This window comes from Salvia miltiorrhiza, chromosome 8 (assembly GCF_028751815.1).
Source record: "Salvia miltiorrhiza cultivar Shanhuang (shh) chromosome 8, IMPLAD_Smil_shh, whole genome shotgun sequence".
Taxonomy (NCBI): domain Eukaryota; kingdom Viridiplantae; phylum Streptophyta; class Magnoliopsida; order Lamiales; family Lamiaceae; genus Salvia; species Salvia miltiorrhiza.
In genome coordinates, this window is record NC_080394.1 from 54,569,002 (window position 1) to 54,711,290 (window position 142,289).

Here is a 142,289-nt window from a genome sequence, read left to right on the forward strand (position 1 = left end):
GTAAACTAACGATAATGACCATACAATTAATAGAAATTGATTGTAATTAAAAGTAGATAGACAAAGGATCCGGTATGCTAACAAAGAATCACTTTGTGGACAAAGAACAAAAAAATAATTCAAGAAAATTCTAGCAATTTATGTTTTGATTTTGGTGTTAAGTTTTGCCATTTGTTCCATGGCTCTGTTCATTTGATTTTTCTTTTTCTTTCCATTGGTTTTTGTTTTTGTTTATAGTGATTTTGTATTGCTTTGAATTTTATATTTCTTGAAGTATACCATATCAGCCTATGATGGTTCTTGAATTACTCTAGAATTACCATGAGTGAAGCTCAATGTGAAAAAAAAAATTGAATCTGAGGCTTGATGGCAATTCGTGTATATATGTTTCATCAGTTTTTATTTTTTTTCATAAATTTGATTATGTGACTTTTTTTTTTTTTTGATCAGGAAAGGGAATTATATTAATGAGAAGAAGTCAAGCTTTGGTACCAGAGGTACCTTTTGCTCGATCAAGAAGGACAGCAAGAAAGAAAGAAACAGATCAAGAAAATACAAAGAGCAAGCAACTCCTACCCCTCTTTCAAAACCACCCCAAAGCAAAAACAAAACAGCAGCTATACCCCCAATGCAAAAACACATCAACAGCAATACACCCAAGCTCCATCCTTGACAAACCAAAAAGAACAAGCAACACCTACCCCTCCATCATCACCACCCCAAAGCAAGTTCACTTCGGCGACTGTGCATCCAAACTCCACCCCTATCAAGCTTACACAAGCAACTTCGCTTCAGAAAACCATGCTCTAAAATCATTGATATGCGTCGGCACGTTGTATGCCATTTTCCACCCCCAAACTCTTGACTTAATTTCCGCCAACACTTTATCCTGTTTCCACACTCCTTGATTGAATTTGCAATCATTCCTAGTTTTCCAAATGCACCAAACTGAACAAATCCAAATACAAAGCAGAAGGGCGGTGTCTTTTTTTTTTCCAAAATTTGTGAAAGAGAGCATGTGATCCTGTGCTTTATTATGGAGAGCGGACTGATTTCCAAGCCAGGATAATAATGCGTACCAGATATTAGAGGTTGATGTGCAGGAAAAGAACAGATGCTCAGAGGATTCGATCTGCTCCTTGCAAAGAATACAATCGGCCTCTGCATTTTGGGTGATAACTTGTCTTCTAATTAGATTCTCACATGTTGCCATTCTTTCTTTGAGTAATCTCCACGCTGTAGTTTTTGTCTTGAAGGGAACTTGAGCTTTCCAGATTGAAGTGAACTCCGGAATGTCGTTGCGATTTCTGCCCGGTGTCGTTGTTTGGCCAGTAGTTTTGTACGCCGATTTAACCGAGAAAAAACCTTTCGAATCTGCCTTCCACCTCCAACCGTCTCGTGTACCTGCTGTTAAGGGGAAATTATGGCACAAAGCTATAAGATTTTGAAACTGATCAATCTCTCTACCTCTCAGTTCTCTATTCCACCCAAATTTCCACTTCCAACTCCCCTCTGCCCATATGCCAAACTTATTAATGAGTCCGTCTTGATTATTACTGATCCTAAAGAGTCTTGGGAAAGCCTCTCTAAGACTCCTCTCCCCTGCCCAACAATGATGCCAAAAAGAGAAACCATCGCCTTCCCCGACCTGGACAGCTAAGTTTTCTCTCAACCACTTCCCCTTTACTCCCCGACTCAACTCAAGCACCCTCTTCCACCACCCCGACCTCCCCACCCCCTTCCTCTTAGTTTTGAAACCACTTTCGTCCCAATCTAAATCCCCCCCATGCTCTCTAATCACCCGAGTACAAAGGGAGTCTCTTTCTGTTAAAAATCTCCAAATCCATTTAGCCATAAGGGCCTTATTAAATCTCTCCAAGTCCAAAATACCCAGCCCCCCTTGGTCCAGATCTCTACAAAGTTCCTCCCACTTAACCCAATGAATTTTCTTTTCCTCAAGCCCTCCCCCCCACAAGAAGTTACACAAAATTGAACGAATTTTGGACAGCACACACTTGTTCAAGAGGGAAAAAGACAGTTGGTATATCGGAATTGAAGAGAGAACCGACCGAAGAAGAGTGAGTCTCCCTGCAAAAGAACATTTACGGTTATGCCAAAGACCAATTCTCCTTCTAATTTTCTCCACCAAATAATTCCAATCCGCTGCCCGAGGAACACACGACCCAATCTTGATGCCAAGATATTTCAGCGGCAATTTCCCCACCTGACACTCCAGAATTCTCGCCATCTCCTCTGTTTTGGCGTCGTCCATACCAATACCAACCAACGAACTCTTGTCAAAGTTAACCTTTAATCCCGAAATCAGTTCGAACAGTTTAAGAATGCTCCTGAAGCTTCACGCATTGTCTCTTTTTTCGGTGGCCACAAACATTGTATCGTCGGCGTACTGTAGGTGAGAAATCTGCAATCCTCCTTTGCCGATTGAAATTGGCTCCAGCAAACCGTTAGAAACTGCCTTTTCCACAAGCAAATGAAGCCCTTCCACCACAATAAGGAACAAGAAGGGTGAGAGTGGATCTCCTTGCCTCAGTCCTCTTTCTAATTGAAAACTGCCCGAGGGACTACCATTGACTAACACGTTAGCCGAGGATGACTGAAGACATCCGGTAATCCATGTTCTCCATTTCGGGCTGAAATTCATTTGCTCCAACATGGTGTCCAAGAAGTCCCACTCCACGGAGTCGTAAGCTTTTGCAAAATCAATCTTGAACATGGAGATACCTTTCTTCCTTCTCTTTGCTTCCGCTATGATTTCGTTGAGTACAATAACCCCATCAAGGATGTAACGGCCTTCAACAAAGGCGCTTTGGCATTCCGAGATGATAGAATTCATAACTAACTTCATTCTAGAGGCAAGGGCTTTTGCTATCACCTTATAGAGGCAGTTAATGAGAGAAATCGGCCTGTAATCTTTCAACTCTTCAGCACCTTCTTTCTTTGGAATCAAAGCAATGAAGGAAGGATTGCACCCTCTTGCCAATCTCCCATGATCAAAGAAATCTTTCAACACTTGTAACAAGTCTTCTTTAATGATCCCCCAACATTTCTTCATGAAGTTGAAGTTAAATCCATCGGGCCCTGGGCTTTTCCCCCCTTCACAACTCCAGACTGCATTTTTGATCTCCTCCTCCGAAAAGGAGAATCGAGCCGCTCTCTCAAGCTATCCGGGATTTTATTTTGCACGAAGTTATCCGGAAGCCGAATTTTGATTCTCGGTCTGCCTCTAAACTGTGTCTCAAAGTGATTTTTGATCTGGAATTTAACCTCTGATGGTTCCTCGATCCAGCTTCCATTCACCCAAATGGGAAATCTCATTCTTGAGCCTTCTTCCTCTGATCACCTTGTGAAAAAATCCGCTGTTAACGTCCCCATCTAAGAGCCATCGAGTTCTTGCTTTTTGGGAGAGTAAACTATCTTTGTTCTTCAATTGCATGATCAGTTTGGCCCCGGCTTCATTTCTCTTGATAATGTCATCTTCCTGCAGCCCAAAAGTATCATCAATATTGTCCCATTTTTGTATTTCATCTCTCAAGGATTCAATATTCTCGTCGATCACTCCGAACGTCGACTTGTTCCACTTTTTGAGGTCGTTCTTTAATCTCTTCATTTTTTCTTTAAAAACGAAGCAACTCCAGCCTCTAATGCCGCTTCTGTTCCACGACTCTCTTACTACTTCCTCAAAGTCTGGGTGGCTGGTCCACGCGTTGATAAAACGAAATGGTTTAGGGCCCCAGTCCATAACTTTTGTTTCCATCAGGATCGGGCAATGGTCTGAGATTGTCCGTTGAAGACCTCTCGCTTTTGTCTGTGGCCAAACCTCCAACCATTTATCATTAACCAAGAATCGGTCCAGCTTCGACTTGCATTGCCCATTGGGTTGGTACCACGTAAACGTCCTTCCTTGTAACCTGATTTCCACCAAATCATTTGCCCTAATGAAGTTATCGAAAGCCTGCATATCCCTAGTCGAGAATTGTAAACCCCTTCCAACTCTTTCATTTCCAAATGTAATAGAGTTGAAATCCCCTGCTATACAGATAGGAGAAACTCTATTTTGACATACCACCCCCCCCCGAGGTAATCCCATAGAGCTTCTATGTCGATTAAATTTTGAGGAGCATAGACGTTAATGAAACACCCATTAATGTTACCTGCAGCCCACCTACCGTTCACGATTAATGCTCCCGGAATATCCCATTGACTGGAGCTAGAGAAGATAGCAGGGTTCCACATTGAGAGAATTCCCCCTGATCTTCCATCTGCTTGACGCCTCGCAAATCCAACAGAATCAGTCCCTCAAATGCTTTTCAGATCGAACTCATTAAAATTCTCCATTTTTGTTTCCTGTAAAAAGCAGAAATCAATCTTCTGTTTCTGTATTAACTCCCTAACCTCTCTCTTTTTGATCTTGCTCCCAAGCCCTCTAATGTTATAAGATACCATCTTCATTGATTAAACGATTTCGATTGCTCCCCCTTCTTCTCTTTATCTTCCAATTCCATCAGATGTTTAGCGATCTCTGAGTCTTCGAGGTGGCTCTGCAGACCAATCTTTTTCCCAAATTCCCAAATCTTTCGACCTTCATCGAGACAAGTATGTACTTCTTCTTCCCTCGTTTCCTCCGCTGGCTGAACTTCGCTGGCTCGTTCATGGTTTCTCTCCTCTGAAACATCTTTATCAATCGTTGTTTCGGCATTCCCCGACTCCTGTAATCCTTGGGTATTTTGTGGTTTGGTGTTGTTCTTCTTGTTCTTATGGTTCAGGAAGCGATGGATCCCCAATCTGAGACTAGCCTTTTGAAATATTCATCACAGTTTGGTAGTTTTATCTGACTATTTAGCATACCATTCTACATCAACAATAGCTTTATTATTGTGAAGTATAATTAGTTAAAGTGATAGTTTGCCATATATATAGTACAAAAGATGAAATATCTTGTAACATAAAAATTTCTAATTTGGATCCTAAATCATAATCTACTTGTTTTAAGAGTTGGGAGAAAGTTCTTATGTTTTTGTTTTAATTATATTATTTTCTTTTGAAGAGAGAAACTTGCAAAGGATTTGCTCGTGGTGGAGTCTAATGTTATGCAATATAAGCTTACATAGAAAAATAAAACGTGTTCAATCTAGAAAATTATTAAACTTGCATAGAAAAATAATGCAGATTCAATCTAGAATTAAATTATTCATGTAGTATGTATTTATTTTCTTATCGAATGCATGTAAACTAATTTAAGTCTACTTTATTTTAATATTTTAATAATTTTGAACCGATTAATTTTTATTTTCGAATGTAGGAGTTTTGACTTGCATTTAGTTTACGCCCGGTACAGCCCCTTGATAGATCCACTTTTGAAAATATTAAACAATATAAATTTTATTAATATAATAACTTATTTATTATTGTAGGGATAAATCGAGATGGTAAACAATTTAAATTTAAAATAAACTCGGTGAAGATTAGTCAAGTACGTACTTCCAAAAAAATTTGCCAATAAAGCACCCAAAGACTCTCATTTGTGAGAGATCTAGCTTGAGTTCAATCCCGGTGATGTTTTCCCACCATTTGGGTGGTGGTGAGGTCCTGCCTACGGGCAGATTGCATAATTGATTATATATATTTTTTAAAGTACTTCTAAAAATTAATTTTATAAAAAATAAAAATTAATTAGAAAAATATTCCTCTCATCCCCCAAATAATTTTCAAAACTTAATTTCATAAAAAAATTAAATCTTCATACTAGTAATTAGAAAAAAATACTCCCTCCGTCCATGAAAGAACTTCCTAGGAGGGAGTGGCACGAGTTTTAAGAAAAAATATTGTTGAGTGTATTGAGAGTGGATAAAAGGTAGTTTGGTGTATTGGGAGTGGTGAAAATGTGTTATAATTAATATTGAGAGTTGTGAAAAGTAAAAAGTAAGAGGATTATAAGTGATGGGGTATAGTCCAAAAATAGGTAAGAAGTTCTTTTGTGGACGTCTCAAAAAAGAAAGATATGAAGTTTTTTCATGGACGGAGGGAGTATATCTTAATTTGGAAGCTTGATTCGTAATCCACATGTTTGTGATAATTGTGGTTAGTGATCCCTAGTTGTCACATAATTATGGTAGGGACATGTGTTTGTCACAATTTAGAAATCCTCGTCAGCTCCACACGTCTCATTAATTGTTTTATTCTTATTGTATATTTTGATTTTTGTCTTTACTCAAAAATAATAAAAAAAAAATAAAAAAATTACACAGCTGTTCCACTTTGTTGACTGAAATTTTAGTCACTATATATATAGGCAACATTTTAATCTTGGGACTTTTTTTAGACTCAACTCAAACTAATCGATCTTATTAAGCCAACGTATTTGTTTGCGAAATGGGCGCACACCCGACTCGTGCGAGCCCCCTGTCGTTGTCGCGCCGAGAGAATGTGTGTATCCATCGTTCAATAAAGAAAGAAAAAAAATTACAGTAAGCTGTGAGATAGGGTTCACTGTTGTCGAGTCCAATAGCTTGGGCATAGAGGTTCACTTACCAATTCGAAATGTTGGCTCGCGATTGTGAATGATCTAACTATTCCAATAAAAAAAAATGGTTAATAGTATTTTATGTCCCAAACTTTCAACGTTTTCCACAAAATGTCCCGAACTTTCATTTTCTCTTAAAAAACTCTCAACTTTCAACTTTTTCCATAAAATGCTCCGCTATACAAAATCCAGTGACAAAAAGATGAATTATCTCGCCGAAATAAATATTTTGGGTACCACTATTGTTGGAAAACCATATTGAGAACCACCATTGTTGAAAAACGGTGAAAGTTCAGGATTTTTTATCATCTTTCTGTCATCGAATTTTGTATAGCGGGACATTTTATGAAAAAACTGAAAGTTCATGGTTTTTTAAGAAAAAATAAAAATTCTGAACATTTTGTGGAAAATACTGAAAATTTGGTACATAAAACACTGTTAACACTAAAAAAAATATCAAATCAAATCTCTAAAGTGATTGAGTGAATCAAGATCTAAAATTGACTTACTATTTTATTTGGATAATTAACCAATTTATTATAAGAGAATCTTGAATAAATTAGCTGCAATATTTTTATTAATAAAATCACTTATCAGCTAGTAATATTTCGGATTTAATTATTACACCAAACTGGACTTCTTCACAGCCAATTTACTAAAATAATCAGAATCAAACTTCATATCTTTATTTATTTATATATTTTTATCAATGATATCATTATTTCTATTGACGTAAATAAGTATGCATTTAACGTGCGTGCAAGATAAATGGAGGCACATTAAAATAATGGATTATTCCTTTGGATCTTAACATAATCAAAGTCAAAGTCAAAAATTAAAATCAAAATAATCCAAAAAATCATCAGTATCAAAATTAAATTATTGCGGGCTGACTAGAAATTAGGCATGATTATGAATTCTTCCAAAGCCGACATCAATTATACCTTTCACACAAAATTATTAGGTGACGACATTAAATAATTCAGCATCAAAAAAAAAAATTTAAATAATTCAATATAGTCCACTTAAATACACGTGACTAAGTTTGGCACACGGCCTATTTTAGGCCTCGGAAATTCCCATGGTTTTGATTCAATTTACTATCAAAATACCTTTTGATTTTGGGCTTGTGAGCCAGGTGGTGTCTCACTTTATTTTGATTTAACACAAATGATTTGTTTTATTCACTCAAACTTTTTTTTGATCAGAAAAAGATAATATTATATATAAATATGGGGTACCAGAGATACCGAAAGTTACAAAATAAGATGAGAGATGCTTTTTGTCATCCAATCGTGAAAGTTAACTTCGCCCTCCATCAAGTCGAAGATTTTGCTCCAACTCCACAATTTAGCTTTAAGACCTCCTACCATCTTATCAATCTCCCAATTCTTCATCTCGAATCTACTTTCATTCCTCCCTTTCCAAATAAGCCAAATGGTGCATGCCCAAAGAACCGAGAGGAACTTCGAACTGATCTTCCTCGTCCCAAGATTTGAGAAGGCTTCAAAGTGTGCTTCGAGGTTGTCGGGTCGAACTGAGGCAACTCCCACCCATTTTTGGATTTCATTCCACACCATTTCTGTCTTCGGGCATCGTAGGAAAAGATGTTGAGCTGATTCCTCCTTCTGACAGCATGCATTACACGAAACTTCCTCTTCGCCAAGTGGAATCCTCCTTTTCACCAAGTTGTCACAGGTTGGCAGACGGTTTCTCAGGATTCTCCACATTGTGGCTTTCACCTTTTGGGCTGTGGGACCCCCATAATTTTATATTAAATTTATTCCAATAAAATATTTTCCATTAATAATTAAACTTAAGCTACATAACTAAAATTAAAATAACATAATTAAATTTAAAATGCCGCAATTAAAACTTGTCACGCACATAAAAACAAATCTATATATATATAAAAGCAAAATAATTCATATCCTACGTGGCGTCGTGTAATCACTCCATTTTAATTTTTCTCAATTCTCATTCATTCTTATTTTTTCTAAATTTTCAATCAATTTTCATATCTAAAAAACCATTAAATAACTAAAATCCATTATATATTTAAAAACCATTAAATATCAAAAAACTATTATGTTAATATTCCACAGATTTGCTTGACAAGATAATCCAATAAGTCTCCAACCATAATCAAACTCCACCCATTAAATATTCTATATAAATATTTTTATATACATTCAAAACTATATCGCAAGCTAATGTATCACATTATAATATTACCTTTAAATTAAATACGTAATATTAGATATAATAGGAGATCGAATTTTATAAAACATAAATCTTTTATGGCTTGCATATAAGTTCATGATAAGTGACAAGGAAAAATAGTTGGAGTTAGATTCTCTCGAAATTAGGCTAATCCCATTCTACACTATATATTTTTGTGTAAGCGGGCTCCTTCACTATATAATTTATTTACATTATTAAATTTTACTTTAACATTTTTTAGGAGAGTTTATCTTCTAGAATTAATTTAAATAAATAAAAATAATGAGACTTAATCTCTTATTTATGAAAATGAATTATAATTTTGAAATATTTCAAGACTATTGGTAGTTTATATTATTTGAGCTAATTTTATTGATTCACATTCCATTAAAAATATGTGAGATTAGAAAATTTTATAATCCTAAAAATAAAATTACTTAATCATATATCTTATTAAATATTCAAAGTAAATATCTCCTGATACATCATACTCACAAATTAATATGTATATATATATATATATATATAATACATTTATATATAGATGTATTCACTTAAATAATTAACTATATATATATATGATTGAATATGATTTCAAATTTGACGATGTTGTATAAAGTTTGAGACGGGATGATGCAGATAATGCTCATAAGTAAGAGGCGAGATTACCAAGACTCAATTATGATCTTTCAAACTCTAGATGAGATGATGCTCACAAGTCAGTTATGGTCTTCCAAACTTCAAACAAGATAATGCTCAAAACTCAGTTATAAAATTTTAAGTTTCAGACAAGATGATCAAAATTAAGTTGTGATTTTCCAAGTTCCACACAAGAGGGTGCTCAAAAGTCAGAGATGGCATGTCAAGCTCCCAACGAGATTATTCTCATAACTTAATTATAGTTTCACAAACTCTAGACAAAATGATACTCACAAGTAGGTTATAATCTTCAAGCTCCATACAAGATGATGCTCAAAATTCAGATGTGGTATTTCAAACTCCAAAGAATATGGTTTTCAAAATTTTGACGTTCAAATGTCTTATGCGGTCTTTAGAGTTTCATATGATTATTTGGTCTTATTAGGTCCATATGAGACGATACTTAAATGACATATGTTTAATTAAATTATTTCTTATCCGTCAAATTTAAAAAATTTGAACAAATTTAATACTCCCTCCGTCCCCCCAAACATTTTCTTAAGAGAGGATGACACGGATTTTAATAAAAGTTAGTTATGTATTTGATAAGTGAAGAATGAGTCCCACAAAAAGTGAAATTGTAAGAGTGATAGTTAGTGAAAGTGGAGAACGAGTCTCACAATAAGTGAAATTGGCGAAAGTGATTAAGATTAATATTATTTCAAATATTGTACTACTAATTTAATTTGATCATCAAATTAATTAAAGAAATAATTTATATATAAACTATTTCATATGCTATAGTAATAAAAATAACATTTCAAAAAAATATTACATCTTTTTATTTTAACACAATTTCATTAAATGCTTTATTTTAATCAAATAAATTAATGAAATAAAATATGTAATTAAATAATAACAAAAATTTATATTTTAATAGATCCCCGTCGAAATATCCCCGTCGAATTTCGACGGGTTACTTACTAGTACTTAAAAGAAAAAGATTAACAAATTGCACCGCTTCAGAAAGTAAAGACGAGAGAGGTAAAAACCAAGAAAATACTGTAGCAAGTGGGCAGAAAAAAGGAAAAAGAAGAATAAAAAAAAATACTACTATTTAATATGTTAAAATTTAAATAGTCAATATTGACTTATTTAAAAATTATTTTGTATTTATTATATATCAAATTAATATTAATTTTTATTAATTTCATGATATACTAGAATATTCAATAATGAGGTGCGATTTCTCAATATTGGATATATATATATATATATATATATATATATATATATATATGAAAGAGTAACGTAAAAATACTTCTTAAAATTAAAATAAAAATGTTTTTCAATGTACGCATTTTATGTAGAACACGTATGAATTTATCCAACATGATTACGAATTGTGAAAAATAATTTTTTGTTACCTTTGAGATTCGAAATCAGGACCACGAATTCATTCAACAGGGTTACGAATCAACCGTAGATCTTGATAGTCTAAGGGCTGAAAATTATTTATATAGTAGTATATTTTAATAAGTGTTTTTATTTTAGCCCCTATATATATATTCATTTTAGTATATTTTTTAAATTAAAAAAGGCCAAATGTCACGTTATTGAATTAAACTTTATTTTGGCGTAATGTATATTGTCCCATCCTAGAAAAAGGGTGAGCTTCAAATTTGACACGTTTCGCTTCATCAATCTCTTGATTTGTTTATCTAAAAAAAATCTCTTCATTTCCACTTTTTTCGAATTTGATGTAATTAAATATTTTCGCAAATGACAAAAAGTTGGAAAATGACATGCATATTGATTAGTTCGAAATTAAATTTTGCCTCAACTACCTGCTTCATTTCAAACCAGCAACATTTCCCACCTCATAATCTTGAAATAGTACATAAATATAGTACTATAATTTTTATAAAATATACAAAAACATATAGTGATATAGAAAAAGGGCACAGACCAGAACGAATCCGTGAGAATTTAAAAAATGGGTATTTTGTTTACTCAATTACTAAAAAAAAAAAAAAATACTAATAAAAATAAATGATAATATAAACAATAAAAGAGATGAGGAAAAAGTATTTATTGAAATTAAAAGCTTTCACTTTCTATAAACCAACAAATTATCTGACCCATCAGAAGATAATAAAATCTTTGTGGAACCAACCTCTTATATACTCAATCTGCTAATCCAAACCGAAATATCAAGTTTTATTTATTTGGAAAAGGACATAAATAAATTTTGGACATTTGGTGGTTGGTTAATTGGTTGAGGTATTATAACCTAGTTTATTGTTTCGGCCATTATTATTAATTTACTATTTTTATTATTTTTTAAAACGGATTAATTTGCTATTAAAATTAAAATTCAATTTCTTGGAGTTATGCTTTGAATTCAATACACACGCAAACTCACTTTTTTTAATCATGTGACAGTAAAACTACTTTCTTCTCCAAGAAACAAGAAAATAACACTACTTTCTTTAATGAATTATAATAAAAATAAATTAGTAACTCTAATTTTCATTCAACCCTCTTCCCACTTTATTCACAATTCTAAAATAAACATTTAAAAAAAAAAAAAAAAAAAACTCGATCTTTTAATTTTTTCCATAAAATATCCCGCTATGCAAAATTCGATGACAGAAAGATGACAAAAAATTCCGATCTTTCAGGATTTTCCAATAATGATGGTTCATAATATGATTTTCCAACAATAACAATCTTCAAAATATTTCATTCGACGAGATAAGTTATCTTTCCGTCACCAAATTTTGTATAATGAGACATTTTATAAAAAAATTGAAAGTTCGAAGTTTTCTAAAAAAACGAAAGTACAGACAAATTTATGAAAAATGCTGAAAGTTCGGAACATAAACACTATTAACCCAAAAAACATAACTGTAACTCACATTGTAAGAACAAAAGAAAGAGGGAAAACAAAATCATATTCCCAAATTCTAAATTCATTTCATTGCATCTTCATTCTTCAACATACAAATGAGAGAGATCATGCAACACCACCAAAAGCAATGGTGCTCCATTTTGGAATCATTCTCCAAACATTTCAGGGCTTATATCTAAAACAAACAGCCCTGAATTCATATAATACACTCAAATTATGGAAAATATATTTACATCTCCAAACAAAAGATGAAAAAAAAAACATATTCAGAGACAGAAATACATATACATATTCATCCTCATCATCTCATCTCATCTCATCCCATCTGCAAATCTTCAAGAACACTATGCAGCAACCATGGCATTGCCTTCCTTGAGCTCAACCTTGCTCTCATCTATGCTAAACGAGCTCGATTTCGCGGCCTCCACCAATTCCTGCACCTTCTCCTCCTCTGGTGAGGAGAGGGGCACCAAATCCTTGGATATAAGATCGATTGATGCCAATGCCAAGAGCTCCTTCTCCTCTAAACCCTTAGCCGGGCCGAGGGAGCATCGCTCCGTTCCATGCTTCGCCAATGCATCCTTGAATTTCTTGATCTGCAGCACACAAACAATCACAGAACCTCAAGTCAAAATCTGCATCTAAACATCACAAATGCCTGCATTCTTGATTCAAAAAACGCGCTTACGGTTGCATTGGTGCAGCTGAAGCTGCAGACTTTGCCATCTGCGCCTCTGTAGAATCTGAAGAAGGGCAAGACATGAACGTGGAGGGCATAGCACATGGGCTTGTGTTCTTCATAATTTACAGTGAGAAAAATGGTATTAGAGTTTGATTCAGCTAGCTGACAGATCTGTTCACACATAATATACAATCCCATCAAGATATTATACAATACAACAAATCAAGAACAAAATAGATTAAGGGCTGCTGCAAGTAAAAATTCAATCTTTGATTAAAATTATAAAAAAATCCCCAAATTTTTTACCTTTGGATGCAAAGCTTTGCAACCTCCACAGCCAGGAGAGAAGAAGTTAAGAACAACCAATCTATCACCAGCATTCCTCAAATACTCCACCAATTCTTGAGCTGATTCGATCTCAACCATGTTTGGCTGCAGAGATTTCTCCCACCATTTTTGAGCTTTTTTTGGAAATGAAAGTGTTCCTTGTGCCTTCATAATCAAGCAGAAATCAATTTTAGATATTCGAAATCAAATTTTATCTCAAAAAAGAGAGACTTCAAAGAGATAACTCATAACTCACATAAACAGGGTCCAAATTTGGGGATTTGTTGCTCCAATTGCTGAAGCCTTTCTGATCTGGGAAATCGAGAGTGTTGCCCCAAATTTCCTTCGAATTGGAGCCCCTAAATTGCAAACCCCCAATTGAAGAGCAAACCCTAGAAGACAGAGACGACCCTCTTTCTCGATTGTTGAAAATCGGACTGCTCGAGCCAGAAACAGAGAAGCCGGCGGGTAGACACGACATGATTTTTTCTCTTTGGGAACCTAATGAAATCGAAACTAAAAGCGAAGAAGACAAATACCATCAAACGAAAAAAAAAATTATATATAATCCCCCCAAAAAAAGTTCCTTTTTTGTGGATCAAGAGCCCTCTTTTTTCTTGTTTCCAATCAAGAAGTAATCACCCAGAAACTCGTATTCAAACAGACTTTTCAAGAAATATGAATACGGTCGTTTGTTCTTCTAAATTGATTCTCTATTCTAGAGAGAAAAAAGTTTGGGATCAAAAATTGAAAAAAGGTCTATGTGATTTTGTGAATTTGAAGCTTCGGAAGAGAGAAAACGTAAAGGGGAAGTGAGAGAAATGGCGTGGAGAGAGAGAGAGAGAAAGCGCTGTGGATAAAGAGAAAAAGAAGCAAAGCGAAGCAGGTGGGGTCAATAGATTTGTCATCAGCCCTTATCCAATATGTTTCTTTTTATTTTTCTATTTTTATTTTATTTTCTTGTAATTTTATAAACGGATAAAATTCAAATTAAGGTGGTCTCCAGTGAAATCGATACCGATATTTTAATCATTTGTATGTTAAAGTAGTGTAATTGTGAAGCCGATTTCACCAAAAAACCAATTTCACAGGAGTTTTTGTGTAAAAATTATTCAGAATGTTTGTGAAGTAGTAATATTTTTCTAGAAGTCAAAATAACCTAATCTTTGAAAAAGAATATTCTCCAGAATTATAATTTTAGTATTTATGAAATACTATAATTTTCTCCGTCTAGAATCAAACAGTAAGGTATTAAGCACTTTCAAGTTAGTTAATAATAGACAGTTTAATTTTATTTTTTATAATAAATATGTTATTTGAATTTAATTTGCTGATAATTTGTAAGTAAGAAGTGGATAAGAATATCATTAATTATAGAGGTCTGTGTTTGGTGAAAATTGGGGGTTAGCTCATCTTATCTAGCCAATGTCTAAATTAGCAAACGAAAGGGCATAAAGGGAAATAAAATAAACTAATATGACCATTCCATTTTTCTAATAAAAACATTAATATCTGTAAATGTTGTGACTAATAATATCTAATGTAGAAACAATGCTTTTCGGTACTTTTTTTAGCATCCCATTTTTACAGGTGAAATAACGCCATTTAAAAATTGAAAATTTTGAAAAAAATATTAAAGTTAAGGAATATTATTTAGACGTTTCAAAAAGTCATGTTATATTAAAAAATTATTGCGGTTAAATATTAAGTTTAGCCTTTAGTAAGAATTTTTTTTGGGCACTTATGAGATCCGACTTGCCTTTCTTCTTCTTTTTTTTTTTCTTTTTCTTTTTTTTTTTGGGGGTTGCCGACTTGTTTTTCAATTTTATTTTATTTATTATTAAAGAAGAAAACTTCTTTTTTTTGTTAGTAATATAAGCACCGAGTTGTTCGTTTTCACGATATTTGTATATTTGGCACTTATGTGACCAATTTGTTTATTATTATTATTATTATTATTATTATTATTATTATTATTATTATTATTATTATTATCATTATTATTATTATTTAATGAAATTTTGTGTTTGGAAATTGGAATAAATATAAACATCAACTTATTATGCATCAAAATGGCATATCCAATTTTTATAGTTTTCACGGTAACATTTTTCCGAATACGTATCAAGATATCTATAAATCTACAATTTAAAAGTTATTTTGCTTACCAAAAAAAAGGCACGAGAATAATGCAAAATGCATGAATATATAAAATATTTTTTTAGGGACTCAATCATAATTTTTTATTAAGGAACTCAAACATAAAAAATTAATCCTGCATTTTCCGAGCTTTATTTGCTAATAACTATATTAAATACGTTCTTCAAAAAATAAACATTTTTTTAACCATTAATGATTAAAATTGAACTAAATTATAGTTGGATACCTTCACCTATCTAATATTAAGCAACTAATTTCCTATCCTATCGATTTTAGGATAATCTGATTTTCTAAATTTTGTCTCAAAAAGTCATTATGAACATTAAGCAACTAAATAAAATGTATATACCAAATAGAAATACTCCGTTCGTCCCACTGTATCCGAGACTCTTTCTATTTAAGGCGTCCCACTGTAAGTGAAACTCTTTCCTTTTTAAGTAAAGATTTTATCCTTTAAACACATTTTCATTTTTTCATCTACAAACAAAATACATTCTTCTTAATTTTCATGTCAAAAAAAAGGGTCTCACATACAGTGGGACGGAGGAAGTAACAAAAATAGCAATTGCATGAAAATGTGGTTCTTGGTTATACATCAAAATGGCACATCCAATTTTTATGGATTGAAATAGTTTCCAATATATGGTCCATATCATTTATGTGGTGCGTTATGAGTTGTGATCTTAGCCTAACTCAACAATTATGTGTCACATAAAATTTTGAGGCTCCCCATTTCGTGTACTATTTTGTCTTTTTTTCCTTTTCAATTTTGTGCCTGAAATTTGTGGATTACTAACTAAAATAAATAAATCAAAATTTCGAATTTTCTATCATTGTCGATTAATATATACTTTGTTAATTAAAGTTTTTCACTTATCAATTTCTCTCTATTGCAACATGTTGGAGGTTGCAAATTCAACTATTAAGTGTAATTTGAAATACTCACAAATTTTATACATTTGTTATAGTTTATTTGGCCATCAAACAAATTGACTTTTTTTATACCATATGCAAATTGTCTTAATTATGTTTGATAGCATGTAATATATTTATTGTTGTAAAAAATTAACTAGTAAATCAGTTCAATAGCATTTACAAATATTTTATTTTTTGGAAGGTCTAAAATTTGAGATTTAATAATAATTAACAACTAAGGATAAATAATATATTAATTATTTGCTTAAAGTTTAATAAAGGGTTTAATTCAGTGGTATCTCTCCACATGCTCAAACACGATGATGCACTGTTTTTTTTTTTTGAGCCAACAAGAAGAAACTTGCATTAAACAGCCAAACCAAAGTTCAAAACAGAAGGGAGAACCTCAAAAGAGGTAACATTAAATAACGAAGAAAGAGCAAACGAAGCTAACTTATCGGCAATGGAATTTCCTTCTCTTGGCGTCCAACTGAATCTAACCCTGTGGAACGAGTTTATCAAGTCAAAGATCTCTCCCAAAGTATCGCCCAAATAAGATAAATCACTCTCATGACGAACGAGCTTCCAGTAGAGCTGTTGGCTATCAGTTTCAGCAATGACATCCATCACACCTTTGTGTTTCAATTACTTTTCATATTTTTAAATTTATTTCCTTCAATCTAAATAATTTGATCTATTACTCTAAATTAATATATTCCTTATGCGATTAATTTGATTAGTTTATACTAGGCGTGTACGTAAGTAACGTCTCATAGCAGTTATAACTATATCTGTATTTTTGCAATGATTGCAATAATTTAAAGTCAAATAATTTTAATAGCTGTTAGAAAGAGAAAAAAAAGTGTTTAGATATAAAGTTTTAGATTGGAAATGGTAGTATTTCCTAAATTTTTTTGACCTATATTGAAATACAAAATAGCTAAAATTAACATGTGATGTAAATAGTAAAATTTAATTACTGAGAGGGAATTTTGGTTTATTTTAACTAGGAAAAAAAAACCTATTTTTAAAGTTTGTGGCTAATCCAAAATAACTATATAGTATAATTAATTTACCTCTATTTATGATTTTTCTTACATAAATGATTTACTTCTTTTGCCGTAGTACCAATTATAAAAAGAGTATTTTTCGTATAATGGATCATAAATAAATGACATCTTATGCTTATCCAAAGATGCTAATTTGGTCAAACTTCATTATGGCAAATTAATCCCATTGCGTGCTTGATCATTAAATGTTCTAATTAATCACACACTAGTACGACTATTTGTGCGATGCACGACAAACATGGAAATCAAACGATATATTTAAATAAATACTAAATAAATATAAATATATTATTTTAAAAATAAAATAAACTAAAATAATTCACATCAATTACTCAATAAAATCTCCAATTTAGAATATAAATTTTCAATTTTGTAAAAAGTGCAATGATAAATGATAATTATAGTTATTAAATAATTTTGAACCATTTGATAATGAATATTAACATATCACATTATCATTAAAGAGTATTGCATATCATAATATATAAATAAATAAAAAGTTGTAAACTTTTAGCGAAGAGAGAGAAAATAAAATATTTTAAAATATTCAATTATCGTTTTAAATTTATTTTTGATGATTTTTATACAATATAAAATATTTTGTCACGAACTTAAATTTAAGATGCATATTAAACATTTATTCATTAATCAAATTTAATTGTGTTTAGAAAAGAATTAAATTATATAACAAAATAGGATTAAAAAATAGTAGAAAAAATTGTTGGGAAAAGAGAGAAAAAAAAAAGGAGGAAAAAATTGGAGGGAAAAAACTCATCTTTTATATATTATATAGATTTTGGAATTTGGAGGATTATTATTTTTCATTAAATATAATTATTATTCAGCTGCAAATTTTAATTATATTGTGAAGCCCAATATATTCATACTTTTTTTAAATAAATTACACAAGTAAAATAAAAAAAAATTACACAGTAGTAGACTCGAATCCAAGACCTCATGTCTTAAATATTAATCATCTAGATCAACACACGCACAACTGAATACATACTTTTAAAGTTTACTGATTTTTAAAGTTTACTGATGATATAGGTTATTTAAAAAAAAATCATGTTCAAAAATTTAAAAAATAAAAAACATAAAATTCGACTTTGGCAGATATAACAGAAAAAGATGGCCCATTTATCGGTACAAACATGTGAGCTTTTCTTTTCTTGGATTATTTTATTTAATTTATATGGAACATTTCTCGATTTATTTAATTTATATGCTATGTTGGGAAACCAATATTTTGCAGTTGTGCACATAGTTTTAGAACACAGTTTATCTTCAATCAATATTCATGAATCATGACATTTAAAGAGATTATTTGAGGGTTTTATTGCATTTTGTCGCTTTCTCTTCTCTTGCTTCTTTTTTTCGCCACCTCCAATTCTTATTTTCTCTCGATTTAATGTCACGATTATAATTATTTTATGTTCTAATTTAGTTAGATGTTAATTTTAAATACAAATAATATTTTTTAGTGTGTTTAAATTATTGTTGTTTTAATAATTGACGGATTTGATATATAGAATTTCAGACGGATTTCAACACAAGATTTAATCAGAAAATGAACGGGTATGAAAAATTATAAAAATAAATAAATCAATAGATAAATAATTTTAATGTAAATTTTAAGATTAGTATGTAAATTTTTTTTAAAAATTCAGTAACTTATATATAATTAATTAATTATTTTAATGGTAAATCAATGGTGTTTTCTAGATGGTAGTACGTTATTTTTTGTGGGGTATGGAAAATTCTTGTTGTGTGGTTAAAATTTTAGATCATGTGCAACCTTTTATTGATGAAATAGTAGTGGTTCCTAAATTTTAAAATGTTTGCTCATGTCCCCTTACACTCAATGGGTGGTGGTGGAGAAATGGTACTTCAACTTAAATTACTAGGTATTTAATTTAAAAAATTTACTCTCTTCGTTCTAATTAAACTTGTATTTGGAGAGTGAATGTATTTTAATAATGTGTTTTCTATGTAATTTTAGTTTATGTACTTTTTATTTGTGTGCTTTTAGTTTGTGTGTTTTCTATTTGTGTGATTTTAATTTTGGCAAATTGTGTTATGTACTTGTTTTATGTTTAATTAATGAAAAAGTGTATTTCATTTAAAATTGAATAGCATTGGATCCGTTTAACTTCCCAAAGCATTTAGTCAATTTTGACAAAGCATTTGTCCAATTCACATGCACTTGTCATTTTTTCCATTCACATGCATTTGTCATTCTGACACAACATTATTTCCAATTCACATGCATATGTCATTTTTGACAGACTAGATCACATGCAACTGTATCAATTCAAATCTAGCTATCTTATCCCACTTTTCAATATGTATTCTATGTGGCTCAAAAAAAATTGACACGAAAATTAAGAAGAAAGTGTAAATTGATTAAAAGTGATGGGACTTACACTTGTTAAAAGGTTAAACTTTTTCATTTATGAAAATAGACCACTTATAATGGGATCGTCCAAAATAGAATACAGGTCTTAGTGGGATAGAGAGATTACTATGTACTTCGTTTACATTTGTAATATCTAATTTAAATGTGTTTGTAGGAAGTTTTTTATCAAACTTATTTGGATTTTATAAATCCTCATTTATAAGCAATTTACGAAGTTTGTTAGGTCAATATTCAATACCATTATACCAAGTCAACATTTAGATTGTCGCATAATTTGGATAGCTTCAAAATAAAATAAAAGAAAAGAAAAATAATTCGAATAAAATAAGACTGTTCATTCTAATTTATAATAGTATTAACGTTTTTCCCTAAAAAATAAAATAAAAAAATAATATTGTTGATCCTATTTAAGATGCCACATATCACAGTTTATTTTCTTAAATATAATCAGCAGACGATAATGTTAATATTGAGTTTAAAATTATTTAAGTCCATTATCTCAGTACGTTTTGTAAAAATAGATCAATATTTTTGGACTTGCAAAAATAGACTAATTATTTTAATTTTTGATATTCTTGGACCACATTTGGGCCCAATTGGACGTTTATAGGCCACATTTTTGGATCAAAATATGATTTAAAATAGTCTGATTGGCTTCAAATATGGCTCATGGATGCCGAAATTTAAAATAATTGATCTATTTTTGTAAGTTCGGAAAACATTAGCCTATTTTTACAAATTGCACTAAGATGATGACCTCAAATAATTTTAAACTCGTTAATATTTAACAAAAGAAAAAATGATTTTAATGTCTAAATAATTAAAAAAAACTTGAGAAGTACATAAGTTAATCCAACTTAATCAGTAGTATAAATTTTACAAATCTCAAAGTCCAATAAATATTATTTGTATAAACTTGATTTACTAGAAGAATTATTTAACAAGCTCTTCTTTTTTGCCAGCTTCTTCCAATTCTCTTAATCCCCCAACTTTTTGCTCAATCTCTTCAATCAACTCTTCCCTCCACAGCTCTGCTCTTGCTAATTCCTCCATGTCTTCTTGCTGTCAAATTATTCGTCCATTTATTTTCAACATTACGCAACGAAACACAGTTCAATTGATAAGATTACTTTCCTTCCCATTAATAAATCGGAGATTCGAATCACATGGTATACGTGTGGGTGTGACTCTAAAAAAATATTTATACAGATATAATTATCGGAAACAATCAAATACAAAATTTCACACGTCCTTTAAAAACATTATAATAAAAAGATGGTATTATAAAGGAAATATTTTAAAATTAATGTGAAGGTTGCAAGCTTCATATATATAAACCTTGTAATTAATATAATTGAGTAAGGATCTAGTGAGAGTAGCCAAATTTGGTGATAAATGAAAATGAATCTAGAACGTTAAATATTTAAATTTTATGGCTGATATTAATTTATTCGAAATTATCGTGTAAAAGGAAAATAACAAATAAGTCGCTTGTAATGCATGCATAGTCGTTTAAATCTGGATTCGAATCCTTGAGGTGGTGAAAATTTCACCATATTAACTGAATACGTTATCTCTGCATTACTTCATCATTGATTTATTCGTTATTCTCATTTCTAATAAAAATAATCTTTTTCACTATAACCTAACCCGAATTACCTTTTCATAAATCCAATGTCCAGTTCCATCTCCACCATCTCCTCTATATCCTTCTGAATCATAGAATGGATCCTATAAAATAAGAATACCATAAATCAAAACTAGCTATAACTTTCAAACAAAATAACTTTAAAAAAGGGGACAATAAACTAGGTAAATTATCACCTTTGTGGAGCCAAAGAAACAGCACCCCCACACAGTAAACATTATGTAGAATGTATCTATATACAAACAAGCAATATATTATCACAAACAATGTTTCATTTTAATATCACAAACAATGTTCCATTCCAAAATAAAATAAAAATCAACAAAAAAAACTCACAAACATTCTTAATGGCTTGATCACTGAGATGCCAAATTGACTTGTGTGTGATGAGGTCTCTTTGCCCTTCCATGTGTTCAACCATAACTGCCATCAACGGCCAATCGGGCAACGCGTTCGCACGAACCAACGATCTTCTTCTTTCATCTTTAATCTGTCACGACTTTATGTTATATGATAAATAGATTAAAAAAAATTGGCAATTTCATTTTAATATTTTTTTAATACCATCAAATTATCGGTCTTGCGTGTATCATTATATAATACCCCATCTATCGCCAAATCGAATCGTATTAAAATTATCTTTTAAATATCTCAAACTCAAAATTTAGAAAATATATAGCTTCTATCATGCATTCTAGCACCAAATATATAATATTGATTATGATTAAAATGTTAGATAATTACCTTGTAAAACCTTGAACTTGAGCTCTGCCTAATCTAAATCAAGAATAAACTCATCAAATCATAAAATGAAAAGTAAATGGCAGCAAAAAAATGTATGCTTACTGATTTAGAAAGTGAGGTGAATTGAGCCTTAGTTGTTTGTTGAGAACTTTGCTTGATGCAAGGCTGCAGAAGTGTTAGGGAAGTGAGAGTTTCAGCCATTTCTCCCTAAGGTTGAAGAATGAGATGTTTTTTTCTTTTTCTTTTTTATTTACATTTTTTTGTTTGGTTATAAGGAAATGGATAAGACTACCATTTATATCCACCTATGAATTTGTAAGAACCAAGACAAAGTTGGGCTTATTAGATATTATTGCTTCTTGTGTCGGAATTGACTGTATTGCCCTTGTAGTTGAAATCTTGAATTTGTTTCAATTATTATTTGTAAGAGAAATCCAATAGTAACTACCTATTTGGGCCCAATGCCGAGCAGCCCAGCAGGCCTTTTAGGCCCATCTTTTTTAGAGTTGGGCCGGATCATGCTTGGTCCAAATTCAATTTATTTTTTTAGAGTTAAATTTATCGAACCCAAAAACAATGAGACTCGTGTTCAAATCCATAAAATCTGCAGGTCCACGAATATGAATATGAATATGAATCCATATATTTTCCCTCAAAAATGAAATATTTCCCTTAATCTTATTATGATGTTTGTAGTTTTGAATGGAAGAGAAAAGAATTCATGGTCTATCTCCGTCCATAAAAAAATTTCGCGACAGAGAGTGACACAGATTTTAAGACGAGATTGTTGAGTATATATTGAAAGTGGCAAAACTGTGTTGCAATTAGTATTGAGAGTGGTGAAAATGTGAAAAGTAAATCTAATTGAGGTATTAGACACGGTAGAATATAGTTCAAAAATAGAACATGAATTTTTTTTTGTGGACGTTCCAAAAATAAAAAATACTCTCTCTGTCCCATTACAATACCTATTTAAACAATTTCTATCAACTCACTTTATCTACTTTCTACACATTTCTTAATTTCTATGTCCAAAAGTAACGAAACATTTGTAATGGGACGAAGGGAGTGGTAGAAAATTTTATCAAGGTCAGAGAGAGTATTTTTTCTAATTTTAATTTTTTATTAGTTACAATTCGTACTTTAAAATTGTCAGAATTATAAAATTAGATAAATAGTAAAGAATAATAAGATCATACAGATGAACGGGCCGAATATGGACTGAATCTCAAAATCGAAACTCAAATAAGAGTCTATCCAGGTCCAAGATCGACTGCCCATCTCCATTTATAGATAATCAAAACGACTTCGATCCAATTAAGATGAAATTTCATCAAGCAATTCAAACTCAAATTTCATCTACACAAAATGGAATGTAGCCATGAAACCTAGCTTCCCTAGTGATATCATCAAGAACATCATATATCAAACATGCCATCTCATGAGACCTATCACCAGCCACAAACTCATATATGCTCCCTTCCACCTGAATCCAGCTCCGGCCGGGAGGCTTCCTCGTCTTTCCCTCGAGCATCCTCCTCCTCACGGCCACCACGTCCTCCCACTTCTTAGCCGCAGCATACACATTCGACAGCAGCACAAAGTAGCCAGCAGCGCGCTCAGGGCGAACCCCATCGCTCATCATCAGCTCCGTCACATCAGAAGCCAGCTCGACACTCTTGTGCACCCGGCACCCACCAAGAAGGGCGCCCCACACGACGTCATTAGGCTTCATAGGCATAGACCTCACCACCTCATGAGCCTCATCCAACAATCCGGCCCGGCTCAGCAGATCAACCATGCACCCGAAGTGCTCGATCCTTGGCTTGATCCCCCAATCCTCAACCATGGCTTTGAAGTAACGGCGCCCCTCGTTGACATAGCCAGCGTGGCTGCAGGCGCAGAGAACCCCTAGGAATGTGATCTCGTCCGGTTTAACATCTTTGGAGCTCACACTCTGCATCCATTGGAACACGGAGAGGGCCTCGTTGCCATAGCCGTGTTTGGCAAAGCCAGTGATCATGCTAGTCCAAGAAACAGCCGTCTTCTTCTCCATCCCCTTGAACACCGCATATGCTGCATCGATCTCACCACAGCTTGCATACATATGTATCAATGAATTCTTCAATGTGACGAGAACCGGCTTCTTAGAGAAAGTGAAATGCTCGAAAACGTACGAGTGAATCCATTTCCCCAAGTGAAGATCACCCAATTCAGCACAAGCAGCGAGCACTCCCACCAAAGTCACTTGATCAAACTCTACATTTTCATGCTGCATTTGACGGAATAAGATTAAGGCCTCCTTCGACCTCCCATTCTGCGTGCATCCAGAAATCATCGTAGTCCACGACACGACATTCCTACCCGGCATCACCTCAAAAATCGCTCGCGCCCCATCAACATCTCCGCACCTAAAGCTCCCCAAAAGCAAGGAATTCCACGTGACAACGCTCCTCTCAGGCATTTCATCGAACACCTTCTTCGCATTTGCAACTCCATCTCTTCCACCTCCATTCTTGACATAGAAATCAACCAAACTGCTCTGAACGTAGACATTCGAGCTGAATCCGCTCTTCAAAACCTTCCCGTGCACCTGCATTCCCTCCCCCAGCAACCCCCCTTTCGCGCAGCCATTCACAAGAAACGTATAGGTATGCTCATCGGGCGGCGACGGAGAGCCCCGCTCCATTATATTAAAAACCTCCACCGATCTGCGCGGGTTTCCGTTGATCTGATAGCCACGGATAATTTGGTTCCAGAGCGCGGAGCTCGGGCTCGGCATTTGATCGAACAGTTGCTGGGCGGTGGGGAAATTGTTGAAGGATGTGTATAATGACAATAGCTTGACGAGAAGGAAGTTTTTGTTGCTGAATCCATTGGTGGTGATGTGGGCATGGATCTGAGCGAGGTGTTTAATCGATTTGCAGCGGCTTTGAAGCAGGGAGAAGAGGTGCTGTTGCAGTTGCCTTGAGCTCAGTGGGAGACTTTCTTCAAGAAACATGCATACTTTCTTTGGCAAACAGCTGCTTCGACAGATTTGGAACAATTTGGGGTTTTTGGTTTCAAGGCAAAATCAATGGCAGTCGCCAGTCGAAGAAGCTATATCAAGAAATTAACGAGAAATTCCAACTCAAAAAAAGAAATTAAGAGGAAACTAGGGCCTAGGAGATTTAACGAAGTTTTTATTGGAGTATGTAGTATTAATTCCTTGGTGTGAGCAAAATAATTGAAATCAAATAACCGAATCGATCCAACTGAAATATTAAAATATTGTTTGATTTTTTCAATTTTTTGATTTGGTTCGATTTTATTTTTCAAAAGAATTCGGTTTGGTTCTGTAAAAATCGAACAAAATCGAAAACCGAATTATACAATTTAATTCGATTTTTCATTTTTCATTTTTTCGATTTTTCATTTTTTTTCGGACTAGTTTGATTCGATTTTTATTCTAAAAATTTGAATTTTCAATTCGGTTCAATTCGAGTTTTTTAAAAAAACAAATATAAATTTGGTTTGATTTTGTTTTTAGCAAAAAATCGAACCTAAAATCGAATATACACCCCTACTCATTCCATCCACATAAGATAGGATTTTTTTGTCATTTTAATTCATTTATAATAAGTGTGCTGTTTCAATTTCGGTATACATATATATTTTTATATTTTCAATTTTATTCAACCTCAATATTTATAAAATAAATCTATCTAACAAATTATTTAAAAATTGTATAGCAAATTAACTTTTGATGGATCTATTTCTCTAATTAATTTATACACATATTTGAATATTTATTAAAAACAATTATGCCCCTCAAATCACATCACATCCGAAAGAGATCTTGTTTATCTAGTGAATTTTTTTAAGTTGAAGACGACAAGAAAAATTCCTTGCGCGCGTAATAACCATAACTCGTGCTAGCAATTTTAATTATATTATTATTATTTAATAATTATTTTCTTGTCACTATTTTATATGTGTTGGCCCTATCGGAAAAGGATTTGTCTAACATGATTATACGTTTTGGAAAACTATAGTTTAATATACTTTTTTTTAATGATATAGTTTAATGAACTTGACAGGCCGAGGATCAAAATACTATATTTTGCTTCAAGTCCCTTAATTTCGATCAAATAAGTTGACTTTTGATTATATTTTCTCTTTAATATGGCCCATGAGCCATAATAATAATAATAATAATATACAATCATTATTATGATCAGCAAACTAACTCTAGTTTAAAGAATGCAAGGACAAGAAGAAAGATACAAATTTTCACTCCTTCAAAAAAATTATTTATCATAAAAAAAATGTTAGCGAATATAAAATATAATCAGTTAGTCACCAACTTGATCTTCACTTGAATCAGAGTTCAACTCTGCCAATCATTTTTTTTTTTTTTTTGTGACTTGATTATTCTCTCTGCCAATCAAAATTAAACACCACTAAAAAATAAGTATATAAAAACACTCAAATAAACGATGGCTATGTACACACAATCATATTCTAATGACACCAATGTAAAAAAAAAAAAAAAAAAAAACAAAAAAATCTGTTCTTATTTTCTACTTTCTACTTTACTATACCTATTAACAAAAACATCAAAATCTTGTAATCCAAATGCTAACTTTTTTTTTTTTTTTTTTTTGAATTCTTGAATCATAATTCCTCGAAAGAGTAGAATCCTGTTGAGGAATACAAATCAGGGAAAGTGAAACCAGCTTCACCTTGAATCTGAGGAAACTGTGATCTTGAAAATGATGAAAAATCCACATGATTTGAAGATGATGGGAAAATTGGATCATTGTTGAATAAATCTTTGTGTGGAGCCACGGCGGCCGCGGCCTTGGAGAAGCAGTGCACGTGTTCGTGTTCATGTTCGTATTTAGGTTCGAGCTTCATTGAATCGACCAATGGCGGCATTGTTGCGGATTCGACTCTCGTCATCCCCGATATATGGATCTTCTTCCCGCCCGTCGTCTTCTGAAACACTCTGCTGATCACCCAATCGTTCTGCGTCCAAACACGCTTAACTTAATTTTTTTTTTTTATACAAAACAAAATTAATAATATGTTTTTGAATTATGTTACTCTGGTCCAAACACGCTTAACTTGAACGGCTGGGATCATACCTTTGCGGAACCGGGAGGCGAGAATTCGCCTTCCAGTCTGTATTCGTGCGTGACCCAGTTCGATTTCTCGCCCTTCGGGGCTCTCCCTTGGTAGAAAACCAAAGTCTTCTTCATCCCAACCAAACTCCTCCCCCTCAAAATCTCTCTGTCTTTGCCGGTCGCCTTCCAGTAGCCGGCGGCCGTAGCTCTGTTCGTTCGCAGCCCCGTCGGATACTTCTTATCCCTTATGCAGAAAAAATACCATTCCTTCTCCCCTAATTTCGCTCTCCCTTCATCACAAAAAAAATAATAATAACATCTCAAAATCAATCTATTAAATCACCAAAAACATTAAAATAAAAAATCTTACAAGGCAGCTCCCACGGCTCGACTTTGTTCATGTCGACTTCGCCAATGGCGACGGCGGAGAAGGAAGGATCGAGAACCTTCTTCGACAGATAATGAGTGATGAGTTCTTCATCGGTTGGGTGAAATCGAAACCCAGGAGGCAGGTCTATGTGATCATCTCCAGATTTGAATTCCATCATCAATCCAAATAATTTTTTTTTCGATTTTGACTTTGATGGATTGGGGAAGAAGAAGAAGAAGCAAACTTTTGCAAGCTTACTGCGAAAAAAAGATGAAAAAAAAGGGATTCTGCCAAACAGCTCCAGACGCCACTGCGATAAATGATTCCAAATCCAGCAAATAATTGATATTTAGGAAAATAAAATTTTGGGGGAAATGAGAGAAATGGGAAATTTTATTTGGGTGGTGTGAAAGGTGACGGAGAGAAATAGACCAAATAAATACTGTGAATTTAGGGGGTGTGAAAGAAACGTGATACCTAAGCAACTAATTGGAGGTTATTTTGGGGAATTCACTTTTGTTGTCCGCGCTTTCTTTGAATTTGACCGAGTGCAAGAAGGGCATTATGGTCAATACATCTTTTGAGATCAGATATTTTCTAGTCATCTATAATCTCAAGTGTAAATTTATAGATTATTTTTTGAAACCATTGAATTTATGGATTGTTAGAAATTGCTAGTGTGTGTAAATTTTTCTTTCCTCTTTTATTAAAGGGGTTGGTGTGGTAAGTTTAGATAAAGAAGGTATTTGACCAAATTGATTAAACTCATTTTCAAAGTAAGATTTATTATTTTAGTTTTATTATGAATTAATATTTATGAATAATTAGTCAGGAAAAAGCAGTTATTTTGGATAATAAAAAGGAAAAAAAAAACACAAATAACTATTTGAAGTGATTGAAATTAAACAGATTTAGCTCGTTTATAGACTTAGGAAAAAATTATATACTGAAAACATGATCATTATTAAGTCGACATGGGATAGAAAGAAGGGCTTCAACACGCCTCGTACGTATAGGTCCATCATCAACTACAACGTGAACAAATAAGAGTCTTCAATCTTCATCAAACTTGGGCCTCTTTCAATATCAAATTAGAATTTGACCCAAGTCCACTTAAAATGTCTGATGAGTTGAGATGGTACTCAAAACTTATACACCCATCGTCCCACTTCAAGGGTCTTGTTTTTTTTTTTTTTTTGAGCGGTCTCATTTTAAATGTACTATTTTCTTTTATGGAAGGTCCACATATCACCTTTTTAACTCTACACCACACAACTTAATAATTTAATTAATCTTTTCTAAAATAATTAGCCCAAAAGAAGCAAGACGTTCGTAGTGGGATAAAGAGAGCATATTAAAGATACTAAATCGATGTGGCACAAAAGGAGTATTTTCAACACAAACAATCTTTAAATTAAATTATGACCCACTTGTTATTCAAAAAAATCATTATGATCCACTTGAACTGTTATTACTTATTAGTAGAGCAAACTCCTTCAATTGAAAGAAAATGAATGCTTAGTTGAATATTAGTATTGCTTAGAACTGTCATTACCTTCAATTTCCCCCTTAAATTGAGGTTTGACTAATATCGCGATCAATTTTCATTATATTTATTATATGCATGTATATTTTGGTGTATTGTATAAAAATTATCAATATATATTGTATTCGATATATTTCATTATGTGTAACATCTATGAAATTATATTTTGATTATAATTGTAATTTCACCATTGCTTGATCTCTGTGAAGTAAAAAAGTTGTTTGCTTGAATACATTTATGGAAGCCCAATTTCGAATCATTTGAAAATAATTTCAAATTTAGACCAAGAACAATTCAAAGTAGTATTAATCAATAAATAACAGCAGCTAATGCTTCTTTAAATTATGTATTAATGACAAAAACGACCTCAAAACATCCTTTGTAGATATGAAAAACAGCTGTCTGAATATAGCTCGAATCCCATTTTCTCCAATGCGAAAAGACCATTTTAACCCTGCGATACATATTTTGTTGCTCAATTAGAAAGAGAAGTGGAGTGTCTAAAGAGATAATAATGGTGATTGGACAGTCACTGGCGCAAAATCTCCACGCTGTCGACTTCACGAGACGACACGTGTACGCCACCAAATTATTAAAAATTATACATAGACCAAAAAAAGAAAAGTATGATTCATGATACTACTAATATTTATGGAAAGTGATAGTGATTTATGATTTTGAAACCAATAAATTTTACGCCTGCGATGCTAATATTTTTGTTTGTCAGAATCGATCATGTCCAATCGCTATATGCATTAAATTTTGTGGTGATAAAAGATAGCCCATGAAAATGAAATGATGATGCTAGAATAGTACAATGGTTATCAATTATCATAGTGTTAATACATAAATAAATACACTCACTTTTTATAAGATATTAGTACGACCTCGCATCATCAAAATTGAACAATAATTTAAATTAATAAATATAAATATAAATATTAAATATAATTTATATATAAGTAAATACAAATATGAATTTCAATAAAAAATCAAATTATCCACAACATAATCTCAATAAAAATATGAAACTGAAAACATTCGAGGTTTCAATTTTTGACAAATATAATTAAATAAAATTAAAATATAAATAAATATAAAATATGTTTTAAAAATATAATAATCCACTCAATAAAATTATGAATTTGAAAATGAAAATTTTTAACTTTATATAAAGAGTAATAATAAATAGTTATTAAATAAATTTAAAAAATATTCAATAATAAAAGTTAACAGTATGCATTATTATTTTAGAGTATTACACATCATAATAATAAATTAATAATTTCATACACTAACATAAATAAAAACTTATAGTAAAATATTTTTTATTATTTTTACACTACATTAAATTTAAGACATATATTGAATATTTTTTTCATGAATCAAATTTTATGATGTTTAGAAATTAATTAAAATATTAAAAAATAAATTGAAAAAAACAGTAAAAATTGGTGGAAGAAGAGAAAGAAAAAGAGAGAAAAGAAATAGAGGGATTAATTGTTATTGGGCTGATATGTAGATAGTTGAATATGTGTTTGATTTTTGTAGTTATGATTTTAGTGGGTTAATGGTGTTGGTTAGTGGGATGCACCAATGACGTGGATGCGCCAATGATGTGGGATGTGGAATATGTGAATTATATAAATTGTCGTTAAATATCAGTAAGTTACTGTTAAAAGTTTAACGTTAAAAAATTTACCGTTAAATTGATTCTTTATATAATACTAGAATTTGCACTCATGCAACGCACGAAAAATATTTTTATATTTTATTATATATAAAATTGATTATCATTTGATTATTATATAAAAATTCTAAATATAATTTAAAATACTATAATTTAAGATAAATATATTTTAGTTTAACATAAAAATAATAGAGAATAATTCATATTAATAAAAAATGATATTTTGAAAAAAGAAAACAATATAAGTTCAAAGATAATTGAAAAATTAATAGATTTATTCAAAAAAAAAAAGAGGAGAGAGGAGAGAGAATTTTCTTAAGTCTTAATCTTTAAATAAATATAATTTTTATATTTTAAATTCAATATTTACATAACATATATCAAATTAGAGCTCTTGTCATGATCTTTAATTTGATATGCATATGAAATATTTTATAATTAGTCGAATTTCACAATTTTAAAAAAGAAATAAAATAGAAAAATAAGAAGTTAAAGAAAAAGAAAAGAAAAAAAAAGATGTATAGCTTATAAATAAACTTTCAATTTTATTCTAACTACAAAATTGCCATTCAATTTTGAAATTGATTTGAAATTGAAAACTCCTTTTTTAATATAGTATAGATGTGTTATAAAAATACTATCTAGAATTTACTTGTTTTTTTAATTGTTCGACATGAATAATTCATTATTATCCGACGAGAAATATATTATCCCGTGAAATTATCCTTATACGTACGTTGTATTGTCAGCAAAATAATACATTTTTTTATGATCAACAATGATAACTGATAAAAGTGGATCGATTTTGTTGTGGAATTGATCGGGAAGACACTCAACGCAGCAAGAACATAAAGAAAAGAACACGAAAGGAATTTACGTGGTTCGGATTTTTCAATCCTACATCCACGGAGAAGAAACGATCCACTCTATTTCACTATGAACACTCAAGAACTTTACAATTACAAATTGAGAACTCTCAACCCTAGAAGAAGTGTATAGCCTACAAATCTATCAAGATTGCTATGTATCCTCACTCGCAACTAGTTTACAGTAATGGAAATTCTTAAGTAACAACTCAATAACTAACCTAGGTATTTATAGAAAAAGAAATAACCGCTGAGACGGTTGAGCAGCGCGCTGGCTTCTAAGTCAGAGGAAAGTCAAAGCCAGCGAAATCAAATGACAGCGAAGTCAGTATGCCAGCGGAGTCAGTATGCCAGCGGAGTCAATATGCCAGCGGAGTCAACGCCAGAGAAATCGACGCCAGAAGAATCAAGTCCAGAGGAATCATGTCCAGAGGAATCAATGTGCCAGAGAGGAATCCATTTCTCTGGTGACAGCCGCGAATTCGGCCAGAGCGTTATAACTAACTTTATCAACCTAAAACTGAACTCCCGCATATTTACTACCTGATTCCTCAGCTATAGACTAATTGTATGCGGATACTAGGGGTGTCTAAACGGGATGCGGGTATCGGGTTACCCGTCCCGAACCCGATACCTGACCGGGTACCGGGTACCCGATACCCGCAATAAACGGGAACCGGGTCGGGGTCGGGAATCAGAAGGTGAAATTTCGCGGGTATCGGGTATACCCAGCGGGTACCGGGTATACCCGGATACCCGCATCAATATATTAATATAATATAAATTTTATATTTTTATTAATTTTAATAATTAGTAATTTGTAAAACTAAAAATTTTACCCTAAATCACTACTGTACTGAATTTACAAACATACGTGAAAATTTCTATCATATCATGTTGCTAAATGCTAATGGCGTTTAGAGACTAAAAGTCAAAAAATGTAATATGGGGTCTATGGAATCATTGGCACACGCAGAATGTTTATTTGTGAAAATTTTAAAGATCATGCAAAATTGCAAATGCAAGCAAATATGCAATCTTTTTCAATTAATCTGCTATTAATTCGTAGAAACTAGAAAGTAGAAGAAACTATCCAATATCCATGACCATTTATTAATTGATTAACCAATGATAAAGTAGAGTTGAAATTAAATAGTGGGAATTAGGTGAGGATTGAATTAATTGATGGAAAAGCAGAGAGAGAGGGAAAAAAAAAAAGAAAAAATTGAAAATCGACCGGGTATGCGGGTACCTTAATACCCGCGCCGGGTACCCGCGTCGGGTATTAGGGTACCCGACGTGTATGGCGGGGCGGGTATCGGGACTATTACTTGAGCAAAATCCGGGGTCGGGTACCCGCAAATTTCGGGTAGGGTACCCGACCCGTCCCGTTTAGACACCCCTAGCGGATACTATACTCACAATTCTCCACCTTATCTAATACAATTAGAATACGCTGAGTTACCTGCATGTACCTGCACAGATTAGATATAAACCTTGCTCTCCTCAAGAGAGCTCATACCAATAAAAGAACAACACTTTTGGAACTTAACAGTTGGTAAAGATTTGGTAAGCATATCTGAAGCATTATCATCAGTGGACACTTTCTCTATTATAACTTCACCTTTTTCAACTAAATCCCTAACAAAATGAAATCTAACATCTATATGTTTAGACCTCTCATGAAAAGATTGATGTTTAACAAGGTGAATTGCACTTTGATTATCACAAAGAATAGAGACTACATGTTGATTAACACCTAACTCAGATAGCATACCTCTTAACCATATACCTTCTTTCACTGCCTCTGTGACAGCCATGAATTCAGCTTCTGTAGTGGAAAGAGCTACTACAGATTGCAATGTAGATTTTCAGCTCACTGCTGTTCCATAAAGTGTAAATACATATCCTGATTGGGACTTCCTTGTATCTATACTTCCTGCATAATCAGAATCAGTAAAGCCAACTAGAGCTTGACTTAAATCAGTGGCTCCACCTTGAAATACAATTCCTTTATTCATAGTAGCTTTAAGGTATCTTAAAACTCCTTTTAATGCAAGCCAATGTGGTTTTCCTGGATTTGTCATAAATCTACTTACAAGACTAACAGCATGAGCCAAATCAGGCCGAGTACAAAGCATAGAATACATGATGCTTCCTACCACATTTGCATAAGGAATAACACTCATTTCATTAAGCTCTTCACTAGTAACAGGACATTGACTACTAGACAGCTTAACATGTTGAGCTATAGGAACCTGAGCAACTTTTGCTTCATTCATATTGAATTTTAACAATACTTTCTTCAAGTAATCAGATTGAACAAGCATAAGTTTCATATTTTTCCTATCTTTCTTAATATCCATACCAAGGATTCTTCTAGCAGTCCCTAGATCTTTCATATCAAATTCAGCACTCAGTGATTGCTTTACTTTATCAATTTCAGTACTAGAACTACTAGCAATAAGCATATCATCAACATACAAGAGTAAGTAAACAACCACAGACTTAGCAACTTCTTTCAAGTATACACATCTATCATGCAATGTTCTCTTGAAACCTATACTTATCATGAATTCATCAAACCTTTTATTCCACTGTCTTGGACTTTGCTTCAGTCCATACAAAGACTTTTTCAAGAGACATACTTGACCTTCACACCCAGCTACTTCAAATCCTTCTGGTTGATTCATGAATATAGTTTCTTCTAACTCACCATTTAGAAAGGCTGTTTTAACATCCATCTGTTGCAATTCTAAATCTCGGTGTGCAGTTAGAGCAAGTATAAGTATAATAGAACAGTGTTTGACAACAGGAGAAAAGATTTCATTAAAATCTATACCTTCTTGCTGAGAGAAACCTCTAGCAACTAACCTGGCTTTATACCTGATGATCTCTGCACCATTATGAACCTCCACCTTTTTCTTGTATAACCATCTACATGTTACACATTTCTGGTTCTTAGGTCTGTCCACCAAGATCCAAGTCTTATTTTTCAATAAAGACTCTATTTCCTCCTCCATAGCTTTGATCCATTGCTTGCTTTCAGAGCACTGAATTGCTTCTTTATAGGACTTAGGCTCTCTGTAATTTACCTCTTCAGCTACTGAGAAAGCAAAGCTGACTTGATCTACTACAGAGTATCTGGCTGGAGGTCTGGTAATTCTCCTAGCTCTGTCACGAGCTAGATGATAATCACTGAGATCCTCAGTGTTATCCTTTTGTTGATCATCTTCCTCCTGTTTTATACCTGTCACTTCTGATACTCTAGACACTACATCATTAATAAGAGTGTTATCACTAGTTTTACCAGTGTTTACTTCAACTCCTCTACTAGTATACTCAGTAGTAGATTGCTCCTTAAGAGGCATTATGTTTTCTTTAAACACTACATCTCTACTGACTAGTAGTTTTTCCTTTCCAGATTCTATGCACCAGAGCCTATACCCTTTAACCCCTGTTGGATATCCCACCATAACACATTTCAATGCTCGGGGTTCCAACTTATCCTGCCTAACATGCATATATGCTAAGCATCCAAATTTTCTCAAGTTTGAGTAATCAGCAGCCCTACCAGTCCACAGTTCTTCAGGAGTTTTAAAATCAATAGCACTAGAAGGGAATCTATTTATAAGATAAGCAGCAGTGGTGACTGCTTCTCCCCAAAATTTTGGTGGTAAACCTGAGCTAGAGAGCATACACCTAACTCTCTCAAGGAGAGTTCTATTCATTCTCTCTACAACCCCATTCTGTTGGGGATTTCCAGGTACTGATTTATGTCTTTTAATTCCCCTATCTTTACAATATTCTTGAAATTTTTCAGAGGTGAATTCTAAGCCATTGTCAGTCCTTAAGCATTTCAACTTACATCCCTTTTCATTCTCAACAGCAATACACCACTCAACAAATTTATCAAAGGCATTAGACTTGTGTTTTAAAATGTAAACCCAGACTTTCCGAGAGAAATCATCTATTAGAGACATGAAATATACTCCTCCACCTATAGTGGTGGTTTTGGATGGACCCCACAAATCACAATGAACATATTGAAGTGGTACAGATGAGACATGTTTGCCAACAGGATATGAAAGTTTCTTGCTTTTACTTAATTCACATGCATCACAATTGTTCAGTTTTGCATCAGCAGATAAACCCAAGATACCCTGTTTCTTTAGTTCAATTAATCCTTTTTCACTAACATGCCCAAGTCTCTCATGCCACAATTCAATATCACAAGTAGAGGCAATTTCAGACTTACCAACAATAGTTTCAGCAACTAAATGATACAAAGTCTGTTTTCTGGTTCCTTTCAACACAACTTTATCTTCCTTTAAGACATATATATCATTAACACATGATTTAAACTCATAGCCTTTCATTTGTAGTGATCCAAGGGATATCAAATTCCTTTTTAGACTAGGAATATATCTAACTTCAATTAGGAGCCTTACAGAATTATCATGTAGCTTTAACTTGATTGCACCAATGCCTTTGACAGGGCAGACTTGGTTGTTCCCCAAAACTACAGATCCCAGGTCCTTCATCTGCAAATCAACAAACCAATTCAAGTTAGGACACATATGGAAAGAACACCCTGAATCTAATATCCAATTATTCTCAGTTTTAGTGATGTTTAAGGCTTCAGCTTCTTGGAAATTTTCAGCAAGGTCTGCAGTGTCTGATGAGCCTTTTTGAGCTTGTTTTCTTTTCCAGTTGTAGCAGTCTTTCTTGATATGCCCTGGCTTCTTGCAGTAGTGGCATTTCTTGGTTTCCTTCTCATCATCCTCCTTCTTTCCTGATCCTCCCTTCTTTTCTTTGAAAGGCTTCTTGAATTTTCCTTTGTTGGACTTTGCTTTGACATTGAGGCTTTCACTTGCGGTTTCTTGCCTGCCATCAGATGCCTTTTGCAGCTCCCTAGATTTCAAGGCATTCATGACTTCATCCAGGGAGATAGCAGTCTCCCTCCCATACAGCATGGCATCCCTCATGTTGTCATAGGATTTGGGCAGGGCACTAAGGAGCTGGATTGCCTTGTCTTCATCTTCTTGCTTTACATCAATATCCGCCAAATCATCAATGGTTTTATTGAATTCATCCAGTTGATCAGAGAGATTCTTCTCCTCTGAAACTCTAAAGGAATACAGCCTCTTCTTCAAGAAGAGCCGATTTGCCAGAGATTTAGTCATGTAGAGGCTCTCCAGTTTAGCCCATACTGCAGCTGCAGTGTCTTCTTTTGACACCTCTCTTAGCACTTTATCTCCCAGATGCAGGATGATAGTGCTATGCGCCTTCTTTTGCATTTCAGCGAATTTCGCCTTCCCATCTCCTTCTTTAGGTGCCTTTTCTTGGGTCAAAACATCATCAAGGCCCTGTTAAATGAGAACGGCCCTCATCTTCATTCTCCACAGGGAGAAATCATTCTTCCCTGTGAATTTCTCGGTGTCGAATTTAGCAATCGACATTTGGTTGATCTCCAGTCTTGAGATTCAGCACGATGTAGTAGTGAAAAGATTTGCGAGTCCTCCACCGATCACGAGCTCCTCCGATTCAGATTTCCTCCGATTCAAAACTCAAAACAGTTGGTGTGCGTCGATCTTCCTTTTCCCACAGACGGCGCCACTTGTTGTGGAATTGATCGGGAAGACACTCAACGCAACAAGAACATAAAGAAAAGAACACGAAAGGAATTTACGTGGTTCGGATTTTTCAATCCTACATCCACGGAGAAGAAACGATCCACTCTATTTCACTATGAACACTCAAGAACTTTACAATTACAAATTGAGAACTCTCAACCCTAGAAGAAGTGTATAGCCTACAAATCTATCAAGATTGCTATGTATCCTCACTCGCAACTAGTTTACAGTAATGGAAATTCTTAAGTAACAACTCAATAACTAACCTAGGTATTTATAGAAAAAGAAATAACCGCTGAGACGGTTGAGCAGCGCGCTGGCTTCTAAGTCAGAGGAAAGTCAAAGCCAGCGAAATCAAATGACAGCGAAGTCAGTATGCCAGCGGAGTCAGTATGCCAGCGGAGTCAATATGACAGCGGAGTCAACGCCAGAGAAATCGACGCCAGAGGAATCAAGTCCAGAGGAATCATGTCCAGAGGAATCAATGTGCCAGAGAGGAATCCATTTCTCTGGTGACAACCGCGAATTCGGCCAGAGCGTTATAACTAACTTTATCAACCTAAAACTGAACTGCCGCATATTTACTACCTGATTCCTCAGCTATAGACTAATTGTATGCGGATACTATACTCACAGATTTAATACATTTTTGTCAAAATGAATGCTTTTAATGCGTTAATTATAAAAATGGTGGGTTAATAATGTTTTATATCCCGAACTTTCAACGTTTTTCATAAAATGTCCCGAACATTCATTTTCTTTTAGAAAATCCTGAACTTTCAATTTTTTCCACAAAACAAAATCTGGTGATGGAAAGATGACAAAATCCCAAAATTTTCAATGTTTTCCAACAATAGTGGTCCCTAGTATGGTTTTCTAACAATGATGATCTTCAAAATATTTCATTCGGTAAGATAAGTCATCTTTCCGTCACCATATTTTGTATAACAACATATTTTGTGGAATAAATTGAAAGTTCGAACTTTTTTAGGAGAAAATGAAAGTTCGGGACATTTTATGGAAAACGCTGAAAGTTCGGGACATAAAACACTATTAACCCTTATAAAAAATGAATAATTTAAATGTTCACAAATGTTGATTAATTGTTAGAGTAACTTAGAGATGTGGCCCAAAATCCAAATTGATTTGGACATAAAAGAATTTTCTTTTGTTATCAAATATCCGAATTCAATCGGAGATGGTATATATAAATGTAAAATGAAATATGATAATGAAACGTATACTATAGTAAGAATTTAATTTTATTTAACTATTAATACGTATAACTTTAGATTAATTTAAACTGCTTTATTTGTGTATGGCCAGATTGTATAGATTTATATAACCATTTGTACATCAAACGAAAATTAGCATAAAATGGGGGTCCAACCTATAATCAAATCGGAAATTAAATCACGAAATCCTTTTAGCTCCTAATGTCATAGTTCATGGCTAAATCGTGACTATAATAATATTTATTAAATACTCCTTTGCGTACTTCAAATTCCAATCTATTTTTCATATTTTGCATTTGCAAGCAACTTTTGAGGGTGGTATAACTAGCCTAATATTCAATTTGTCTATATATACTAGTCATGTATATTTCATTTTGTAATTTAACATAGTACATGTTAATAAAAGTTGGAACATGCCAAAATTAGCCTTAATTATTACTCCCTCCGACCCACGAATCTTGACATGTTTGGTTTCAGCACGGGAATTAAGGAGTTGTAGATTAGTGTTTTAAGTTTGTAGTTAATAAAGTATAAAAGTGATAAAGTAGGAGAGAGAAGGTAATAAAAGTGATAAAGTAGGAGAGATAATATAATAATTATTACCTTATTTAGAAATGTGTCAAAATTCGTGGGACCGTCCAAAAAGGAATACGTGTCAACATCCGTGGGACGGAGGGAGTAAAAATTTACTCTTCTTGAAAAACATTATCTCTTGAAAAAAAAAATCTCCAAATATTTAAGTAATTAATAAAATAGGAGAGTAGAGATGAACATATTTGATATAGAATTTTGAACAACGATTAAAACATAAATAACGATTCTAAAAAAATAATAGAAAACACAAAACCACCTTCAAATTTAAGGGGGTACTAGTTTTGCAAGAATTGAGGATAAAATTTGAAAATGATAGTAGTTTGTATATTTAATTAACTATTTAATTATTATATTATTTTGATACGTGTAGCTCCTTACTTTCATTTCCCCATGTGTCTTTATTTATTTTCTCTTCTATTTTCGTTGTCTTCACCATCACCTATCTTTTTTCTACCAAAACAGTTGTTACATTCACCTATAAAAGAAAGTCAATTCAAACATTCCAACACAGATTTGAAATTCAATGTACATGCTTTAAATATAGATTGATGAAAACAATTAGGGATATAAATTCAATCCGAAATTGGTAGGTTGACCTGATTAAAATGACAGCTCGAGAAAGTTAGGGTTAAAAAATTTTAACCCAATAAAATTATAGTCCGATAGTCGATATGATTGACCCGAAAATAGCCTAAACCCTATAAAACTAATCTGAAAACAATGCGTTCGACTGATTATATGAAATTTTATTCGTTATTTGATTTTCAACTTTATTACTTTGCTTTTCAAAATTAGTAGTATAAAAGGATTTATTTTTTACCAAGAATTTGTGAAATGTATTTTGATTCAATATTAGAAAGTTGTACTCATCATTTCACTTCTCTACGCTTCTAATCCAATACTTAACATCAAATATATATAGATGTCAAAATGAGAAAATGGTCATCATTTAACAAAAAAATGTTTGTCTTTTATATATCTAATAATTGCATATTAGTGATACGTTGGTGTTGAAATGTTACTTATTTATGCATGTATTTATTTGTTACAACTATAATATTGTCAAGAGAAATATATTAGTTAATTTCTTTTAATAAAATTTTGAGCCCAATTAGCCCGATGGGCTAGCCCGAAACTCAAACGTTTAGGGTTGAAAAATTTTCACTCAATAAATTTTCAACTAGATTAGCCTACACTCGAATAATCTGACATTCCGATAAAACTGGCCCAAAATTTAGTAGGTTGGCCCGATTGACATCCCAAAAAAAAAAAAATGTTATGTGATGGTCTATAATAAACTTGGCAATTGTACATAATAATTCTTATAAAATGGGGCGGGGGTTTGATACGTATTCTTTGAACCTTCTCGATCATCTTATTTAACTTATCCTATTTTCTTTTTAGATAATTATTTTATATTGCATTAAATATAAATACACATATTTTTACACTATAATCTTTACCATCATAAATAATCGTACTTAAAAGAAACAATCAAAATAAAATGGGACGAAGGGAGTATCAATTAAAAGACGAAGAATTATTATAAAAATTAGTCTCTAGAATTTGGATTCTCACATTTCAACATATTACATGTATAACATATAACACGGACATAATTAGTCCAAAAAAATGATATTAAATAAAAGGGATATTTGCCGTAAAATACATGAACTTTCAGCAAATTCTGGTTTTTCCCATAATCTTTAAAATTTGAAAAAAAATACACCATCTTTCGATTTTTTCTGATTTTTCCCATCAGTATGAAATAACTTCAAATAGAAGTTGATTTTAGAACTTTTGGTTTAGATTTGTTGATACCTAAGCCGATGCATCGACTTTATTATGTCACATTTATTATCCGTCATGCTTAGGTATCAAAAAATCTAAATCAAAAGTCCTAAAATCAACTTTTATTTGGGGTATTTCATATTCGTGGGAAAAATCAGAAAAAATCGAAAGGTGATGTATTTTTTTTCAAATTTTAAAGGTTATAAAAAAAATCAGAATTGGCTGAAAGTTCGTGTATTTTGTGGCAAATATCCCTAAATAACATGAGATTAAAACGGTCACGTTAATAACATCACACTATGCCAAATTACACCATTTTATCCGGTGGCGGAGCTACAGCTTAAGCAAGTGGGGCAATTGCCCCCCTCAATTTTTTTTAATATAGCTAATATATTCATATATATGTGTATAATTATAAAAAAAAATTAATTCTTGCCCCACCAAAATTTTGAAAAAAAAGGGGCAAAGTTTTTGCCCCCTAATCTTTAGGGGCCTGGCTCCGCCCCTGATTTTATCCGATAACAAAATTAAAAAATACATATATCACACCCATCTCTTTTCTTAAACCTCCGAATATTCCACGATCTGTAGCGTATGTTTCCTAAAACAAATCATGCCTGCTTAAGTTAACGACGCGTGTTGAAAATGCTTAAATAAGATCATTAATTAATCAAATCTCTTTGATTATTATTATACACTAATCTAATCCAAAGTGGTCAATGTTTGGCATCTAACACCCAAAGAATAGCACCAAAATTGAAATTGACAGTGCCGCCACAAAACGATCTCAATCCACTCAAATGCCGATTTGATTCATTTTGCATCCAATTAAGAAGCACTAAACTCAACCATGATTAAGTTAATTAACCCAAGGGTTGACTTCTAATTGGGGATTAGGGTGAGCTGGCGGTGTGGGTCCTACGTTTTTTGTTTCTAGCGTGTAACACGAAGAGATGTGCGAACACGTGGCGGGAGCCGATTGGCTGATCGAGTGGCGAACTTTGCCATTTTAATATTTGTACGGCAGCTGCTATAAATGGAATCGGGCGATGTCGGCTTTGAGATTGGATTTTGGTTTTGAGACTTTTTTGCAAATAATAATTCAAAGTGATTGTTCATAAATTATCGAAATGATTGACCAATTTTAGTTGCCTAACTTCTGCTGTGATTAACTATTAGGAGCATTCCATCTGTGATAATGAAATCTTAGATTAATGAATTTTAATTAGGAATTTAATAAAATTTAGTGGAGATTGTGGATGCACTACCATACATTTATATGAGTATAAAACAAATGTTTACCTTCCATAAATTCAGTGAAGGAGATTTTTGTGTCTTTCCGTTGAAAATGTCAAGAGTCGCATCTAAATACTATTACTATCGTATATTAATGATATTACAGATACACGAATATTTTTGTGTGGCTAAGACTTGAACTATAGTAAATCAGATTCATAATTAGAATGTGTTGATCAATAATTAGGATTTAATAATTATGAATAATTAGCTACAAGGAATTGGAATTAATCAAGGAATTTTATGTGTTAATCAAAGGGGTTAGGAGTTAGTTGATGGATTTAGGGCCAATCGCACACAAATATTTGTCTTGTGGTATATTTGTAATACCGATAAATATGAGTTTGAATTTAGATATTGATCAATTTTATTATGTCTTAATTATATGGATACGTGACAAGTGACAAGTACCCTAATTACTCGTCAACTTTTCATCACTTCGTTCTGCATTGAAATAGTGACGACCTAGCTCATGTATTAACAGTAAAATTCAAGGTTCAAATTATACCGTTCATCTTACTCTAATAAATAAAAAAGGAAATATTGTAAATTTTGATGAAATTCAAATCCAATCAAGAAGGCTATAGATTATTGGCATTGATCCTCCACAACCACATCACTGCATCAGTGGTTGATTGTCACCAACTTTAATTTGTTAAGACTATAGTTTCAACTCTCATCTAGATCATGTTGCATGTCACGTATATAATTAGATTAGTAAATAATTTTAATAATGGTGTAATAAATATTTTTGCCCATAAATAATACTATTTCGTAAGGTACAATTATGCCATACGTGGCGTATTGAAAATAAAAAACATAATTAGCTCCCTTTTTTTAGGACATGTATGGATAGCAAGAAGCCACATTCTATAGCTAACCACTAATTTCTTTAAAGATTTGACTTAAATTTTTGATAAATTTATGGTGGTCTAAAGCTGTCTTGCTACTTTTGCGGTTGTCATTTCTTACAATTTTAATTATGTGGCCATTATAAACTATTCCCTCCGTCCACTAAAAATATGCCACAATTTTCTTTTTCGTCCGTCTACAAAAAATATGTCACATCCATTTTTAGTAGTATGGTCCACACCATTCCACTCACATTTAAAGTGAGACTCTTACTCCACTACCAACTTCACTCACATTTTATTAAAACTCGTGCCGAAAGTAAAGTGACATATTTTTGGTGGACGGAGGGAGTATGTTTTTATGATTTCATGTTTTCATTATAGAACAAGATTTAGAGGCAAGAGTTGGGCTTCATGGAATATTTAAAACGATAATCATGATGATGGTGGTGATATATTGATTTTTTTCCCCCTTTCTATATTCTATTATTTCCATATAACGCTTCAAGCTTTTCAAGAAAACAATGCTTTGTTTTATTAATGGTATGAATAAGGTAACTTGATTTAGTTATCAATGAGTGAAATAGTGATATGTAATATCCTAAACTGAGGAAATATGATGGTGTCGGTAGATATATATATTAGTATATGGGTGTATTTAATGATAATTGTGAGAGAAACATGTTTAAAATCATTTTACACCTTAATTTGATTATCTTTATCTTGTGAATGCTTGATTAATTATATATGTTGGTGGAATTTTAGAGAAATGAATCAGCTTTTAAGTTTGGTCTCAATCTCGAAGCACAAATCAAGTTTTTTATTTTGACTATATTACTTGAGAGGCCCTTAACTATGGGCCTGTGGCCCAATAGAAAATAATCAAAGCCATGCTTTTTTCGAACGTGCTAAATGTTTAATGTTTTTTAATTTATTTATTAATATAACCCTATTTAACTTTGAGGCAATCTTTTGTGTGATTAATTGATTATCGACGTAGTACGGATCACTCACATATTCTGATAAATTTTATATAGTACTCCCTCTGTCCCACTTCAATTGATACTTTTGAGTTGGGCACGGAGATTAAGAATAAAGAGTTAAGAGTGTAAAGTATGTAGGGTCCACTTATTTTATGTGAATAGAGAAAGTAAGGACCACGTACTATTTTAGGAAAGTACCAATTGAAGTGAGACAAACAAAAAAGGCAAGTGTGCCAATTGAAGTGAGACGGAGAGAATATTATTTATCATTTTTTCTTATATGATCATGTCGCACTTTCATGGCAAGCCCAGGACTGTTGGTAACTGGGCCTCAGATAGGTCCAAATCCCAATTAACAATTCCTTTTTATATGCTGCATGTATAATTACGTTATAATTAAGGTGCAAAATATAATGAAAGATAAAATATATATATAATCGAATAACAATTATCATACTAATTAAGAGCACTCCCAGCAGAAATCCCAAAATTATGCTCCTATATTCCTTCCTAAAGCTTCCCTATTTAATTTTAGAATCTCGATTTTATAAATGCATACACCATATCTCCTATTTTCTACATAAAAACAATAATTATGTGTGAGCCCTACTAATTATAAGTTTAAAATAAATTTAGGGTGAGTGTAAATTTAAGATTGAATTTAGGTAGGTGTAAAAATTTTTGTGGGTCCCCTCCAATTTAGGGGATCTGTTGGATGCATTTTTTATTTCATTTTCAATTGTTTTAGCTTAAATTTAGAGTTAGTGATGCATTTAGGTGATCTGCTGGGAGTGCTCTAAGCTTTTTCCCTTTTCGAATAAAAGGTACTAAAAATGTAAATATATTCTAGAAATACGGAACGATCAAAGGAGTACGTATTTACAACGTTAATTACCAATTTAAATAACTTAAATTGATATTTTATTTTGGGAGTTGGTGTTGTTTGTCTGAAAATGGAATTCTGTTATTCCATTAAGCAACTTCTTTCCGTTGCAACAAAAAACAATAGTTTAAAGATGCAATGTCAAAGTCACATGCATATATATTCGTATTGGAGAAATGGTAAATATAGAAAATTACAACATGTAATGTAAGACTCTTGTATGTTGTAATTTTCTATATTTACCATTAATTCTTGAGCTATTTATTGATTAGGTCAAATTAAAAACATATTAAACTACTAATAAAAATCGTAGAATGTAGTTACGTTAAACTTCGTATTTTTTTTTTAATTTAATTATCAAAGATTCAAAGTCGTGTAGGATGGCCCAAAAGGAATACTAATTCAAATAAAATGGGATGAATGAAGTATTTTAATTAAGCTTAATTGAAATAAAAAATTATTAAAGGAGTATCCACCTTAAATATACTACTCCATATGTCAAGATTCGAATTATCCAAAAGAAATGAAAAAAAAAATCAAGCTTATGATTATATTTAGTTTGGGAATATATACAAAAAAACATCCCCTTTGAGAATTTGAAAAAAAAAACAAAAAAAAAAAAAAACATCCCCTTTGAGTCTCCCTAATTTCTAGGTGCAACCAATTAGCAATTCTCAACAACCATCTCACTTCACCACCACGCAAAAAACTCCTTTAACCACAAAATCGACCCTTTACTAACAACACAATATTAATATATGTACAAATTTTTCACTCTCACCACCCAAAAAAAAAAAATCACTAGTTACACTACATATAATTAATGAATGAGCAAATTAATGGATCATATTTATTTTTGAATGGGGTTGAAGAAGTTGATCTCACACATGCTCACTCTCTTCTTGGGTCCAAACAAGGTGAGTAGCATGCGGCGCGGCGGCTCTCCGGCGGCGGCGGAGTGCGCCGTGTGCCTGTCGAGCTTGGAGGGCGGGACGACGGTGCTGCCGTGCCGGCACGAATTCCACGTGGAGTGCGTGGAGAGATGGCTGGCGGCGCCGCATTTCAAGAACACGTGCCCCATCTGCAGGTTTTGTATGGAACAAGAGTGCTTCACTGAGGAAATGCTCATTTGGTTTTCTTCTTTCCATGTTGCTGGATTTTGATCATCTCATTTTTTTTTCTAAATTTTTTGAATAATCAGATGCAAATATGTTTAAGTGTAAATTTCATGTTTGGCGGAAGATCATACAATCATGTAAGTGTAAATTTCTGTTGTATTCAGGGGCGGACGCAGAAAAAATGTCCTAACTAGGTTGAATTTGAGATTTCGAAGAGACAATTTTATTAAAATTTTGGTCCCGAGATAGGGGCAATTGTGTAATAATTCACACAATTTGATGATTTTAAAAGAATCTCCTCTTGGATTCGCCACTGCCGGCTATTTATATTTCAGTCTCGTGTTTTATTTGATAATAACTACTAACAATTAATTTTAAAGAAAATTTGATTAGGTAATTCAGTTATCAATAATAGTTTCCTATTTCCCTGTATAGGATTAGTACTCAAACCTTTGACCTATCCATAATCTATAATCTATAATATATCAAAAATACAATTTTCAATTTGAAATTAATTTCAGAATTGAATGGAAATTTTGTAATTATAATAAAATTGAAGGTTCATCTAAATACTTTTCCTTTTATTTTCTTCTTCTTTAACTTCTTCTTTTTATTTTATTTATTTTTCTTTCTAAAATTGTGAAATTTGATTAATTAAAATATTTAATATGCATATCAAATTAAAGGTCACGATAAGAGCTTTAAGTTGATATATTTTATCCAAATATTTGATTTAAAATGTAAAATTTATATTTATTTAAAGATTAAATTTTAAAAATTCTCTCTCCTCTCTCATCTTTTTTGAATAAATGTATTTTTCAATTCTTTTTCATTCTTTTTTTTTTTGGGTTAATTGCATGAAAATACACGAACTTTAGTCGCAATTTCATTTTGCACAGGACTTTTGAAACTTACATTTTAAATCATGAACTTTACATTCGTTCCAAATTTTCCTTAAAATTGAGCTCCAGTCACCGGAGAGCTGATGTGGCGCCTATGTGGCAGCCAGGCATGTGCCATTTAAACAGCCGGAAGTTTGCAGACATGGAAACGACGTCGTTTTGTAAAACGACGCCATTTAAACGGCCGGAAGTTTTTCTCTTCTCAAACCTCAAACGGCGGCCTCGTCGACGTCGGAACTGCAGCTTTTGAAAAAGGGAGAGATAGGCAGCGGCTTCGGCTTTGCATCTAGAAAGAGAGGAAAGACGCCGAAATGGAGCTAGGGGTTTAGCTTCCTAAAATTTGAGGAGACATTTTAGAAGTGAGAAAGAAACGGAGGGATTTCAAAGAGGGAGAGAAACACGAATTGGAGAAAGAGTGGAGCGGAATCCACTCGCTGGTTCTACAACGGCGGCGGCGAATTCCAGATTAAGGAGGAGAAGGGGAAAGCCTACACTGTCGGAGAAGACCCGTTGCCTATTCCTTCTAATTTCCGGCAAGGTTTCACGCAGCCAATCCCCCATTTTCTCCACTAATTTTCGGAATCAAAATCGGCGATACATCTCTTCGAAATTAAACTCACACGCCCACACTAATACGACGCACAGTTCACGCCGTCGATTTCCCTTTTCTCCTCCTTTGACAGCGGACGGCGGAGAGCGCTGCCGCTAATGGTTTTCGATTTGGGGATTGAGAAACGCGGTATTAAAACGACGTCGTTTGAATTAATGACGTGTCACATACGCATGGCATGTTTGAAGACACGTCATCTTTCCGGCTACCGGAGCTCAATTTTAAGGAAAATTTGGAACAAATGCAAAGTTCATGATTAAAAATATAAGTTTCAAAAGTCATGTGCAAAATGAAATTGCGACTAAAGTTCGTGTATTTTCATGCAATTAACCCTTTTTTTTATCTTATTTGTTTTAGCTTTTCATAATATCAAATTTTATTATTGTGATTCTTCTTTATTTTATTTTTTAATTTTTTTAGTATTAAGCTCAAATATGGAGTATTTAGTTAAAATTAATTTTTTTATTATATTTATAAATATGATAATTGAGGAGTTATCAATTTATATAAATATAAAAATGTTTCACGTGCGTTGTAGAGGGTACAAATGTTAGTTGATTAATTAAAAGAGAAGCATCTAATCAATTGAGTCGTGCTTTATCGTTGAAATTGAGTTTTTCTCTGCCCTTAAGAATTAGCATATATGGCAGCAATAAATGATACTGCAAGTTTAATTAAGCTGATGATAATTAATTACAAAGATTGGCTGAAAAATGTCCTAGAACATAGATCGATCTCAACAACCAGATTTTAGGCATGCTGTTTCTTTCAAACTTGGCTGAGAAGGTTAAACTGAATAAGATTAGGTCGTGTAAGAAATTAAAGTTAAACCAGATAAGGGAAAAGACCTCAAGTTTTCAAAATCAAGCTTAATTCTATGACAAGATATATTGGTTTCTGATCGAAATCGGTATTAAAATTACTCAATTAGTATTGTATTTTTTTTTTCTTCTTTTATTATTTCGCAGGATTCCTATGTGATGAGATGGCATAAATATGACTGCGTGACAAAATAAAAACGACGTCATATTGTTGAATTGGACGGAAACAACCTTAGTTCTGCAACATACAATTAAAAGCCCTAATTTTTATATCCATTTTTTTGTCTGCTTCCCCTCCCTAATTAATTATGTATAATCAAAATTACAGCAGCAAAATATTATTAAATTCCTTCGATTCTTCTGGTGGGAATTTCAATTTAATAATTACAGCAGCAAAATTACCACTTCTGCAGCACTAATTATGTATATATGGCCGAAGAATGAACGAGATAATAAAATGAGAAAAAATTAATAACTGAATAATTTTAATCCTAATTTTAAAATTAATGTGCAAAATAAGAAAAAAAATTGTTCTCAATAAGTTGGCGAGTCAATTGTGACATTATCTTCTTTTCATTATAGTATTACCTTAATCTGCTTGAATAATAATATTATACCTACAAAGATGTCAACTTTTGAAAAACCTGATGTCAAGATCCATGCGAGTTTATAACTAATTAAATCACTATCCCAATTAATAAATTACAAATTAAGTTGCAATTTCTAGATAGATTAGGTGGAGTTCAGTTAACAAGACCCAGCCTAATATATAGTCCAATAACAATTAACATTAATTAATTAAGTAGATCATTTTCCATGCATTAGGTTTAGTAAACCAATCAAAACATCAGGCAACATTATTCACCTTGAATTAATTAAACCAACATGTCATGTTTCTCATATATGATGTTGCTTATTTTTGCTGTATTCGATCTTCCCACAAAGAGTCCAACAAAAAACTATATGAAATAACAAAAACAATTGGTAAATAATAAATATGACTTTAAAATCCACCGGTATTTCGGTCGTTAGGGAAAGAAAGAAAGAAAAAACGGTTTTGGTCATTATTCGATTAGAGCTGCTATTCTAACGATCAAAATTTTCGGTCGTTAATCGCGATCATTATAGGTGTATTTTCTAGTAGTATTATATCTTAAATTATCAAAATTTTTATTTTTTTCTGTTTTAAATCATAAACTATCGATATTGTATCAATTGATGTGCAAGGCCCGGCCCGCTGCATGCCACATAATTAAGCTACATGACATACCACGACGTCATTTTGTGCCTTACTAAATGAAATTTTCATTATGGATTATAAAAATTGTAATGCACAAATTAAAACAACGTCATTTTGTGCCATGTAGGTTAAAAAGGCATAATTCTTAAATACAACGTGGGATCCGGCGAATCACGTCAACTTTTCGAAGCTGAAAATGAATACAATTGACAAAAAATCGATAGTTCATGATTTAAAAAATCATTTTCTATAATTCAGAATATAATTGATACATCAAAACTAATTTGAAATTCAGAGTGATATATACCCAAAACCAACCACAAATCATCACTCAAAAGGTGAAAAAAAAACACCAAAAAAATGAATAAAGTTTTCAATCAAATTTGGACTTGATTTGATCAACAACAGATTGATCAACTTGGAAAGTCTTTGTGAGAACATCATTAGGCACCGAAGGCCTTGCCCCAAACAGAGTGGGGGAGACAACAACAGCACCAGGCAAATGGCTGTTGAAAGCAGTGTAAATCAAGGCCTTCTCCTCTCCAACATTCATCTGAAAATGCACCAGCCCCCTCGGGATCACGAACATCTCCCCCGCCGTCAAGTTCTTCGCGTAGAGCACGTTGGAGGTGGAGATCAGCCCCACCAGCAGCCTCCCCTGCACCACCACCCCGGCCTCCGTGGCCCGGGGGTGCGAGTGGGGTGGGTTGATCCCCCCGGGGGCTATGTCGACTCTGTTCATCGAGATCCCCAGCGTGTTCAGGGCCGGGAACGCGAGAACGTTGCCCAATACCACGCTGCTGCCGAAGGGGCTGCTGCCCGTGTCGCCCCCCCGGGCTAGGCCGTTGAAGAAGAAGTCGTTTGACGTCACGTTCGGGGATGGTTTGCAGGGGAAGCCGTTGACGGTGGTCGGGGCTTGGAGATCCGCGATGCAGAAGTCCTGCAGCGGATCGGGGTCCGCGGCGAGGGAAGGTGGTGGTGTGGAGAGGAAGATGAGCGTGGAGAAGAGTAGGATTAGGGTTGAGACCATGGTTGATCTTTTGAATATTGGTGGAGGGGTTTGGTTGATTTATATATAGGCCATGTTTCATGAAAGTCAATAGGAGAAAATATCATGCTTTCGTGAATACACGAACTTTCACATATTTTTGGTTTCGTATATGAACTTAAATTTCTGCTTTTAAATACACCAATTTTCCATTTTTTTTAAATGATGAGTACATTTTCGGCAAATAAATATTGAGGTGGAAGTCGGAACTGACATGAAGTTTTACTGAATGACGTAGTTGGACAATAAGAACACAAAAATGTACTATTAACAAATCAACAAGAAGTACTTCTATGGCTGCATGAAGTACTTCTTGTTGATTTGTTAATACATTTTTGGGCGTCATATATCGAAAGTTTCGACTTCCACATGAACATTCATTTGTTGGAAACATTCACTTGTTAAATAAATAAATAAATGAAAATTCATGTATTTAGAAACAAGATTTAAAATTCATGTGTAAAACTAAAAATATATGAAAATAATTGTGTATGTTGTCACTATTGCCCCAAATATAATTTTATATAAATTGTATGGTAGTAGTAGGTGGTTGAATATTGATCATGGATTGGAAATTTTGCTAAATGGCAATGATCTAATCATGTCATGGTTGTGAAAGAATCAGTCAATTGGACTTTTCTGGTTTGCCTCTTCATCCGCAAGTAAGTAGCTAAGCAAGAAGAAGTATAGCATGTTAGGTTTTTTAATTACATGGATTTGATATATTTTAAGACGAGATGGATTAGGTTTTGTTGACACGAGTCATGAAGAGGTTAGTTAAAGAAAAAGTCGTCATAGAGAAATGCTTCACTCTCATACATATGCACAAACACACATTTATGATTTTTCACAAAAATTATAAATCCTACCATATACTCGAACATTCATTTTTTCTTTTTTTTTTTTTTCTAATTTTGCACACGACAAATATTTCCTGCGAATAAAGACTGAGGTGGAAGTCAGAACTGTTTTCGTCTGCTAACATTATTGAACACTGGTAAAAAAGATTCCTAATGGAACGGCGACCATCCGTTGCCGTCGATAGCGAAGCAGATGTACTCCGGCTCATTGTCCAACTATTAATTTCATTCTTTTTAAAAAGTTATTATAAAAATAAAGTTTTGTTACATAATGAATTTTAATTAATTATTTATCACTAAAAATTGATTTTTTTTAATTATATACCCTAATATCAATTAATTAATTATAACAATAATAATAATAAATTATTAATTAAAAAATGACCGACTAAATACGAATCATAATTAAATGAGTGAACCCTAATAAATAATTTTCGATTATACTAAAACATCTATACCATATTAAAAAGTCAAGACTTCAATTTGAAATTATTTTCAAATTGATTTCAAAATTGAGTGGTAATTTTGTAGTTAAAGTAAAATTAAAGGTTTATTTTGTAATATATATATATATATATATATATATAGATGGTTAGGTTCTAGTGAGATTGCTATTTTTCGTGAGATGTGAGACTAATGAATAAGGCAGTACATACTGTTGAATAACAATATATATTAAAAAAATTAGTAGTAAATTTTTTTGCTCCCTCCAAGATTCGAACCAATATAAAAAAAATTCTCTCTCCGATCCATGTAAATATCAGTCATATGATACATTAAATCGACACCAACAAATCAATCTAAAATCTCACCATATATGAAAGATTATATATTCTTTATCATTCTTATTTTTTTGGTTATATTTCTTTCTAAAGTTGTGATATATTTTACGTAAATATCACGGTAAGAGCTTTAATTTGATACTATTTTTTATAAATATTTAATTTAAAAAATAAAATTATATTTATTTAAAGATTACTAAACTGGTTCACTGAAATTACTAATCGGTAACCAAATCGATTTTCAGTTCGGTTTAATTTAAAATATAAAAATTATATTTATTTAAAGATTACTAAATCGGTTCACTGAAATTACTAACCGATAACTGAATAGATTTTCAATTCGGTTAACCGATTAATCAGACCGGTTAATCGGTTAACCGAAACCGGACCGATTAATTCGGTTAACTGAAAAAGTGGAATTCGAACATTTGCCTTTTGAAAGAAAGGGTGAGGTCTTATCCACTCCACCAACTTATCATTTATGTTTACAGAGAACAAAAATGATTTGAACTTGTAATTTTATACTCCCTCCGTCCACAAAAAATAGTTAATTTTTGCCATTTTGGGATGTCCACAAAAATTAGTCAATTTTCATTTTTAGAAACTCTCTATCACATCGTGGGCCACATTCTCCACTCACAATACAATTAATTATCATTATAAACACTATTTTTAAGTAGGCTCCTTTCTCCACTCACAATACAATAATATATTATTTTATTAAAACTCATGCCGTCCACCTTTAGGACTATTTTTAATGGACGGAGGGAGTATATATATAAAAAATAACTTTAATAAATGCATTCCCAACCTATAACAACAATTAAAATAAACAAAGCTAACACACACGACACAACCAAAAACAACAACAATAAATCGATAACTTTCAATCCAAAGAAAAGTCTCACGAAATTAGTCTAAATTCCACCAACAAACATATATAACATAAAACATGAAGTAACACAAGTCTAAAGTCCAACACCAACAACAATTAAACAAATAGATTCATGGTAAGGCGCTTTGACTTGTCTGATTAGGAAAACCTCCACTAGAATAAAAATACACAATCATATATATAATCAATCATGCAAAATAAACTATCCACGAATACAATAGAAGATGCGACATAAATTCTCTACAGAGGATCCGAACTACGTGATTAATAATAATACAACCTTATTTTCCATCTAGCAACAGACCAGTAGCAAAACTTGAAGAAATATGTGAAATTATCAACCAAATTTGGATCTGATTTGAGCAATGAGACGCTGCTCAACTTGAAAAGCCTTTGTAAGAACATCGTCGGGCACAGGAGGCCTCGCCCCAAACAGATTCGAAGCTACAAAAACCGATCCTGGCAAATGGCTGTTGAAAGCGGCGTAGATCAGCGCCGTCTCGTTTCCAACGTTCATCTGAAAATGCACCAGCCCCCTCGGGATCACGAACATCTCCCCCGCCGTCACGTTCTTCGCGTAGAGCACGTTGGAGGTGGTGATCATCCCCACCAGCAGCTTCCCCTGCACGACGATGCCGGCCTCCGTGGCCCGGGGGTGCGAGTGGGGAGGGTTGAGCCCCCCGGGGGCCACGTCGACTCTGTTCATCGAGATCCCCAGCGTGTTCAGGGCCGGGAACGCGAGGACGTTCCCGTACACCACGCTGCTGCCGTTGGAGTTGTAGGTGTCGCCCTCCCGGGCCAGCCCGTCGAAGAAGAAGTCGTCCGATGTCACGTTTGGGGATGGTTTGCAGGGGAAGCCGTTCACGGAGATCGGGGCCCGGAGGTCCGCGATGCAGAAGTCCTGCAGCGGGTCAGGATCGGAGGCGAGAGAGGGTGGTGGTGATGAGAGTAGGATGAGTGTGGAGAGGGTTAGGGTTAGGGTTAGGGTTAAGGTTGGGTGGTGAGGTGATTGGGTGAGTGTGGAGGCCATTGGGAGAAGATGATCTCTCTTTGCCATGTTGGTGGAGAGTTTGAGTGATTTATATAGCCTTATAGGCCATATGGGGATTCAAGTGCCATTAATTTTGGGATAGTTTGAAGTCATTGGATGTTGAATAGTCTTCATCATGGATTGGAAATTTTAATTTGCATGGTTATGTAATGTGAAGGAGTTTACTGATGTTGACCGAGTAATTGATGTAAAGGTTTGAATATTGAGAGACATATTTTGATGATTTTTTTTTTGGGTCGTATTAGGGGTGTAATTGAGCCGAGTCGAGCCGAATAGTGTCTTGCTTAAGCTTGGCTCGTTTAGCTAATCGAGTTGTTTGCTTAATTATCGATCGAGCTTTAATCGAGTCGAATACAGTGCCGAGACTACTCGAACTTTTTAAATTTAATTTTTTATTTAAAATTTAAGTTATTTTTCTAATACATAAGTTAATTTTCAAATGTATAAGTTATTTTATTCACAAAAATATAATATATTTACTATTTTCTTGTAAATAAATGATGTTAATTAGATACTTAATCCAAATATTACTAATTATAGTATAAAATATAGTAAGACATTTAATGAATAATCTTATATTTTTAAGATAAATCACTTAACGAGCTTATTCACGAGCTAACGATCCCGAGTAACGTCATGCTCAAGCTTGGCTTGTTTAGCTAAACGAACTATTCATTAAATTACCGGTCGAGCTTTTATCGAGTCGAACGTCGAATAGCTCACGAGTAGCTTAATTGACTCGTTTACAGCCTATAGACTTGGAGGTTAACTGGTCAATTGTCTTTGACTTGGATTTGGAAGTCTAGTCACGGCTAACCATTCTAACCCAACCTACAGGTATTTCCATTATTTAATTTCTTTTCTAGCGACTCTAATATACATTTTCCTACATTAGAATAAAGTCTTGCAAATCAAGGTTTTCAACCTTATTATTTGAATATTGTAGAAAATATAACAAATTTAATCAGATTTGAAGGTAAAATATAATTCCCCTATAAATTTCCAACTTATTGAGTTGTTAGCTTATTGGACTAGTATTCAATATAATTGGGATATTAGCCTGTAAATACACGAACTTTTTATATTTTCTGAAATTTAACATGACTTTTATTTTTAGCCCACAAATACACGAACTTAGCATTTTTTCTGATTTTTGACATCGACAAGAAAAAATTCTAATTTACTATATATTAACGTGAAGGTCGGGATACCATATCATTCACTCTCAAATCAAAACAATGAATCAAATTATTCTATTCAAGTGCATATTTCGTAGTCCACATCATGTATTCCGGCCTCCGCCTCAACAACAAAGAGAGTTTTTTCATGTCGATGTCAAAAATCAGAAAAAATGATAAGTTCGTGTATTTGTGGGCTAAAAATAAAAGTCATGTTAAATTTCAGAAAATATAAAAAGTTCATGTATTTACAGGCTAATAACCCAATATAATTAGAGCATCTCCGGTGGGAGGCACTAAAAAGTGATAGCGCCTCACATCTACAGTCACAGTGTATTGACTCTGTAAAAAACGTTATAATCTCAATTTTCATTTAATCCAATTTTTACTCTTTTATTTTAAAATTCAATATTACATTAATTAAAATAAAATGCTTAAGTTAAAATACAATAATTAAAATTAAAATAAAATGACGATGACATTTTGCTAGAGAGAAGAAGAGTAGGGAAGAAAAATAAGATGTGAGAGTTGACGTAAAAATTACCCACGGAATTTATCGATAATAAAAAGGAAATAAAAAATAAAAAAGAAATTGGGAGAGATTTCGTTGGTTGCCAATGGTAATTAACAAAAAAAAATCCAAAAAATGTAGGCAACGTCAGATTTTTAATTTTCTTATTTTTTAAAAATATTGCACGTGATATTCACGCACCAAATATTTCAACATTTTGTGCCCGGCACCAAAGATGGCACCCAGCACGAGTTGCCTGGGTCGTCCAGCGCGCAACACTCCAACGCGTGCCGGCTCGATCTAACACGCCACAACATGTGTTGGAGATGCTCTTACACCCTGTAGTCTGTAGATATAAAATTTTTCAAAGTGAACCATTCACTTAGACCATGTAGAAAATAAAAAATATTATTATATAATGAACTTTAAAAAATATAATGTCCCATAATTTATTGTGCTCCATTGCATCCCTCTTAATCTCGCTATTTATAATTGTTAATACAAAAATAAAAATTATTAATATATAATAAACTCTAATTCATATTTATCACTAAAATTGAAATTTTAAAAAATTATGTACCCTAAATTTAAATTAATTAATCTTAATAATTAATTATTAGTTCAAATAAATAAATAAATAAAATTAAATAATAATTATAAACCCTAATCGGATGAGTGAAATGAACCCTAATTAATTATCTTAAAATTATATCAAAATATAATAATTAAATTAAAATTGAAGAAAAAAAATAATTAAAAATTATAACAAAGTGAAAGTACACGTGGGACACCAAAAATAACTAATTATCTTTTCTTAAGTGCATTATTCTTATTATTTTAGTGGGGATATCAATTTAGTTTAGTAAATATCAGATATAATTAATAAATATTCATAAAAATATTTAAAGAATTTGACTCGAGAGATCCTATATTTCCTAAATTTAGAATGGCTCTTTCATGGTAGACCGTTAATTCCGTTATTTCCTCCACGGCCACAAATTAACCAACCGAAACAAGCCCAATTTAGGCAACCTCGGAAGCAAACAACCTCGTTAACTCTTCCTTCTTCTAGATACCCAAAAACAGCAAAACCACCATCCCAGAAGAGGTGAAAAACACACAACTCCATCGAGAAGAGAGAAAAAAAAGAAGGAGAGAGAGAGGCGGCCACGAGATCTGAGTCTTGCTCTCGCTAGCACGACTCATGATCCTATCCCCCACTCCTTCACAATATATATAATTTCTTCTGACGTATAATTCATTCATTCATTCATTCATTCGTCTGTGAGACGAGACGACGTCGCTTTGCCAATACATATAATGCCGATCGATATGGTGAAGTGGCTCCTCGAGCAGCCCCTCGAGTCGCTCCCGGAATCCCTGGCGAACGCCCTCCTCGAATGGGTGATGATCGTCTTGCTCTTCGTCGACGGCCTCCTCGCCTTCGTCTCCAACGAGTTCGCCCGGGTCTTCGGCCTCCACACCCCGTGCCTCCTCTGCACCCGGATCGACCACGTCCTCGTGCACCGCGCCCCGAGCTTCTACTACAACGACTCCATCTGCGACATCCACAAGCGCGACGTCTCCTCCCTCGGCTACTGCAGCGTGCACCGGAAGCTCTCTGATATTCGCTCCATGTGCCAGGTCTGCACGGCCCGGCACAGGGGGTGCTACGGTCACCTGAAGCACCCCCACCAATTTTTTATTTAATCATATTTTATGTCCCTAACTTTCAATGTCTTTTAGTAAATGTTCATAACTTTAATTTTCTATAAAAAAAAAAAAAACCCCCTCAATTTTCAATATTTTTGGAAAAAATGTTTCACACGACAAAATGATGAGTCACCTTGCTGCATTCTTAGGTGGAATATTTTTTTCCCACCTCACACGATAAAACAACGTCGTTCCACCTAATAATTCGGCGAGATGATTGCATAGTCACTCAGTCGTTGAATTTTTTAATTAAAAAAAAGGGAAGTTAGAGACGGTTTTTGAAAAAAACTGAAAGTTCGGGATACAGAACATGATTGACCTTTTTTTTTCCCCTTATAGTTTGATTTTTTTTAGCTCATTCTAAACTAATTTTCTGCGTTCGCCCCCGCAGGTCTGCATCGTCTCGTTTGCGACGGAGAAAGATTCTGATTGCGACAAGTACAAGACGGTTGCCGGGATCTTGAACAAGGACATTGACCGGATTGTCGATGATGAGCGGCGGTCGCTGCTCAGGCGGCTGAAGAAGGACGACGGCGACGTCTATGAAGACAAGGGTAACGGTCCGAATTCTTGGTGTTCTTGCTGTGGGGAGCCTCTGAAGCTGAGGGCGTCCAAGAAGTTCTTGAGGAGCTTGTCCACCAAATCTCCGGCGCCTTCTCCGCGGATGTCGTGGCTGACGAACAGGAACGACGAGGCGCCTTCTCCGCGGATGTCGTGGCTGGCGAACAGGAACGACGAGACGCCGCGGTCGAGGTACACGGAGCTTAAGTTCATGTCCGACATTGAGTTGGAGGCTCCACAGAATGATGCTTCAAATGCTGATAATCAAGGTAAGTGTTTGTGTTTTCTTGTTGCCTAGTAGTGTTCCAACACCATTTTCTTGGTAAAAAAAATATAGAATTTCAGTCACATTTAATCCTACGTGGAAGCCGAAAATTAAGTACGTGTCATTCAGAAGTCAGGAAACTGATTAGTCGTGTCATGCAGATTTAAAGGAAGTTCTGATTTCTAAGTTGGCAAGTAACTAATTTCTGATTTTTAAATTGTGGCTACTTTTTATCTCTATTATGTCAAAACAGCTACTTCCTCATTCCGCCAAGATTATGTAAAATTGTTTGGGCATAACATTTAATAAAATTGGTGATGATTTTGAATTATGTAAAATTGTTTGGGCATAACATTTAATAAAATTGGTGATGATTTTGATGTAGTGGAGAAATTGTCCCACCACTTTATGAGATGTGTGGTTGAGATTGAATTTGGAATGAGTTTTTTGTAAATAAAGAGTGTTAGTAATGATAAAATATTAAAGAGGATGGTGGGAACATTGCCTTAAAAGGAAAGTGACAGAATTTTGGCGGGCGCCCGATATAGTAATTTTTACATAATCTTGGCGAACGGAACGAGTATTTATTAAGTTGCTCCTATGATTGAATTAAATATATAAAAAAAACAAGGGTGTTTTATAGACTAGTGTTTGTGTTGTTTGTATATATGTTGATGATGGGTAGTTGCAGGTAAAGATGAGATGAGAGCTACAATCTCACCATTCTTGCAGGAGGGCAAGGATCTAGGTGAAGATCCAAATAGAACTCCAAATTTCATGAGAGCAAACAAGTATTTTGGGGTGCAGTTTGATCCAACTCAAGAGAGCCCTAGATGGCTGAACAGGAGCAGCAAGAAACTCAATTTTGACAAAGTTGATGCTCTTGTTGAGCCCTTTGACGTAAGCCAGCCCCTTGACATAAGCCCTCTCAACGAGCTCGACAGTGACCTCTTGAACCGTCTCAAGAAGCAGGCGCATCTGGACCACGACTCCCTCATGGCGGTCTACATGGAGCTCGACAAGGAAAGGAGCGCTGCTGCTGTGGCCGCGAACAATGCAATGGCTATGATCACGCGGATCCAGCAGGAGAAGGCCGCGATCCAGATGGAGGCGTTGCAGTACCAGAGGATGATGGAGGAGCAAGCAGAATACGACGAGGAGGCCTTGGAGCTCATGCGGGACATGCTCATCAAGAAGGAAGACGATGTCAAGGCTCTCGAGTCTGAGCTCGAGGCCTACAGGGGGAAATATGGGCCTATCAGGAAGTTTGGTAGCGACATTTGTGAGGTCGATGCCGATGATGATTTCCCGGAGATGAAGTCTCACTCGTCGTGTTTCAGTGAGAAGTTGTCCGAGTGCGGTAGCTTGGACGGAGGTGATCAGAAGGAGTGCGAGGATCCTTCTCCATGCGGCCCTATGGAGGGGGAATCGCCGTTGGATTTTGAAGGGGAGAGATCGTACCTTCTCGGCCTTCTGAGCGAGCTCGAGAGGAAGATGAATGCCAGTAAGGAATCCAATTTCTCAGAGATGGAGGTGATCAAGAATAATGATGTAGGCATAGGTATGTATATTTAGTTATATTAGTGAGCATCTTTCCCTTTCCCTTTCCCTTTGTGCCATTTTTGTTGAGTTAAAACCCAAACCCTTGTGTTTTTATAGATGGAGGTGAAAACAAAGCTACACTTACAAGAGAAGTGTCCATGATCAAGGAGAGGTTGAGAGTTGTTGAAGCAGATAGTGGCTTCTTGAAGCATGCTGCTAAGACAATCCAGATAGGAGATGAGGGAGCTAAGCTCTTGATGGAGATAGCCGACCATCTCCGGGCGCTCAGACAAAGCGGGAAACCTCTCCCGCCCAAACTGGAGGCATGAACTTAACTCATGCAGGTAATAAGATATTTCAAGAGCTTATAAATCGTCAAAGTGTTTCGATAATCGAGCGTATCTGAAATCTTTCTTTCCTTTTGCAGTTCCTTTCCCTTCTGTTTTCCATTATTTTTCATCTCCATGTTAGATTGTACATACCTATATACATTTGCTTGACCGGGCACCGGAAGCCCGAGGCTCGCGGGTTCTTGATTGCTCGTGCCTCGACAGCAGCTTAGGTAAAGTTACAGCAAAGCTTCTGCTGTCTCAAAACAAGCTGACCTGATTCAAGAATCTCTGATGGCCATTGTTGGCATGTTCAGGTCACAGGCATTCTCCTCGCGGGCCAAACGAGACAGAAGCCCGACTCAGAAACTCTCTCCCACCTGGAAACACACACAGCAATCTGATAGGCAGTATATGCAGTAAAATGAAAATGGTGGTGATTTGAGCCACACCACAGTTGCAACGTTTAGGTTTTACGTGCTTTAGAGTCAGTCGTCTGTCTGTGTATCGATCAATCAAGGCATAGATAGTGAAGAAGGGCATGTAAAACTTGAAGCCGGTTTAGCTGAAAACGGCTTACATTCCCAATGTAAAACTACTAAAGGATTCATCTTGCTTTTTACTGGAATCATTTTCATAGACAAAAAGGAATTGCTTCTTCTAGAGCTGCACAACATCATTAATCTTAGGTTCATATCTTCTCCACACAAACACAGACCAAAGAAAAAGTTGAAAAAGTTGTTAAGAGAAGTCTATAGTGAGCTAATTACTGAGCCAAGGAAGCTTCAGAAACGAGAAACAAACTTAGATAGCATGGTCATAAACTTGTGAAATTCCCATTACGAACAAATCTGTAGGTAAAATCAGTTCTTACATCCATAATCTATGTTTCTACATGCTTATACTCATAAAAGGTCTTTAACACTACGATCTCTCTGTAACATAACCGAAAAAGTATATCCTAATTAGTAGAGAGTACGTTCGAAGACAAGTAAGGGGAAATACAGCCCTGCACCTGAAAAGAGGAAAGGAAAAGAAAGCAACGGTTCAAATTGAAGTTTAGGTGATACTGATGATAATTGACAGAATTTAATCACCAAGTATTTAGATAATTTTATCATGCGAATTTCAAAAGCAATTGCTCGGAATCATTGACCAATGCAAGAAAATTTATCATCAACAACAGAAACTCAATGGCACAGCTTCTAGTGCATCATATGATTCTCACACCTCGAAATGAGTTGAGTTGAAAAGCATTTAGAAAAAGGAGTGAAAACAAAGAGGGACTATCACGCTCAAAGTGACATATTGATGACACGATGCATAGATGCAGAAAGAAGGGATGCACAGTAGCAGCAGCAGAAACAGAGAAGAAGACTTCAAGATTTAAGAAAAGAGAAGTTTTTGCCAAGCCATATATACCTGCAGTAAAGAAGTAGGAATTTGAATGAATCCTTGAAGTAACAAATCGACATCTTCCAAAATCTGAGGCGGAACAGGGGTTATGACATAGAGTAGCCCTTTGAAGGTATCAATTGCTCTCACGATTCCTGGTTTATAAAAGATAAGACAAAGAGTTATGAGCTTTGGACAAGGACTATAAACAATATCAAGGTAAATGAACAAGAAACGATGACAAATTTCAATTACAAGCTTAGAAACTTTATAAGCTATGTCCTGTAGAGTGTAGCTCAACAATTAGCCATTGACACCCAGACTTTTTGTTTTAAAACATAGAGGTTTCGATAATGAGCGAAAGGGTATGATCTATCATCACTGCTACACCTTTAAGAAAGTAAAAATACTGTATATGTAATAAAAATTTGAATGGTAGAAAAGTGCTCCAAACAAACTGTTCGGTTAACTAACCCAAGCCAACACATTGAGGCAATTGCTCGGAGGCTGAACTGATTGCCAGCCCAACAATGGTTGCATTCAAACTGTAGAAAGTCTCGGTAGTCGCGACCTGGCAAAAAACCAATGTTCCGACTTTAAAAAAAAAAACACAAATTGAAAAGAACATAAGTAACAATAATCTAAACTAGAAAAGATACTGCTGTGCTAATGATCCTTGCAATAAAATTTCAAGATCTGACAAGCTGGATCTACCTGGCAATGGAGGTGTTTTATCTTGACACTTGATATGGGAATTTCATAAGGCGGGTGAGCAGCCAATGCATGAGAAAGTTCCTTAATCGTGGAGATAATCATGTCACTTGGAAAGCATTGCCTAAAGTATGCCATTACTCGCAGATCTCGTAGAAGACGTGCATCCTTTCGCATTGGCGCCCTGAAAATTAGATACTAGGGATCAGGCATTCTGACACATTTCGAATAGGTTGAGTACAATCGTTTTGAGCTTCAAAAAAAAGTAACAAATAATAGAAGGAAAACTGCTTCTCAATGAAGAAACTAAAGCCATGGAAAGACTTTTGACACATAGTCTGAGTTTTGAAGGATTTAAAAAGGAAACTGTGCATGTACTTTGAAATTCAGATAGTATCAAAGCTCCTTACATATTAACTCCAACACACAGTAGAATAGAAACGACTAAAAATCACACATGATATGGAAAATTAAACAAGCAACTCTCTAATATCAAAATCAAGAAGACAAGAAGCATACGATGAACTGAAATGGTTCTGAGGAGGAGCATTAATCTCAATGACAGTTGTGACAGCATCAGCATCAGCATCCCCCTCGTTTAACCAAAATGCCCCATCTGGTAAGTTCTTTGTGGAAACCGGTCTTTGAAGCTTAACCACATGTGTGGCAGATATATATCTTAGCATTTCAACCAGTATCTCATAACCAATACCTGGCACGGAAAATATAGAATAGAGAATGTTGCTATGTACTAGACGAAGCAGTTAAAACGAAACATCGGAACTTTTACTTTGCAGCAGAATACAGAAGAACAAACCTTTTACCCAGCCCGGGGTATTTATGACAAGTGGTAGCCCTGCACCCTGGATTTCTGTTTCCATATAGTGATCATAAAGGGCCTTTATATAAGTCAAATAAGTTGTTGGGTCTCTTTTAGAGGAGATGTCACCGAAGAAAAAGCATCTGAAATGATATTGAAAGCAAACAGCTCAATAATGTTGCATTTCACATATAATAGGGAAATTTATCTTTAGGAAAGGCCAAACATGAACCTATATCAATACAGAACATGATTTAGATGCATGTGAATGGTATGATAAGAATCTGTGAGTCTAAGCAGCCAATTGACCAAACTAAAAAAGTTTGCATAGGCCAGATAATATTGTAAAAGGATCACGGTATACAGGCTTGCATAGGCAGAAGTTACGAATATTCAGCACTCCACCCGTAGCCCAAACCATAAAGGAAAATAGAAACTCGGGAGACCACAGTCTAAGGTAAACTAAACAGATAGATATAATTCTCAAATAGAAACACCAATTTTTAATGCATAAGACATACCACTGTGAAGTACTATATAAAACTAGAAATTATGATCCAGTGCCAGCAATGATCAAAGCCATACCCCGCTATGTTAAGCTATAGGTGGTTAGATTCACATTTCAAAATAAATAAAAACAAGCTAAAAGAATTAAATGTCGAATGATTCTCATAAGTAACTTCATAGTTGTAACTTGTATGATCGTATCATTCATGTCTAGTTATTTTCGACACAAAATGTCATAGGAGTAACCAGCTTAGAAAATGCACTCCATCACAGTCGTGCAATAATGCAATCTCACGTGCCAGTTTCACTGGGCTAAGTTCTGGATGTGCAACACTTATCTGTAGCAGCTCACATATTATAACTATTCCAGTTTGCCTTCCAAACGAATTACAAAAGGACACGGGTTTCACTCAACACAAAATAGTAAGAATGAAACTAAAGTACCATACCTTGCAGGAGTTTTCACGCATGGAATCGTCAAATCTGATACCAAACAGATAGATAGTTATGAGAATAAAGTTATTCCAAACAACAAACCAACCACTTGACTCATGAATGAAAAACAAACACAGGTACCTGGAGTTATTTTGTCAATAACAGTCAGTGCTAGGAGACCAGGCGGAGTAAACTCCGTCTGCCCAACATCAGTATCAAGAAAAGCCACCCTTTTGTGCCTGAAAATAAATTCAGTAGTTCAAAACAGTATAAGTTTCAACTCCATTATTGATGCATGATTCAAGCAGTTCCACATGGCTTAAACATACTCTCTCACTATGTCATTTTGTATACAAAGATCATCAAATTCGTTCAAGAAAGGGCAAACGTGTAGTAATTTTTACTGTTAACAGGGAGAATAGTGATTCTAATATTACGGATACTAATATGCCCGATGAAATCGACGAAGTGGCTTTGATACGTTATTCACAACAATCAGACTTTCGGCGGAATATAATCAAAGGTTCTATGCGAGCTCAAAGACGGAAAATAGTTATTTCAGAATTGTTTCAAGCAAATGTGCATTCCCTCCTTTTTTTTGAAAGACTACAAATAAACTTCTCACAATAATACTAAAATGAGCATAACCTCTGATATTCCAGATTACACAAGCATATATGCAAGAACAATTCCAACAAAATGCAACTTCTTATACAGCTATACTCACCAAAACATCACAGACTACTAACAACCCCATCATATAACATCAAGAACCCACAAGCCCACAAAGAAATAAACAAATCCTACAACTATTTCTCGCGACCCACTTCCAAAAAACAAAAAAAGATTACAACTTGGCAATCTCCAACTCGATTAAGGTCCATAAAAGAATACCTCTGGAGAAGGACATTAACGAGGTGGCGGGCGAAAGTTGTTTTCCCGCTGTTTTTGGGGCCGCAGACAAAAGCAATAGGAAAAGAAACAGCGCCGCTGGCTATCGCGCCGGCTGCGTTCGACCACTCATCGGGAATAATGATTTCCGGTTGCAGGCTCTCGGTTTCTGAAGCTGCCGCCATGCTTAAGAAGTGATGATGATTTCGCTCTTCCCCTCTTTCTTCTCTCTCTCTCTCTCAGGAATTATGCGGCCGCCGTGGGTTTAAAAAAGGTGGGGGTTTTGGGAAGGTACGGTGGCAGCTGGACTGGACACGCCGGCGGCGTGAAGTTTTGGTGTGTCGAACTCGAAATTTAATTAATATTTTTATTTTTATTGATTATTGTATTGATATTCGTAAGAGTTAGAAAAGGATTTCCTAAATTATCCTAGACAAGTCAAAAAAAAAAATCATCCTAGACATTTTTGAGTTTTAAATTTTAGTTATGTATGCAGTTATGTATACTTTGCCGAAATTAAATTAGGTTGAGATTATTTGACATTAAATTGACCTCATATTAATTTTACGAGATTAAATCACGGGTAGCATCCATCTAATCGAATAAGATATTACTATAAAATTAATATAATCCAATCTTATTTGAAATAATGGTGTCAAATGGCCACATTGAACATGCAAACACAATATTTGGCCACTAGGGCTGGGAATCGGGTCGGGTTCGGGTACCCTACCCGAAAAAATCGGGTACCCGAACCCGAAAATCCCCTAAACCCTATACCCGACCCCGAACCCGAAATTGAAATCGGGTACCCTAATACCCGACTCGGGTACCCGAGTCGGGTATTCGGGTACCCTAAATTACCCGAGTCGACTCAGTTTCCCCTTTCCAGTTTCCATCGAAGAAATCATCAAAACTCACAACAAAATTCCACCAAAATTCAACCCCCACCTTCGATTTTCGCTCAGCCGCGCCGCCAATCGCCGATGCGCCGTCGCCGGAGCTCGCACAGCTCCCTTCTTTCATCCCATTTCCTCGGCCGCACATCCTTAATCACACAGTGCGAGGAATAGAACAGGGCGGAGCAGGAAGAAGAAGAAGAAGAAGAAGAAGAAGAAGAAGAAGAACGGCGAGGCGAGGGTCGCGGTGGGAGTTGCTGCGGCGGCGAACGGCGGGGCGGCCGGGCGAGGGAGTTGCTGGAGACGGGAGACTCACGATTCACGAAGACGAAGTCGATTCTCGGAAATGGGAATTAGACCCTCTGACTTTAACTTTAAGTTTAACTTTAACTTTAACTTTAACTTTAACTTTAACTTTAACTTTTGATTTTAAAAATTAAATTTAATTATATAATTTAAAATACATTTAATTAAAAATTCGGGTATTTCGGGTATACCCGATACCCGATCGGGTATACCCGATACCCGATTTTTTCACAGTCTAAATACCCGACCCCGACCCCGACCCCGATTTTTTCGGGTATAGGGTACCCGATACCCGATTTTTTCGGGTCGGGTATCGGGTACCCGATTACCCGATCCCGAAATTCCCAGCCCTATTGGCCACTAATTGAAAAAACACAAATTATGACCATTAATTAGGCAATATGCCTAATATACCCCTAATTGGACGGACTGGGTAGGGTTAGGAGCGCGGGTCGCGTGCCGGGTAGGATCAGGCACGCGGGTCGGGTTAGGCACTTATGGCACTATTAGTGCCATAAGTGCCAACGATTTTTTTTTTACTCCCCCTGCCATGTCTACCCCCAGACCCCCAACCCCCCCACCCCCAAGCCAAAAGGAACTTTTTAAACACTTCCCCTAGGGTTTATATATTTCATTTAGGGTTTAGATTATCCATTTAGGGTTTAAATGTTCCATTTAGGGTTTAGATGATGTTGTTGTTTCTATATTTGTTCTGCATGTTTGGCACTTATGGCACTAATAGTGCCATAAGTGCTAAAAAGACCATTTTACTTTATTTTATTTTGGATTTTCGTTGGCACTTATGGCACTATTAGTGCCATAAAATAAAATAACAAAAGTAAAATTTGATTTATTTTTATCTAGGGGGAGTAAATTTTTTTTTTGTTTTTGGCTTGGGGGTGGGTGGGGTCGGGGTCTGGGGGGGTAGACAGGGCAGGGGGAGTAAAAAAAAATCGTTGGCACTTATGGCACTAATAGTGCCATAAGTGCCTAACCCGACCCGCGTGCGTGATCCTACCCGGCACGCGACCCGCGCTCCTGACCCTACCCAGTCCGCCCAATTAAGGGCAAAAACGTCCCAAAGCTATAAAAATGGCCAAAATTTATGTTTTTTCAATAAGTGGCCATAATTTGTATTTTATGATTCATTTTGGCTATTCCAAAATTTTACTCATCTTATTTACTCCTTCACGCTGAACGAATTAATAATGGATGAATTATTATACGAACTAAATTTATTGTATAAAATATGTAATTGAGGAAACACTATGAATTTGTGATGAAAAAGAAAATAAAAAAAATGTTCATCACCTATAAAATTTGAATCTTAGATTACAAATTTTTTCACTTTAATCCATTGTAGATTTTCACAATTTAAAGAATAAAAATAGAGCCTATTTTTTTTATACAATATGTAATTTACACTCATTTAAACTACTTCCTTACCATTAGATATTTGAGATTAAAGACAAAACGCAATTTAGTTGATAAGACGTTTCACCTCCAATCAATATATTAAGATTCAAATGACCAAATATGTAGTGTGAGGTGCGGGTGAATTATAACTTAAAAAATTTTGAAACCTTACCATTAGATATTTAAGATTTTAAGGACAAAACACAGTTTAGTTGATAAGACGTTCCTCCTCCAATCAATAGATTGAGATTCAAATTACCAAAATGTATAACTTTATAAGTGTGAGGTGTGGGTGAATCATAACTTAAGAAAATTTGAAACCTTACCATTAGATATTTGAGATTTGAAGGACAAAACACAGTTTAGTTGATAAGACGTTTCTCCTCCAATCAATAGATTGATATTCAAATTACCAAATACTATAACTTTATAAGTGTGAGGGAGGTGTGTGTGAATGATAACTTAAGAAAATTTGAATTCGTACCAATGACCTGAGAATCTCATGATTTATTCGAACTTATAAATTATTTGTCAAATACTTTAAATGAGTATAAATTATTTTAAAGAGTTTATCAAACACCCTCCTAGTCACAATCACAAACTTTCTACATGTAGCAATCAAGCATGTTACCATTATCAAGCTATGATCATTGATCGAACAAAAATTGATATCTAAGTTATAGTTTGTCATTGTTAGTATTAATCTTCGTTTACGATGAAACAATTTAAGTATCATATCGTAATCTGATATTAAACGAGGACCACCTCAATAAATTTGAAATTAATATGTTTGCTCCTTAACGCAATTGATTTACTTATCTTGAACAAACAATTTTTGATCTTCATAATTTTTTTGGACGTATCGTTACCATATATATACTATTAATTTACGAAAAGCAAGCTAATTTATATTCGAAGTGTTCCAAATGGAGTCGCGACTTAGTTGAAAAGGTTAGGTCACGTAGGCTTGAAGTTCAAGTTTTATTTAATTATATAATATACATATTTCAACTTGTTATAAACTAAAATTCGTGTATTTATCTTTTTACTAATCTCCTATTTTCTTTTTGTTCACCGCCATTTATTTAATACATGTATGTTAAATAAATCGACAAAGCCATAGTGCGATCCAAATTCGATGCGCACGATTCAAGTATTTGACTTTGAAAATTCGTTATAAATTATTTTTTTAAAGAATTTATAAAATTTAATACTAGCTTATAAGATGCACGTGGTAATGTATTGAGAGTTTATAAATTATCAAAGTATTCGGATAATTGAACTTATAAATTATAGAGAATTTTGAATAAAGAGAAAAAAAAAGAATATTCTCGATGTCTCAATATTTATTGCTTGTGTTTCTTTTTTTGGTTGCCTCAAAATTCATGGCATGTTTCCGTTTTAGATTATAAATAGCATTTAATTAAAATTTTCAATGAAACTAACTAACCCTAATTCTTTCACCCCTCCTCCTAATTTTTATGTTTCCGTTCCATTTCTCTCACACTCGTCTCCGCCTCTACCCTCCACTGCCTCTACCTCTAGCGCCTCCAATTCTCGCCACTCTCTGCGCGACTCTCTCTCTCTCTCTCACATGTCACAAATCTCTTCACTAGCGGCGGCTCCGATGAGGAGCTTTGGCAGGTGGCAAAGAAACGAAGGCAAGGGCACGGTAGCACGACTCTTTTTTCATCAGATCTGGGAAGGAGAGACTAAGTGGGGCGATGAGACGAAGGCGAGGGCGGTGCGGTGCGACTTTTTCCCCATTAGGTGGCACGACTCTTTCATTCGTGGTATACCTCAAAGTCACCCAACGACTACTCTTAAAGCTACCTTTGTGGTAGGACTTATAGATAAATATGTTCATTCAATAAATTATTTAATAAAAGTAGTGAATTAATAGATTTTCTAAAATAATAGATTATCAAATAAAATAACATCAATTATACGTACAACGTACATTCTTTATGCTAGTAATTTATCATATAGGGCTATCATGTGCTTATTGAAACGATCCTAGATACATCATTCAATCTTGTAATCTCTCATCAATAATCATCATCGATAGCGAATATTTTTCGACTGGTTTAGTAAACTAAAAATAAGCCTACGTGCGGTTTAATAAAATAAAAATATCTCATTAAAATAAGACCATAATGATACAATTAATTTATTAATTGAGTGCAATATTTATAATTTACGAAAAATAAGGTTTTTACTAACTGAACCCCCATCCAAAACAATAACAACGCATTTCTTAAAATATTTAAACTCAACAGTATTATTATAAAAATATTAATTTATTCATTCAGTCCCACATACGTCGATCCATTAAACCCTCCGACACAATTTATTTCCTTTTCCTACGAAATAACCAATCAAACTAATGGAAAGAATAAAATTACTATATCAGTTTTCTTTTGAGAGGAGAAAATAAGCATTTTTTTTTTTGAAATAAATCCCCGTAGAGACAATCACACACAGTGGCGGATCCAGGGGGGGGCTAGGGGGGGCTTCAGCCCCCTCCCAATTTTTGAGTTTTTTTTTTTAATTATAGATATATATATTTATTATTTTGTTTTATATCTATATATATGTGTATATAAATAAAAAATACAAGAAAAAATATAGTAATACATTATTTATAGTATCCAACTATCCATATTAATTGCTCAACACATTGAGTTGTTACATTTATAGTATTATTTTTATCATTTTTTCTTTCTTAGTTAATTTTTAATGTTAAATTTGAGTCAATTCTAAAGGTAAAAGTAAAATTACTAATTACTAACAATGAAAATTAGTTTATTTGTTTAGAAGATGAAACAATTTTTTTTTAAGAAAAATGAATAAAAGTACGTTTTTATATGCTTTCAATCTACTTGATGTTGAATTAATTGAATTGCGAACAATTATCTTATTATATTAAGTGATTGTTGAAAAAATGTATGAAATGAAGTGTACGGAATGCTCAAAAAAATTTGCTTCGGGGGCTCCCGCCCCCGAACCCCGTGTAAATATTTTCAAGTACCGTAGTCCAATAGATTCAGCCCCCCCTAACATTGAATTCTGGATCCGCCCCTGATCACACACACATTCGCACCTCTACAAAAACACACACTGATATATATATACACACACACATATACATACAGATAGACACAGAAATTTAAAACACAGCTTGACTACACAGCAAAATTAGTCACAATTCATCATCATATTCATACGGTTTGTTGTCTGCCTCTGCAATCTATCCGCCAATCAATCGGCTGCAACAGAAGCTCAAATTATGGAGCTGCAGAACACTGTGAAGGAAGCCCTAAACGCGCTCTACCACCACCCAGACGACGCCGTTAGGATGCAAGCCGATCGCTGGCTTCAGGATTTTCAGCGCACGATTGATGCTTGGCAGGTTTGATTGCCGCTTTTTTTAAAAAAAATATTTGAACTGATTGCCTGATTTTTCAGTGGGTTTAATTGGTTGTTGCTTGAAATGAGGATTTGGAGTGTTGATTCGGATTGATTAATGAATGTTTTTGAGTCGGATGTGAATGCGGTCGTGGAGGTTTATCTGTGTGAATCTCGTGAGGAATAGCATTGACATTTTTCAGCTGGATGTTTTGGGGTTGTGAGTGGGAAGGTGGGTTTGGAGTAATCTGGTTTTTGAATTTGAAGTTGGTTTCGTTTTTGACTAGTGTGTCCTTGCTGAATGGCGTTCTGATATGCATTTGATTGTCAGTTAGATACACTGTTCGGTGTGATAGTTTACTTGTGAAGTATAGGTTTGATCCATTGATTTGGCATTTGTGGTTTTTGGCATGGTTCCGAATTATATGCAAAATGTTATGTTTCATATGCTTTTTAAGAAAATGTGCTACTTGCAAGTGCATTGTGGTCTCATGTTGTCTTCTTGATGCGGCAAACAGTGTTTGAAGATGTCACATAGGCAGCTGCCAGGCGCTGTGATTTTACCTAGTCGACCAGATTTTGCAATCTCGTTTGACCTCCAAGTGGTCCTACGAATATGGGGTATTGGGTGATGGTAGCTTAGGCCAGATAGTATTTCTATACAACATGAGCTGTTGTTAATTTACAATGATCTGAACCCCAAGATGTAATTCCGTTGTGTTTGTAATTTTTCAGCATATGACCTAAATTGGTCGGTAAGATGTAGTACTTATGAATTCAGTATGATACCAAAGATTAGCTGAGTAGAGTTCATCGGCGTTTAATTACAATAACTGAGTGCCAACTGAATTAACATCGCCACAAAACTTAAATAGTCATCTGACCATTTATTCGTCCCATAGGTTTTCTTATAATCCCTTGTACTTAATTTTCTTATCATCTCGAGAAACTTGAGAATGTCCCCTATAACTTGGAGTCTCCAGTTATTACATCCTGGGAGATAGAATCATTATAGTACATAGGAGTGGAGCAATACTTCTATATCTACTTGTTTTTAATTTTCTATATGAGCTTCTTATTACATAGCAAATGAAATCATCACCTAAGTGTTGATTCTTGCCGTTATTGAATATTTTTCAAAATTGTAGCTTTAATGGCACTGAAGTTGTGGGAACAATATATCCTTGGTGTGCTGTGCAGTGGGTGGAGGCTCTTATATCTTTGTTTTGTTAGGTGTGCACTGTATAGATATACAGACTATCACCAGTCATTGGTGCAAAATACTTTAGGCATTGCTAGAAAAAGTGAAATTAATGTGACCCATTCCATTTCTTTGCTACCTCTACTCATTCTAGCATTTCCTATAACACATTAAGGGAAATGCTTCTCCACTCGTCCACTTTCTGGTCCTTGTTACTTAAAATCAGATCTGTTCAAAAATAAAATTTGTTTTGTTTTTCATGATCATGCTGCATGTGAATAGGTGGCGGATAATTTGCTTCATGATACTTCCAGCAATATAGAAACTTCAATATTCTGCTCTCAAACTCTCAGAAGCAAGGTAATTAGTCCCTTTTTTTCCCCCTGTTTTGCTTAGGATCAAGATTCTATTTACTCCTTGTTAATTAATTCTTTATGAAACCACTGATGGTATATTGGTATGCCAAGATGAGTTTGTAAGTGTTCTCTTGTGGAAGCAGGTGCAGCGTGATTTTGAAGAACTACCTTCTGAAGCTTTTCGTCCGCTACGGATTTCTCTAAATGTAAGGATGTACTATTAGCTTGTGGATTTCTGGTCCATAACATTCTTCCACAGAGTATTATGTGTTAACTTTTCTCTCTTTCCTTGAAAATGTGTGGCCGCAGCTAAGAGCTGTAGTGAATATCATTCAATTCTGTGTTCAGTCTTTTGTATATTATGTCTGAGATGTTACATCTATTATTAGAACAACCTTTAAGAAAACCATGATATTTTGCACTTTTTAAATTTCTTATTTATTTTATGCAGACTTTACTGAAATCATTTCACAAGGGACCTCCAAAAGTTAGGACTCAGGTAAATATTCGTTACTTCAATTGATTCATTACGTCTTAATTCAATGAAGGCTAAATGTCGGGAGATATAGATTAGCCTTGCAGTGGCTGCATTGGCTGTTCATGTACCAGCAGAAGACTGGGGAGATGGTGGTATTTTAAATTGGATAAGGGATGAGATGAATTCACACCCTGAATGCATACCAAGTTTTCTGGAACTTCTGAGAGTCTTGCCTGAGGTACATGAAAATACAGTTTTTGAGAAATCTGTTATTTTCCATCTCTCTCTCTCTCTCTCTCTCTCACACACACACATCCATAAACATAATTGGCGCTTTATGCAAGGTTTCTTGATTGGCAGATGGGTGTAACCATCATAAACACGTACTGAATTAACAACTTTGTGCCCCGACATTTTCTTGTTGAAAAACTCTTCTGCTTTAGCATGTTAATTTCAAAAAAGAAAAACTGTTTATGGTGTTCAGTTTCATGTCACGGGTGTGCGCATGAGTTCAACAGTTACGGTTGAGCTTGACTTGAATTAACGGCACTGGTCTGAATGAGAGTGTGCAGATTGGCAAAATTCAGGCTCTTTTGTAGATAGTTCTTATATAAATCAATGCTCAGTACAACATGAACTGGTTACACTCTTCTGTTTTGTTTTGATCACGGTGATAATTTAATATGTAAAATCTTTGATGCATGCCAAAGAACCTTGAGTCAATCCCTTTAGCTCAAGGGTATCATAGAAGGCCCATGCCGAGTATTTGTTAAAAATGTCTAACTGAAATTAGAGCTTGCTTGCCTTGGAACTGTTTTATTTGTATTTCTTGTTTGAAGCATATATTCGTGTGTGTGTGTGTTTGCATAGGCATGGCTGTTTATCTAATTTGTATCCAGCCAAAGAGCAAGCCATGATGAAAGCATTCTTAATTTAATTTGGTTCAGCTGGATAATCAATTTTGTATTTTAGATTTATATTTAATTATTTCTTAATCGGAGTTTGTAGTGAATTGGTATTATATGTGAATTTACTATCATCATCTTTTTTATTGGTTTCATAAAGAATGGCTAACAATATTTTTCCTTAAATCCAGGAAGTTTTCAACTACAAAATAGCAGTTCGTCCTGATAGACGCCGAAATTTTGAAAATGAACTTGCTGCAGGGATGGAGATTGCTCTTAATGTCTTAACTGCTTGCTTGAATATAAATGGACTGTCGGAACAGGTATGCAATGCTATTTGATGTTTTGTCGTGAAGTTCATACTTATGTATTCATTATAAATTCTTAAAATATTGAATTATTTGGATGTGTAATTTGTTAATAATGAGTATATTAGGAATATTCTATAAACTATTGACTACAAGAACATCGACTAGTAGAACTTTATACTAATTAGGAATATATTGGTTTCATCCCCATGACTCTTTGTATTTTGTGCTGTTTATTTTAGATTACTTTCTGGAAAGTCGTTTCATGTCTTTGGAATTAAAGGTGTAGTTATCCTTTCTAAATTCCTACAACTTGGCAGGTGCTTGAAGCTTTTGCTTCATGGCTAAGGCTAAGGCACAGGTATTCACTTCTTTCTACCTAAACCAATTCTACGCTGGAACTTCATTGTGGTATGTGTGCAGTATGACATATATGACATTCTGTTATTCACATTTTCTGTTATTATCGGATAGAGAAAAGTATGCTTTGTCAAATATATGAATATCTGTTTCTGAAGCATGCTTTCTTTGGATGTGGTACTTGCAATCACAATCTGTTTGTCTTTCCAATCGATCCTTGTATAACTATATGCACCTTTAGATCAGTGACGGGACCCCTACCATCTATTTTTTTTTTTTTCAAACAATCAAACAAATTTAACAATAACATGATATGAAATTTAAAAGTCATAATTATGAAATCTTTCAAAATGTATAAATGTTTAATACATTAAAACTATAGTATTAAAACTATAGTTGTGCTTGTGTGAGGAAGTGGTGGCAGCTGGTATCTACGTGTTTGTATAGAAGGGGGTTGCGGCTCTGCAGCCTCTACGGGGGCTGTGGCCTGGGGAACCGCCAACCCCCACTTACTCAAGGGTAATTTTCTGGTTAGGAATGGCTGTAGCCCCCTACCCCCTCCACCCCCTGGTCCCACCACTGCTTTAGTTATAAATTCACTTCTTCCATCGTGACATGTGAACTTACTATCATATTGGTTCCAGGATTCCAGCTTCAGCTCTGGCTTCACATCCATTGGTGCTTACAGCTCTCTCAGGCTTGAATAGTGATATGCTGTCCGAAGCATCTGTTAATGGTTTGTGGAAGACACATGCTAATTCTTTCATCACATTCTGTTATTATATTACAATCCAATCTTTGTAGGTCTCTTCCTAAGCATTTTGTTGTAGACCCCTATCATGTTCATTCTGATGGAATTTGGTTAAAGTAGATAGACACACCGTCTTTATTCCCCGAGGACTGTCGACTTGATTTGGTATCTAATGCTGTGTCACAGGGAAATGATTTTTCGAATGGAGATGAACTTCTATTTTAAATGTAAGAACAAGTGGCTGACAGTTTCAACAATAAAAACTTAAAATCAAAGTGATGGTTTGCCAGAAACAGAAAAATTCTTGATATATAAAAAAATTAGTTCACTTATTGAATTGATAAAATACAGGCTATATTATCTTGGGCTCTATATACGCATGGGGTTTTGGATCAATATGGGTAGTGCCGTAGTGGTATGATTCAAATTCAAGAAAACTAAAGATAGCGGTCATATTTAATGGGGGAAGTTGATTCAATTAGCTCTTGAATGGCCTCAACGTGTACGTGTGGCCTAGTCAAGTTTTGTGCTTGCATCAGCTATTCAGAACATAGGTAAAGTAAATCTGGTGGTTGGATTAAAAGATTTGGATTTGGCTTCAGAAATTAAATTCGCATAAAGTTTAAAAATGCATAGGCAATTGAATACACTTCTCCCAGATTGCACTCTCTCTCTCTGGTGATGTTTTTCCAGTTGATGCTATTAGGTTCTTTAGGATCAACAGGATTGCAACAATACCCACGATGCTTACCTTTATGCATTCTCTATCTGCAGTTATTTCGGAATTGATTCACTATACAGCAGTGAGAAACCTTGATGGAGTTGCTTCTCAAATGCCCTTAATTCAAGTACTTGTGCCTAGGATTATGAATCTGAAACCTCTGCTTAGAGATCCATCCAAGGTATTACATAAGTAGGTTCTGAGTTTTTGTCAATTTGAGTACTGTGTTCTGTTCAGATCTGTTGTTGTATTTGTCAAGGATGATGCATGTACACATGAAGTCATTTCTTCATTTTGTAAACCATAAAATATTTAGATGCTTGAAAGTTGTCCTGGGTTTCGTAGTTGATGTTGTCATTTACATGCTCATTTTCAAAATCCAGACTTCCAAAAATTATCTGTATTACATGGGAGTAGTTTCAACATGGCAAAAATTATATGTAGTTGATGTTGCCGTTTACATGCTCATTTTGCTATTTTGATTAGACTTGTATTTTGTGGAAAGAACATGGGACTAGATTCAACGTGTCATATATATTGGGGTTGGTTATAGTGAAAACCGCAATTTAAAATGAGAACTGAGAACTGCATTGGCGTGTTAAGTTAGTGCATTCGTTGTGCAATTAACTGCATTCGGAAAAAATGAAAAAAAGAAAAAGAAAAATCGCTCCCTCCAAGATTCGAACCCAGGTGGTGCATTCATCCATCAAGATGATGCATCCACCATTGATCTTCATGATCCAATGGTTGAGAATGGTACTCCATTCTCATTTGAACCGGGCTAAAATAAAAAACACTTCTTAAAATATAAAATATGAACCATTTTCTGCCATGAGATCATCAAGATCTACGGCTGATTTATCACCTTGTTGGATGAATTCATGGTCGTGAGTTCAAATCTCACAGGTAGCAACAATTTAATTTTCGCAATTCATACATTTACACAGCAAATTCATACATGTTCTACACATAATTCATACATTTACATACAATTTCTCTAAGATTGAATTTCAACCTGCAAAACTTGAGTTCGAATCCTAAAGGGAGCAATTTTTTTTAGTGCATTAATTTTTACAGTGGATGCATTAGATTTGATGGTTCTCACTTTCTCACAAATAATGTAGTTCTCTCTAGAACCACACCCTATATATATATATGTATATCTATATGGCATGTCTGCTAGAGATAATTAGATACATGTTAAATTTATGATTTGCATTACAAGATACCTGTGGAATGCCCTTAAGCCATTTTTATACTTTCTTCTATGCAGTTTTATATTATATATTTTTATGATAACTATTTACCACTGATCTTAGGATGAGGAGGATGTGAAGGCTGTTGCTCGCTTATTTGCTGACATGGGAGATGCATATGTTGAATTGATTGCTACTGGTATGTAGCCTGCAATGCCTTGCAACCTTCTCCAGACTTGGTTGCTTTTAAATATAGTATTTATAGAGGGTGTTGCATATGCTTAATTAATTTGGATCTTAGTGAGGATATATATATGTATCTATCAGATATACATATTCATGTGTATGCGCATAGGCAGAAACATAACATTAGCATTTACTTCTTTATCATAACAGGTGCATCTTACAATAAAAATTAACTATTCTCTTCAGGTTCTGATGAATCAATGGTGATCGTGCAAGCACTACTTGAAGTTAATTCACATCCAGAATTTGATATTGCTTCAATGACCTTTAACTTTTGGCATAGTCTTCAAATTATATTAATTGAGAGGTACTGAAATTTTTAATTCTAAGGTTATGTATGCGTGCTAGGTCATTATTTGACTGTATAATTTCAAATGGATTAGGAATAATCGGCATCCATATGGCGACGAAGCATCTGTTGAAGCTGAGAAATCCCCTCAGATGCTGGCATTCCGTTCATCATATGAAACACTTGTTTCCTTGGTGAGGCTTTTCTTATTTTCTTCACATGGTTTTCAAATGTCTTGGTGTTTTTTTTTTCATTTGCTTTGAGATGAAACAAATACATTCCAAAGATTCATGACAATGATGATGAAGTACTTTACTTTTTTCCATGTAAATTATGTAAAATAGAGGTAGTTGAAAGGTTTATATAATAACTACTCCCTATATACGTAGGGAGTAGTTATTATACAAACCACACTTATCGTATAAAATGAGTCCATTATGAATTCGCTATGAAACATAATGAATTCGTTGTGAAAAATTATGAATTAAAAAAAATGGAATTTTTGCTACCTACGGGATACGTTCATTCAACAAAGTCATGAATCCATAGTTGATCTTCACGATCTAATGGCTGAAAATGCATCTTATTTTATATGATAAATACCTAGACTCATTTGAATCACATATTAATACAGCATAAATATAATTGTCTTGAAGATTATGCATGGTAGAGGTTGATCACGTTTTATGAAGATATGCAAATAGAGAAGTGACGTGGCTGTTTTGGTGCTCTTACCTTAAATCATAATTTCTCTTTGGCATTAACATGCCACTTTAAACTGCTACTGAAGTATCCCGGCTATCTATGATCTTTAATTTATGTGAAAATGGATATTCAGGCTGCAGAAATTTTGTTTGCTGTAATTGTGTAATCATCATAATATCTTAAGGATAAGATATCTGGCTTCCTATTTACAGTTTCCCATGTGCTTCCGAACGTGGTTACTAGTGTTTAAGGCTAGCTACATTCTTTTATCAGTAATTGGTATGCAATTATGTGATTGAGCTGTTATTTATTTTTCTCTCAGGTTAGTGTCAAAGTTGAATATCCCCAGGATTACACAGATCTTTCAAGAGAGGACCAGAAAGATTTTAAGCAAACCAGATATGGTACATTTTCTGTTTGATTTGATATGGGAACCTTTTCTATTTCATGTACACATGACTTTTATGTTTTAGCTTCATAGCCTTGTTTCTTGTCTTACATGTCAACTTTATAGGTCTTCCCCCTCCCACTAGACCTTCTGAGGTGACATGTTCTATGATCTGACATTTTTGTGTGTTTTTCACAAAACTACCATGCTGGCAGCTGTTGCGGATGTCCTCATTGATGCAGCTCTAGTTTTAGGTGGCGATGCTACACTGAAGATTCTTTACATGAAGCTTATTGAGGTACATGTTATCTCGTAAATGCTGTAGAGATCCCATCTGTCAATCCTTCAATTGAGAAGTCCTGTAACAAATTACTAAAGGCAGACCTAGTGCAACATTTGCAGCCAGTATAAAATTCTTGGTTGTAGGATCCCTCATCTTTTATATATTTTTGCCTACAATGGAACATAAGTCAGAGGCTACGTTAAGTTATGATGTACTAAACACCATAGTGCATATATAAGCAGTAGAATGGCAGAGTTGTGATCGGCTTATGATGGAAAAAACATTGGAGATCTGCTAGTTGTTGTGTGCGTTGCACTTAGTTATTTCTTGTTTCCCCAAAGATTAGGAACAACTCATAATAATTGTATATGATACAAGTAACTTCCGTTATGGTTTGTAAAAGTACTCCTTTTTAGCTTTCATAATCTCATTACTTTGATATAACCTGCAATATGCAATAAATACATGCTAGAACCCAAGTTCTGGGAGGAAAAACACAAGTTAAAAGATCTGAAAAAGAGTTGGCAAGTAAATTAATACTGAAACTGAAAGGCTACTATTTTAAGGTTCCACCGTAGGCATACCACTTCAGACCCCAGGCTCACTTGGGAGATTAGGGCCCACTCCGAAGACTGCAAGCTATTGACCACATAACAATAAAGATCTTTATGCTACATAATTTGTCATAATACTTATCATGTCTACTTTGAATCCAAAACCTTATTAATACATGAATTTATCAATCATGTCTCATTTCCCCCTTTTACATGATATATAGGCTGTTAGAAATTGTGGGCAAGGCCAGCACACTGATTGGCGTCCAGCAGAAGCTGCTTTATATAGCATACGAGCAATATCCGATTATGTATCTAATACTGAAGGAGAAGTGATGCCTCAGGTTTCAACATTCTCCAATATCAGGCTGTCAATTTGTAATGCTAGCTCTGGTTCACATTCTTCGTGGTGTTTCCCATTGATCGATGTTTTTCCTAGTTATTGCTCAGACAAAATCTGGTTTTGATGTTCAATTATGTTTATTGTTCAACACTTTACCGATTCAGACACATCAAACATGCTTTGTTTTGTCAGATCATGAATTTACTTCCACAACTTCCTCATCAACCACAGCTGCTGCAGACAGGTAATGGTCTAGTATGTTCTAAAATCCACGAGGCCATCCTTTTGTCTTTCACAGGATGTATTTATCTCTTCCTCATCAGGGAGTAGTTTTGACTCATTATTATTTTATTTCTTTGTTCAGTGTGCTTAGTAATTGGGGCTTACTCAAAATGGCTCGACACTGCACCAAGTGGACCTTCATTCTTGTCGGCTCTTATAAGTATTCTTGTTAGCGGCATGAGTGTATCAGAGGACACTGCAGCTGCTGCTGCTGTCGCCTTTCGCCACATATGTGACGGTAAATAGTCTTGTTTGTTTAGCTTCACATGTTTGTTTTCCTGACTAGTAATAGTTTACAGCTAAAACTAATTTTTGATGTTTCTAAGCTTCTTATTTCAGGCTTTATGGATTTTATTCTCGTAATATATCAGATATAGTTATTGCTTTCTTCTTTATCAAATTGTGATCTTCATCTCTAATAGGGTATCCTCTGGATGATGATCCTAGTCTGTATAAGTTTGCATAGTAGCAAGGAATTTGGTGTTCTTGGTGTAAAATATCAAGCATTAACTTTTTTCTTGATAGGGGCTTCTTTTGTGTTCTATTATGTCCATTATTTTTCTTACCTTATTGTTTTCTTGCTACAACAGTTTATTCCTCTGTTACTGGCTTTGCAATAGCTATATTTTACTTTAACTCTGCCTATATTTTGTTTTGGCTGTAGACTGCAAGAAAAAACTATGTGGGTCCTTGGATGGTCTTTTTCAAATATACCAAGGAGCAATGATTGGAGAAGGCCCCTTCAAGGTTTCTGCTGAAGACTCGTTGCATTTAGTCGAGGCTCTTAGGTATCAATGATTTTTATGACTTGTAGATGCTGGCTAGTATTTAAGGTTGTGTTAACTTGTTTCAAAAATCTTTATCCACAGTATGGTTGTCACAGAGCTTCCTTCAGAACATGCTAAGAAAGCCTTGGAGGCACTATGCTTGCCTGCTGTTACTCCTTTACAGGTTAGTATTCTCTTTAGGAATCGAGCTTGTTTTTATTTGTGGTTAAGTTATTTGCATGGTCAATAAGCAGGACATCATCAATCAAGGCCCTCTAGTGCTGGGACAGAAGCCTGCTCGAGATTTAACTGTTCATATAGACCGACTAGCAAACATATTTAGGTAAACGACATATATCTGTCTCAGTCATGTTTACCATACCATTTTATGAAGCTCAATTACTACTTATGCAACTTCAGACATGCGAATCATCCGGAGGCTGTTGCAGATGCTGTTCAAAGACTCTGGCCAATCTTCAAATCAATCTTTGACATGTCAGTGCTAGATCTGCTGATTTGATAAATACTTTATTTGTATTGCCTTGGGTACTTGATTCGAGATAAGTTTGAGCTCAAATATTTGTGCTGCAGTCGTTCTTGGGACATGCGGACTATGGAATCTCTTTGTCGAGCGTGCAAAAATGCGGTAGGATTTTTGAACTATGGCATCTAGATATGAGATTATTTGAAAGGTTCTTGTGTGGGCCAACATTATAAGTGATGACAGACACCATGTGCTTTTTGAGTATTATCGCCCTTACTTAACGACTAGGGAATGTGGATAATAAAATTCAAGAACACGGAATGAGGAGCCATTTGCTTGGTATGACGGTTCCGGAAACAAAATAAGTCAATGATTAGCCCATTTCAATAATTACCCTCCCAATTAATCAATATGATTTCCATTGTGATTGACCTTCTCAGGCATACCCATAGTTCATGTTGAAGCACCATTTTAGAGTTTTTCACATGACATTACACCATGTTGATCTACTTAGCCAAGTAGGACTATGTATACAGATCATTATCTTCTCTGTTGTGCTGGTAGTACTTGTAATTTTAAGACCTCCAACAATATTATGTTTGTTTTGTATGATGGTTGAACCATTGTGTCCCATTCACCATAGTTGTCATTCTTCCTTCATAATAAGCAACATACACTGGAAGCCATAAGAAATTCTTAGTGTATCATATCAGATTTCAATTTGTTTTATGCTACTTATTAGCTTGTTACAATCATTGGACTGTGTCCACATCAGAAAGCGTTACAAAAATATTTGAATGGTGGATAATCCAATTTTAGTTTCCAGTGTTAGTGTCTTGCTTGTATGGGAACATTCCTGATAAGAAAATCTGCTTTTCTAGGTGAGGACCTCTAAAACTCTTATGGGAGTTACAGTTGGTGTAATGCTTGAGGAGATACAAGCTTTATATAAACAACATCAGCAACCTTGTTTCCTCTATCTCTCCAGTGAAGTTATTAAGGTTCTTATTCTTGATGCTTTCTAGGTCAATATATTGCTTGATTAATTTTCCTTTTTATTAACCTATAGTTCAACCCTCTTTTGTAGATATTTGGTTCAGATCCATCGTGTACAAACTATTTGAAAATTTTGATTGAATCTCTTTTCAACCATACAACATTTATGCTTACAAAAATTCAGGTAATGTCTCCAATTACTAACTGTAAGCTCTGTTTGTTGAGATTGTGAAAATGTTTTCCTGATGCTATTACCCCCTCACAGGACTTCTCTTCCCGACCTGACCTGGTAGATGATTGTTTCTTGTTAGCATCAAGATGTATCCGCTATTGTCCGCAATTATTCTTTCCGTCTCCTGTATTCCCCTGTTTGGTGGACTGTTCTATGATTGGCATCACCGTGCAGCATAGGTTCTCTCTCTGTCTCTCTCTCTCTATCAAAAAATTATTTAGTGTTTTTTGCACTCTTGAAAACATATGTGCTTATTGATTTCCTTATGCTCCTTTACACGAAGCGCATGCTTTTGATGAAATACAATAAGGGATTGAAACCGTCGCCATTTCACTGCAGGGAGGCCTCCAATTCCATACTAAATTTCCTATCGGATGTTTTCGATCTTGCAAACTCTAATCACGGGAAGCCTTATGTATCCATCCGGGATAACGTGATTATTCCAAGAGGAGCTGTCCTCACCAGAGTTCTTGTAGCTGCTCTAACAGGAGCACTTCCAAGTTCGCGACTAGAAACGGTTATCTCCAACCCCTCGACAGATAATTTCTACCATGATAATGGTTTCTATTCGTTATGTTAAGCACTTCAATTTTCATTTGCAATAGGTAAGTTATACACTTCTAGCTATTACACGAGCCTACGGTTCAAAGGCGTTAGAGTGGGCAAAGGAGACCATTTCCCTAATTCCATCAAATGCCGTGACAGAGGTGGAAAGGTCAAGATTTTTGCAAGCTTTATCAGATGCGACGTCTGGTGCAGCTATAAACGGCCTGATGATTCCAATCGAAGAATTGTCCGAGGTCTGTAGACGTAATAGATCTGTTCAAGAGATTGTTCAAGGAGCTTTGAGGCCTCTTGAATTGAACATGGTTTCTGTATCATAGTGGTGGTGAGTGACAGAGAAGGGCTATTTTTTCTCCGCCCTTCGTCTCGGTTGAGGCAAGTTTTTTTGTTTCACTTCCATCTTTGTATATTGTTCAATTTGCCATTTCATATAGGTTGAATGAGGGGGGAGGGTGAGAGGTTGTGTTGTTGTGCTTTACTTTGAAAGATGAAACATATTTTTTTATTGTGAAGGACAGCATAAAATCTGTCAGACGGTTGTAATTGTCTCTGGTTTGGTCATTTTTTGGGGGCAAAATCACTTTATGATAATTTTATTTCTATTTCCTGTGTAGCTTCTTATAATTGTCTATGGTCTGGTCATTTTTGAGGGGCATAATCACTTAATTATAATTTTATTTCTACATCTTATAATTGTCTCTGGTTTAGTCATTTTTGAGGGGCAAAATCACTTTATTATAATTTTATTTCTATTTCCTGTGTATGACTTTTTTGTGGGCAAAATCACATTGTTCTTTGATTTTAAGTTTAAAAATTTTGAAGTTTGAAAACACCTCGTTTTTCTTTGATAATGGCAGCTTCATTATCTGTATACATGTTGCAATGTATAACTACGTTGAGATCTTTGATTGTGACAAGTGGTGCTGAAATCTCATCATTTGGAGAACTGGAGTTATATATCACTTGCTTAAATTTGTAACATAATAATACCCTGATGTTATTTTCTTGAAAAAGCAATATACATAAATTTTAGTACCACTTATTTCGTGCAAATAATACACCCAAGAAGATGTTTTGGGGCAGCAATGTTCCATTCATTTCGTACAAACAACAGACATTACAATTGCACATAAAAAAAAAAGACAATTGGCGAACTTAATAACGTTGCGCATAATTCAATTCAGTAATATATTACCAATTATGCAAAAGCCTACATGAATGCTAAAAACCGACATCGAGCACCAAGAATTTCTCACTAATTGCTCCGGAGAATAAACAAGCAACACAACATGAACATTAACCAGCTCGCGAAAGGTCTCCGACACAAGGAATGAATGCATAATCATCCAAATTCAAGGCTTGCATTTGCAAATAAGAAATTATTGCCGAAACTAGTTCACTTTCGAAAGGAAATATAAAGGTGCACTACACGGTCGGAGAGAAGAAAGGGGAAGTGAGTAAGGGGGGAAGCAAGGAACAAAGGATGATTCTTTTCTTGATGACAATTGTGCCACAATTAGATAGAAAAACGAGATCAGTGACAGATTTATTGTGATCTGGTCAATTAATTCCCCCTTAGTGCCTCTTGACCAACAAGAATTCGCCAAAAAGCGACGTCAGAATTGCATCCATTAGATGGGAGTAACTGCACCAAAGCAAGAATGTAGATTTCTTTAATTCTGTAATCTTAAAGAAATGCTACCCAAAAATATACATGAATTGAAGTACAAATGAATTGAAGTACAAGATAGAACAACTGCAGAATATAGACGTTGAGCAACATGGGATCCATATATATTCCCACATGCAAAAAATGACTACAGTATTAACCATATGTCAGCTCTTTCTGTCTAAAGGTCATTCCTTAATGAACACTGTTAGAAAAGGTTACACTTCATAAACGGTAAAGTGACACCCAAGCACTGCAGGCATCAAAATCTACTGACATTCAAATAGAGTTTATGTTGACAAGCTTCAAATTTGAAACTAAAATTCACCACCATTTTTATAAACAAAGCAAAGGAAGGCCATAACAAGAAGGTCTCAAGGAATTACAATTGTTAGAGATATCACAGGATCAAACCATTCTAACTTGCAATCAAATTAAGGAATTAGGGCTTGAGACAGGATTTGAATATGATAAATTAGTACCAAGTAAAAGATACAGATTTGAGAACCGTCCTTTATCTTAGGATATGAGTACCATCCAGTTTTTTTTTTCATAACATCACTTCTCTGATTTTTTTACTAAAAACTACTTTAACCAACAAAGCAATGTAATCAAGTTAACAAGGTACGACACATATTGATTCTTAATGATTATTAAAGAAATCAGATGAAATGGCTCAGTTACAAATGTTCAGGTGGCAAAGTGGCAAGAAAGCACAGAAGTATGTGTCAAGCAAACCAAAACTTGCTTTTATATGATTCTTTTTCAGCTAGTTTTGTTGTATATATATATTAAGTTGTACTTGTGCATTATACCTACACCATAACTTTTTTCTTCTTTTTTTTTTTTAAAATCAAAACTGCATAATACTTGAATAAGAAAATTAAAATGCCAATCCAAGACAAATTTATAAAGATAACACACTTACTAAAGGTGACAAGTACTCGTGAACAAGGCCTGAGACTGAAACTGTTTGAAGGGACAATTTGAATTTCAGGTCAAGGCAACTCCCAAAAACTGAACATACATATTTGTAAATCAGTGATATGATTCATTTAAAAGGCTATCTAACAACTGAAAGATAAACACATAAGGTAAAAAAGGAAAGAACAAAATCATGAAATATATGGTCTTACATTGAGATTAACTTGAACCTTTATCTTTTCCCTCATTTGCTACAGCATCAGCCACAAGTGCCATTGGTCTTTCATTTATAACCTCATCTATTATTCCGAACTCCTTGGCCTCATCAGCTGTCATGAAATAATCACGGTCCATGTTTGTTTGGATTACTTCAAGTGACTGTCCGGTGTGCTTACAGTAAAGAGCATTCAATGCATCCCAAACACGAATAATTTGCTTGGTATGGATACTTATGTCTTTAGCCTGCCCACTGTACCCACCAGAAGGCTGATGTATCATGATTGTAGCATTTGGGAGAGACCGCCTTTCACCCTTTGCACCAGCAGCCAGTAGGAGAGAAGCCATTGATGCAGCTTGACCAAGACATATAGTATTGATGGGAGATCGGATATACTGCATCGTGTCATAGATAGCAAGACCTACATTATCAATCAATTCAGCATGAGTTATAAAGTTTTCAGGGAAAGTTAAATATAAACACATACTATCTGAGAAATTAAAGTATAAGGGGAAGCAAACAAAAGAAGGAATTCTCTCAAAGTAGCCAAAAGAAAAGAAGGAATTCATTGTAAATCTTTCCTCATATTCAGTTGCATATGGATCAGAAACTTGAATTTCTTCTCCATGCTTAACCAAAGCTTGAATATCGAAGACTAATCTGTATAATGTTCCTGAACATTGGTTGTAACTGTAACCCCTACCAAATTTTAACACGTATTTATCAATTTGCAATATATATACACAACTCCTCAGTAACAAAAACAATCATGACATTCTCGTCTCCCCCAAACTAAACACAATCTGAATCCCAAAAAAAACCGGACGAAAACCCCATCAACCACCCTGCTACGGAGTAGTAGCGAGCTTAATCAAAGCTTGAAACATATTCATGACTGCCTCCTAAAGTTTGGGAATCCATTCAAAATTTACCACAAATGTACCCAATTTCAATTATAAGACTTGAGCTCCACGATAAATAAACACTCTCGATTTTTTCCTAGTTTCTCCAAATAAAAACTACTCTCTAGCCCAAGATTGAGTGCAATTTCCTACCCAAAAAAAAAAATTCGTTCGAGAAGAAAAAAATCAACAAAACGGGAATTTAACAAATGTACCAGCAGTAACGGCACCACCCGGGGAATTTAGATACATGTGAATTGGCTTGGCGGGATTCTCCGACTCGAGGAAGAGCAGCTGCGCGACGACGACGTGGGCGGTGTCGTCGGAGATGGGGCCATTAATGCAAATGATGCGCTCTTTCAGCAACCGAGAGAATATGTCATAGGCGCGCTCCCCTCTCGATGAATGCTCGATCACCATTGGTACCAGGCCATAGCACCTTCGGCCGCCGGCGGCAGCGGTGGCGGATGTTATCGAAGATTTGCCGACGTTGATTAGATTTCGGGAGAAGAGGCTTCGCATCATCGCTAGGGTTTTTGATTTTCAGTTTTGGGAATTCTAGTGAAGAGGGATGTGTGTGTGAGTGTGACTCTCTCTCTACAAAACATTATTCTTTCTAATTTTGTTTTGAGTTTTATATAAGTTAAAATTGTCACCAACTAACGAAAAAAATGAACTCCGATATTAAAAAATAAAAGGATTGTCCATTTGTCCATTGTCCTTAATAATAATAATAATAATAATAATAATAATAATAATAATAATAATAATAAGTTATGCAAATTATTACTATAGTATATATTATTGAGGAAATTTTATGTGCGTTCGCAGTTGGAGATGAAAAACTTTAATTTTCTAAATTTTATTACGAAAAAAAAAAACTCAAAATTTTGTCTATTTATTTATTTTCATGCTAAAAAGTTTTGTATTTAATTATGTATATTTGCTTTTTAAATCTATAATTTTACTATCATATATTCATATTGATGATATTAACACTTATATAGTTAGAATAAATTTTATTATACAAAAAGAACTATTCAAACCATGGTCAAACCATCCATAGGAAATTTCTTCCCATTTATACCATCATTTCACTCTTAAATTCCTTATTTATAATTTTTTTTTGAAACCTTATAATTTTTTTATTTCCCTAGTATATATGAACTTTTTTTTTTGGTAATCAAGTCCTATATGAACTTTTGGTTGTTTTTTATTTTGCACATAACTTTAAAACGTGAATTATTTTTCCGCATTTTAAAAAATATTTTATATAATTTCCAAATTTGAGCTAAGTTGGAGCTAATGTGGGGTGGCTACAGATAAATACAATTAAAATTCTCATTTTTTGCCCAACCGATATCAATGTGACACTATCTTAGCACTCGATAAATAGAGCCGCATTGTCATTAATTTGGCTAAAAATAAAAGGGTTATTAGCGCCTAAATACACCAATTTTGGGATAATTTGATTTTGCACATGAACTTTAAAAGGTGTAAAAAAATACATGAACTTTAATGTTGTAGCAATTTTATCACAAATTCAAATATTAGTTATTCGAACTTCATAAAAATCTTACGATTTACGAGTTTAGAAATGTCTTATACGATAATTTTTAGAGATCTCCTATACGATGTCACAAATTCAATTTTTGCTCAAATTAAAGATGACGTGACAAGTTGAAATATCGATGTGTATTCATCGGACGTTTTAGAAAATGACATCGTATAGGACATCTCTAAAAGATATCGTATAAGACATCTCTAAACCCGTAAATCGTAAGATTTTTATAGAGTTTGAATATCTAATATTTGAATTTGTGATAAAATTGCTACAATATTAAAGTTCATGTATTTTTTTACACCTTTCAAAGTTCATGTGCAAAACCAAACTACCCCCAAAGTTGATGTATTTAGGCGCTAATAACCCAAAATAAAAGTAGTGTGAAAATTTAAGTTTATGATATTGGTGTCACGTTTAACATTCATTATAAAAAAAAATATCCAAAATTAATGTATTTTACGCTAAAGATCTGTTTCTTATTCACAAGAAATAAGATCAAGAAATGCTAGATTTTTCTTAAACCCGTATCATCTAGCAGCCATCCAAACAACTAACAACATTAATGTCTCAAAGTGAAAAACTTTTACTAGCATTAATAAGCAACTAGTATATTCATTGACTATACACACAACAAAGGCAAAATCTGAATAATTGATCATTAGTATCAATTAAGATGTACTCTATGATTTATCCAATGTAACACAAAAATAAGTGAATATATTCAAATCTGATTTCATTATTAAATATAAAATATCTCACATTGACAAAGAGACTACACATTTTCCAGAAAAAAATATAAGGGTGCAGCCATTGAGAAACAAACAAATGAAGCAAGATTAGTAATAGCTTTCTATTTAATAAGAAGCCACTGAGAAAACAGACAAAAGCAAAGCAAAAAAATTGAGTATTAGTAGAGCATATAACAAGGGGCAGGTACAAGATAATATATCTTTCCAGTCTGTACAATGCATAGATGGATTAATAGTCAAAAGCTAGTTGAGCAATCTATTTTCTTAATCAATGTCTTCTCTATTTTTCTTAAGAATGTTTATAGTTATGATGTGCCCTCCTCTTCATGGGTCTTATTCCTTTCCAAATTTATTCTTTCCTCAAGCAACACTTACAATGCTATCTCCATTTTTGTAGCTTGAGATCACCCGAGTCGACGGCTGGTTCTGCCCCGTGGACAGGGACAGCCTCAGAGACAACGCTGATGGCTCGAGAGGAGCTCGCTGGTTCAGCTTCAGCTCGGCCATCGCTGAGGAAGGAGGCGTGGAGAGGACAGGAACGCGATGATGAGCAAACATTGCTGATGAATTGTTCACTAGGAAATTTTGACAGGGAGCCGAGTTTTCCAATGGATTCCCACCTTGCATTGATAGTAGAACAGGACCATTGATCATGGGGAATGCCATGGTGGAGAATGCATTGACATTGGATGTCATTGGTGGAGGCGCGGAGGCCGGCTGAGCCGGGATCTGTTGACGGTTTCTGGCCTCTTCCATCGGCATTGCAGCGACCTAATTCAAAAAAGAGAAGCATGTTGTCATTAGTTTATACAATAGTTGAACATATACATCTTTTTCAATCAATTATTCGAACAGAGAGTGAGAAAAATCTCAATCACTCTAGAACATCACACACAGACTAGATCCAATCTCTCCTTATCATATAAATTACGAACAGAAAAACAACAAAGACAGCTACTGTTGATTAAGAGATCTACCGAGTCAGTGGTGATGTCAAAGAGGCTGGAACGCCGGCGCCGGCGATTGAGGTTGCTCCGGCGGAGGAAGTACTTCTGAGCATGGCTAGCAACTTGTGTCGGCGTGCGAGTCTTCACATAATTCCTAGAGATTCCTCTCCAGTCTCCTTTCCCAACCTTCTGCAATCCAATGAGGAATAGCTTGTGCTCTTCCTCTGTCCATGGAGTTCCTGAAAAATAAAAACAAATCCGCACCGGTGGAATTATGAGACGGAGTTTGATTAATCGAACAACACAAGACGTAATTAGACAAGGTTACATTGATATTGAATATTCAGCTCAAAAATTTTCTAGTTGCTTTTCCGATTTCTTTTCGTGAACGGACTTACATAACTTTATTCGATTTATTTGAAGAAACTATTACAAGCAAGTAAACTACATAGTCTATGACTCTATATGAGATTACTTCTTCATAGAAGTTAGATAAGCAAACTAAAGAAATTGATAACCACGAAAACTGCGAAGAACCAATAGATTAAAAAGTGTTTAGGTAAAGTTAAGAACTCAAAAGTTCCATGATCATCATAACATGAATCACCTAAATCAAAAAGCAACCAAATGAATAAATAAAGTAGAAACAGAAATGATCAGAGATCTGACCTCGCTTACGTTCGCCGCTGCCGCTGCCGCTGCCGCTTCCGCCGGAAGGCTGAGGCGCTGCGTCATCAGCGGAGGCGTATCCGGCAGCTCCGCCGCCCTCCTTCGCCGCCTCCGGATTGATTGCATCACTAACAGGCTCGTATTCAGAAAGGTTATTCATACTCACGCTCTTCCTCATCGGATCGACCTTCACTCTCACGCCGAACAGCATGATCTCGCCGCCGCTGCTCACGGCGGTGGCCGGCGACTCTCTGGAGAGCGACATTGGAATTTTCCGCCGAATTTCGCAAAGCAAATGAGAAAAAGAAAAGTTGATGAATGAATGGATGAATGGTGGAAATAGTGGAGTCGCTTTTATACCGAGGGTAAAAGGCCCTTTTGAAAACGTGACGGCCGTACAATGTGTTGCTGGAATTTAATTAAATTAATGGAAAATTATGGAAATTGCCAAAGAGAATAAATTAGAAGATAATATTGAATAAATTCATAAGATATTATGTAGTGGGTAGGATAAGGTAAATTAGCTGTCTGGTATGATCATGATCCGAATTTCGTTGAGATTTATATCAAATTATTATTGAGATTAGTCGCAAAAATATATATATATATATATATATATATATATATATATATCAATTTTATAATTAATGTGAACACTTGTACGAATTTGGTTTATCCGATTTGAAAAGATTTGAGATGATAAATTGAAAATCAACAAATTATTTGACTATATATTTAACGACTTCATTTTCTTTAACAGATTGCGACGCGATTCTATTTGACTTAAACAAATGTCCGCTCTCATTTAGTCAATATTAATATTATTTTTTATTTTATATATTTGTTTCAATTTTAATACATCAAAAATTATTATTGAAGTCATTAATTTTATAAATCATATAAAAATTTATTTTTTTCATTTTTCCTATGACTTCGAATAAAAAAATAAAATTAATTATGATTTTTATGCAATTTACAAAATTAATGACGTCAATAACAAGTTTTAAAATATTATAATAAAAAATTATAAACGGACTACATACGATACTAGAATAAAATATGTAAGATAGCATTCCTGTACAATTAAATACTCATTATAGTAATTATGCATAAGATAAGATATCGAATTATTTGGAGTAATTAGAATTACTAATGATGTTATGAGTTGGGACTTGCCAGCTGAACTCAAACTAGAATCTTTCCTCAAATAAATCTTAAATTACGCGTTACAAAACTTTTGTTAATTTGGGATTAGTATTAATCGCTTTAGCCTAATATATCCAAGAGGAATTAGCCCTATAGCAGATGATTTGACTGGAGTCAACGACTAATCCATCACTTTTTGGGGAGAGGTCAAGCGAATTAAAAATCTCCTACAATTATTTGATACTACTTTTTTTTAAGGTTTACTACTTAGGTATTTGAAAAAAGAGGTGGTCTCTTGTAAAATCGGCTTCACAATAACACTACTTTATTTTAAAGTGTCATTTGTATATTGAAGTAGTGTTATTGTGAAGCCGGTTTCACCATAAAACCGATTTCACAAGAGTTTTGTGTTGAAAAGATAGTGTGTCAGTGTGTACATCAATTCAGATCAATGAACTTTTTATGATTCATCATCATCAAAAGATGCATAATTGTATATTTAATGCATTATTATAAAGGAATCGTTATTGTATATTAATATATATTATTATAAAAGAAGTTTTATTGCATTATTTTATATATAAAGAAACATGGTTCTTAGATTACTACTGGAAAAACAATCACAATGAAACCTAATAAGACTTCATATTATTTATTTCGTTTTTTTCAAAAAATCGACTTATTAAAGATGTACATATAATATTCTTGATTTAAAATGTATTGGAATAATTCAAATTATTTATTTCCTTTATAAAAAATCGACTTATTAAAGACGCATGCCAATAAGTGATCATTTTTCTTATATTACAAATGACATTTCATACAATACAAGAAGAAACACTGTTGTTACGAGCAATTATAAATAATATGGTTATTCAACATTCTCATATAATACTAATTTTTAACCAAATTATTTGTAATTTTTCCTTTTATTGTAAACAAGAATATATAATGAAATAAATACTTATTTAACTAATTTATTTTACGGACTTTTCCGCGGGATAGATGCGACACGTTTCAAAGCATCAACTTATTCGAAGTCTTCTCCGTTTTCAAATTGAACTCCACGTGGCCCAATCACATACGGCAGATATTTCTTTTTCATAATCTTATCATTTTACAAGAAATAAGAATAAGTTCATCAAGTAATTTATTTTTAAATTGAACTCGACGTGGCCCAAACACATACGGCAGATATTTCTTTTTCATAATCTTATCATTTTAAAAGAAATAAGAATAAGTTCATCAAGTAATTTATTTTTTCATAATTTTATAAGGAACAATCATTTTACAAAAATAATTTACTATAGTTTGTTATTTTTATGATACACTCTTTTAATTTCATCTATTTTCTATTTTACCTCTCTAACTCGTAATTTTCTTTTTAACTTATAAGTTCGATTATTCAAATACTTCGATAATTTATCAGTTCTTGAGATACTCTATCTTATAGAAATGCAAATTTTACATTTTAGATTTTTAATTATACAAACGAAGTCATCACTCCAATATATAGTCAATGTCTCTTCCTACTTTTGCCAGCTGTTTTTATATACATCTACAATTGAAATAATAAAACAAAGTAATTTATTTTTAAGGTAGTACTTACAAAATTTGAAAATGGACAAGAGATGACGAGGATGTGAGAATTAATTTGCTAAAGCTCACAGACAAACACTAAGCTTTAAATACTTCGATAATTTATCAGTTCTTGAGATATTCTATCTTATAGAAATGCAAACTTTACATTTTAGATTTTTAATTATACAAACGAAGTCATCACTGCAATATATAGTCAATGTCTCTTCCTACTTTTGCCAGCTGTTTTTATATACATCTACAATTGAAATAATAAAACAAAGTAATTTATTTTTAAGGTAGTACTTACAAAATTTGAAAATGGACAAGAGATGACGAGGATGTGAGAATTAATTTGCTAAAGCTCACAGACAAACACTAAGCTTTAAGATTTATTTCTTTATGTGGATCAAGAAAGTACTATATTAATATTTAATAATTAAGTTTGTAGCCCCCCATGATGGCATAGTGCCACCATTATCGAAATAATCTAATCAATTATTGATTCGAAATAATTCAAAAGTTTTTTCTTTTTTTTCTTTACAACTAAATAATGCAAGTTGGTTTCTTAATTAAGGTTTCCGTGTTTGCTAATATTATCTTCAATTTGTTAATTAGTGAAAGCAAATGGATTGGATTATCTAATTCTAATCACACTCACAAAAGTAATCGTGGTTAATTAATGCAATGGTTAATTAATTAATATGTTTAGTCTTTACATGTATGCTTACTGATATTAGCACAATATTTAATTTACATAGTTTGACATTAATTTAGAATTAGGGCAACCTAATAACATGACTACATATGAATTGATTCTAGGCACAGCAGCCAATGTGGTACGATAATTATAAACTAATCAAGGTGACTAATGGTCTAATGCAAGTGGATAATAAATATGATTAAAATAAATAAATACACTAATTGAAAACTGACAACGTTGTTTTAGATAAACAAATTAATGGAGGATCTGATGATTTGTTGGAAAGTAATTAAATAAGTAATCTTCAATCTTTGGGAGTGATTAGGGAACAGGGATGGCCCCTTTTTCCATTAGTACTATTTTAATTAATTCGTAAGAATTTCGTCCTTTTATTTAATTTATTAATATATAAGCAGAATATTTTGGTACTATTATTTGTTATTCTTCCAAGGATTGGATTGAGATTTTGTAGGATTTTAAAGGACTTTAAAGAGTCCATGAATTTTAAAGGACTTTCAAAATTCATAGACTCCGCGTGGAGTCACGTGGAGTTTAGAGGAATCCATCGAAATCTTAAGTTTGAAGCTCGGATTTCGTCCTTTGTATTTTTTTTGACAAATCCATCAGAATTCATGGATTGTTAAAATCAATGAAATGTTGAATACCACTTGATTTTAAAATACTTTAAAAAGATTGGTTTGAATACCTCTGAATTTTAAAAGACTTTAAAATATCTGGATTGAATACCTCTGAATTTTAAAGGACTGTTAAAAGTCTAAATTGAATACACCCAAACTTTCGAAATCCTTTAAAATTCTACAGAATTTCAATCCAATACACCCGTTGAAAGCAAATAAATGATTGATAGGTCTACCAGTAAATAATGTAAATACATTACCCTGTTCTTGATAATGTGAAGTAAAATTAATTAATTAAAAGACTACCATTATTATTCGAATTCCAGAGGGGACACCAAGCGGTGCGATCTCCTATCTGCGAACAGTGAGGTCTAGACTAGGATGGTATTTGGGTTAGTTGTAAATCTCCTCGAATAAATATGCGAGTTTTTGTTGTCTTGATAGGTTTACCAGTAAATAAATAAATAAATTACTATGTTCCTGATAATGTGAAGTAAAATTAATTAACTGAATATTACCTTAATTATGAGTATTTTCAACAATTAAAATTTCGCATTTTTTTTACCATGTACTCGTTTATTAGGGTAATTAAAAGACTCAAAACTCTCAATTGGATTGTTCGAGTTAATTATTAGGGTCAATTCTTTCATCAACTTAATTTGTTTTCTTGCCATTAATTAATTTTCGTACTCTAATTAAACATATTAATTCATTTGATCAGTCAAACATTCATATGATGAATTCACATCATAGTTTCCTCCTTTATTTCTCAAAATTTCTTAGAAATTCTTCAGAAATTTTGGCTCACACATTCTCGTTTTTCCCTTTTCCTTTTTCCCATTTTAATTATTTGAAACTATATACTATAATTATGACTATGAGTGTTCTAAAAGTTAGGCATAGAATACATTAGTTGACCGAATACATCTTCTCGATTTCTCTGAAATAATGTATCAAATAAAAAGGGAAATGTAGTGATAATGTAAAAGTTAATTTTGGGAAGTTATATCCGTTGTTTGTGCATGTTCTAATCACTATACCATAACAAAAGTGTTGGTTTCTTCTTTGAGAAAAGTGAAAATTAGTGGCACTTGGTTTAGCTTAGAGAGATGGTAATTAGTGGATTTGCGATGTGTTTAGTGTCTTTAATTAGTTCATGCTTCACAAAAGTTTAAGTGAAATTATCTTATCGTGAAATAGGTAAAAAATTTGAATTTAAATTTATATTTTATTGATGTATTTTTTGTTATTAAACTTTTACTAATTTATATCTAAATGAATTTTTAAACTTGCATTTTATAATATTTTAGGTTTCAATTCAAATTTCGCAAACTATTGCCAAATAAATTTGAAGTGCCACGAGGTTCAATGAATATATCCCCAAATATTGATATTGAAATCCAAAATAAGGTGGCTTAATCGATCCAACTAATTAAAGTGCACATTAAAGGTGCTTCAAATTGTTGACACGACATCCCAATAATCCTTTGCCGCATAAAGTTCTCTTTTTCTAAGCTGAATTATTATTACTCGATTCTATCCAATTATAAATTGATTGAGTTTTATACTCCCAGCGTCCCAGCTTTTAGTATTTAATTTTCTTTTGACCGTCTCATATTTTGGTATTCATTTTCATTTTTAATAAAAAGTAGGTACAACCCTTACTCCACTTTAATTATTTCAACTCTCATATAAAACGTGAGATCCTTATTCCACTCACAACACATCAATTACTTTATTAAAATCCGTGACGTTTTTTGTTGGATACCAAAAGTCGAGAAGGAGGGAGTATAACTATATAAGAATTAAGAAAATTATTAAAAAGAAATTATATCTTGGTTCAATCCAGCCTTTAATGCGGTGATATTTTTCCACCGTTTGAATGATGGTGAGGTCCCGTCTGCGTGCGAATTGCATAATTGATTATATTTAGATATCTCTTATAATTTCAAAAGGTCTGCGTATGAATTGCATAATTGATTATTTTCAGATATCTCTTGTAATTAAAAAATATTATTATATTTATTTGTTGACAATGTTTTAATGTCAAAGTTAATCAAAGAATTAAATAATGCATTATTTTTTTACGAAATTCAGTCTACATATTTAAGATATTCGAATAATAAAAACAAGCCTATATATAAAATGGTTTGAATTTCCAAATGGAAAATAACTCATGATAGGTGGCATTATAAATAAAATAAAATAAAATAATACTATTTATATTTACTTAATTTTTGGGGTTATAAAGAGAAAATGGAATTGATAAATAGAAGCACCCAATTTTGAACCTAGGGATGGAAGACCTGTGATTCTGTGAAACCCAAAACAGAAACCTAATACAAGAAAGCTAAGCCCAGCCCAGCCCAAAACAGAACTTTTAGGCCCAATATTTATTCTTTTTTAGGCCCAATATTCATTCTTTGACAGTGAATAATTATGTTCTTGTACCAAAAGGTTTTCAACAAAAATAAGATAAAATGAAACTTAAATATTGTTTGGGGAGAAAATTGAGACTATTTTGCTAAAGTATGCCAAGGACTCAAGATACTATTTCTATAATTATTTTCTTTTGAATTGAAGTGAATAATAGTTCAGGTCTTATATCATTGCATACTTGGGAAGTTTCATGCTGTGTCTGTGCTTGTTTTGGGTTGCACACCACGCGTTTGATGAATTGCTTTACGCTGTTGCCCATTTTCACTTCAAGGTGAAAATCAAATAATATTATGACAACAAAATAAAATTGACTTTAAATTTTCTTATTAATAGTGTCATCCAACAATGGTAGTATGCATGTGTACTGAATAATTAATTAACCCATCCATGAATAAGAATTCAAATACAGGTGAACGTCCATAAATAAACTACAATTATTAAAAAAAATACTATATATTTTCTTATATGTACAGGACTAATTCAATAGGCAGACACGATCCTTGCAAGTTGCAAATAAATAAATAAAATACATCGGGCACATGGAGAAGTTATTGCAGCCGTACCAAGATAATCTATTTAGATAATTTCTTTAATATCAAAGTCAAGAATAAGGACGAATTTTATATTTTATTCACACCTTATTTCAGGGTATTAATAGGCAAAAATGCCCACTTCCTTAAGTTTTTTTGTAAAAATGCCCTAAGTTATCATACAAAGCATTCTATGCCCTAATTATATGAAGTGCCTATTTTACCCTTTGATGTTGATGAGTTTGCTTGGTTTTTTGTGAAAGTCTTACATATTTGACCGATTTGACAGCCATCGGTCATAAAAGTCAACGATTTGACAGCTATCAGTCAAGAGTACATATGACCGGTGGGTGCCTAGATCATGTGTCCGGCCGGCCGGACACATGTCCGACCGATAAATAATGTGTCCGGCCGGTAAAATCATGTGTCCGCCCGGCCGGACACATGATCTAGCCACCCACCGGTTATATGTACTCTTGACTGATAACTGTCAAATCGTTGACTTTTATGATTGATAGCTGTCAAATCGGTCAAATGTGTAAGACTTTCACAAAAAACCAAGCAAATCCATCAAATCAAAGAGTATTTAAAGAATAGGGCATAGAATGCTTTGTATAATAAGAGATGACATTTTTACAAAAAAAGATAAGGAAGTGGACATTTTAAATTTTTACTCCATTTCAGGCATGTAAGAATAAATGTGATGCATGCCATCATCCCTACTTATATCGGATATTTGATTAATTCGTAAAAGATTCGTAATTGATTCATATTGGTATCCCCTTATTTGCATTGTCGGTTAATAAGGCGATTAATTAATAAGAAGAGGTTGCCAATGAAGCCTAGCTCAAGTGACAAAGTTGAAATATTCAAAAATTCTCATTTGTGTGAGAGGTCTTGTTTTTGATCCGTCTCCCAAACGAGTATTTAAATAATTTACAGCTATTGTTTCTTGATCCAAAGCTGAGGCGTTGATATTTCTTGAGGAAGGGGAGCTGCTGTGGCGGCGGCGTTTGGGAGAGGGGGGCTGCTGGTGGGTTTTTCTAGGGAGGGAAGCTACGAATCTTTAAGGTGGTGGAGCTATATGGTGGATGCGGTGCAATGGTGAAGGAACCATATTTCGATATATGATTCACATCCCCGTGATCAATTCCGGATACCAAATGAATACATACAAAAATCACGTGCCTATTACAAGAGAACAAATCTTACTTGCAAATCCGACGATGAGCGACTCCAGAGTGAATCTTCCGACTTATTTCCCACGGCAATACTTGACGTACGTGGCTACGAACTTCAAGTCCTTTCCATCTTCTAGGAATTGCATCTCTCTTTCTCTCCTTCTGCTCTCACAGAACTCTTTCTTTTTCTGCTCACATGTTAATGCTCAAGTAATTAGGTTTAGGATTGTCTTATTATTTACACTAGGTATTAATCATATCTAAATAATAAACCCATAAACTTAATTAAAACAAATAGAGCCCAAGAGAGAATAATTGAGAAGGGACGCCCCTTTATGAATTACGCTTTTATTGGGCCAAGCGGAGATCTACTAGCTCGAATAAAGTTTGGCCTCCCAGTGCTCTATTTTCTTATTCAGCCCAGAATAAAAATCGATACACAAGTATTAATTTATTCCACTAGAAAATTAATACTGAATTACCTCTTCATTATTTAGGTGAGTCGGGGCTAGCATTAGACTTAATTAATCCCCGTGTTTAAGATATCTAATACTATCCATTAATTAAATAATTCATCTGATGATCAATTAATTAATTAATCAGTAATTTAATTATAAACGACATTTCGAGTGCTACCACTTAAACTTATTATCTTATCAGAACTAATTCCACCTGCAGGGTTTAATACGATAAACTTATTAAGTTCCTCGAGAGGATATTATCATCCTGTTATTAGCAGGATACGGATCCTTATTGCAATATAATCGCATTTCAAATAATAATTGCTATCACTATATTGAGCTTCAAGAGAACTCTCACCTATGATAAATCAAAGCAATAGTCAATATATTATTCACACCGATTAATCCAACTAAGGTTAAGAGTATTTAAGTCGCCGAGATCTTGATTCTTAATTAGTCAGAATATAAGAATTCATCTCACTGTGATCCTGTTCAATACACGAAGGTACTAGCATAAATAAATAGCCAAGACAAACTATTTATCCATTTATGCTACAATTTGAACCAGCAACTCGTCCATAGTTGCCTCGATTGTGAACTCAATTTATATATCAACTTTTTTCAATTATATGATCTTCTGTGATCTACAACACACCACATAATCTATAGTATGAGATAAATTGGACTATAATATATAGGATTATGCAATAACAATATTTCAGATAGAAGAATCATAGTAAATTAAGGAATCAATGTATACAATCATAAAGTCTTGCTTTCAGTATACAACCATTCAAATGGAGGAGGCGACACTACAGTGGGAGGCGACGTGAAGGTGGACGTGGCGCAGTGGATGAGATGAGGGTGGAGGTGGCTGGAGAGAGAGAGAGAGAGAGAGAGAGAGAGAGAGAGAGAGAGAGAGAGAGAGATGCGAGCGGGCTGTTAGGGGAGAAGTGTGAGAAATATTTGGAAAGAATTAAGGTTTTTGTTAGTGTAATGATAAAATTTAGTGTTAATTATATTCTAAAAGGGAAACATGTCATGAATATTAAGACAATTCAAAAAAGAAAACAGACCAAGATTATTGGGACAGAGGAAGTATATATTTAAGTGGGACCCTTATTTTTTATTTTTGATACTTAAATAATTTATAACTATTATAATATACATATTTAAGTGGGACCTTTATTTTATTTACTCACTTTGATGGATTTTTTAAAACTCGTATCATTCTCATTGTGTACTCATTTGAAAGATGTACGAAATATCAATTAATTTTACTAGTTTATAATTGTTGTGAATGGTGTGTTTTAAAACCCAAATTAAAGTCATTAATAGTTTTGAGACTTTGTGAATTTATGATATTTTAAGATTTGTTGACGTGAATTGTGATTTAAAAATGCCGTTACGTCGACCCATACATTCATCACCGCTACAGTTATATACTTATATATATCTCCGCAGATGGTGTGAGGAAGAGTGGAGCGAGCATAGATGGCTTATGCTGCAGTGATTTCCCTTATGCAAACAATACAACGTCTTCGAAATTCTTCTCGATTTTCTCGAGAAAGCTTGGGATCTGCGTCGGAGGAGGCGGCATCCCTACAGAGAGTCTTGAAAGGACTCGACGATCACGGCGGAGGCGGTGGCGGAGGGGAGAGGCTGGACGCTTTGGATGGCCAGATCAGAGAGGCGGCGAGCAAACTTGAAGATTTTCTGATACTCCATCAATCAGATAATGGTGGAGATGAATTAGTTTCTTCGGAGATGATGAGGTGGTTTGCTGAAACTGCGAAGAAGTTGAGGGAGGATTACGCCGCAGAACTAGACAATGACGATGGGGGCGAGGGTGAGGGCGGTGGCGCAGAATCATCAGAAACTGATGACTCCGGTGCAGACATGGTTGGATACTCTGATGAACTGAACCATGTGAAATGGCACATGAGAAACGCCGTGAGGCCAGACGACTGGGCGGCTGTGTCGATGTTCGGGCGGCCGGGCACCGGAAGATCGTACGGGGCGTGGGAGGTTTTCCAGTGCTCACAACAACTACAAACATTCCACTGCGGCGTGTGGGTTACCGTAGCCCCCAACAGTCACCGGAAAGATATCCTCGGCGGCATTCTCTCTCAGGCTCGAATCTATCTCAACTGTGGCAACCGGGAGGTTGCGGTGGGGGCCGGGCAAGATGCCGCGGGGCTCAAGGGGAGCGAGGAGAACGAGGAAGAATTTGCGATCAGGTTCAGTCTGCTCAACATACTGGCGGGGCGGAGGTAGTATTAATTCAACTCAAATTCGTGAAACTATTCGAGCTAATTGTTAAATTAGGATCGTAACTTTCAGTGTTTTCAAAAATGAACTATATGATACAAAATTTGAAAATGAGAACTATGTATAGTATTTTTTATATTTACACTTCTATTTCGGACCGTGATGGAAACTATAGTTCTCATTTTGATGTGTAAATAGGAGTGTAAATGTAGAAAATGGAAGCTATAGTCCCTATTTTCAAATTCGGTAACATATAGTCATCATTTTTAAATTCCATAACATATAATCATCTTTTTGAAAAATACTAAAAGTTACGATCTTATTTTAATAATGAGCTCAAACTATTAATTCGAATATCTTTCAAATAGTACTAATTAACTTGAAATAGTATACAATATTTCTAGCCTTTACCCTCGCGCGTACCCAACTTTTAAAATGAAATTCTATATGATTTACACGCATAACTAAAATTCATGTAAGAGTGTAAATAAAATAAAATAAAATTGTTTGTGTAAAGTAACTAAAGTAAAAAATGGCTACTAGTTTTATCTTTTTACTCCCCCGGTCCAAGTTCACGTCCACGAAAAAAAGTTCTAGTTACCTCTTCTTTGTGTCCACAAAAAAGAGTTTCATTTCACTTTCTGAACAAATACATCTTATATGTTCTTTTATATTTAATTATAAATTATATTTTTATTCTATTTTTTTTATACTCACACTACCACTATAAAAGTGTAATTTTTTTCAACTCACAACAATTTTAACAACTTTATTAAAACTCGTGTCCATTTTTAAACAAGACTTTTTTGGGTGGATGGAGGAATTATTTACTATAGGGTATGCCCTATATGCCGCCTCATATTAATTGAATGAAAAAAAAATATTTGTATTTGAATTCGAATCGTACCACTCCAGGTACATAATCGTGTTGGATAATGTGAACAACACGGGAATGTTGGAGTACTTGCTGCAGGCGTTTCCGGTGCAGAACAACGGGAGCGTAGTGTTGGTGACGACGAGCGCCGTCGACGTAATGAACCATCGGTCGCTGCTTTTATCTGAAAACTCGGAAGATTGGGCCTTACAGTATGAGGACATGTGGTGGGATCTCCTCCGGTCTACGCTGTTGGGGTGGCAGCCGATCTCGTCGGAGTTGGAAGAAGTGGGGAGGAAGGCTGTCCGAAACTGTAGAGGCCGCTATTTTTGTTTGGTGAAGCTTATCTTCTTGTTATGGAAAGCCGACAGGAGTGTGGAGGCGTGGAGCCAGGTAGCCCATGATGAACACCATCCAATCTTCCACGAAATTGTTGATGAACTATCATATGTAAGTACAGCTTTTCTCTTCCTATCAAAATCTATACCTATTATAAAAGAGCCTTGTTTTACAAAATTTGATTTGCCTAATATGTCCCTATTTCTTAATCTATTTTAAGGACAATAGTGTAATATCATATTATTATTATTATTATTATTATTATTATTATTATTATTATTATTATTATTATTATTATTATTATTATTATTATTATTCTAATCTTTTTTATTTAGTTGATTATTGTCATAATAATGAACATAAAAGAATTCAACTCCAATCACAATTCTAAACAAGTTCGATTTTATCTATATTTATCACATATAAATATATTATTTAAATCCAAGACTTATTAATTTTTTTAAACAAATTTATAAAGAAAAACTCAACGAAGTATGTTATTAAGTCCTACTACAATCTAAATCTATATACACAAAAAGATTCAAAAAATACATAAACACATCGAGGAAATATTTTTTAGTTAGATAAGTATCAAACAATAGTATTGTTATCCTTCTACGGAAATAAAATTAGTAAAGTTAAATTACGTAAATAATTTGATTGGATAAAAAGGCAAAAACATGGGTGAGACTGATCGAGTGTATGGATGAGAGGGTCGGGGAAGGGTTGGGGCGCGGGTCAGCGGGGTCTGGGCGCAGGTCGCGGGTCTCAGGTCGGTTGAAAAATACGGATAATTCAAAGTAATTATTGTTGTGATGAAAAAATATTTTTTTTTCCGTGATGATTGCCATTTTTACCCACGAGAACTTGTACTTTTCATTTATTTGGTCAAGTAATTATTATTCGTAAGATAAGGTAACCATTGATATGAAGAAATGTAATGTTTCAATAAATATCATAATATATATAAAAAAAAGCAAAAAAATATTGTTGCAACTAAGAATTGAACCAACGAGAGATGATAGATGAAGGAGCGTACCACTGAGCTAACAAATGTTATTTGTAGAGTAGCAGATACTTTTTATTTATTCGCTCCTGGTGAGAACCAGTCTCATGTAAGACCAACTCATATAGAAAAGTTACACATCAATATAAAGGATATTTCATTTAATTCTATTCATCTAATTAATTCGCAATTTAGATTTGAAGTTTTTATACTGACTTCTAGGGTGTTAATTTAAGTTCTATTTTTATTCCTACAAAAATTCTACTCCCTCCGTCCATGAAAGAACTTCCTAGGAGGGAGTGGCACGGGTTTTAAGAAAAAATATTGTTGAGTGTATTGAGAGTGGATAAAAAGTAGTTGAGTGTATTGGGAGTGGTGAAAAGGTGTTATAATTAATATTGGGAGTTGTGAAAAGTGAAAAGTAAGAGGATTATAAGTGGTGGGGTATAGTCCAAAAATAGGTAGGAAGTTCTTTTGTGGACAACCAAAAATGAAAGATAGAAAGTTCTTTCGTGGACGGAGTGAGTATTATTATTACTATCGATATTATTTTAATTTAATACATTACATTAGTATATATTAAAAGTTTTGAATATGATTACATTACTATATATTAAAAGAAAAAATAATTTAAACCCTCAAAATAAAGATTTAAAAAAATGTAAATACTTAAGGATATGATTATTAATATATAGGATAACATATCTTCAGAATGTGCACTTAAAAAATTATTATGGATAAATAATATAACACACAACTTTATGCGATATTTCTCTAATTTTGACGTAGATGCTAATTAGTAATTACCATTGGAAGAAGATATGGAAAATAATGCATTAGTTTGACAAAAAATAATGCACGACTATTATGATATATTCAAAAATTACTTTAAGCAACATTTGTACATTAATTCATAAAGTAATCGTACTAATTTTTTTGTTCAACTTTCAACTTTCAACTTTCAACTTTCAATTTTCAAATTAAATTAATTCATTAGTTTGACAATCTTTTATGTGGAGTTATGTATTCATTTATAGCCTACATACCTAATTCTTTCAAAATAATTAAGAGCTTCTATAAATATTACTCTTAGGAGGCCCTTGCTATCTTATAGATCCATCAAATTATAAAAATATGCATGGCATTAGTTAGGAATGAGACTTTGAGAAGAAGACATAATTTTGATAGTGTAAGGGGGCGTTTACTATTGAGGGTTAACTTAATAGGGAAAGATAGCATATACTCCCTCCGTCCCGGCCAAGACGATACATTTGTTTTTCGGCGCGAAATTTAAGGAGTCGTAGATTAGTATTTTAAGTGTATAATAATAAAGTGATAAAGTAGGAGAGATAATGTAATAAAGTGATAAAATAAGAAAGAGAAAGCAATAAAGTGATAAAATAAGAAAGAAAATGTAATAAAGTGATAAAGTAGGAGAGAGAAGGTAATAAGAGAATACTTAATTAGTGTTAATTAAGTGTTTAAAATTTCTTATTAATTTTTGCCAAATATAGAAATGTATCATCTTCGTTGGGATGGCCCGAAAAGGAATATGTAGTATCTTGGGCGGGACGGAGGGAGTATATGTTAACTCATTATTTATTAAGATGAATTCAAATTTTAAGATATCTCAATACCCTTGATAATTTCTATAGTTTAAGATAACCGGCTTGTGTTTTATCCAATTGAAAGGGGATTGGAGAAATCCCATTAATATGCATAAAAATTCTCAATTATGTATATTTTAAATCATGAAAAGTAAATGCATCTTAAATTATCTACAAATATTAAAATAACCATTTTACTTAACCAAAGATTGATTCTAATAACAAAAATAAAAATATAATAATGCTAACCACTACTACCCAAAATGCCCTTTTATAAATATATATTTTTTGAACTTTTACAAAACAAATTTTGAAAATTTGATAGATTTTATAAAATTAGTTTTTACAAAGTTATATTTGTAAAAACAAATCAAAAACCTTAAATCACGTTTAATCAAGTGTTAATGGTGTGAAACGTACAAAATTTGGATAGTATGGCTACAACTTAATTTGTTCACATTTACTCTATGGGCAATTTTGTCTAAAGTGTTAAGAAAAATGATTATTTAAAGGTATTGACACAAAAGAAAAATGGGACATTCCTTATTATTGATCTTCAAATTTCAAGTATATATGAGTATCATATAGTGAACTCTCTTTTTGTATACCATGTAACTATAGTAATTATACCTAGCCATAATAACAATTAGTTTTATGATTTAGAAATATTTAATTGGATTAGTGGGACTATATAAGATGATAGCAAAACAACTTTTTTTGTCTTGTAATTAGAAAAATATAATATGTGCATTTTCTTCGTCTAATCTTACTTAATTATATTAATTATATTATAATATATTATCATTATAACTACAATACAATTTTGATGGTCAAAATTCTACACACGTATATGATTTTATTTTATTTTTTATTTATTTCTTTCTACCTTCTTGCAAACATTTATTAAAGTTAATAATCAATAATTAATAGTATTATACTCTCTCCGTCTCCAAAATAAGTTCCTCTTTGGGGACGGCACGAGTTTTAAGAAAAAATGGTAAAGTGTATTGATAGTGGAGAAAAATATGTTATAATTAATATTGGGAGTGGTGAAAAGGTGTTATAATTAGTATTGAGAATGGTGAAAAAGTGAAAAGTAAGAATAAATAAAGTATTATTAGTGGTGGGGTAGTTGTCCAAAAATGGAAAGAAAGAAAGATGAACTTATTTGGGGGACGTCCCAAAAAGGAAAAAAAATGAACTTATTTCAGGGACGGAGGGAGTAATATTTTTATCTTTAAATATATTATTGTTTTTAATAAAGAGGTAATACGTGCAACGCACGTAAACTCTGCTAGTAAAATAAAAGATGCCTTAGCCTTTTTATTTTCTTTTATAATACTCCCTCCCTCCATTCACGAAAAATAATTTGCCATAATTTTCTTTTTGGTCCATCTAAAAAAAATTATCACTTTTATTTATAGTAACATGGCCCACACAACTCCACTAAGATTTAAAATAGGACCCTTACTGCACTTACATTTTGTTAAAATTCGTATCGTGTGACAAAGTTTTTGTGGACAGAGGAAATATAAGATTTTATATTCAATGCATGATTGATGTGGTACACTGAATCTCATTCCATGATTGATTATCCTCTTTAACATTATATTCTACACTTTTCAACTCCCTTATTAAGACTCTAATTACTATAATTAGTATTAAAACAATAATTTAAATTAATTAAGTAAGGAGTAAAGTTTGTGATTTGAATAATATAGAATATTAAAATGAAGTTTCAAATCTATTAGGTAACAACAACTTTGTCATTTCAAACTCAAAAGAATGGATAGTTTTATAATTTTCTTTAGGGTTAATTTGTTTTAAATCCAAAAACTTTACACAATTTTTGGTTTTTCCCAAAACAAATAAAAATGTGTTCTAAATACACAAACTTTCACACATTTTGGAATTTCCCACGAAAGTCAATTCAGATAAAATTAAATCTGTCTTAGAGTCGGATTTTGTTGTCGTGTAATATCTTAAAGGTTTAATTTGGTACAATTAGTTTCACAATAATTAAAATATCCAAGTTTTATAATATATAACATCATATATATCTTCCACGTCAGCAAAATTCAGCGTCACGCCAGATTCAATTTTGTCTGAATTGACTTTTATGGGAAATTCCAAAAATTATGAAAGTTCATGTATTTAGAACAAACTTTTATTTATTTTAGGAAAAACCAAAAACTGTGTAAAGTTATGTATTTAAAACAAATTAACCCTTTTCTTTATAGTGATATCTTTCGGGTTTTTTTTTTTTTTTGTGTGTTTTGTGTTTGAGAATTGGTACAAGCTACCCTAGTTAAAATATGAATTTAAAGTCTAATTTTTCAAATCTGATTTGACATACATATTTCACACACTCACTCTTGTATTGTTGAAAAACTAACCGCCAGGTACGTAAAATCAAAGAAGACTTGAACAATTTTACGGCTAGTGACAAGGCTGCCTTATCCTATTTCATCGAACATGTTGATGTACCAACTAACGGTAAATTTATGAAGGGGATGCTCTTCCCAGAAAGGAAGTTCTTCCCAAAGATGGAAGTGATCTCATTTGTTGGAATGGCGGGCATTGGCAAGACAACATTTGTTAAGAAGGTTTATGAATATGTTAAGATTTTGTCTGAATACGAGAATATTGATTTGCGTTATTACGATCACTGTGTGTGGCTTACTGTAGGCCCAAAATACAAATCAGAAGATATATTCACAGATATTCTAGCTCAGATATTTCCAGACATTGATAAAATGGAAATTAAAGGAGATGGTGAACTTGCTGGTGATTTGATCCAACTCTTGCTGAACAAGAGGCTCTTGATTGTGTTGGACGATGTGTGGAGCGAAGCTCCATTGGAGCACTTGGTGAAGTTGTTTCCAAACATCAAGGGCAGAGCTTTTGTGACTACTAGGATAGGGAAAGTGGCACGTTCTGAAAAGGTCCACATTGTTCGTGAAATGCACTTACTAAGTAAAGAAGAAAGCTGGAAGCTTCTTTGTGAGAAGGTGTTTGTTGAAGAAGATAATTGCCCTTTTGATCTGAGGAGAAGTGGGATGAAAATTGCTGAGAATTGTGATGGTCTCCCTCTCACGATTCTCAAAATAGCTAGCCTCATATCCAAAGACCTCACCGCGGAGTACTGGAACGATGTAGCAAAGAAGAATTCGGATTTCGTGAGTGCGTTGCAAGACTTATCTGAAACTCTAATTCCAATCTACAGCAACCTGCCTCAGTATTTAAAACCCTGCTTTCTCTACATGGGAGTGTTTCCGGAGAGCTGCGAGGTCTCCACCTACAGAATCATCAAGCTCTGGAGTGCTGAGGGTTTTCTCGAACAAGGAGATGAAGAGTTCGCTGTAGAATGCTTGTTGGAGCTTGTCGATAGAAATCTTTTGATGAGATCCGATTCCGCAGCCAAGACTACTTGTCGCCTTAATTCTGTTTTATGGTATCTAACCAACACTGAAGCAGCGAGGAGCAGCTTCTTCTATGTCTTGAGAGGGACTACTTATCGCGATTCCATCAAGGCGGCGCGCAGGTTCTGCATCCGCAACTGCATTTTGCTGAGCATTAAAGACGTGCATTGCGCGATGATGGGGTCGGCTTCAACTGCGCATTCCTTTCTTTGTAGTGGCGAATATCATCAGTACCCGGTGCCGGTATGCTGGGAGCTGAGGCTGCTGAGGGTGTTGGATGCTGCGGCAATCCGTTTCTATGATTTCCCCATTGAAGCAGTGGCGCTCATTCATCTCAGGTACCTCGCTATCACCTGCGACGGAGGCCTTCCGTCTACCATCTCCAATCTGCGGAATTTGGAAGTTTTGATTGTCAGTCGCCATCTCCGCCTGTCTGGAGATTCTTCCTACCTGCCTATGGAGATATGGGATATGAAGGAACTCAGACATATTCAGGTTATTTTAATTTTTTAAAAAAGGAGGATCAATAATGATTTCTGATTAATTTTTTACCGATTGGTTCAGGTCACAGGAAGCAACCTACCGATCCCTAATACTAGCGGCGCCGTCTTACCGAACCTGGTGACTCTGTTGGATGTGGGCTACCACACTTTCACTGAGGAGGTTCTGAGAGGAATCCCCAATCTACAAAAGCTAGGGATTCAGATTGATTTGGCGCCTGGTGATGCTCCTGATCCCTTTCATGAATACCTGAACCGGATCTCCAGTCTCAGCAAACTAGAATCACTGGAATGCGTGGTGGTGAATCCTGAGGTTGAGCCCGGGGTTGCTCCGCCGGCTCCTCGCTCGATGTTCCCGCCGAGTCTGGAACGGCTGAGCTTGAGCGGGCTGGGGTATCCATGGGAGTACATGAGTATCATTGAAGAGTTGAAGAATCTCAGGGTGCTGGATTGTTTATTTATTTATTTTGATTTTTTTATGAAAAGATGATCAATAATGATTACTCATTTTTCTCTATACATAGGTGTTGGAGTTACGAGGATACGCTTTTCAGGGAGAAAAGTGGGAGACAGGTTTGAGGGCTTTCCGAAAACTGGAACGTCTTGTGATTGAAGATACAGATTTGGTGTGGTGGAAGACTACAGTTTACAGCTTTCGTAAGCTTAAACATCTGATCATTAAACACTGTTACATGTTGGAAGAAGTCCCTAGTAGTGTTTTGGCGGGGCATCATACATTTGAAGTAGTTGACTGCAATCCTTTGGCTGCGGCGAATTGGAAAGAGATGATAAGAATGAGGAGTGGAAGCATCGCACTTCCAGCGGCTACAGATCGACATTCAAAACTTCATATGAACTTCTCTTGGGAAGTCGGTAAAAGGTTAGCCATTTAATTCAATACTTTTATTCGATTACTCGTTTACCGTTAATTAATTTAAGAGTTTATGTGAAATTGTGAAAGTAGCAAAAGCCGGCCCTCGTTACCAGGCATAGCAGCTTCCGCACTCAGGCCGCCACCCCCTGTCCATCTCCCCCGTCGCGCTGTCATCGTTAGACAACTACTTCAGGTGAAATCTCTGAGGCTTAATAAGGATGTTTAATTGATTCCCATTGCCGCATACTCCCTCCATAAGTGCGGTCTTTTTATTATTTTCATCGTCCATAATAAGTATATACTTGGTTATTTTAGGACATATATTCTTATATTTTAAAAAAGTACTATTTTTAATTTAAGATGTGGACTTACATGCGGCAAACCACATCTTTGTGGTAGGGGCAAGTCGAGCCGAGTCGGGCCGAGATGCATAGACATCGCGACCATGCCACTTCGCGTACGGGTGCAATGCACCATGATCCTCTGATGCAGGATCCTCCACGTCAGAGGCGCGGGATGGGCGACGCTGACGTGGATGAGATTAGTACTCCCCCAAGGCCCCCATTTTCAGCCCTTCAGAAGCAGTCTTTCTACGAGTTTCCACGATCAGGCTCGTACTCCGACGTGGACGACCATCAGATGCACCTTTTGAAAGTTGGCGAAGCAAATTAATTATATTTTATATTCTAAATTATTTGTTTTAATATTTATTTAATCTAATTCTATTTTTTTAATTTTTTTTTTAATTTTTAAACAGCAAATCCAACAGTGGTACATTGAACAACAACAGAGACTAGCCGTTCAGGAGCAGCCTAGTATGAGCATTACGTCGGCTGAATTTCTCCTCCATCAATCGCATCATGGCGGAGATGAATTACTTTCTTCTGAGATGAGGTTGAGGGAGGATTATGCAGCGGAACTAGACAATGACGACGGGGGCGGGGGCGAGGGCGGTGGCGGTAGCGGTGGCAGTGGCGCTTCATCATCGGAAACTGATGACTCTGATGCACACATGGTTGGATACTCTGATGAACTGAACGTTGTGAAATGGCACATGACTAAAGCCGTGAGGCCAGACGACTGGGCAGCTGCGTCGATCTTCGGGAAGTTGGGCACCGGAAGAACATACGCGGCGTGGGAGGTTTTCCAATACGTACGACAAGTAGAAGCTTTCAAGTGCTGCGTGTGGGCGGCCGTGGGCCCCAGACGTCACCGCAAGGCGGTCCTCCTGGGCATCCTCTGCCTGCTTCTGAACATAGTAAACGGTAACAGAGGAGGCGACGGGAAGGCGGCGGAGGTCGGAGAAGACGACATGTTGTTCGAGGTGAGCGAGGAGGACTACGTGAGGGGCGGTGTGGCCGAGCTACTGGCGGGGAAGAAGTACATGATCGTGTTGGATGACGTGGATGACACTGGAATGTTGGACTACTTGCTGACGGCGTTTCCGGTGCAGAACAACGGGAGCCTAGTGTTGGTGACGACCAGCGCCGTCGACGTCAGAAACCATCCGTCGCTGCGTCTAACTAGTACTAACTTGGAAGATCGGGGCTTACAATATGAGGACATGTGGTGGGGTCTTCTCCGGTGTAAGCTGTCGGGGCCCGTCTCGCCGGAGTTGGAGGAAGTGGGAAGGAAGGCTGTCCGGAACTGTGGATGCCGCTTTTTTTGCTTTGTGAAGCTTATCTTCTTCTTATGGAGCACCGACTGGAGCGTGGAGGCGTGGAGCCAAATAGCCGATGATCAACACCATCCAATCTTCCACGAAATTATTGATGAACTATCAGATGTAAGTACAACTTTTCTCTCCGTGTAGAGTTGGTATCAATTTTATATAAATATAAAAACATTTTAATTTATTTTCCGTGTATTGAATCTCACTCCAGGTACGTAAAATCAAAGAAGACTTGAACAATTTTACAGATAGTGACAAGGCTGTCTTATCCCATTTTATCGAAGATATTGATGCACCAACTGGCGTTCAATTTATGAAAGAGAAGCTCTTCCCGAAAAGGAAGTTCTTCCCGAATATGGAAGTGATCTCATTTGTTGGAATGGCGGGCATTGGCAAGACAACATTTGTTAAGAGGATTTATGAATATGTTAAGATTTTGCCTAATTATGAGCATTGTGCGTGGCTTACTTTAGGCCCAAAATATAAATCAGAAGATATATTCATAGATATTCTAGCTCAGATATTTCCAGACATTGACAAAATGGTAATTAGAGAAGATGCAGAACTTGCTAGTGATCTTATCCAAGTGTTACTGAACAAGAGGGTCTTCATTGTGTTGGACGATGTGTGGAGCGAAGCTCCATTGGAGCACTTGGCGAAGTCGTTTCCAAACATCAAGGGCAGAGCTTTTCTGACTACTAGAATAGGGAAAGTGGCACGTTCTGAAAAGATGCACATTGTTCGTCAAATGCACTTATTAAGTAAAGAAGAAAGCTGGAAGCTTCTTTGTCAAAAGGTGTTTATTGAAGAAGATAACTGCCCTTTTGATCTGAGGAAAAGTGGGATGAAAATTGCTGAGAATTGTGATGGTCTCCCTCTCGCAATTCTCAAAGTAGCCAGCCTCGTGTCGAGAGACCTCACCGCGGAATACTGGGACGATGTAGCAAAGAAGAATTCGGATTTCGTGAGTGCGTTGCAAGACTTATCTGATACACTAGAAGCTGTTGTTGAAGAGCAACGACCCGCAGCTGCTTTGTTGCCACCGTACGCGAGCAGTGCGACTCCACGTCCGCTTTCGCCAACGCTACAAACAAGGTTTGCAAAGTATATGTCCGATGCTGGTTCAGGAGGTCGAGTGCTGGCGATGGTCCTTAAGGAGAGTGACGGCAACTCCCTAGAGTATGATTTTTTTGCAGATATCGTGGACCAGAGCAAAGATTTGGTGATTGGGGTACAAACTTGTTTATTTTTTTGCATTATGTTTGTTATAAATGATCTTTTACTATTGAATTCTTATATATTTAGTTTGATGCAGGCTATTGATTTGTACATGTTGGCGTTGAGGATTAGGTTGATCGCCAAGAATGTTCTATTACAGAGTGTTAACTCTGATAAAACCATCGTCTGCGACACCGATTTATTCGTAAGATTTTATCTTATTGTGGTAAATTCATAATTATTTTTACACAAAATCTCTTGTACAACCGGTTCTTACCCTGCCCAGATCCAATTCACTTACTATATGTATTTGGGTTTGGATAGTTCAGGACCTCCAGATGGATAAGGATATTGATCTTGGGTGACCGGGTTGTATCATATAATCGGTTGTACAGGAGACCTCCTCTTATTTTTAACTATTACCTAATTATGATACCGTAATAGATATACTTGAACAATGAGTGGGTGAAGATATGTAATCACTGGCGTGAACTCCAATCCACGCGTGAAGAGGACCACGTTCAATTTGGCGATGAAAGTTACCGCAGTTGGAGACCCGAAGAGGAGTGGGTCAATGCAATTCGAGGTATAGGCGTTCCGAATACTCAAAGATCATGGATCAATGCAACTCAGGTAACTTATTCATTTGGCGATTATGATTTTTTTTATATACTAAATCATTATTGTCTTTATTTGAACTGTGTGATTATATTAGGTTATTGTCCCTTGTCTCGTCGGTTCACACTATGTTGTATGTCGATTAGATCTCCATGAGGGGATCTGTGAGTTATACGACTCGCTCCATTATTGTCTTAATGAAGATACTCGTGCATACCGAGTTCAACAACTCTCTGGAATACTTAAGCTACTAGCTCGTTTGTTGTTGTTTGGTGAATGGTTCGCTTATAGTCCGATTCGATCTCCCAATTTCCAAAATCGGATGGAATTTATTTTGAGGGTAGCTGCACCGACACTGCAGTTTAATCAGGCAGACAATATTAGTTGCGGCGTATTCTGTTGCATGCAAGTAGAGCGGCTTATTGCCGATTCACCCTCCATTGAATGGGGTCATGACCACGTCACCGAGTATAGGTGGAACATTGCTGCTAGGATATTTGATTTGTGTGAGACCCTAGAGGTAGAGCTAGAAGACTTACGGGTTTGTCCAGATTTGTCCAATTGAGTATAAGAGGCTGCTTTCTCATTTTTCTAGGGCACATTTTCCCAGAAGCAGTTCTAGTCGCTGCTGCAGACACCATTTTCATAGTTAGGGTTTATTCGCTTTAATATTTCATTCTTACACCTAGAGTAATTCAGTAGTTAAAGATTATTGTTCAGTTATCGTCATTTACTGTAAGTCACTATTTATTGCCTAGATAATACTCTTGATTTATGATTTCATTGCAGTATCTATTGTTCTTTCTATGCTCTTTAGATTAATTTTTATTTATGATTTAGATTGTTGTCTAGATAATTGATGTTCTTATTTAAAAAAAATCCTAGAGTAGAATTACATGCTATTTCATTATTGTTTATTTACATTTGATTTAAGCCTAGATAGTTTTATATGATTTATTTCAATTACGTGCTAGTTAATGAGAGAGAGTGTCAGACCCAAATTATTTATTAGAGTGTTAAGGTTTAATTTCTTGTTAATTGTGTGCAACACAAGTGAACACCCCGCTTAGCCTTCATTGAGAATACGACTTGGGTTAGCTTATTCCACTGCAATTGACCTCGTACGATTGGAAGTTAATTCAATCGGTGTTTTGAGTTGAGTCAATAAGTACTTGATATATCAATGATACGAGTGTTCTATACTAGTGACCACTCGAAACGAACTTCAAGGTTAAGCGTGCTTGACTTAGAGCACAACTAAGATGAGTGACCCACTGGAAAGTTCGTCTTAACGTATGCAATTAAGTTCAAAATACAATATAAATACAAAAATACTTGTGGGGTGTAAGAATAAATAAATAAATATTTTCTGAAAAAAAAATTACCGACGGCGGCACCGCCCTCGATAATTACCGAGGACACCGCCGTCAGTACATTGGGGGGAAAAATTCCATCAACCTCCGGCGACTGTTACCGACGACGGATATGCCTTTGGTAATTACCGAGAGCAAACCACCCGAGATCGTCGATGAGGTTCGCTGACGGCGTTGCCGTCAGTAATTATCGGTGGCGTGTTGGCGCCGTCGCCGATGACATCACCGACGAAAGAATTACCGACGGTGGTGCGATGCCGATAACGCCTTCGGTAATGTACTTTTCGGCGGCATTGGGGGGATTTGCCGTCGGTAAAGCCCGTGTTTTTTGTAGTGGACATTTACACAACGAATTGAGACATATTCTAAATAGAATTTGGACATCTACACACGATGTTCCAAAGATTAAATCTCAACCGTTAAATTATGGATAAATCAATGATATAAATTTTTTCATATTTATATACTCTAAAATTGATTTACAACCTAACCATTTTTTCTCTCTCTTCAAATCCACGAAAGAGTGAAACTTTCATTTTTCCGAGTAAGTACAACCAATTTTACGACGAATCTAGTAAGTTTACATGTTAGTGCAATGTTGTCGGTTCTCACAATAAAATATGGTTTTTATGATAACCAACGTAACTCCTGTTGGAAATATGGTTTTATGCCATATCTGAAAATTATTATTTAATTAAATATTTATTATTTAATTAAAATAATTATTGGATGTTAATCTACACCTCGAGTAGATCAACGTGATATACTTGAAGTCTCAAAACCGATTTCCGGTGAGTGAGATATTGCATGTCAAAGTTTGGAAGTTGAAGAGGGAAAATCAGTTTCAACTTCTGCGTTCAACGATTGCGGCCACCTACCGCAGCCGCCGGAGTTGACTGCCGTCCGTTCACACCGGCAGTTCACACCTTACGTTCACACCTTCCGTTCACACCTTCCGTTCACACTAGGTTTAACACCTATAAATATGGGTGTGTTGTGAGCTTCAGAATTAACGAATTCACTCACAACTCATAACTCACAACATATTCTGCATTCCACCTCAACCTCTAGCTCAGTTCTTGATCCTTATTCAGTTCGCCGGAGCTCGTCGGATTGTGGTGCTACATCCGACGAGACGAAGTCGTTTTACCTTTGGGGAAGATACGCCTAAACCGAAGAGCACTACCGGGGCGATAATCTTCTTGCGGGAAGAGATTCATCTCGACTCGACTTATTTTATACGTATAATTTATTTATACTGTATATTTCAGTTGTATAAAATTATTTGAGTTGTAATTTCTCAAATTATTTTCTTTGTAATATTTTCAATTATTTTGAGTTGTAATATCTCAAAATATTTATTGTAATATCTCGATCGTGTACCCGGTTCTAACAATCGCAAGAAGATTATTTCTCTGCCATTGATACACGTTGGAGAAATGGCTCACACCGACGTCAATATGGACGGCTCCACCACCTCTGCAACCATCGGTTCAACCACGTCGTCAATGTTTTCCTCGTTTGCATCAATGGGGGCTTCAACGTCAACCATGACCCCATTGCAAACATCTAGAACTATTGGTCTTGTCGAGAAACCATCAACGTTCTCGGGCAAGAATTTCAAATATTGGCAAGAAAAGATGCTATTCTACCTCACAACCGTGGGGTTTGCCGGATTCTTGATGGAGGATAAACCTCCAACCCCGAGTGAAGGGGAGACGAGCCAAGAAATTCGTGCCGGATATTTGAACTGGTGCCGCGGCGACTACTTGTGCCGTAACACCGTTCTCATGTCTCTGAACGAACGGCTCTACCGTGTTTTCAAGGTTCAGGAAACCGCGAAACAATTGTGGGAGGCCCTTGATCTAAAGTATCAAGTGGACAAGGCGAATACTACCAAGTATGTCGTTGCCAAATGGTTGGAATATAAAATGGTCGACTCCCGACCATTGATGGACCAAGTGGAAGAGTTCCAAAATCTTTCACATGAGGTTCAAGCCGAAGGGATGCCCTTGGCGGATGCATTGCTCGTTGCAATCATCATAGAGAAATTACCTCCTAGTTGGAGGAAATTTCAAAACCTTTTGAAGCATGAGCGCTCGGAGATGTCCGTGCCGATATTGTTATCCAAGCTTCAAATGGAGGATCACGTGAGAAGTCGTGATCAAAAGGGAAAAGCTCCAATGGAGGCAAAGGCCAATCTCACCGAGAAAGGCGGTCCTTCCAACAAACGTGGTCGTCCTAACCCTAATAATAAGGGTAAAGGGAAGCAAGTTGGTAGTCAACCATCAAAGTTTGATGGTGTATGTTATAATTGTGACAAACAAGGTCACATGGCTAAGGATTGCCGCAAGCCAAAGCGGAAGAAGGCAAAGAGTAACGTGAACAACGTCGAGAAGGACTTCGACGATTGGAACCACGATGACTTTGCTGCCATGATCTCCGAGGTGAATCATGTGGACAATCCTAACGCTTGGTTCGTGGACACCGGCGCTACCGTCCATATATGCATAAATCGTGAGTTGTTCCACAACTACAAGGAAGTGGAAAACAAAACGATAATGGAGGCTAGCGAGCGGACATCCCAAGTCCTTGGCATGGGAGATGTGATTCTTCAACTCACGTCGGGCGTGGAGATCACATTGAAAGACGTATTACACGTTCCAATTGTCCGAAAGAATTTAATTTCGGGCTTTAGGCTTACGAAAAAGGATTTTGAATTGTTTTTCAAATCTGACTATGTTGTAATACGCAAGTGGGGAAAGTTCCTAGGGAAAGGCTATGCCTCCGAAGGACTTTTCAAACTTGGAGTAAGAGCTTGTAAGCCTGCCAAGGCTAAAATCAATAAAGATGCATCAACTGCTTCTGCTTACTTGATTGAGTGTTCTGATTTATGGCATTGTAGACTTGGACATGTTAATCTAAATGCTATAAAGAGATTAGTAAAAATGAATTTACTAAAAGTTGATGAATACAACTCACAACAAAAATGTGAAGTTTGTGTTGAAGCCAAAATGGCTAAGTTACCGTTTAAATCGGTAGAAAGGAGCACTCAACCATTGGAACTTATTCACACCGATGTTTGTGATTTAAAGTTCGTGCAAACTAGAGGTGGCAAGAAGTACTTTATCACCTTTATAGACGATTGCACAAAGTATTGTTACCTTTACTTATTGAAAAGTAAAGATGAGGCTATTGAAGCTTTTAGAAACTTCAAAAATAAAGCCGAGAATCAACTTGGATGTCGAATTAAGATGGTTCGAAGTGATAGAGGTGGAGAATATGTAGCTCCGTTTGCTGAATTATGCAACGAAAGTGGTATAATACATCAAACGACTGCACCTTATTCACCACAATCTAACGGCGTTGCTGAACGCAAGAATCGAACTCTTAAGGAGATGATGAATGCCTTGTTGATTAGTTCAGGATTACCCCAGAACATGTGGGGGGAAGCTGTCTTAACGGCCAACTATATCTTGAACAAGATTCCACTCAAAGGGAAAGATGTAACTCCCTATGAGCTATGGAAAGGAAGAAAACCTTCGTATAAATACCTCAAAGTGTGGGGGTGTTTAGCCAAGGTAGAAGTGCCTTTACCAAAGCAAGTTACAATAGGACCTAAAACGGTGGATTGTATCTTCATTGGTTATGCACATAATAGCAGTGCCTATCGTTTTATAGTGCACAGATCGGAGATACCTGATATACATGTTGGGACAACGATAGAATCAAGGAATGTTATATTCTTTGAAAATATCTATCCTAAAAAGGATAAAGTTACATCGAACTCTAATGATGGAGTAGATGGTGATGCTACAGATTCTATACCTATGGAAGTAGCTAGTAATTCTACTCAAGTAGATGATGCCACGGGTTCTAATCCTGTACCACCTAATAGGAAAAGACCAAGGTCTAAACCTATGGATGTAGAACCAAGACGTGGGGAACGAGTTAGAAAAGCTAATGTCTATGGACCGGATTATGTTGTCTTGATGCTAGATGGCGAACCGATGACTATTAAAGAAGCTATGTCTGGCTCAGATGCAGCTCTCTGGAAAGAAGCCATCGATATTGAGATTGATTCCATTATGCAGAATCATACTTGGGTGCTAGTAGATCTACCACCTGGTGCTAAAGCTTTAGGATGCAAATGGATCCTAAAGAAGAAGTACAAATCTGATGGTACTATAGATAAATACAAAGCCCGACTTGTCGTTCAAGGTTTCAGGCAGAAAGAAGGGTACGATTTCTTCGATACCTATTCACCTGTGACTAGACTAACATCTATTCGGATGCTTCTCGCTATTGCTGCCTTGCACAATCTCGAGATTCACCAAATGGATGTGAAAACTGCGTTCTTGTATGGCGAGTTGGAAGATGAAATATATATGAAGCAACCTGAAGGGTTTGTAGTACCTGGGCAAGAGCACAAAGTATGCAAACTTCAAAGGTCTTTATATGGGTTGAAGCAAGCACCGCTTCAATGGCATTTAAAATTTGACAGTGTAATGTTGTCAAATGGATTCAGAATCAATGAGTGCGATAAATGTATCTACATTAAGAATTCTAATAACGGATATGTTATTGTTTGTCTTTATGTAGATGACATGCTCATCATGGGAAGTAATTCCCGAGTGATTCAAGAAACCAAAGGCATGCTAAGTAAAAATTTTAGCATGAAAGATATGGGCTTAGCTGATGTTATCCTTGGAATTAAAATTCTAAGAAGACCTGATGGTATTACTATATCGCAATCTCACTACGTTGAGAAAGTGTTAAAGAAATTCAACGCTTTTGACAAGCCAATAGCTAAGACACCATGGGAACCTAGTGTGCATTTGAGTGTACACAAGGGAGAACCTGTTGACGCGATAGAATATGCGAAAATTATTGGGAGCTTGTTGTATCTAACAAATTGCACTCGTCCCGATATAGCATGCTCGGTCAACAAGTTGAGCAGCTTTACAGCTAACCCTAGTAATGAACATTGGAAAGCTCTTGAAAGGGTTTTGAGATATTTGAAATATACTCAAAACTATGCGATTCATTATACTAGGGAACCCTCTGTACTTGAAGGGTACTGTGATGCAAATTGGATATCTGATGCCAAAGACTCGTTTTCAACGAGCGGTTATGCATTCACTGTGGGGGGTGGTGCTGTGTCTTGGAAATCCAAGAAGCAAACATGTATTGCTAGATCGACTATGGAATCAGAATTCATAGCTTTGGATAAAGCTGGTGAAGAAGCCGAGTGGCTTAAAAATTTCCTCGAGGATATTCCATGTTGGTCGAAACCTGTGTCGTCCGTGATAATTCATTGTGATAGTCAAACTGCTATCGGACGAGCACAAAATCATTTGTATAACGGTAAGTCGAGACATATTCGTCGACGTCATAATACCGTGAGACATCTGATCACTAGTGGAGTTATCACAATTGATTATATAAGATCAATTGATAACATAGCGGATCCTTTGACAAAAAGTATCCATCGAGATCAGATGTATAAACTGTTAGGGGGAATGGGTTTGAAGTCCACAAATTAAGGATAATCATAGTGGCAACCCAACCATGATGACTGGAGGATCCCAAGAACTTGGTTCAATGGGACAACTAAGCTATGAAAATCCGTGTGTTGAACACTCGAATTGCCTATTCCTTGTAGAACAGTGAGTGTTCGGAAACCTGCACGTGGTGAGGTTAAGTCTTTGACTTTTAATGACTCTAGAACTCCTCGAAGAGGACAAGTATAGCAGGATACTTGAGTTAAGAGTCACCTATGTAAGTGTGAAGTGGGGCCGCTTCGATTGAAACACTTATGAATCCAAAGAGGTGTTCCAAGGCCTGTAATGGACATAAACGTGAGAACGAATAAGGATTGAAGCAATATTGTGTCAATATTGTTGACTCAGTATACACCGAGGAGGACTAGTTCAAGGAACCATATCCACTAGGCCGCCGGTATACTCGATAACATTGACTATGGCAGGTTCAAAGCCACAAGCTACCTTTCCAAATGCAATGTTGTTTCTTAAGAGAACTGAGCTAAGTGTCTGCATACATTCGCATACTGATTTCTCACTCATGTGGGGGATTGTTGGAAATATGGTTTTATGCCATATCTGAAAATTATTATTTAATTAAATATTTATTATTTAATTAAAATAATTATTGGATGTTAATCTACACCTCGAGTAGATCAACGTGATATACTTGAAGTCTCAAAACCGATTTCCGGTGAGTGAGATATTGCATGTCAAAGTTTGGAAGTTGAAGAGGGAAAATCAGTTTCAACTTCTGCGTTCAACGATTGCGGCCACCTACCGCAGCCGCCGGAGTTGACTGCCGTCCGTTCACATCGGCAGTTCACACCTTACGTTCACACCGGCCGTTCACACCTTCCGTTCACACCTTCCGTTCACACTAGGTTTAACACCTATAAATATGGGTGTGTTGTGAGCTTCAGAATTAACGAATTCACTCACAACTCATAACTCACAACATATTCTGCATTTCACCTCAACCCCTAGCTCAGTTCTTGATCCTTATTCAGTTCGCCGGAGCTCGTCGGATTGTGGTGCTACATCCGACGAGACGAAGTCGTTTTACCTTTGGGGAAGATACGCCTAAACCGAAGAGCACTACCGGGGCGATAATCTTCTTGCGGGAAGAGATTCATCTCGACTCGACTTATTTTATACGTATAATTTATTTATACTGTATATTTCAGTTGTATAAAATTATTTGAGTTGTAATTTCTCAAATTATTTTCTTTGTAATATTTTCAATTATTTTGAGTTGTAATATCTCAAAATATTTATTGTAATATCTCAATCGTGTACCCGGTTCTAACAACTCCTATATGTATACACGAAACCAAAAGGAAAATATTTATATGCTCTAGTATGTCGAAATTTTAAACCTAGCTTGTGGGAATTGTTTTGTTAGATATTGGTAGTTAATTAGACTAAATTCATTCTTGTTCCTTTGAGGTGTTGATATGCTACTTAGCTCTTAAACAGCCATGGAATTAATTATCTGTTAAAAGGGAGAATGAATAGATACTAATTGGGAAGCTTCATGCATTGTATCTGTGCTTGTTTTGGCTTGCACACCACTTGCTGGAGTTGACTGAAGACGAAGACTAAGAAAAGCATTTGAACTGGTAATTGCCCAGAAATGTATAAACCATAATACTAGCTAGTAGCTACTACATCAATCATGCTGTCAAATTTGAAATTTCTCTTTTCAATATGCAGTGGTTACAATCTTTTTGTATTTATGCATCATTATGTATCAACATGATCTGTAGCGACTTTAATATCAAAGTCAAGAAAAAAGTTTTAGAATATTCTATTCACATCATATTTCAAGGTCGCAAGGGTTAATAATAATGTTTTATATTTTGAATTTTCATCATTTTTCATAAAATATTCTAAATTTTCATTTTCTACTAAAAAGTCCCGAACTTTTAGCATTTTTCATAATATATTTCGAACTTTCATTTTTTTTAAACATAAAAAATCCTAAATTTTCAGCATTTTTCATAATTCTCTTATACAAAATTGGGCAAAGGTGCAGATTGCCCCCTGAACTACACCCCCTAGAGCTTTTAGCCCTTCATACTCGGTCAAAGCGCGTTGACCTCCTTGAAGTCCCAGAATAAGGGTGCAATTAAGTCCACGCGTTAAACGGTTGTTTAACGCTGTTTCACTTTAATTTTTTTCTTTTTTTATTTGCGGTGGGCCCCACTCCTCTCTCTTTCTCTCCAATGGATTCCCTCACTCTCTTCTCCACCGCCGCCATCTTCCTCGCCGGTGGCTTCTATTGGACTGTGTGTGTATGTGTTGGCTGCAGGTGTTCTTCCTAAACACACCTTGAATTGCATCTGGAAATAAAATCAAATTAAAATACAGTTTCTCACTCTCTATCTCGCAACAAAAAGGGCGAAATACAATGCAGATGAGAAATCTGAATTCTACTGTGCTCATCGTTATCATCTAGTCGGCGAATCCATCTCAATTTGACGCCCGTGCCTCGATTTTGATTTCGATTTCGACGAATCCAGAATCACTCGCGCCGTCGTGTCGCAGAGACCCGACCTCTGTATTATTTTATTGATCTCCGAAAATTTGATTGCGAAATCACCGTGAGAACTATCCCGTTCCCTTTGAATTAGCTCCATTTGATGATTCGGACAGTGTATGGCCTTGATGTGTTTGTCTCTGGTTTTGAGCTTTTGAGATAAATATTGTAGGACTATACTACTTTTGCTAGACAGGAATCTGAAATTTTTGCACATTGTTGTAACTTGTGCTTGTTACTCGCCAGATTTATTTGAAGTAGTGGACCGAAAGGCCAAGCTAGCAGTTGGGGAGAAGCCAGATGAACTTCTTGTTCCCGCCAAAGGTATGTGTCTGGCGATTTTCATCCCCTGCCGTGTTGTATATGGTTCATCGAAATTGTTGACCTAATTGATGGATATTGTGTGCAAATACACTTCGATAGTCCAGCTCCAAATTTGTTTACTCCAAAACTAGTTTTTTTGGCCTTTCTTGCATCTATCAGACAATATATCCGTTTCTGAGCCTTTCTTGCATCTATCAAGGCTAATTGACCCCTTTTTATGAGGGGGAATTCACACTTACAACATCTTCGGCGACACCTCCGCTACATGGCTCCTCTCTGGCGCCGCATTCTCCTCCCTGCAGCACCTCTTACTCCAATTGAACAACCTCGCCGGAATCCTCCCCGAATTCAGCTCCAAGAACCTCGCGCATTTGGATCTCGCTAGAAACAACATCTCCCGCAATTTCCCCAAATTCAGCGACTGCTCCAGCTTGCATCACCTCGACTACTTTAGTTTCATACCACAATGTTAACAGAGATGGCAGAGTCGAGCACGCAGGCGAACCAGTAGAGGCCACCGGCGAGGAAGATGGCGGCGGTGGAGAAGAGAGTGAGGGAATCCATTGGAGAGAAAGAGAGAGGAAAAAAAAGGAAAAAATTAAAGTGAAACGGCGTTAAACAGCCGTTTAACGCGTGGACTTAATTGCACCCTTATTCCGGGACTTCAGGGAGGTCAACACGCTTTGACCGAGTATGGGGGGACTAAAAGCTCTAGGGGGTGTAGTTCAGGGGGCAATCTGCACCTTTGCCCTACAAAATTTAGTAACGAAAATATGACTCTTCACAAACTGATTGCAGTCAAGTTGTGAATCCTACATTATCAAGTTGATAATTCAAGACTTCTTCGACAAGATAATTCATCTTTCGGTCACTAGATTTTCGATAACGGGACATTTAACGCTGAAGGTTCGAGATTTTTTTGGAAAAAATAAAGTTCAGGACATTTTATTGAAAAAATGCTGAAAGTTTGAAATTTTTTAAGAGAAAATGTAAGTTCACGACATTTTATGAAAAACGTTGAAAGTTCGGGACATAAAAAAACTATAATAAACCTTAATAAATACATCATCCGTCCCACGAATCTTGACACGTTTTCCTTTTTGGGCCGTCCCACGAATCTTGATACATTTCCAAAGAAGGTAATAATACCTTATCTCTCATACTTTATCACGTTTATTACATTCTCTCTCCTATTTTATCACTTTTATTACTTTCTCTCTCATATTTTATCACTTTTATACTTTATTAATTACACAATTAAAACACTAATCTATAACTCCTTAATTCTCGTGCCGAAATCAAACATGTCAAGATTCGTGGGACGGAGGGAGTATTACCCTATTCGTCTTGTTAAAACATCCACCTTTTGTCATTTTGAGTCGTCTCATAAAAACATGCATTTTTTATTTTTATTATCTCTATTTTTTATAAAGTGAGACATTTTCCACTCATAATATAAATTTATTTAATATTTCTTAAAACTCGTGACATCCACACCGCCGCATGTTTTTAAGGGACAGAGCGAGTATGATGCATGTCATTGCCATCAAATTCATCCATAGATGGCTTATGCTGCAGTGATTTCCCTTAAGCAAACAATAGAACGTCTTCTAAATTCTTGTTGATTTTCTCGAGAAAGCTTGGGATCTGCGTCCGAGGAGGCGGCATCTCTACAAAGAGTCTTGGGAGAAGTAATTATGGCTGTGCTGTTTTAATATATACTAGCATTTGCACTCGTGCAAAGCACGAAAAATATTTCTATATTTTATTATATATAAATTTGATTATTATTTTATTATTGTATAAAAATTCTAAATATAATTAAAAATACTATAATTTAAGATAAATATATTTTAGTTTAATATAAAAATAATCAAGAATAATTCATATTAATAAAAAATGATATTGTTAAAAAAGAAAACAATATAAATTAATAGATAATTGAAAAAAAAGATTTATTCAAAAAAAGAGGAGAGAGGAGAGAGAATTTTATTAAGTTTTAATCTTTAAATAAATATAATTTTTATATTTTAAATTCAATATTTACATAATATATATCAAATTAAAGATCTTGTAATGAACTTTAATTTGATATGCATATCAAATATTTTATAATTAGTTGAATTTCACAATTTTAAAAAAGAAATAAAATGGAAAAATAAGAAGTTAAAGAAAAAAAAAAAGGAAAGATGTATAGCTTATAAATAAACCTTCAATTTTATTCTAACTACAAAATTACCACTCAATTTTGAAATTGATTTGAAATCAATTTGAAATTGAAAACTCCCTTTTTAATATAGTATAGATTGGGAGAAGTGAAAATATGAAAAAGCAAGATTAAATATGGTACTAATATTTAAATTAATACAATTTTTTTAATTATCAATTAATCTAATTCATAAATAATGATATTATGATATTTTTAAATAATTTAAAAGTTTGAAACAAAATAAATATATCTTGATTTATGCATCACACTGGAGAGCGTACTACTTATCTGTTAAATGGGAGAATAAAGCAGATAGAGAATCAAATACATGGGAAGCTTCATGTTGTGTATCTGTGCTTGTTTCGGCTTGCACACCCGCCAATCTCTGCGCCCACCCCTACCCCCACACCTTGTGCAGACTGATTTTTGATTGGGCGCGTGTATAACATGGCTCAATCAGGAAATTAGCGCCAACTAAAAATAAATAAATAAAAACTTACATTAAGCAACAACTATTTCCAATTTTTTTCTTTTCTTCTTCTTTTAATTTTTCTCTCTATAAATACTACTCTCTCCGTCTCACTTCAAGTGTCTTGTTTTTCTTTTTGGGTTGTTCCACTTCAAATGTCTTGTTTCCCTTTATGAAAAAAATTAGTCTCAAAAAGTGAGAATTCTTGGGGCCCACACACCTTTTCAACTCTAAACCACACCACTTAATAATCTAATTAACATTTTCCTAAATAATCATGCTGAAAATAAACAATACGTTTGAAGTGGGACAGAGAGAGTACATTTTTCAAATACATTAAGTTGTTGAATTTATTTTAATGAAATTTAAGTTATTAAATTTAATATTAATTTTAATTAAAAAATATTAAAATTAAATAAAAAATCAAAATCAAAATTTAAGAATTGGGAAATTGGCTCTTTCATAATGGAGGGTGGACTCTTAAACGGTGGCGACCACATTTAATAAAATTTCAAAGATAACTATCCAAAATTAATACAATTCTTAGTTTGTTACGCTAACCCAGAATAATACAACTTAAAAGATCGATATATCATTTGGATAAGCGCAGCTGACCGGCGCCGTTCCTCCGCCATCCACCAGATCGGTTATCTCCCAGCAGAGCTCCGCCCCATTCCACCATATCGGCTTCCAGCAGATCTGCAGTCGTGCAGATTTGAGGCAGCAGCAGACCGGCGCCTCTCCTCCGCCACCCAGCAGATCGATCGGCGCCGCTCCTCCACCACCCATCACACCGGCTCCCAGCAGACCTCCGACGCTTAGGAGACAGAGTCGTAGCTGCAGTCGCAGCCACCGGAGCTGCCGACGCAGCGTGCAATTCTCCCAGCAGACATCCCACCTCTGCGCAAGATCGGTCAACGCCGGTAGTCACGACGCTATGCTCTGAATCTCGCCAACCAGCCACCTATCTCAACGCCTGCAGTGTCTCTCGGCCGAATCCTCCCGCTCTGGCCGGCGTCATCTGCTGTCACTGTACCCAAGTTCCGACGCCAATGTAAGCTATCTAGTAATGGTTGAATTCTCTACTTTGAAAATGGCGTATGGTTTGGAGTTTGGGATTTGGATTTCACAACACTTCGAATAGAGGCAGTTTACGGATTCATCTTCTACAAACTTATTTTCCTTGGATATGAATGCTTACTGGAATGGATATTTGCAATAGTGGATTACCTTGAATGTTTTAGAACTGACCAGTGGCTGTTGAGTTGAATTAATTGTGGAGTAACTTGAAGTTGCTTGGTTGAGAGTTTTTTCCTATTTCATTGACCGGAGAGCAAGAGTCGCGAGGAGGTTTGGAGGGTGGTGAGGAGAAGGGGGCACGAGAGGACCAGAGCAGAAGGCAATGAGGTATATCAACGGAGCAATAACTTTCATAGACAGCCGAAAACTTGGAGGACTGGAGCTGGTCGATCCACTGGAGAGGTTAAACTTCCTCCGAGATCACAGAGAGTCACCTTCTTCTTCAACAACATCCCCGAAAATTGCAGCTTTGATTTCTTAAGAAGGAAGTTTGGTGCCGTCCGCGTTCCGACTGACATTTTCTGTCCCAATAAGAGAGATAAAAAAGGGAAGCCTTTCGGCTTTGTCCGATTCGAAGGTGTCGAGGATACGGAAGGTTTGCTTGAACAGTTGAATCAACTTTGGATTGGAAGCTACAAAATTAGAGTTTTTAAACCAAGGTTTGAGAGGGTGGTGAGGGATGAAGAAAAAAAGGGGTTCGACGCCAAAAGAGATATTGGAAAGAAACCGGACTACTTCCATTTTTTGGATTCTGCAAAGAAGAAGCCGGGAGTTTCCTTTAAAGAAGTTCTCACTGGAGTCTTTGAAGGAGAACCCAGCACAAGAGAAAAGCTACAATTCAAAACTTCGGAGGAGGATTCAAAGTGGCTTGAAGGAACATTCACAGGTTTCATCAAAGATGATTTCTCCTGGGATGAAATCAAAGAAGAAATCAACAGCGAATATGCCGGGAAACTGAAAGTTTCGACGATGGGGGGAAGTTTGGTGCTCATCCGAAGTATTTGCGAACTGCCAACACAAGAAGTTCTCATGGAGTTAGATGAATGGAGTGACTTCTGGTTTCTTTGGAAGAGGAAATGGAACTTCGCGGATGTTCACCAGCAGCGATCTATTTGGACGAAATGGATTGGGATCCCGCTTCATGCATGGAACTCTCGTTTCTTTGATTCGGTGACGGCAAAATTTGGGCGGGTCTTGAAAATTCACGAACTCACGAAAGAAAGAGAGAAATTGGACGAAGCTTTGATCCAAATCTCTACAGGTCTCAAATCCATTGAGCAAGTAGTGGAGTGCTGCATTGATGGAGCTAGTTTCACACTTCGCATTGAAGAAATTCAGGATAACCCACTCTCGTCCTTGTTCGGAGAACCGGATTTAGACGAGTCGGAATCGGAATCGGATCCAGGAGGGTCGGATGGAGTGGAATCCATGGATCAGGCTATCGCTACCATTGGAATGATGGATGACATCGGTGTGGAAGATGGAGACGTTTCGGTTCTCCAAGAATTGAACTCTCCGATTCCTTCGCAACAAACTGTTGCAGATACGTCAGTCGAGGTTACCAATCATGAGGAGACAACGTTGGGAGGCTCGAGACTGCTTTTGAATGCGATTGCTGCCGCAGTTTTAAGCCAGTCTTCTTGCAGGGCCGAGCAGGCCACTCTTTGCGAGGTACCTATTTCCTTGCCCACGGTTCCTGCTGTGAGAGAAAAGAGAGAAAAGGAACCCATTCTTCTACAAGGGGGTATTTAGGATCTGGATGATAACAGTGAGAGTCTCGACGTGAATGTTTTTGTAGAAGAAAACAACCATTCTGAGGGAGTGTCTAGGACCGAAAAGGATGATTTTTCGGGCTCCCAAGCAGGGGAAGTTAGGTTGCCTTCCAACAACAAAAGGGCTGATCACCGATGCACAAAAGGAAAAAAAGGTAAAGGGAAAAAGAAGAATAGAGCGAGGGAGAAGGAGAATTGGGGGCGTTTCATCTCTGAAATAGAACCACTAAATGGGAGAGAGGAGGAGGCCGCAGAGGAGGAAGACATTGGGGAGAGACAAAAAGGGTTGCTTTTGACAGAGGAGGGGGGAATTTCAGGTCAGAAAATCTGGGACTTTGGGAAGAAGTTAGGTCTTTCAAGTCAGACTGAAGAAGAGGTGATTGTCCGCCAAATCGAGATGCAAGGTAACTTCCTTTCCTTCAATAATGCTGGGAGTCAGATGAATTGTCCATGAATTTACTGTCATACAACATTAGGGGCTTGGGGAGTATTGCGAAACAGCGAGATGTTATGGAACTTGTAAGAGGGCATAAGATTGATATTTGTTGTTTACAAGAGTCAAAAATGGAGACTTTTAGTGATGTTTTTTGTAATTCTTGGTGGGGGTTTAATAACACAGATAAGGCAATCAGGAACTCTGAGGGGAGAGCTGGGGGAATTGTGTGTTTATGGAATAGGGAGGTGTTCGAAGCATCTAGTTCTTGGGATTTACCGGGGGCCGTGGTTGTTAATGGTAGGTACAAGGAGGACGGTCTCTTGTGTTGCATTATCAATGTTTATGCGCCAACTGGATCAAAGGAAAAGAGGATTCTCTGGGATGCAATTGGTTCTATTGTTGAACAGAATGCGGATCGAAGTGTGTGTATTTTGGGAGATTTTAACGCAGTCAGGAGAAGAGAAGAGAGGGTGGGCAGCGGGGAGACGTTTCGAGCGTCGGATGCGAGGTTTTTCGAGGATTTTATTAGGGGGAACGATCTGAAGGAAATTCATACACAAGGTCGAAAGTACACTTGGTACAAGCCCAATGGCAAATGCAAGAGCAAGATCGATCGTTTCCTTGTTAACGAAACTTGGATGCTTACTTGGGAAGGAAGTTCTGCACGCGGTCTTCAGCGTTCGATCTCGGATCACTGCCCAATTGTTCTCACTACTAGAACGGAGGATTGGGGACCAAGACCTTTTAGGTTCCTAAATGCTTGGACGAATCACCTGGAGTTTGAAGATGTTGTAAAGAAAATGTGGACGGGGACTGACTGTCAGGGATGGAGCTTTTTTGTGGTTAAGGAGAAATTGAAGAAACTTCGCGAGGCTTTAAAAGTTTGGAATCGTACATCCTTTGGTGAGATTGATTCTAAAATTCACGAATTAAAGAAGGAGTTACAACAGAAAGATGAGCTTGACGAGCAGAGTTGTTTAGGCGAAGTGGATGTTATCAGGAGAAATGAGCTCCAAGCTCTCATTTCCCTTCAGATGAAGCATAAGCAGATGACTTTACAACAGAAGGCTAAACTGAAATGGCTTAAGGAGGGAGATGTGAATTCTGGCTTCTTCCATAAGGCGATTAAAGGGAGGCGGTTGAAGAATGACATAGGCGGACTGATCTTTGATAACTCATGGATCTCCAAACCGGAAGAGGTAAAAGCTAGGGTGCGAAATCATTTTGAAAACTTTTTCAAGCGGAAAGATAGACTGATGCCTGTTATTCCCATTGACTTTGTCAGAAGGAAAATCTCTGATGAGGACAGAAATTGGCTGATTAGAGGTTTCGAACCCGAAGAAGTTAAAGAAGCGGTCTGGAGCTGCTCTGGCGATAAGAGTCCAGGACCTGATGGCTTTAACTTTTCATTCTGGAGATCGGCTTGGCATGTGGTTAAGGAGGATATCCTCCAGGTCTTGAAGGACTTCCACGCAAACGGAAAAATTCCTAAAGGAGGTAATGCTTCTTTCATCGTTTTAATACCGAAGAAAGAAGGGGCTGATTCGTTGAACGAATTTCGTCCAATCTCGCTCATTACCAGCTTGTATAAAATCATTACAAAGATCTTGGCGGGGAGACTGACGAAGGTGATGGGGTCGATCATCTCTGATAATCAAAGCGCTTTCGTTAAAGGGCGGTTCATTCTCGATGGTGCGGTCATTTTGAATGAAATTGTTGTTGAGTCAAAAAAGAAGCGACGAAGCCGGATATTCTTTAAGATTGACTTTGCCAAAGCTTTCGACTCAGTTCAATGGGATTTTTTGGATACTTTGCTGGATAGAATGAACTTCGATGGGATTTGGAGGAAATGGATTCAAGGGTGTCTACAGTCAGCCACGGCAAGTGTCATTGTTAACGGGTCATCAACGGGAGATTTCAAAATGGAGAGAGGCTTGAGACAGGGTGACCCGATGTCTCCCTTCTTATTCCTCATTGTTGCGGAAGGGTTGAATGCGCTTGTTGAGAGAGCAGTGGAACGACAGTTATTGTTTCCTGTTAAGATTGGTAAGGATGAAGTGCCGATTACACACCTCCAGTACGCGGATGACACCATCTTTATTTTAGAGGCTGATGAGCGTAATGTGGAATCACTGAAAAGTCTGTTGCTTCTCTTTCATTTTGTCTCGGGTCTTGCTGTCAACTTTGCGAAGAGCAGCCTAATGACGGTGGGAGTGAATGTGTCAGTCGAGAGGACATGGGCTTCGTTTCTCCATTGCAAGATTGGTTACTTCCCGTGTCTTTACTTGGGAACCAAAACTGGAGGCCGAAGCAATGGTGTTAGCGAGTGGAAGTTCTTGGTGGATAAAGTCTCAAACAAAATTGCAAGCTGGAGAAAAAGACCTCTCTCGTTGGCAGGGAGGATCACTCTTGTCAAAGCGGTGCTTCAATCTATTCCGGTATATCAATTGGCCTACGCTTTCATTCCCAAGACTGTGCTCAAGAACCTCAATTCTTTGTTCTCCAGATTTCTGTGGGGTGGAGACTCTCAGTCGAGAAGAATCACCTGGTTTAAATGGAGCTCCTTGTGTTCCAATAAGAAAACAGGAGGTCTTGGGTTTCGGGATGTGGAATTGTTTAATCATGTTCTGTTAATTAAATGGCTTTGGAGATTTTTGGTGGATGGGGGAGCTTTGTGGGCGAGAGTGATCAAATCGATTTATGGGGAACTTGTCTGGGGCGAAGAGGGGGATTGCTCGATGGTGGGAAGAAGTGGGCAGTTGGGGTGGTGGGCGAAAATTGTGGAGAAAGGGGGAGGAAGAGACGATAAATGGTTCATTGATCACCTCCAACACAGTCTCGGGGATGGGATGAATACAATGTTCTGGAAGGACGTGTGGGCTGTTAACAAACCTCTCAAGTTCTCTTTCCCGAGATTGTATAACTTGTGCTCGAATAAGAAAGCCCTCGTCGGAGAGAGTGGGTTTTGGGAAGGAGAAGAGTGGGTGTGGTCGGTGAATTGGAGGAGGGATTTGAGGGAAAGAGAGAATGGACAGGTGGAGGAACTTTTGAGACTTGTTGCTGCTTTTGTCCCTTCTACAGGTTTAACTGATGGATGGAGTTGGAGGGCAACTACGGACGGTAAATTCTCAACAAAGTCGGCTTATGATTTGGTGGCGGCTTCCAGAGAGGCGCAACAAACTCAACCGGCTGAGATGACTATGGTTTGGGAGGCTCCAACATCGCACAAAGCCAAGGTGACAGCATGGAGATGTCTTAGAAATCGTTTGGCTACCTGTGACAACTTAAGAAGACGACAAATTCAAATTAGCTGGGAAGAGAGAGGATGCAACGCCTGCGTCGCTGGAGAGGAGACGACGGAACATCTGTTTCTTCATTGCCCGAAAGCTGCGGCGGTGTGGGACCAAATCTTCCAATGGTTACACATCAAAACGGCAAATCCTAGAGGTACTCTCCATCATTACACTTCCTTCATCTCTGCTGCCAAAAAGGAGAAAGGAAGAAGATTGCTAAATACGTTATGGATGGGAACGGTTTGGACACTATGGGAAAAAAGAAACGAGAGTCGTTTTCAAGGAAAGATTTGGGATATTGAGAGACTTGTTTTACAGATCAAGGGTAGACTTTGGAGTTGGAATGAGGTCTATAAAGTTTTGGAGTTGAGAATCCCTTTCACCATGTGGTGCTCAAAGGGTTTCAATCTTTCCTTCTTGTTTTGATTGGCATCCCTGGTGCCTTGCTTTTTATCTTAATAAAATTTTAATTTTACCGATCAAAAAAAAAAAAAAACCCAGAATAATACAATTTTAATATGTTACATAATCGTGTTAACCTGTAGTAACTTTCGATGAAATATAATTTTTTTATTAATTAAAAATAGAATAAATACACTATAATTTACCAAAATTAAAATCACATGTGAGGAAAAAACTTGAAAAATGTGAAATTATGAGTAAGAGAGATTTATTTTGTGTGTAAGAATATAGTAAAATTAAATTTTATTTACAGAGTTAAAATTTTACAAATCTGGGTATAATTTTAAGAAACAATGTAGTCAAATGGCCATAATCTTAAAACATTAAAACATGGCCATTAATTAGGTGGTATGCCTAATTTGCCCTTTTTACTTGGCCGCTGGGGTGATTGCGCGACCACTGGAAGATTGCGCGGGCGCTGGAAGCTTATGGTTGAGTTGCGCGCTCGCGGGGAAAAGTCAGCGCCCGCTGCGCGTATGGCACTATTACGCATCATTTTATTACTTGGTTTTATTTTGGATTTTCGTTGGCACTATTAGTGTCATAAGTGCCAAAAGGACCATTTTAAACACTTCCCCGTAGGGTTTAAATGTTCCATTTAGGGTTTAGATGTTCCATTTAGGATTTACATTATCCATTTAGGATTTAGATGTTCGATTTAGGGTTTAGATTATCCATTTAGGGTTTAGATGATCCATTTATGATTTCTTGATTCTATTGATGTTGTTTCTGTATTTGTGTTGCACGTATGACACTTATGGCACTAATAGTGCCATAAGTGCCAAAAGTACTATTTTACTTGGTTTTATTTTGGATTTCTGTTAGCACTTTTGACACTTAGTGCCAAAAGTGCCAAAGGAAATCCAAAATAAAACCAAGTAAAATCTTGGCACTTATGACACTATTAGTGCCATTAGTGTCTAACTCGACCCGCATGCCTGATTCTACCCAGTCCGCCTCATTAAGGGTAAAAACGTCCAAATCAATAAAAATGGCCAAATTTTATGTTTTTTCAATGTGTGGCCATAAATTGTGTTTTATGTTTCATTTTGGCTACTTCAAAATTTTACTCTAATTTTAATATATTTTTTATATAAAACAATGTTATTATATTTTATTTAAAGAAAATCTAATAACCCACTCAAAAGTCGACACATGGCAACTTAAGAGTCACCACTGTGGATAGGGGTGCAATCGAGTCGAGCCAAGTCGAATAGTGTCTTGTTCAAGCTTGGCTTGTTTAGCTAATCGAGCTGTTTGATTAATTATCGATCGAGCTTTAATCGAGTCGAATACAATGCCGAGCCTAATCGAGCTTTTTAAATTTAAATTTTTATTTAAAATTTTAGTTATTTTCCTAATACATAAGTTAATTTTCAAATATATAAATTATTTTATTCACAAAAATATAATATATTTATATTTTCTTGTAAATAAATTATGTTAATTAGATACTTAATCCAAATATTACTACATATTGTATAAAATATAGTAAGACATTTAATGAAAATCTTATGTTTTTTAGATAAATCACTTCACGAACTTGTTCATGAGCTAACGAGCCGAGCATCGTCATGCTCAAGCTTGACTTGTTTAGCTAAACGAGCTGTTCATTTACCGAACGAGCTTTTATCGAGTCGAACGTCGAATAGCTCACGAATAGCTTGGCTCGTTTACAGCCCTAACTGTGGATAGCCTAAGAGCCCACATTTGCTCCCTTCAGCGGATACATGACAAAGATTGTGTGTTTTTCTTTTTTGGGAGAAATAGCAAATAGCCCCCAATCATATAACCCCCATAATACATTTACCTCTCTATCTCTTAATTGTGAGCTGTTAGCCCCTCAACAATAATCAACATCTCATAACGAGTGCAAACCTCCCCCGTTTCTGATGGATACTTAACACCGTTAAATATTTTTTAATTTTCTTTATTTTTTATTTCACTATAATATTTGTTAAGTAAAATACATTGCTACAAATATTTCTACACAAACCTCAGTCTTAATTAATAATTAACAACTATCATTAAAAATAAATTCCCATTTTTTGGGAACAATCGACGAATACGCAAAGATTAAAATATGTAAGATTGGCTGCTCATAAACTTTCACGTATTTTTCTCTATCATACCACTTGGATATCATGGTCAATGGATCAAGCTTCTTGGAAAAATAAATACTCCCTCCGTCTGCTAAGATTATGTCACTTTCATGTACAAATTGTACATGAAAGTGACATAATCTTGGCGGACGGAGGGAGTATAAGCAATTGCATGAGCATATTTTAATCTTTGGGTATTCGTCGATTGTTCCAAAAAATACGAATTTATATTTAATGATAGTTATTAATTATTAATTAAGGTTGAGGTTTGCGTTGAAATATTTATAGGAGTGTATTTTGCTTAACAAATATTATAGTGAAATAAAAAATAAGAAAAAAAATATTTAATGGTGTTAAGTGTCCGTCAGGAACATGGGGGACTTTGCACTATTTATGAGATGTTGAGGAGCTAACCGCCCACAATTAAAAGATAAGGAGGTAAATGTGTTAGGGGATTGTATGGTAGTGGGCTATTTGTTACTTCTCCCTTTTCTTTTAAAAACCTTCTTTATACTTTAAACCTCATTCACACTCAATATTTATAAAATATTCACTATTTACTTTTACAATTTGGTGGGTTCAATACTACCCTTTAACATTAAAATCATATTTTCCAATTTTTTCATTAAAACTCGTGCCCTCCACTCTACCACACACTCTTTGTGGACGGAGGGAGTACTACTATTTATATTTACTTAATTTTTGGGGTTACAAGGAGAAAATGGAAGCCACGATAGCATTAGCACCCAATTTTTAACCTAGGGATGGGAGAGCTGCGAAACCCAAAACAAAAACCTAATACAAGATAGCCCAACCCAGTCCAGCCCAAAACATAAATGTTGGGCCCAATATTTATTCTTTGACTGTGAATTGTTATGTTCTAGTTATTGTACCAAAAGGCTACACGAACTAGTTTTTTTTAACAAAAATAAAACAAAATGAAACTAAAAAAAATATTTGGGGAAAAAATTGAGACTATTTTGTTAAAGTATGTCTAAGGACTCAAGATACTATTTCTTTTAATTGATAATAATTATTTTCTTTTGAAGTGAATAATACCCCCGTCCCATTTAATATGACAATTTTTTTCATTTTGGGCGGTCTCATTTAACACGAAAACTTCCAAAAAAGGAAATTATTTTATCTCATAAAAAACTATGGGTTCCATTATTTTTTATCACTTTTATACTTTAATCACTCTTCTTTTTAATTATGTGTCAAAAATTAAATGGTCATGTTAAATGGGATGAAGGGAGTAGTTCACGGAGTAAATCATTATGAGTAAAATTTTGGAATAGCCAAAATGGATCATAAAACACAAATTATGGCCACTCATTGAAAAAATATAAATTTTGGCCATTTTTATAGCTTTGGGACGTTTTTGCCCTTAATTGGGCGGACTGGGTAGGGTCAGGAGCGCGGGTCGCGTGCCGGGTAGTATCAGACACGCGGGTCGGGTTAGGCACTTATGGCACTATTAGTGCCATAAGTGCCAACGAATTTTTTTTTTACTCCCCCTGCCCTGTCTACCCCCCAGACCCCCGACCCCACCCACCCCCAAGCCAAAAACAAAAAAAAATTTTACTCCCCCTAGATAAAAATAAATCAAATTTTACTTTTTTTTATTTTTTTTATGGCACTAATAGTGCCATAAGTGCCAACGAAAATCAAAATAAAATAAAGTAAAATAGTCTTTTTAGCACTTATGACACTATTAGTGCCATAAGTGCCAAACATGCAGAACAAATATAGAAACAACAGCATCATCTAAGCCCTAAATGGAATATCTAAACCCTAGGGGAAGTGTTTAAAAAGTTCCTTTTGGCTTGGGGGTGGGTGGGGTCGGGGGTCTGGGGGGTAGACAGGGCAGGGGGAGTAAAAAAAAATTCGTTGGCACTTATGGCACTAATAGTGCCATAAGTGCCTAACCCGACCCGCGTGCCTGATCTTACCCGGCATGCGACCCGCGTTCCTGATCCTACCCAGTCCGCCCAATTAGGGGTATATTAGGCATATTGCCTAATTAATGGCCATAATTTGTATTTTTTCAATTAGTGACCAAATATTGTGTTTGCATGTTCAATGTGGTCATTTGACACCATTATTTCAATCATTCTTGCATACTTGGGAAGTTTCATGGTGTGTATATATATGTGCTCGTTTTCATTTGGTTTGCACACCACGCGTTTGATGAAGACTAAGAAAAGCATTTCCAGTGGTAATTGCCGAGAAATGTCGAGCCACGTGAACGTCTGTTATAGGCAAACATCCTATTGATGATGGAGTACATTTTATAGGAACTTATTTTAGTTAATTTCTTGAAATATTTTGAGAACATTGTATTCCAAAAATATTATCCGGTATATTCACATTGCACGAACAACAGTAAAGGAATATCATCTCCCAAGAGTAAGCAAAATCATTTTTCAAGGGACTAACGAAAATTTATCCAATTAGTTGTCTAGACATGCAATTAATTAAGTAACAGTGATGAATGTCGGGATTAGTTAATTAGCCAACTCATCTAACTTGGCGTGCGTAATTGGAAATGAGATTCAGTCCCACTTTGTGCTTCACTTCTAATTTTGTTTATTTTTTTTATGTATTTTTTTTTTCTTCAATTTCAACTTTGTATGTTTTAGTTTAATTAACTAGGGTTTATTCCATCAACTTAGGGTATATAATTATTTTTTTTATCATTTAATTTTATTTTTATTAACTAATAATAAGTTGATAAATTCAAAGTCATGATATATACTTTTTAAAAACATTAATTTTTTGATATAAAAATTAAGTATAATTCATAGTATTATAATAAATTTTATTTTTATAAAAAATATTTTTAAAATAATAAATACTACTGAATTGGTGTGGACTTAATTTTCCTTTTTGGATAAAAAAGTTGTACTTAATTGGTGTGGACCACACCACTTTACTACCACTTTCCTACTAAAAAGTACAGTAAGTTTTCTTAATCTCCGTATCCAAAAGAAGTGGGCCTATTGGAGTGAGACGGAGGGAGTATAAGAATGGGACATGGTGACACACATAAAATTGTGGGACACTGAATCTCATCTCGCGTAATTGGCACAACTAATTAATAGTCTCTCCGTCCACAAAGAGTGTGTGGTGGAGTGGAGGGCACGAGTTTTAATGAAAAAATTGAAATATGATTTTAATGTTAAATGATAGTATTGGGTCCACCAAATTGTAAAAGTAAATGGTGGATATTTTGTAAATATTGAGTGTGAATGAGGTTTAAAGTATAAAGGAGGTTTCTAAAAAAAACATACACAATCTTTATAGACGAACGAAAATAATAATAAACACACAATTTTTATGGACGGAGAGAATAGTTCCTTTTGCCGCAGTTTGTGTTAGTTATGTTGCACAACTGGACTTGATTGATTATTACCCTTAGCACAAAAGCATAAAGGAATAACTAAAGTTGATAAAGTGGTTTGCCGCCGCCGCCGCCACCACGAACTTTAGCTACAAAAAATATTATCTTCATCCTTCAAACATCTTCTCCTTTTTTTATTTTGGTCCGTCCCCAAAATATTTCCCTAATTTATTTTTGAAAATAATTATATTCACTATTATTTTTATAATCTTCATTTTTTGTGAGATTCATTTTTCACTTATCTAATACTCCCTCCGTCCCAAACGAAATGTCTTATTTTTTTTTCGGCACGGAGATTAAGAAATATGTATAAAGTAGATAAAGTGGGTTGGTGGAAATTATTTAAATATTAAGTATAGAGAGATAGTGTATTGTCAAAAAAGGAAACATAACATTTCGTTTGGGACAGTCCAAAAAGGAAAACAGGACATTTCGTTTGGGACGGAGGGAGTACATAACTAATTTTTTATTAAAACTCGTGTCAATCCTCCCTTAAGAAGATGTTTGGGGAACCACTACAAATAAAAAAACAAATTCTACAAATAAAGAGTACTAATTTATATAGAAAAAAAAAACAAAAAACAAAAAACAAACTCATGTGATGAGCAGTACCCATAAGCAGGCTACTGCTGCAAAATGTAGCATCACTCACGAGTCACGGCAAAGCCGCGTTTTTCTCTAAAGTGAAATACTATTGTTGCGTCATTTAATAAGTGCAGCAATATACTCTCTCTACCTATGGCTATGAGTAAAAATTTTCTAGAAAATGATGACATGAGTTTAAGAGAAGGTTATTGAATGTATTGAAAATAATAAAAATGTATTGTAATTATGGCTGTGTTGTTTTAATTTATATTGGGAGAAGTGAAAATGTGAAAAAGTAAGATTAAATATGATTCTAATATTTAAATTAATACAATTTTTTTTAATTATCAATTAATTTAATTTATAAATAATGATATTTTGATATTTTTAGATAATTTAAAAGTTTGAAAATAAATCAATATATCTTAATTTATGCATCGCACTAGAAAGCGTACTACTTATCTGTTAAATGGGAGAATAAAGCTGATAGAGAATCAAATACGTGGGAAGCTTCATGTTGTGTATCTGTGCTTGTTTCGGCTTGCACACCCGCCCATCGCCGCGCCCACCCCTACCCCCGCACCCGGTGCAGATTGATTTTTGATTGGGCGCGTGTATAACATGGCTCAATTAGGAAATTAGCGCCAACTGGGGCTTTAATTGGTGGACGGAGGGAGCAGTAAATAAATACTTACATTAAGCAACAACTATTTCCAACTTTTTTCTTTTCTTCTTCTTTTAATTTTTCTCTCTATAAATACTACTCTCTCTGTCTCACTTCAAGTGTCTTGTTTTTCTTTTTGGGTTGTTCCACTTCAAATGCCTTGTTTCCCTTTATGAAAAAAATTAATCTCAAAAAGTGAGAATTCTTGGAGACCACACACCTTTTTCAACTATAAACCACACCACTTAATAATCTAATTAACATTTTCCTAAATAATCGTGTCGAAAATAAACAATATATTTAAAGTGGGACGGAGAGAGTACATTTTTCAAATACATTAAGTTGTTAAATTTATTTTAATGAAATTTAAGTTATTAAATTTAATGTTAATTTTAATTAAAAATATTAAAATTAAATAAAAAATCAAAATCAAAATTTAAGAATTGGGAAATTGGAATTATGGACTCTTAAACTGCGGCGACCACATTTGATAAAATGTCAAAGATAACTATCCAAAATTAATACAATTCTTAGTTTGTTACGCTAACCCTAGAATAATACAATTTTAATATGTTACATAATCGTGTTAACCTGTAGTAACTTTCGATGAAATATAATTTTTTATTAATTAAAAATAGAATAAATACACTATAATTTACCAAAATTAAAATCACATGTGAGGAAAAAACTTGAAAAAATGTGAAATTATGAGTAAGAGAGATTTATTTTGTGTGTAAGAATATAGTAAAATTAAATTTTATTTACAGAGTTAAAATTTTACAAATCTGGGTATAATTTTAATATATTTCGTATATAAAACAATGTTACTCCCTCCGTCCACGAAATAAGTTCACAGTTGGTGCTCGATACGGAAACTAAGAAAGCTGAAAAAGGTGGTGTAAAAGACTGAAAGGGTAGTGTTAATGTACTTGGATTACTTTTACTAAATTTTTTATTAGGTTAAAGGCAATGAAATTTGACAACTTTATTTCTTTTCTTTCTCTATTCCTTTTTTTTGCTTATTCCTTTCTCTATTATATTTTATTTAAAGAAAATTTAATACCCCACTCAAAAGTCGACACATGGCAACTTAGGAGCCCACATTTGCCCCCTTTAGCGGATGCACTTTGGCTGTTGCTGGAGTTGATTGAAGACCAAGACTAAGAAAAGCATTTCAACGTCAACGTCTCATATAGGTAAAAAATCATTGTTTTTCTTCTTATTATTTTATAGGCAAACATCCTTTTTTTATATTTTGAATTTACTATAACTCAATATAATTGCCATCAATTCATCCCTAGCTGTGCAGAGTGTGTGAGCATAGATGGCTTATGCTGCAGTGATTTCCCTTAAGCAAACAATACAACGCCTTCTAAATTCTTCTCGATTCTCTCAAGAAAGCTTGCGATCTGCCTCCGATGAGGCGGCATCTCTACAGAGAGTCCTGAAAAGACTCGACGATCATGGCGGAGGCGGAGGTGGAGGCGAGAGGTTGGAGGCTTTGGATTGCCAGATGAGAGAGGCGGCGAGCAAACTTGAAGATTTTCTGATACTCCATCA

General features: G+C 35.1%; 15 protein-coding genes across 20 annotated transcripts in view; 5 read left to right on the plus strand and 10 right to left on the minus strand.

Annotated features, from left to right (window-relative positions):
* Positions 1 to 3,280: 3,280 nt before the first annotated feature.
* Positions 3,281 to 4,254, minus strand: LOC130998691 (uncharacterized). The gene is made up of 2 exons (XM_057924101.1): positions 4,173 to 4,254; positions 3,281 to 4,047 (listed from the first exon to the last, which is right to left on the minus strand). The coding sequence occupies exons 1-2, from the start codon at positions 4,252 to 4,254 to the stop codon at positions 3,281 to 3,283; spliced, it is 849 nt and encodes a 282-aa protein (XP_057780084.1).
* An 8,106-nt stretch (positions 4,255 to 12,360) lies between these two features.
* Positions 12,361 to 14,241, minus strand: LOC130999217 (thioredoxin-like 1-2, chloroplastic). The gene is made up of 4 exons (XM_057924721.1): positions 13,583 to 14,241; positions 13,306 to 13,491; positions 13,006 to 13,170; positions 12,361 to 12,913 (listed from the first exon to the last, which is right to left on the minus strand). Exons 1-4 carry the CDS (start codon positions 13,805 to 13,807, stop codon positions 12,662 to 12,664), a joined length of 828 nt encoding a protein of 275 aa, XP_057780704.1. The 5' UTR covers positions 13,808 to 14,241; the 3' UTR covers positions 12,361 to 12,661.
* A 6,449-nt stretch (positions 14,242 to 20,690) lies between these two features.
* On the minus strand, positions 20,691 to 22,667 carry LOC130999218 (photosynthetic NDH subunit of subcomplex B 4, chloroplastic). Of its 2 annotated transcripts, none has more exons than XM_057924722.1 (6): positions 22,385 to 22,667; positions 22,283 to 22,315; positions 21,875 to 22,028; positions 21,715 to 21,770; positions 21,550 to 21,621; positions 20,691 to 20,952 (listed from the first exon to the last, which is right to left on the minus strand). In XM_057924722.1, exons 1-6 carry the CDS (start codon positions 22,481 to 22,483, stop codon positions 20,824 to 20,826), a joined length of 543 nt encoding a protein of 180 aa, XP_057780705.1. In that variant the 5' UTR covers positions 22,484 to 22,667; the 3' UTR covers positions 20,691 to 20,823. The 2 variants fall into 2 exon arrangements, with proteins under 2 accessions (XP_057780705.1, XP_057780706.1); XM_057924723.1 differs by having other exon boundaries at positions 22,283 to 22,306; positions 22,385 to 22,571.
* A 764-nt stretch (positions 22,668 to 23,431) lies between these two features.
* Positions 23,432 to 25,460, minus strand: LOC130999220 (pentatricopeptide repeat-containing protein At5g66520-like). Its single transcript, XM_057924724.1, has one exon. It carries the CDS (start codon positions 25,281 to 25,283, stop codon positions 23,631 to 23,633), a length of 1,653 nt encoding a protein of 550 aa, XP_057780707.1. The 5' UTR covers positions 25,284 to 25,460; the 3' UTR covers positions 23,432 to 23,630.
* Positions 25,461 to 26,714: 1,254 nt separating this feature from the next.
* LOC130999221 (NAC domain-containing protein 79-like) lies at positions 26,715 to 28,197 on the minus strand. Its single transcript, XM_057924725.1, has 3 exons — positions 27,761 to 28,197; positions 27,412 to 27,680; positions 26,715 to 27,292 (listed from the first exon to the last, which is right to left on the minus strand). The coding sequence occupies exons 1-3, from the start codon at positions 27,936 to 27,938 to the stop codon at positions 26,939 to 26,941; spliced, it is 801 nt and encodes a 266-aa protein (XP_057780708.1). The 5' UTR covers positions 27,939 to 28,197; the 3' UTR covers positions 26,715 to 26,938.
* Positions 28,198 to 45,991: 17,794 nt separating this feature from the next.
* On the plus strand, positions 45,992 to 46,294 carry LOC130998692 (E3 ubiquitin-protein ligase RHA2A-like). Its single transcript, XM_057924103.1, has one exon. It carries the CDS (start codon positions 45,992 to 45,994, stop codon positions 46,292 to 46,294), a length of 303 nt encoding a protein of 100 aa, XP_057780086.1.
* A 3,756-nt stretch (positions 46,295 to 50,050) lies between these two features.
* On the minus strand, positions 50,051 to 50,926 carry LOC130999222 (germin-like protein subfamily T member 2). Its single transcript, XM_057924727.1, has one exon. It carries the CDS (start codon positions 50,850 to 50,852, stop codon positions 50,196 to 50,198), a length of 657 nt encoding a protein of 218 aa, XP_057780710.1. The 5' UTR covers positions 50,853 to 50,926; the 3' UTR covers positions 50,051 to 50,195.
* Positions 50,927 to 53,561: 2,635 nt separating this feature from the next.
* Positions 53,562 to 54,482, minus strand: LOC130999223 (germin-like protein 1-1). Its single transcript, XM_057924728.1, has one exon. The coding sequence runs from the start codon at positions 54,462 to 54,464 to the stop codon at positions 53,745 to 53,747; it is 720 nt and encodes a 239-aa protein (XP_057780711.1). The 5' UTR covers positions 54,465 to 54,482; the 3' UTR covers positions 53,562 to 53,744.
* Positions 54,483 to 57,203: 2,721 nt separating this feature from the next.
* LOC130999224 (probable myosin-binding protein 6) lies at positions 57,204 to 61,204 on the plus strand. Its single transcript, XM_057924729.1, has 6 exons — positions 57,204 to 57,791; positions 58,252 to 58,690; positions 59,378 to 60,247; positions 60,346 to 60,572; positions 60,656 to 60,790; positions 60,875 to 61,204. The coding sequence occupies exons 1-4, from the start codon at positions 57,468 to 57,470 to the stop codon at positions 60,555 to 60,557; spliced, it is 1,845 nt and encodes a 614-aa protein (XP_057780712.1). The 5' UTR covers positions 57,204 to 57,467; the 3' UTR covers positions 60,558 to 60,572; positions 60,656 to 60,790; positions 60,875 to 61,204.
* Positions 61,205 to 61,371: 167 nt separating this feature from the next.
* LOC130999225 (polynucleotide 5'-hydroxyl-kinase NOL9) lies at positions 61,372 to 65,742 on the minus strand. The gene is made up of 9 exons (XM_057924730.1): positions 65,320 to 65,742; positions 64,567 to 64,664; positions 64,440 to 64,473; positions 63,481 to 63,626; positions 63,183 to 63,375; positions 62,667 to 62,847; positions 62,427 to 62,523; positions 61,980 to 62,107; positions 61,372 to 61,572 (listed from the first exon to the last, which is right to left on the minus strand). Exons 1-9 carry the CDS (start codon positions 65,499 to 65,501, stop codon positions 61,519 to 61,521), a joined length of 1,113 nt encoding a protein of 370 aa, XP_057780713.1. The 5' UTR covers positions 65,502 to 65,742; the 3' UTR covers positions 61,372 to 61,518.
* Positions 65,743 to 71,027: 5,285 nt separating this feature from the next.
* LOC130999226 (transportin MOS14) lies at positions 71,028 to 84,367 on the plus strand. Of its 2 annotated transcripts, none has more exons than XM_057924731.1 (27): positions 71,028 to 71,349; positions 72,829 to 72,906; positions 73,046 to 73,108; positions 73,354 to 73,401; positions 73,472 to 73,618; positions 74,477 to 74,608; positions 74,914 to 74,954; positions 75,598 to 75,689; positions 76,479 to 76,606; positions 77,745 to 77,820; positions 78,054 to 78,174; positions 78,251 to 78,350; positions 79,184 to 79,265; positions 79,465 to 79,547; positions 80,311 to 80,430; positions 80,622 to 80,673; positions 80,794 to 80,949; positions 81,376 to 81,499; positions 81,581 to 81,662; positions 81,733 to 81,821; positions 81,899 to 81,973; positions 82,070 to 82,124; positions 82,844 to 82,963; positions 83,050 to 83,142; positions 83,224 to 83,369; positions 83,530 to 83,707; positions 83,796 to 84,367. In XM_057924731.1, the coding sequence occupies exons 1-27, from the start codon at positions 71,227 to 71,229 to the stop codon at positions 84,072 to 84,074; spliced, it is 2,883 nt and encodes a 960-aa protein (XP_057780714.1). In that variant the 5' UTR covers positions 71,028 to 71,226; the 3' UTR covers positions 84,075 to 84,367. The 2 variants fall into 2 exon arrangements, with proteins under 2 accessions (XP_057780714.1, XP_057780715.1); XM_057924732.1 differs by lacking the exon at positions 71,028 to 71,349 and adding an exon at positions 71,386 to 71,577 and having other exon boundaries at positions 73,477 to 73,618.
* Positions 84,368 to 85,093: 726 nt separating this feature from the next.
* On the minus strand, positions 85,094 to 88,124 carry LOC130999227 (ATP-dependent Clp protease proteolytic subunit 2, mitochondrial). Of its 2 annotated transcripts, XR_009093447.1 has the most exons (4): positions 87,682 to 88,124; positions 86,560 to 86,985; positions 86,352 to 86,440; positions 85,094 to 85,399 (listed from the first exon to the last, which is right to left on the minus strand). XR_009093447.1 is itself a non-coding variant. In XM_057924733.1 (3 exons), exons 1-2 carry the CDS (start codon positions 87,989 to 87,991, stop codon positions 86,567 to 86,569), a joined length of 729 nt encoding a protein of 242 aa, XP_057780716.1. In that variant the 5' UTR covers positions 87,992 to 88,099; the 3' UTR covers positions 85,094 to 85,399; positions 86,560 to 86,566. The 2 variants fall into 2 exon arrangements, 1 of the variants encoding a protein (XP_057780716.1); XM_057924733.1 differs by lacking the exon at positions 86,352 to 86,440 and having other exon boundaries at positions 87,682 to 88,099.
* Positions 88,125 to 89,913: 1,789 nt separating this feature from the next.
* Positions 89,914 to 91,921, minus strand: LOC130999229 (transcription factor MYB1R1-like). Its single transcript, XM_057924734.1, has 3 exons — positions 91,396 to 91,921; positions 90,757 to 90,965; positions 89,914 to 90,550 (listed from the first exon to the last, which is right to left on the minus strand). Exons 1-3 carry the CDS (start codon positions 91,658 to 91,660, stop codon positions 90,140 to 90,142), a joined length of 885 nt encoding a protein of 294 aa, XP_057780717.1. The 5' UTR covers positions 91,661 to 91,921; the 3' UTR covers positions 89,914 to 90,139.
* Positions 91,922 to 101,530: 9,609 nt separating this feature from the next.
* On the plus strand, positions 101,531 to 115,263 carry LOC130999230 (uncharacterized). 3 transcript variants are annotated; one of them, XM_057924735.1, is made up of 12 exons: positions 101,531 to 102,344; positions 103,258 to 103,666; positions 108,571 to 110,085; positions 110,155 to 110,532; positions 110,615 to 110,970; positions 111,052 to 111,157; positions 111,364 to 111,618; positions 111,722 to 112,750; positions 112,848 to 113,867; positions 113,952 to 114,059; positions 114,299 to 114,487; positions 114,570 to 115,263. In XM_057924735.1, exons 1-12 carry the CDS (start codon positions 101,566 to 101,568, stop codon positions 115,035 to 115,037), a joined length of 6,612 nt encoding a protein of 2,203 aa, XP_057780718.1. In that variant the 5' UTR covers positions 101,531 to 101,565; the 3' UTR covers positions 115,038 to 115,263. The 3 variants fall into 3 exon arrangements, with proteins under 3 accessions (XP_057780718.1, XP_057780719.1, XP_057780720.1); XM_057924736.1 differs by having other exon boundaries at positions 111,055 to 111,157; XM_057924737.1 differs by having other exon boundaries at positions 114,619 to 114,860.
* A 26,734-nt stretch (positions 115,264 to 141,997) lies between these two features.
* Positions 141,998 to 142,289, plus strand: part of LOC130999231 (uncharacterized) — a 10,880-nt gene continuing 10,588 nt past the window's right edge. Inside the window, exon 1 of the mRNA XM_057924739.1 lies at positions 141,998 to 142,289. This exon is cut by the window's right edge and continues 540 nt beyond it. Within this exon, the coding sequence (XP_057780722.1) occupies positions 142,054 to 142,289 (236 nt within the window). The 5' untranslated portion in view covers positions 141,998 to 142,053.

What these genes read in the sequence shown, in the direction of transcription:
- LOC130998691 (XM_057924101.1), bottom strand. Translation starts at nt 4,254, where the DNA reads ATGTGGAACCCTGCTATCTTCTCTAGCTCCAGTCAATGGGATATTCCG. An exon ending in GAACGGTAGGTGGGCTGCAG is followed by an intron (nt 4,048 to 4,172) that starts GTAACATTAATG and finishes TCTGTATAGCAG; the next exon opens with GGGATTTCAACTCTATTACA.
- LOC130999217 (XM_057924721.1), bottom strand. Translation starts at nt 13,807, where the DNA reads ATGTCGTGTCTACCCGCCGGCTTCTCTGTTTCTGGCTCGAGCAGTCCG. An exon ending in GCAAAGCTTTGCATCCAAAG is followed by an intron (nt 13,171 to 13,305) that starts GTAAAAAATTTG and finishes ATGTGTGAACAG; the next exon opens with ATCTGTCAGCTAGCTGAATC. An exon ending in TCAGCTGCACCAATGCAACC is followed by an intron (nt 12,914 to 13,005) that starts GTAAGCGCGTTT and finishes TGTGTGCTGCAG; the next exon opens with ATCAAGAAATTCAAGGATGC.
- LOC130999218 (XM_057924722.1), bottom strand. Translation starts at nt 22,483, where the DNA reads ATGGCTGAAACTCTCACTTCCCTAACACTTCTGCAGCCTTGCATCAAG. An exon ending in TCACCTCACTTTCTAAATCA is followed by an intron (nt 22,316 to 22,384) that starts GTAAGCATACAT and finishes TTCTTGATTTAG; the next exon opens with ATTAGGCAGAGCTCAAGTTC. An exon ending in TCAAGCCATTAAGAATGTTT is followed by an intron (nt 21,771 to 21,874) that starts GTGAGTTTTTTT and finishes GTTTGTATATAG; the next exon opens with ATACATTCTACATAATGTTT.
- LOC130999220 (XM_057924724.1), bottom strand. Translation starts at nt 25,283, where the DNA reads ATGTTTCTTGAAGAAAGTCTCCCACTGAGCTCAAGGCAACTGCAACAG.
- LOC130999221 (XM_057924725.1), bottom strand. Translation starts at nt 27,938, where the DNA reads ATGATGGAATTCAAATCTGGAGATGATCACATAGACCTGCCTCCTGGG. An exon ending in CGAGCCGTGGGAGCTGCCTT is followed by an intron (nt 27,681 to 27,760) that starts GTAAGATTTTTT and finishes TTTGTGATGAAG; the next exon opens with GGAGAGCGAAATTAGGGGAG. An exon ending in CGCCTCCCGGTTCCGCAAAG is followed by an intron (nt 27,293 to 27,411) that starts GTATGATCCCAG and finishes GTTTGGACGCAG; the next exon opens with AACGATTGGGTGATCAGCAG.
- LOC130998692 (XM_057924103.1), top strand. Translation starts at nt 45,992, where the DNA reads ATGGGGTTGAAGAAGTTGATCTCACACATGCTCACTCTCTTCTTGGGT.
- LOC130999222 (XM_057924727.1), bottom strand. Translation starts at nt 50,852, where the DNA reads ATGGTCTCAACCCTAATCCTACTCTTCTCCACGCTCATCTTCCTCTCC.
- LOC130999223 (XM_057924728.1), bottom strand. Translation starts at nt 54,464, where the DNA reads ATGGCAAAGAGAGATCATCTTCTCCCAATGGCCTCCACACTCACCCAA.
- LOC130999224 (XM_057924729.1), top strand. Translation starts at nt 57,468, where the DNA reads ATGCCGATCGATATGGTGAAGTGGCTCCTCGAGCAGCCCCTCGAGTCG. An exon ending in ATATTCGCTCCATGTGCCAG is followed by an intron (nt 57,792 to 58,251) that starts GTCTGCACGGCC and finishes TCGCCCCCGCAG; the next exon opens with GTCTGCATCGTCTCGTTTGC. An exon ending in TTCAAATGCTGATAATCAAG is followed by an intron (nt 58,691 to 59,377) that starts GTAAGTGTTTGT and finishes GGGTAGTTGCAG; the next exon opens with GTAAAGATGAGATGAGAGCT.
- LOC130999225 (XM_057924730.1), bottom strand. Translation starts at nt 65,501, where the DNA reads ATGGCGGCAGCTTCAGAAACCGAGAGCCTGCAACCGGAAATCATTATT. An exon ending in TATTGACAAAATAACTCCAG is followed by an intron (nt 64,474 to 64,566) that starts GTACCTGTGTTT and finishes GTTTGGTATCAG; the next exon opens with ATTTGACGATTCCATGCGTG. An exon ending in CAGAACCATTTCAGTTCATC is followed by an intron (nt 62,848 to 63,182) that starts GTATGCTTCTTG and finishes TCTAATTTTCAG; the next exon opens with GGCGCCAATGCGAAAGGATG.
- LOC130999226 (XM_057924731.1), top strand. Translation starts at nt 71,227, where the DNA reads ATGGAGCTGCAGAACACTGTGAAGGAAGCCCTAAACGCGCTCTACCAC. An exon ending in CTCCAAAAGTTAGGACTCAG is followed by an intron (nt 73,402 to 73,471) that starts GTAAATATTCGT and finishes CGGGAGATATAG; the next exon opens with ATTAGCCTTGCAGTGGCTGC. An exon ending in AAGGAGAAGTGATGCCTCAG is followed by an intron (nt 80,431 to 80,621) that starts GTTTCAACATTC and finishes TTGTTTTGTCAG; the next exon opens with ATCATGAATTTACTTCCACA.
- LOC130999227 (XM_057924733.1), bottom strand. Translation starts at nt 87,991, where the DNA reads ATGATGCGAAGCCTCTTCTCCCGAAATCTAATCAACGTCGGCAAATCT. An exon ending in GGGTGGTGCCGTTACTGCTG is followed by an intron (nt 86,986 to 87,681) that starts GTACATTTGTTA and finishes TTGATAATGTAG; the next exon opens with GTCTTGCTATCTATGACACG.
- LOC130999229 (XM_057924734.1), bottom strand. Translation starts at nt 91,660, where the DNA reads ATGTCGCTCTCCAGAGAGTCGCCGGCCACCGCCGTGAGCAGCGGCGGC. An exon ending in CAGCGGCGAACGTAAGCGAG is followed by an intron (nt 90,966 to 91,395) that starts GTCAGATCTCTG and finishes TTTATTTTTCAG; the next exon opens with GAACTCCATGGACAGAGGAA. An exon ending in TTGACATCACCACTGACTCG is followed by an intron (nt 90,551 to 90,756) that starts GTAGATCTCTTA and finishes TTTTTGAATTAG; the next exon opens with GTCGCTGCAATGCCGATGGA.
- LOC130999230 (XM_057924735.1), top strand. Translation starts at nt 101,566, where the DNA reads ATGGCTTATGCTGCAGTGATTTCCCTTATGCAAACAATACAACGTCTT. An exon ending in AGGAACTCAGACATATTCAG is followed by an intron (nt 110,086 to 110,154) that starts GTTATTTTAATT and finishes CGATTGGTTCAG; the next exon opens with GTCACAGGAAGCAACCTACC. An exon ending in AAGAGTTGAAGAATCTCAGG is followed by an intron (nt 110,533 to 110,614) that starts GTGCTGGATTGT and finishes CTCTATACATAG; the next exon opens with GTGTTGGAGTTACGAGGATA.